Source organism: Python bivittatus, unplaced genomic scaffold (genome assembly GCF_059951505.1).
Source record: "Python bivittatus isolate LINGU-HERP-01145 unplaced genomic scaffold, Pbiv_v1 ctg000020_np1212, whole genome shotgun sequence".
NCBI lineage: Eukaryota > Metazoa > Chordata > Lepidosauria > Squamata > Pythonidae > Python > Python bivittatus.
The window spans coordinates 33,195,218-33,339,396 of NW_028277030.1; the positions used below are offsets into that span (position 1 = coordinate 33,195,218).

General features: G+C 40.2%; 1 protein-coding gene and 1 pseudogene across 1 annotated transcript; both read left to right on the plus strand.

The window, feature by feature from the left end:
- The first annotated feature begins 279 nt into the window (after positions 1-279).
- On the plus strand, positions 280-73,202 carry MYOM2 (myomesin 2). Its single transcript, XM_088150226.1, has 36 exons — positions 280-386; positions 5,204-5,320; positions 8,083-8,224; positions 8,834-8,991; positions 11,128-11,220; positions 15,802-15,890; positions 15,979-16,029; positions 21,431-21,595; positions 24,125-24,286; positions 27,117-27,258; positions 28,966-29,165; positions 29,795-29,848; positions 31,389-31,516; positions 33,050-33,233; positions 36,080-36,254; positions 39,850-39,971; positions 40,664-40,851; positions 42,323-42,449; positions 45,545-45,723; positions 46,701-46,815; positions 47,806-47,962; positions 48,057-48,163; positions 49,501-49,545; positions 49,995-50,131; positions 53,579-53,723; positions 53,828-53,887; positions 55,805-55,872; positions 56,994-57,107; positions 58,674-58,761; positions 62,025-62,063; positions 63,327-63,432; positions 66,086-66,249; positions 66,561-66,597; positions 66,713-66,735; positions 70,400-70,455; positions 72,894-73,202. Exons 1-36 carry the CDS (start codon positions 280-282, stop codon positions 73,200-73,202), a joined length of 4,353 nt encoding a protein of 1,450 aa, XP_088006352.1.
- A 70,450-nt stretch (positions 73,203-143,652) lies between these two features.
- The window catches only part of LOC112542718 (uncharacterized), an 890-nt pseudogene continuing 363 nt past the window's right edge, over positions 143,653-144,179 (plus strand).

Consider the following 144,179-nt stretch of genomic DNA (forward strand, 5'->3'; position numbering starts at 1 on the left):
CAATATTATGTTATGTCAGTTGAAGTACAGCCTGATTGATTTGTGAGCATTCTTAGGATTGAAATGCACATCTCCTAACAAATGAGCCTATACATTTAACCCAATATGTTTTGATGGTATATTTTGTGATTTTAACTGCTGCATTAAATGAAGAATGCTATTTTTGATCATACAATCTGTTTCAGCTTCAAGGATATAATGAAGTGGCCAGAAAGCCCTGATCAAACTGAAATGTAATTGTTTAATTTACAGGAATAGTGAACGGTAACAGATTCCAACATGTCACCCAAGAAGCTACCATTCTACCAAAAAAGACACAAGCATTATGACCTGTCTTATCGCAATCTTGAGACAAGATACTTGCTCCAGGAATATGCAGCAAGGAGGTAAGGAGCATAACTGCTGTTCCCATATGAAAGTAATTCACATCTGCATATCTTTTGATTTATAAAACTAATCAAAGTGAATAACAGCAGCTATGGTGTCATTAGATAGGGATCTGCAATCAGTTTCTTGTTGGAACTGCTTTCTTGGGAGTGCTGAAATTGACCCCCAAAGGTGTAGCAGGCTGCAACTGAAAACTGTGGGCTACCTTGTCTTGGAAGCTTCCAAGTTTCCACTTGATTTATTTATTTATCATAATTGTAAGTTTAACCCTAACCCTGTTTCCACTGTGATTCTGAGCGGCATGCAATCTTGAAAGCAAATTAACAAGAACAGTAAAAAGAAAATGTGACACATTCAGAAACAGTAAAACCAACACTGTCTCAACTTACAGCTTTCCCACCAAGGACCCCCCACCCAAACTAACCCAAGGCCTGGGGGAATAGCCAGGTTATAAGGGCTCATTTGAATGAGGGTTCATACTGCTACACAAGAATTCATAGAATTAATTTTCAGGATTACAATACACTCATGCCAAAAGAATAATAGAAGGTATGAGCTCTGAAAAAAAAAAGAAAGGTTGTCAAGGTTTCAAAGGTTGTCAGTCTCATTCCCCCACAAGTTACTTCTGCTTTGGATGGTGGTTCAAGAGACCACAGGGCTTCAGGTCCATTGTCCCTCATGGATCCAACTCCATGCAAGCAGCACTTGTGATGTTGCAAATTTCAGGATGGAGAGTTATATGTCAGGGTACAGAATTGTGCCTGGAGCAAGCAGGACCGCAGCCTCATCAGAGACAACTGTATTATTCTAGCTGGGAATGCTTCGTTTGGAAGGAGGAATGTTCCCTTATTTGTTCTTTGAAGTTGGTTTAACACTTCAGTCAGAATGAGGCCTAAAGTAGGGAGAGGGGCAGGTGTTGTTTCAGATTCCTACAATTTGCTTATGGACTTTGAATTTTGCTGTTTCTGACTTCCTTCTTCTTCCACCTCAAAGCTCAAATTTATGATTTGCAATAATTTCACGACCAACTTAATCTCCCCCTACTTGAAAGATAGGCAAAGGCAGAGGTGAAATTTAAGAATAGGTCATGCATGCAAATTTGTCAATGGCCGGTTTTCTCTTTGCCCCAAAAGTGAGAGGAATCTTAAACTTGTTAAATGTGTTGACTTATTGTTATTGTTATTTGTTGTTATTATTACTTTGCATTTGAAGGGCTGCTTCTAGACAAGCCTACCAAACATCATGCAGACTAGGCAAAGCAACATGTATTCTTTGCGCCCCAAAGCTCCACATCACATCTGAAGAGACATTGCAGGAATCTCAGGCAAGGTAAAACTCTCTTCACCTATAATGATAAAGGTGTTCAGTGCCAAACACTTGTCTAGCGATTGGCTAAGCAGCTTTAGGAGACTGGCATATGGAGAAAAGTACACGTACCCTTGATTGAGGTGCCTAGACCTAACAAGGGCAAGTGAAAGAATAGAGGAGCAGCAGTTGGTCCGTATAAAAGAGAAAGGCAGAGAGGAGGAACTGGGGAGGACATCAAGAGAAAAAGAATGGACAGAGAGGTTTTTATTGCCAAGAGTTCCTGAAAAAGGAAGGGTGAAGTTTATATCTTGAGTTGGAATCCTCAGCTAGATCTTTGACAGCAAACTTTTCATTTCCTTCTAATGCTCATGTAGAGCGATACTTATCTCCATAGCTTCACAGACATGTAGTCTCAGGCATATCACTGAATGTGCTTTGGAACATTGTTATAAGAGCTTATGGCACTCTTGCTCTTGCTACTAAAAGCCTTCAGAAGAGAAGAAAATTAGCTTTTATCTTGAGAATTTTCAAATCCTTCTTAACTCAGGAGAAATGAATTTACTGGCAGAGCTGGCAACCTGCTAACACTTGCAGTATAGCAGGTTCTTCATTGATTTATTAGATCTAGAATACCAAAGCATTGGATGTCTTCTAAATCTCATACTTGACATGTTCCAGTGGTAGAAATAGACTAAAAACCTTGGTTAAACTTGGGTAAAACCTGGGTTAAACACAAGTCTCTCTATTCCTTGGTTTAAAACAAATGCACAAGGTTCTGGCTAAATGCTGAAACTTTGAGCAACTTCCCTTGAATATAGTTATCTCTTCATCATTGGGGGTGTTTAAGATGATCTCTCAGTTGAAGCCAAGAGATGTACACCTGTAATACATATGCTGACAACTCTATTCCTGTTTGTGTGAATGGCTGAATGCCCAGTGATATACTGTACAAAAATAGGCCAATGACCTGCTCCCAGTGTGTTATGAAAGGTAAAGTTATGGGGATATCTTCATCCTTTACCTGCAGATGAGTTGAGGATCCTCATGTTTCTGCTGCATGTTTCCTTCTGCTTTGGATGGTGGACCACAGGGTTTCAGGTGCATTGTCCCTTATGGCCCCAACTCCATGCAAGCAACACTTGTGCTGTTGCAAATTCCAGGATGGAGAGTTATATGTCAGGGTACAGAATTATCAATAGAGGTGAATATAATATATCGGTGACACATAAACCAGCAAAATCACTCCAAAATGCCCTAAGTAAACCAAAAGACCCAGTAGCCCAAGAAGAAAAAGCAGGAGTCATCTACAACATACAGTGAAAGGACTGTAACAAACACTATGTAGGACAGACAGGCAGAAGACTAGCAGAACGCATCCACAAACACCAACTAGCAGTCAGAAGACATGATGAAAATTCCTTAATCTCACACACATGGATAGACTCAACCATAGTTTTAATTGGGAAACTGTCAGCATTTTAGACCAAGCTAAATCCAAATATGCAAGAGAATTCTTGGAAGCCTGGTATTCAGACAAGGCAGCAATTAACAGACAGATAGAGATTAACAGCATCTACATACTATTCAAAAGAGACAAAAGACCAGAAAATCGCCTCACCAGCAATCAATCACCAGCAATCATCACCAGCAATCATCACCCCCCCCCCCCCTTTACCAGCACTGGCAAGGCAGGCCACAGCATATAAATAGAGAGCAAACCCCATCCCATTTTAGCACTGAAGATGTTACCTAGCCGGGTAACGAAACGTTTGCAAGAAAAGAACCAAGCTCAGAGAACCCCGAGGACTCCACAGTACAGAATTATGCCTGGAGCAAGCAGGACCACAGTCTCATCGGAGGCAACTGTATCATTCTAGCTTGGAATGTTTCATTTGGAAGGAGAAACATTCCCTTATTTATTCTTTGAAGTTGGTTTAACACTTCAATCAGAATGAGGCCTAAAGTAGGGAGAGGGGCAGGTGTTGTTTCAGATTCCTACAACTTGCTTATGGACCTTGAATTTTGCTGTTTCTGACTTCCTTCTTCTTCCACCTCAAAGCTCAAATTTATTCAGAGTGAACTTGGTAACAACTTTTGGAGGTATGTAAGAGTCAAATCTAAGGCTTTTGAAGGACAACAGACTTCAGGTTGTGTACCTCTGTTCTAAGTGATCTAGGACATATCTATCTAGACTGAAACAGCAATGGTCAAGATTAAGATCCCCGTTCAGAGTAAAACAACCTCTTAGATAATCTCCCCGTACTTGAAATGTAGGCAAAGGCAGAAGTGAAATTTAAGAATATGTCATGCATGCAAGTTTGTCAATGGCCGGTTTTCTCTTTACCCCAAAGGTGAGAGGAATCTTAAACTTGTTAAATGTGTTGCTGTTATTGTTGCTGTTGTTGTTATTATTACTACTATTATTATTTTGCATTTGAAGGGCTGCTTCTAGACAAGCCTACCAAACATCATGCAGACTAGGCAAAGCAACATGTATTCTTTGCGCCCCAAAGCTCCACACCACATCTGAAGAGATATTGCAGGAATCCCAGGCAAGGTAAAACTCTCTTCACCTATAATGATAAAGGTGTTCAGTGCCAAACACTCGTCTAGTGATTGGCTAAGCAGCTTTAGGAAACTGGCATATGGAGAAAAGTAGATGTGCCCTTGATTGAGGTGCATCTAACAATTAATTAAAATGAAATTAATTAAAATGAAATACAATTAATATGATTGAAGTCATGCATTTAGTTTCCCCCTTTCTTCAGAGTAAACTTGGTAACAACTTTTGGAGGTGTGTAGGAGTCATATCTAAGGCTTTTGAAGGACACAGGACTTCAGGTTGTGTATCACTGCTCTAAGTGATCAAGGAGCTATCTGGTTGTCCTTGACTTACAACCACAATTAGGACTGGAACTTCCACCGCTAAGCGATGTGTTTGTTAAGTGAGTTGCGCCTGATTTTACGACCTGTTTTGCCAAGGTCGTTAAATGAATCATGTGGTCATTCAGCAAATCCAGCTTCCTCCGTTAACTTAGCTTGTCAGAAGCTCCCTGGGAAGGTCGCAAATGATGATCATGTGATCCCAAGATGGTGCAACTGTCATAAATGCATGCCAGTTGCCAAGCATCCGAATTTTGATCATGTGACTGTGGGAATGCTGTGACAGACATAAGCGTGAGGACCAGTCATAAGTCACTTTTTTCAGTATTGTTGTAACTCTGAACAGTCATTAAATGAATGTAAGTCAAGGACTACCTGTGTCTAGACTGAAACAGCAATGGTCTAGATTAAGATCCCTGTTCAGAGTAAAACAGCCTCTTAGATAATCTCCCCGTACTTGAAAGATAGGCAAAGGCAGAGGTGAAATTTAAGAATACGTCATGCATGCAAGTTTGTCAATGGCCAGTTTTCTCTTTGCCCCAAAAGTGAGAGGAATCTTAAACTTGTTAAATGTGTTGCTGTTGTTGTTGTTATTATTACTATAATTATTATTTTGCATTTGAAGGGCTGCTGCTAGACAGGCCTACCAAACATCATACAGCCTAGGCAAAGTAATATGTATACTTTGTGCCCGAAAGCTCCACACCATATCTGAAGAGGCATCGCAGGAATCCCAGGCAAGGTAAAACTCTCTTCAGCTATAATGATAAAGGTGTTCAGTGCCAAACACTTGTCTAGTGACTGGCTAAGCAGCTTTAGGAGACTGGCACATGGAGAAAAGTAGATGCGCCCTTGATGGAGGTGCCGAGACCTAACAAGGGCAGGTGGAAGAATAGAGGAGCAGCAGTTGGCCCATATAAAAGAGAAAGCCTGTAGTGGTATGTGGGAAAGATCTTGGGAGACTGGACAAAGAGACGCTGCCTAGAGAATGGTCAGATAAGAGACAGCACAGCCTGCAGCTAGATAGTGGGTGAGGCAAGAGGCTCAGAAGAGACCCTCCCTAGTTTCTCGGACTGTAAAGGAGAACGGGGGGGGGGGGGGGGGGATTGTACTTTCAGACTTGCTAGATTCTGTCAATCTAGCTTTACAATAAGGTAGAATTAGCTCATCTGGTTGTGATTCCTAACTGGTTTACCCTGTGAAGCCGACCTCAATCTTGCAAGTCTGAAAGTACCATTCTCCCCTCCGTAGTCTCAGGCATATCACTGAATGTGCCTTGGAACATTATTATAAAAGCTGCTTATGGCACTCTTGCTATTGCTCCCAAAAGCCTTCAGAAGAGAAAGAAAATTAGCTTCTATCTTGAGAATTTTCAAATCCCCCTCAAAGCTCAGGAGAAGTGGATTTACTGGCAGAGCTGTCAACATGCTAACACTTGCAGCATCGTAGGTTTTTCATTAATTTATTAGATCTAGAATACTGAAGCATTGGATGTCTTCTTAATCTCATTCTTGACATGTCCCAGTGCTAGAAATAGACTTAAAACCTGGGTTAAACACAAGTCTCCCTACTCCTTGGTTTAAAACAAATGCACAAGGTTCTAGCTAAAAGCTGAAATATTGAACAACTTCCCTTGAATATAGTTATCCCTTCATCATTGGGGGCAGGGGGAGGGGTTAAGGTGATCTCTCAGTTGAAACCAAGAGATGTACTCCTGTAATATGTATGCTGGCAACTCTATTCCTGTTTGTGTGAATGGCTGTATGCCCACTGACGTACTGTACAACAAATATACCAGTGACCTGGTCCCAGTGTGTTATGAAAGGCAAAGTTATGGGGATATCTTCATCCCTTCCCTCTGCAGATGAGTTGAGGATCCTCATGTTTCCTCTTGGCAGTATTACTACTGCGATGAAGATGAATGCTGACTGTGGTTCAAATAACCAATCTATAGTTAGTGATTTTGTCTACTGCGAGGAAATAGATCCAGAATGTCAAAAATGGGCCATGATGAGCCAAAGTGACTACCATGACGGGCAAGACTTCCCTGCTTGGTTCTATGCTACCTCAGTACCAGTAGCATGGTTGTATCTCAGAAAAAAGGGAGCTGGCATTCACATCAGTGATCCCCAAAGAAGAAAGGGGATGTGGGGGGGGGGGGGCTGTGAGTGTCACTTATCTGATCATCTCACCTCACCTGACAAAAGCATATTAGCATGTCAGCCATCTATCTTTTACAGCAATTCTACCAGTACTGTATGATAGCATCAGCTCTGCAGACATGCTGCATAACTAACTATGCAATTGAAAAATGACAGTATTGAAAATATTTTCCACTTCATATCAGCCTTTTGCTCATTTAAATTCATGTTTATTTTAGAGATGATTACACACACACACATGGTATGACTTAGAAACGTCTTGGTATTTGAGAAATCTGAAATAGTATTTTTAGTACTTGAAATATCCTGCTAGTGCTTGAAGCAATTCCAAGTTATTTATGTAGGTGTCTCCATGCTCTTCTTATTGGCTTCACTTCTTTAGAGATGGACCAAGACTTCTTTCTTCCTCCCTTTATTTTGCCTGTGAGTGTAGCCAGTGACATCATGATGTGGCCAGTGACAACATGACATTAATGGGGTAACCAGCTTTGGGAGGATGTTGGAAGGCTTTAGGGGTAAAAAAGATGCACCCCCCTTTCCCCTTACATATATTTGACCCTCGTCCCAACAGGCTCATGGAATCACAAAAGAGGTGCTGGAGGACCTCTGCTTTAGAAACTGATAGTTTATTCCATTGAGAATAAGCCTATTATACAGAGATTGGTGGGCATCCTAGTCTGTTTGGTCTTACCCATATTTGCCCAAGTCTATTGCATGGTAATACTAATACATAGACATTCTCATGTATTTGCTCTACATTTGTTCTTATGTAGAGCAAAGGAGTGATAGCTAACTTAGGTGTTAGATTTGGGTGTCAAGAAGGGTGGTAGAGTGGGAGACAGGAAGAACTGTTGCCTGGAAAGTTGTTTTGTGTAAGCCCCTCTGGGAGGGCAATGAAAAACATCTTTGTTCAAAGTTGGGACGTTCCTGCTTTTTAATGAATTCCTTCCTTGTGATAGGAGACTCTCCACCAAAGAATTTGAAGATAGTCTGATGCTGTGGTTAGAGCATCATATTAAGCCTAGAGAATAGCATGTCCTTATTGGATGTTTCATTGTTTATTGTGTGAGCTTGATTGCAGTTTTACCAATCACAAGGAATTTTGGTGAGGATCAAATGGGATGTACGTTGATGCATCTTTGAGGAAAGGTACAACCTACCTGTACTTAGAGTTTGCAAAGTTCTCAGTCACTTGTGCAAAGCTTCTACAGAATGCAGCTTTTCCAACACTGCCAATAAGATAACTTTCATAACTTTCCTTGGCCTGCTGCAGCCTTTCAGTAACAGTATGATCACTTTGATGCTGGGTGAAATCTAACTAGTTTTCCCTCTGATCTTGCAGGAGTCAGGAGCAAACATCTCAGCACTGGAGTGAGCAGAGGAGGATCCGGTATGTTAAGAGTTTGGCTGCTTTGGAGGAAGAGCTTCATATAGCCAGACACCATGCCAGAGAACAATTGGATAAAGTCGACATTCAGAGGATGGTACTGTATTGCTGCCATTCCCTTCCTATTAGTGGGAAATAATCTCCATCAGTTACTTGTTTTCCTATCAGAACAGCTGAATACCAGGGTTCATAACCCACATTAAACCATCATTTATTTGAATCATGATTTGTTGAATAAGTCACGGGGGCTGGATCGCCATGTTGTACTGTATTCCATGATTTACAAACCATGGCTGATAGCATAATGTAAGGCCAAATGAAAGAAGCCAACCACGTTATCACAGCAGTTGAGGTTGGCCCGAAGTCATACCTGTCATTCAGGACTTTGGTTAACTGATGCCATTGCTTGCTTCTGTCTAGAGAGTATTCTTATCCAGTCTCTATAGGGTCTGAAGGTTTTAAATACAGTTTTTAAAGTTCTAATTATTTATTTAGTGATAACTTGGATTAAATTAACCAATTTCAGTTAATAAAAAAAAAATCTGAGTGATGTCCTCAGGGATTATTAAAAAAACATGAACGTGTGCGCTATCGCTTTTATAAATGTTAAAAAATGCAATAAAATTATAGCTTAGCATAATGTATGAACCCAAGGGCTCTTTCCCACTTTGGGTTATTGAATTATTTTCCCACAATTACTTTACAGGTAGAGGAAAGAATGGCTTTGGAAAGGTATGAGGTTGAAGACAGCATTAGCCGAGCTCCAGAATTTTTAGTGCGGCTCAGGACTCATACTGTATGGGAAAAGATGCCTGTCAGGCTCTATTGTACAGTCCAAGGATTTCCCACCCCTCTTGTACAATGGTAAGCCTTTGACTCTTTCCAGGAATCTCAAGATGGTGCTAAGTGTTATTCATGTAATAACCCAGCTATTAAATGTCACTTTTCTATTAGCTATGTTTAAGAACCCTTTATAATCCTCAAAGACATTCTGGAGAAACACCGTTGCCTTGACACAGAAGTTTCCGACTTTATACTGAAGAAATAGATTGGACCCTTCAGAACTTGAAACTGGTTGACTACTGAAATGTTTATTTAGAAAAGATCATGGGGGAAAGTGCTATATGCACTTCTGAACTGAGTTTAATAACTCTTCAATCAGTTGCTAAATTCCAATTGACTTTAATAGTGCTTCTTCATTAGCAGATGAAAATATAAAAGCTAGAAACTCAACAGAGAAAATGACACTCAACTGAAACTAGTGGGTGTATGCAGCAAGAATCTACTCTAAATCTAACCTCAGGGTACCTCTATGCATGCCCTTTGCACTGCTCCCAATGAAATTCCACAATGTCATCCATGTTTGGCAGCTGATCTAATTTATTTCTGGCTCAGCTGAGAGTACTGCAAAGCTAGTTTGGGTTTTGAGATGCTGTGGCTCTGGGAAGTTATGGGTGAGCTGTTTCCCAATTTATGGAAATGTTAGTTCCATCCCACCTCTGGTTCCTGGGCTACAGTTTTACTAGCAGGTCTTTCAAGACAGAAGTTCTTGAATGGCTTTTCAACTTTCCACCTCCTCTTGTGGAGATGCCATAATATATTTTTCTTTCTGAATAATGGATCAAATCCCAAGATTTTGCCAAATCTTGCAGTCTCACCCTTCTTGCCCTAACTCTTCAAGATTTCATGTAAAAACTCCAAATCTCACAAGATTTGGCAATTAGAGGTATTAGCCAATTTGTTTTTTAAAAGATACTTTATTTAATGTGGGATTTTGACAAACCCCATTTGTGCCCCAGTGCCTGTTGACTCCTGTCTTATATGTGTGATGGAAGGCATGCACAGGGAAGGTTCTAGAATGGAGCTTCAAGGTTGCCAGGAGGGGGGAGAGACATTCCAGGGGAAGCACCTCCTCAGTCCTTACCCGGAGTGTGGGAAAGCCAAGAGAATGAGACTGGCCCCTCCCTAGGGGCCTCGTGGTTATAGTAACTGTTGTGGTGGTGTAGATTTAGTCTGACAAGATTTTGTCTATTAGCTGTAAGCTAATAAAGGAACCAAACTGTTCTGGACTGTCTCGCTGTTGTTCTTGGGCTTAACCTGACAATATGGTAGTCTTTCAGATGACACATTGCATGGTGGGGAATATGAGGGTTAATGCTCATGCAGTGAGCAATGGACATGGGTGCCAAGAATGATAATAAACCTTGAAAAGCAGTAGAAATTTACATCATTTTAGATACTGGAACACTACCCCACTCATGAAACAGAGGAGAAAGTGGTCAAAAGCTCATGTTCCCTAGGACTGTCAATATGACTAGTTGGGTGATCTTCTCTAGCAATACCTTTAACAACTGCACAGAAGAAGAAAAGCTTCCAGGTCATCTGATCTCTCAAAATCTGTCTAAATATTAACAGAATCTGGATCTTGTTCTCCAGCCTGTCTAGCTCAGTCTTTTCCAACCTGGTACACTTCCAAAGTGCATTGAACACCACTCCTGGAATTCCCAATTTGCAGGGGGTGTTGCCTGAGCTGCCTGAAGGGCATCAGGTTGGGGATGGCTGAGCTGATGATTCTGGATGGGCTGAGCTGGGAGAACCCAGCTAAATGAAAAGACAGAAACTGATATTCAAGACTATCACTTCACATTTTAGCAAATATCAACCATGGGGAATATTAAGAATTTGGACTGGGACCTTGATTATGGGGAAAAAAGGCCAACACTCTTCTTTGGTGTTGCTGTTGCTTGGATTGAAGATGAATACATGTACAGCCTTCCACAGTTCTGAGCAAAACAACATGTATAGAAATATATACCATTTCTGCAATAGTTTTCTAATATCACTTCTATTTATGCTGATGGTCATTAAAAATGAAGCCAACAGCTGGTGCCCTTCTTGTCTATGTTCTGACTGCCATCAATTTTGCCTTATTTATGTTGCAATTTGATTTCCAGTACAAGCTGTGGTTTTTTTGGTTTTTTTTTTTTTTTTGCTTCTCAGGTACAAAAACCACCAACTGATTACTCCTGCAAGCGACCTTGGAAAGTACACAGTCGAAAGCAAATATGGAGTGCATATGTTGGAAATAAACAGGTACATGTCTGTGTTGGAGCCATGATTAAGGCAATTCGATACTTGTATATTCAAAAAATCAATCCCATGAAAATCCATAGGACTTATGGCCAGTTAAGGGTATGGGAGTTCAGCCTACAGTTGATTACAACCTGAATGCTTATTGTGTTTTTGGGTTCTTTTGTGGATTCAAAACATATACAGGAGCTGTGTAAGTTAACTTTTTGGCCACTGGCAGCTACCCAAGTCTAGCATCCAAATGTTTGTCACCCATGAAAAAGGTGTCCTAAGCAAGGGGGATCCTGGCTGGGCCAGCTCTACCCCCCTCCCCCCCAACTGTGCAGGATTAACTCTCTACAGAGAGTTTCTCAAATTTGGCAACTTTAAGACATGTGGACTTCAACTCCCAGAACTCCCCAGCCAGCCATGTATTGAAGTCCACACATCTTAAAATTGCCAAGTTTGAGAAACACTGCTCTGCAGGTATGCTTCCCCAGGTAAGTTCTGGAAAAAGAAAAAGGCCTTCATTTGGCTGACTGGAGGAGAGTGGGAACTCTTCCTTCACACCTTTAGCAACTTTTGGGATGAGAAGGATCGCTGCCGAGAGGCAAAAATATGCCTACAACTTCACAATGCTGACTGCACCAACACATAATCATACAGTTTACTCCATTACACAATCCATTAAGCCAAATATTTACATTCACTTTTGTGAGCCTTTAATTTTTTTGTTTCCCCAAGAATCCTTGGTGAGTCCAGCAAACCTAGACAAGGAGGAAACCCTCCTGTGGTCCTCTGTCTGTTAAAGGACCAGCTGCATTTTGCATTAGAGTAGTTATACAGCTTTGCTCCCCCCTCCCCTGGTGCGTGCACACATTTGTGCATATGTGTGCATGCTAGTTAATAGCATTCATTTTCACCTCAGATTTTCATCAGGAAGTGCCATGATTTCTCTTGCACTTTCTATTCTGTCTTTCTTTTTCTTTTTCTTTCTGAGTTTAGTTTGTATGGTCTTTTATTATTGTTTTTAAAAATGTTCATTTAATTTTTTTTTTTAAAAAGGAAATGCCATGTCCAGAGAGAAGACATTTAATTCTTCCAGTGCAAATCCCATGAAAATACACCCCTCTTTCCCATAGCAGAAACCCCAAGGAGAGAGGAATGGGTTTCACTAGAGCCTAAGGAAGCTTTTCTTTCCATGGGGACCATTGACGGTCTGGGAGAGCAGTATTGGAGGGGATTGCGGTTGGAAGAGTTTGACCCATTCTCACTTGCTGTGCATTATGGTCCTGATGAAAATTGCCCTCCCTTTGGCCCATTATTATATCCAAATCCAGTTGTTGCAGCATGCTGCACATTTAATGGAGTGTCATTCATCCCTGAATCTTTGCCACAAGCAAGCTGGGGATGAAATTTGGATGCTCCACAGAGAAGAAATCAGATCATGGATGTGACATTTCATCTCCTTTGGCCATTGTTTATTAACTATTATAAATCAAGATCACTGAAATTAGCTGCCATCCAAATCAGAAGGATATGATTTAGTTGAATCCAGATGAATTGTCCCTTCATATGGCTCTTTTCCTTTTATGCAAAGTTGTTTGGTAGGCTATACCAAATGTCCCTGTTCCCCCCACGACCCATCTATATAATAGATAGTTATTAAATATCTAAATAACTATTAGATATTTTCGGGATATCTAACAGTTAGGATTATCTATCTATTTCAGTATTCTTCTCAGCTGTTCATGCCACTGAGCTGAGTTTCAAGTCATCTGATATGTGGCCACTTAAAGCCGCTGAGGAGTTTCTTGGCTCCCATCTTCACAGCTCTCTGAAGCTGATGCCGAGAAAACCTTTCCTTCTGATGTGAGTGTGACATTCATTCCTAGGAACGTCCAAGTGCTGCCTGGCTCCAATGGAAACATTCTTTAGGAGCCAAAGCAATGGCATCGTCTCAGCATTTGAAAGTTGCAAATGGGTGCCTTTTTATCTGCCCATTTGGCTGCCTCAGGGGACTTTTACATCTGCTCCAAAATCTAAAGCTTTTAAATTTTTTGCTGGTCAATCTGATACTCTCTCTCTCTCTCTCTAAATATTGCATCTTATTTGATTTTTCTGTACTTTCTTCTTGAATATAAGCAAGACAGAATGGCTTTTACCTGTCATTCACAACTCTTAATTCTTCCTTGTTTCTACACAATACACACTATGCATACATATTCCAGGACAGCTTCTTATGCTCTGGTTTATAAAACTCTGACATCCATCAATTTCATCCTGCATCTCATTATATGGTTGCTCTTGAGAATGGAAGATACTTGCCAGAGATGACATACACTAATAGGTGCATTTGCTTATGTGTAGCTGGGAGAGTTGCTTGCCTGATTATAATTGGGTAGCTGCCATAAAAAGGAAAAAGCAAAACCATTTTCCAGCTCTCTCTCTCTCTTTCTCCCTCTCTCTCTGTAATAAAATGAGTGGCCATGGAGCCTAACAGTCACCAAGGAGGGTGTCAATAGGCACGTTGTCGTTGAACCATCTAGTCCGATCCTTGCACTAACTGTATTTATTGAATGACAGAAGGGCACATTTAAAGTTTTCACTAGTTAGATTCTATTCAGTCATGAAATTCAGCTATACTCTCACATGGATAATCTGGTTTAATGTCTCCCTCCCTCCCTTGTTGAAAAATTCACTGCAAATGGAGTAAATATAACACAAGGGAGCCCCAGGCTCAGATTTGGATTAATTACTAGCTATGTTGAGGTTCCTTGACAAGAAAAGCAAGATTTTTTAAAAAAGAAATCCTTTTAATTCAAACTTTATCCCTCACTGCTTTTTTAATAGTGATCATATCATGTATTTTTGTAACATAACACAATTTTCTGGTGTTTTATGACTACTAATGGGACTGATTGCAGTGCACAAGTGATGATTTGCCTCTAGGAGGAGCTATAATCCTTAGATATACTTAAAGTGAGTCATAAATGAGTTATCAAAATGAAATGAATATGCCACATCTGAGTGGTGTCATAGTGCCTAAATCCTCTGACTATAGGTCTTTCCTCATGTTCTTTTTTTTGTCTTCTTTCTCCTCTTTCAGTCCTTCTTCTCATGTAAAATAGGGCTATTAGAGGCCTGTCTCTTTTCCAGAAAATAACCTTGCCTGCACTATAAAATCTCCAGCTCTGTTGCAGTTGTTGTCCAGGCTTCTATGTCCGTTCTTGTCCATCAAATCATTTTGTGTAGCATCATGGTCAAGTGTGAAAGCAATATTATATTCCTTTTACTCGACGTTCTCAAGAGTTCTCTCCCCCGCTCCAGTTGATCTTTGGAGAGGAAAGCTGACGCTTAAACTTTCAGTCAAAGGCATGGAAACTTTAAAGAGACACCCACAAAGAACACTGCTATTACCTGGCAAACGGTTTATTAAAGTAACCAGATTTTATATAAAAGCATGCAGCCACATCTTCTCATTTATATAATTAGAACAGTCAGAGATTTTAAAAAGTTTCTTTGCAGGAGATTAGTGGCTTGGAGGTTGAGTGAAAATAGAATTCTAATATGAATCCCTAACAGGTTTTGATACTGCTTGGACCCATATTTTACATCATCCTTACCAAGTCATTGGTTGCAGTGGAAAATCTTGATTCTGATATCAGACTTTAGGGCATTGGCTGAAAAACACTTGGCTTCTTGGATAGACCTCGAGAGGATTCCTCGTGAAACTCCATCCAGCCATTCATTTGCCTGGAAAGTCAAAGATGGTAGCAAAAAACACTTCATGTTCTTGCCAAGATGCTTAGCTATTAACTATCCTATGATACTCATTTAACAAAGATCAGATTTTCACTTGTTCTCTTTGTGCTGATATTTCTGGAGGCCATCTTGCATTCTCATCAAAATGTTCTTATCTGTACTTACAAAGTTATTTTAAGTTGCTGGGTTGGTGCAAAAACTGCATTAACTTACTGGCAGAGAAATAATAGCTTGACCTACAGCTGATCCAGGCCTGATCAAAGGTGGCTTGAACCCGTGGCCTCTCATCTTTGAAGAGAGACTGACACAGGAAGGAGAGGGAGAGTGATGGAAGCGACTGCATGGCTAATTTGTAACTTACTTTTATTTAACAGAAAGAGCAAGGGGAGATGATGGGAAAGAGGGAGGACAGACCTAAATTACTCTTACAAAGAAAAAAAAACAATACAAAAGAAAATGTAGTTCTCATTGCACAGGTTTTTCCATTATTGTTCAACAAGTGATGTGTAGCGTTTTCCTTTCCCTCAGTTTGATGAAAGCCTGTTCTAGCAGTAAACTGAATCTCAGTTATGGAAGTATCTTAATAAAATGTGGAGGAAAACAACCACCTCTAGGAAACCAGCACAGCCTGAACCACTAAGCACTCAATTGTCTCTCCAGGTGCTTGACAATTGTCCCTCCCTTACACAGGCAACAGAAAGAGTCTGTTGAGTCCATAGTGGGTCTGCCTGGTAGTCAAATCGTGCTGGCCTTCTAGATTAACATGTGTATCAGCATTTGAAGGGAAACATCAATCATTTTGTTTTATACAATGAATCTTTTGTTCTTTTGGCTGTTTAGGGCTCACTATGATGACACTGCTACCTATACTGCAGTGGCAACAAACAGACATGGACAAGCCTCAACCAATGCTGCTGTGATTGTGAAAAGTGAGTAAAGCCACATGACCACTTGAAACAGATACACACGTGGGGATACTTAAAAGGCTTGGATCACAATGTTGTTGCTTTCTTCTAGGATACAGAGGAGATGAAGAACCATATCCTGTTGGAATATTTCCCTGTCGCTGTAAGTTCTTCTTGTGGTTTGAAGCAACTCTAGACCTGTCATAAGCCTCAATGATGTTTTTCCCCCTAGAATCCTAATAAAAGGCTACTATAGTATTTTGCTATTAGGCTTAATTTAAGGTGTTAGTTTTGACCCAGAAACTTAGGCCAGTGGATCAGGAGCACTTGACCTGTAATTAGCTTGCACTCCCTTTTCAGTTTAATGAGAGCCTCTCTCCAGGATAGGTACCCATCCTAAATAATGTCTGTAAGGATTAAGGGCAGGGACCTCTTATCATCTTGACTTAATTTTTTACACTAAACTTGTTCCCAATTCTGAAAGAGTGTCTTGTGAAATTCCATTTCCAAAGTAGCTTTCCTTTTAAGCTCCAAAGAGCAAGTCTTGCATTTAATTAAAAAACAAACATACTGTCCTTAGAATCTATCTGTCTGTCTGTCTATCGATCTATCCATCCACCCATTCATCCACACAGAGAGAGTCTAGAGATTCTAATATTTATCTATAGCTATTGTGATATTACTTCAAAATGAAAACAAAACTACTGAGTGCTGGAAAAGCTGATGAAGATAATGTCTAAAATGCATTTTAGTCTCTGGATTCAGACTTGGAAAAGAGGGATGGCATTTTTACACACCAATATTTTAAAAATGGCTAAATCATATTAGACACATGTAAAACTTCTAGTTTCCTGAGTTCATTGCTCTAAGCCAGGCTTTGAAACTGCAAACATATCTGACATAGTCTGCAGAGGGACACAGAAAGCTGCTTTTCTTCTGGCCAGACAGGTAAAGATGTTTTCCTACTTCTCAGAAGCATATAGGAGAGCGGCTTCCGGTGGAGGACAAGATGGCGGAAGGTCCCTCCGGCTGAAGTTCCTCTGAAGCTGGAGTGTTAAACGTGGTTAATTTGGTGTCTCGGGATTGTTTTCCGAGACACGAAGCATTCTCCAGGCAAGGGAAAGCTATCGAATCGTGTCACGTGTCTTCCAGACAGCTATAGCTTATCGATCGAACGCGGGTCGCGAACGAACGGTGAGCAATCAGCTGGGAAGCGGGCGGATCAGCTTGTCGGCACCGCGTTTAAAGCTTCTTAAAGAGACACTACTTCCGACCACCCCACCTCTAAAATCACTTTTGTTGTAAGTTATTTAAAGAATTTAAAGAGGCTATCTCCACTACAGAAATATTTCTTCTCTTGGTTGGACTTTCATTATTTTCTGGGACTTTTAAAGTGCGTTGTACTGGATTTGAAGGACTGAAATAACAGCATGCAATCTGGAAGTTTTAATGTTTTTAAAGAAGTTTTCTATGCTTTTAGGAGACTACTTTTATCTATATTTTACTTTTGCTTTTAAAAAGGAAGAATTTTATGTAAGTTTTTCTTTTTCTCTCTTTTTTTCTTTGTGTAATTGAGAGAGATTTACTCTTAAGCTGTGGGAAAGTTTTGGTTTGGTGATTTTCACAAGTTATGATTGGCTGCAGATTCGATCCTCTTTTGTTTTGTTGCCAGTTTGTGAGAAAGCAAAATTTGCCAATTTTTCTAAGCTGGGATTGGCTGCTGATTTGGCCCCCCCTCATCCTGCTGTTTGTTGTGGCTATCCAGTTGCGTTTGCATTTGGGAACTATCATGTTTGGCCACAAGAGGGAGCAGAAACAGTAAATTGGACACTATCTAAAGGAAGAAACAGCTTTCCTTTTTTCCTTTCTTTAATTTTTAACTAAGGGTGGAAAGAAGAAGAAATAGAAATAATGGCCACCAAAAAGCATATAAGGCATGGATTTGGTGAACTGATAAAAAGCTTGATCTAAAACTGGACAAAATCAAAAAGGAATTGGAAGAAGGAAATAAAAAAGTTAATGACACAGTTAACTTGTTGGAAAGTGAGAGGGACAAAGAGTTGGATAAAGTTGTACCACTGGAATTGAGAGATAAAGAACTTTGTTTAAGGTCTAGGGAAATTTTTGAGATTAAAGGAGAAAATTTAATAAATATGATGGATGAAATAGAGAAAAGTCTTTGTATAAATTCTAAGTATGCAACTGTATATGTTAAATCAAGAGATGTGTTGGTTTTTCAAGTACACTTTGGTTTTAAATTTAATACTGAAAATGTGGATATAATTAGGCCAAAAGAAATATCAGTAAGGGTTTCAAGGAAGGGAAAGGATTGTGCTGTTTTGATAGATACTTTGAAAAAGAATAAGAAAAAGAATTTCTTTTGTTGGGAAAAAATAGAAGGGATAGGGTGAATTAAATTTTAAAATAAAAGAATAGTTAGAGTTAGAAGGCTTTGTATCTTAGTGATCTACTCATATGCAACTGTTTAAATGTTTTTGTATAAATGATGAATATGTTATTGTTAAAATGTATAAGATGTTGTTATAGATGAATCTGGAAGATGAACAGGCCAAGAAAGATGGAAGGTCCCACAAATACCTACAGCAGAAGAATGGATTATCTAATGGACTTGGTTTAAATGGCAATATTAATAGTATTAATAAGAGATAATATTGTTTTTTAAATTCATCTCCTTATGGCAACCTTTCTTAGATTACATGCTTGTGGGGGGAAAAAACAAAAGTGTTGATTGTAGGTTTTAATAATTAAGTGGTTTGTGTTGATAGAAATAATGTGAATTTGGATTAACTAGTGGTAAGAGATTAATTTTTTTTTTAACTTGTATTTATATCTGTATGGGAGATAGTCAGAAGTCGCTTTCCATTCTATTCTATTCTATCTATCTTCACTATTTTAGTTTTTGTCTTTTTTCTTTTAGTTCTATTTTCTATCTTTACTGTATTCTCTTGTTTGTTTTTAATTGTATTCTTAATATAATATAATAAAGTTCTTATTAAAAAAAAACATATAGGAGAGCTTGGCTCCTAATGTTAACCTAACTAGACTATTGAACCCAAAGGCTGGAAATAGGAAACAAACAAGAAGGAAAAAAAAATGACTACCTACTGCTCTAGCTCAGGCACAGAATAAAAATGTCCTTTCAAAAATTCTTGAAAGAAAGACGATAAAAAAAAAAAGGGTCTCTTTGAAGTGTTTCACTTAATCCCATCTTTGCCACAATGTAGCAGAACATGGCCAGGTGTACAGGGTGGAAGGCTGGAAGTATTAAACTCCCTCCTACATCAGCTATCTAGGTATTCATGAGCCCTACTCTTTGTTCGTGGCTTGATAATTCCTGCTGCTATCACTGATTTTCCATGGTGTGTCTGGTCTGGTGTCTTCCTTCTGACCCTGGAATTAAGACTCTCACATCTAGTGCTGCCTTTCTGCCAATAAAAAGGTGAATGAATGAATGAATGAATGAATGAATGAATGAATGAATGAATGAAAATAACTTCTATAATGCAACCTCCTGGCTATGTAACTTAGAGGTGTATTACTCCTTCGTTAGGAGATATACCAATCTCACAAGAGATAAAGTAAATAAAATATTATTGTTTAAAAAGAAGAGGTAAAATATCAAAACACATTTGACGTTAACTGTTCAAAACACACAATTCTAGCAGTGTAGAAGATTAATTACAGAACTATTCAGATTATAGAAAAACAGCAATGTGTTTAAAATAAAATTTGCAAAAGAAAATTAAATGCTTCTGGCAAACCACAAGTCTAATACACTGGTCTAGTACAAATAACTTGTTAGTGCTCCAAAGCCACCATTAAAAAAAGCAAAAGATGGGGCAGAAAATGCCAAATTAATGTTATAGAACACAAGAGATTTAAAGGAAACCCACATTCTTAATGTGTGCAGAGAAATGGAAACAATTTATACCATACCGAAGAAAAAAAATCCTACTAGATTTTGAAACTATTTTTTCCTGAAATAATACTACCTGAAGCATCTATTCTTCTACTTTGCTTTTTCTGCACGTTCAGCTTCCTGATGATTCCCATAAGTTAATTCTGAGCTTTCTGTTTCTCTTTGCTGCCATCTAATGGTAATCCAGTTTTTGCAGCCCAGATCTGGTGTGTCTATTTTCCTCTTTTCATACTTAAAAAAACAACTTTATTTTAAATACACATATGAACATAGGCAAATACATTATAGCAGAAACAGCTTGATAGCTATATCTACTCTCTAACATGTGGACAAGCATACTATTTATAATAACTATAGCAGAGAGATACTGAAAGATAGAGATTGGGGAAATTATAATATTGATTATGGATCTAAAATACTTAAAAAGCCTCAAACTAGTCAAGAAGATAAGAACACTGTTGTATAAAATAGGTACTGGATATTATATCCAAAAGAGATTCTAGCACAACAGGTTGTCACTGCAGAAATTAAATTGAGGATAAATTATTATTAAATTACTGCAGGACCACATGCAATTCAGCAGGTAAAAAGTCTCTAAATGGTAATAAAACCATCAGAGACATTGGTCACAAAATCCAACTTGGCAGGCATCATATTTAGGACTAAATTTGGTGTGAGACACCGAAAGTGGGAAAAAGGAGCCTACCTCATACCATGTATAGGACCAAGATTTTTATTCAACAAGCACTTTTCAGGGTTGTTAACCCTTCTTTTTGAATGAACAAGATAAATGGATCATTTTCCTCATGAGGCAACAAGATAATTTAAGAAAAGAAAATGGGTAATTTTAGTCCTGGGAAAAGGACTAAAGTACACTAGAGATCCTGACCTAGTGCTAGATCAGGATGTATGATCTTGATTCCTCTTTTCATACTTTTATAAAAAGAGGAAGAGAGTGGTCAGAGCAATTCCCAGAGAAACCGCCAAGCCCTTGGAGGGCTCCGCGTATTCCTGTGGCAGTGAAGTATTAGTGGCGTATCAGCAGAGGAGGAGGTGGTCCTAGCAGCAGCAGCTGTTCTCTCACATGCTCTTTTTTCTGCACCACATTTCTGCCACAGGTCCTTTTGGGATCATCGTTTGGGCAACCATAGGAGATGCAAAAATTCAGATGACCAATACACACAGCAGCAAAAAGATTTAAAGAGTTCAACTCCTTGCTGCCCTCTAGTGCCATCTGGATATTTGCAGTCCAGCTACAATAGTACCAAGCCCATGCAATCTGGTTGTGGAAGGCTTGAGACAATGAGCCGTCTGCTAGGGGGAATCTGGCAAACTCCATATGTCTGTGGATGTAAGGCAGCTGCCTTCACTGCCTTCACTATACTTATGCCACTGGCTTTGTTGTCCCACTTGGAGGAGGAGGAGGAGGTGGAGGAGGAGGAGGAGGAGGAGGAGGAGGAAGAAGAAGAATAGTAGTCTGATTTCAGCTTTATAGCCAGTGCATAAATATCCACTCTCATTGTTTCACTTCAAGGCACTTAAACATATCAAAGCACCTAAATAATTTCTAAGGTTTATCCCAACAATTGTCTTTTCAGCTAACTCATTCTTGTGTTCCTTCCAGTGCCACTGCCAGAAGACCTCTGTCTCACCCATTTTGATGTTCAGTTTTTGGAGAGGTTTGGAGTCACCTTTGGTGTGGAGGGGGAAACACTTACTTTGAGATGTAACCTCTTGGTCACACCAGAACTGAAGCATCTCCAGCCTCGGGTTGAATGGTACAGAGATGGTAAGACCTTTTTTTATTAATATGATTTGCAGGGCTTCCTTTACATTTGTTCTGAATTTTCCAAGAGGAAAATTCATGCCAACTTTTCATGAGCTCTGCATCCCAATAGTGATAGTATTAGACCAGAAGGCCAATAAGAAAGACCTTATTAATAAGAATTCATTGTGTATTTTTGTTTTTCTTTTGGAAAAAAGCAGCCCCCCTCCAATTTAAATAAGCTGACATCTTAACTTCATTTTTAGCAGGAGTGGACAAACTCTGAGGAAGTGGCAACATTTCAAAGTGGTAAAACTGTTGGACCTATGACATTCTATCTTAAGTCATAGAAACTCATTATGGGACTTTGGGCAAATCACTGCCTCACAGCCCAACCCACCTAATGGGGTTATGATGGTGAAAAAAATTGTACTTCACTTTGAGCTCTTTAAGGAAAGTTCAGTATAAATCTAATCAAATCAATCCGTTACTTGTCAGTAAAGGGTAGATTCCACAAAAAGTAGCCACAGGTAAAAGACTTGTTAGTATGGTAAGGCTGACTCAGTCACAAAACATTTATTTATCAGAAGACAGACTAAGGAGGTTGCTCCCACTTTTCCCTTTAGCTTGACAGGATATTCTTCACCATCCCATCTTACTCTTGTCTTCTTTTCTGAGCAGGTGGGGACACTTCCCCAGAAATCACTGGGTTGCAACCCCCCACTCATTTTATTTTCTAGAAATATCTGTGACATCTAGGTGGGACCCAGAGATATTCCTGGAAATAACAATGATGCTGGAAGCTAACATGTCAACTTCTCATTTAATTTTTGTTTTTAATTTAAACAATAATCTAAAAGAGAGATCTTGGAGGAACCAAAGGAGGTTTTCTCTAGACTTATTGTTATCCTGGTGCCAACGCTGATTGGCAAAAAACCAAATGAAAGATCTGATTTCCTAGTAAAGTAAATATTTCCCTTTGTATTGAACTTGCACCAAGCAGTATTGCGTCTTGTAAATATTCATACTTTGTTAACCTTTGTTAGAATAAATACAATGAATCAGACAACATTGTTAAAACACAAGAAACAGAAAAACCTTGGCAAGTGATCAGTGCTAGGCCTAATTATTCCAGATTGTCTCCTGTGATTCCTTTCCCATCCCTTACTACTTTTAAGGAGGGAAATCCTGAGCCTTAACCTGGGAACTTTTTTTTGTGTAAAATGTGGTATTTCAATGAGGTGGACTGAATGAAGCTCAGAACCTTGGCAAAGTGAAGTGGTTTAATAAAAATTAATATAAAATGAATGAATGGCAATAACTGTTTTTTCCCCCCCACAGATCATACAGGTAGGTAGCTTTACTTCAGTATCTAGCGTTCTAATTTGGACATTGGGACATCTGTGAGTTACAAGCACTTGATGGCCCAGTTAAAGCCACTTATCTAAATGTTGTTGTTTAGTCGTTAAGTCGTGTCCGACTCTTCATGACCCCATGAACCATATTGCGCCAGGCCTTCCTGTCCTTCACTGCCTCCCTGAGTTTGCTCAGTTTCATGCTCATTGTTTCAGTGATGCTATCTAACCATCTCATTTATCTAAATGACCTATTTATATTTCTTGAACAGTTCTGCATATTTCTTTCAGTATGACTGAAATATTTCTGCAGAGCTTGGAAATGGAATTTTAAGGCTCATTGATTAGTGGGCATCTATGCAAAACAGCTGTTGAAGATCAAAGCCCCACCTCCACCAAAGTCCAAACACAATTACCTGATCAATTAGTAAGGTAATAGGTCAAAACTAAATAGGTAGGGATTTCTTTCGCTGAGTTAAAGCATTCTATATGTTTCATTGCTCCATTGCACTAGTCAATTAGATTAATTTATGTTAATATTGAGTTGTAACCTCTCACCTGTGAGAAACACAAACTATTGGACAGGAATGCCCCAAAGATTTCAAATTAAGTGTGTATTTATAAGAAGCCTCAGATTAAACCTGACTCTGGCTTTAAGTCATTTTTCCTTCCTCTTTCCAGGTTTAATGTGACACATACCTCAGTTAGCAAAGTTTATTAAAAAGGATCAAAAGTGCATAGAGGAATAATTCCTGATTCTGGCTTCAGTCTAACCCAAAATAAACATATTTAAATCCTGTTGACTTCAGTGGAAGAAAAAATGTGTGATTTATCCCATGTCTGTTAGTCAATAGAATTTTGAAGGATTTAATGTTGGCTGAAACATATGCTTGATGAGGTTTTCATGACATGGCTTCAATAGAGGTTTTTTCCCCCCCAAATTGGAGAATTTCAGATAAGTTAACATTCAACAGATTAGTGGCCCACTCACCATGTCTGAGGACTGGCATGGAACAGTACAACACTAGGCCACGTGTACTTGTGTGTTATTAGAAATATCATCTATCTGAAGCATGACAGCTTCTTCTACATATATTTGCTCTAAAATGGCTGATTTGGAGATTGCAGTGCAGAATACATCGTTATTACTGCTATCTTATTAACATGTGTTGAATTGCAAACTAAATCTGTCTTCCAGATGTGCTAATAAAAGAAACCAAGTGGACAAAACCATACTTTAGTGAAGGTCAAGCTGTGCTGTCTTTCCCTCATTTGCACAAGGATGACGAAGGTTTATATACCCTGCGCATAATTTCCAGAGGAGGAGTGAATGAATATAGTGCATTTCTGTTTGTCAGAGGTATGGCAGCCTTGTTGTTTAAGAACTGATCCTGCTTGATTCTTTTTGAGTGATGATCAAAGATGATCGCTTTGAGAGATGGGTGGCTATATAAATGTGATGTATAAATGAATGAATGAATGAATGAATGAATGAATTAATGAATGAATGAATGAATTAATTAATTGATTAATGAACCAGAAGAGGTAGGGAGTGAGGAATTGTTGGTCTTTCCAAATGCTGCCCCCTTGTTGAATCTGTTCTTCTGAAATGCTTGATTATGCTGCTTGCAATTGTTCTGATGGTTGTAAAATAGACAGGCAATACTTTGGTGTGGTCACATTACAGAGAGTGATCTTGCTTAGCGGAGCATTTCACCCTTTTTGTATAATGAGAAAGGAAAGGAGAATGGTTGCCTTTCTGGTTTGACAAAAAGGAGGTGACTATATAAGATGGAATGAGGGTTGCAATTTGATCTCATGCTGACATGGACAGGTCCCTTGCAAGTCTGGATGGGATAACACAAATCCTGAATGGGAAAAAATGCAGCTGGAACAACTTCTTTATATACAGCCTTTTAGAGTCAGCTAAATACCTCTGCCAGCATCCTCAGCAAACTTTGCTGAAAACTATAATGGTGGGCTGATTTATCCTCAGTGACATTTTGGCTCTCGTAACAAGCTCACTATCTTGTAAACAAGTCTAGTTGATTTCAGTAGAATTTACCCAAGCTCACAGGCTGACATACAGTGGCTTGTACTTGCAAGCTTTCAGTGTTGTTCCATGTGTTTTTGCGTGGGTGAATGGTAGGACCTTGTTTCTTCATTTCTTGCTCTGCCAAAAGCACCAATGTTATCAGTGAAAAGCTGTAGCAGTTCTTACCTTCCCTGGAGCTATATTGTCTTTCTCTGCAATACTGCTCCATGTTCTTCAACAATAGGGAGGAATCAACCTCTGGACAATAAAGATGGTAGAAGGAGAATTCAGTCAGGGAAGCCAGAAAAAGCTAGAGTTGCACACTGGTTCCAGTCAAACGTTTGGTATTACAGCTCCTAAAATATCTTGCTATTGGGCCTGTTGGCCTGGGTTAATGGGAGCTGAAATCCATCTGATCATGATTAGTGTGCTAACTTCATATATGCACCAATTAATCATTAGACCATTGGCATGTGGGGCCACTATGAGTTGTGAAAATGCTTTCAGGTTATGAGCATGTAATATGGAAAGTGTATGACTTGGATATGGAAGCTCATCTCCTGGTGTATTTAGGATCCTCTTTATGAGATTTCTACTGGATCAATGTTCTGTATCAGCAGCCTTTTTGATTCTGCTGAATAATTCAGACTAAACCTCCTGCAAATTCTGTTGAAAGCAATTTAATTTACATAAAAGAGCTGTTGAGAATTTGACAGTAAAGTCCAAGTTAGGATATAACATCTTTTAAAATGTCCCTCTATTTATTTCCATAAAGGGAATCCTCAGGTCTTGCTAACTATAGTACGAAGATGCCTCACTAAATATTTTTAAAGGACATATTCCTATATGGTTACCTTTGTCTCACCCCCAGCCCACCATGGAGACAGTCATATTTAGCTATTCCAATTTAAAAGTAGTGTTTTCCATCTTTTCCCAACATAAGTCCTGCCCTACAAATGATTGATAATGACGCTTCCTTGATAATGCTTGTGATAAAGGAGCTGGGATCTGCTCCATTCTTATAGATCACTTTGGACTGCTCCCTCCCCCTCCTCTTTAATCCTTGGGTTCTGTTTTTCAGCATCATTCTGCTTTTGTCAGCTGGAGAGTCTGCGTTCTTTTAAACCAGGCTCTCCCCTTGTATTTGCCATGTCTACACTAACAAGGAACCTTTAGCAGTACATCCTACCCTGTTTAGAACATCTCAGCTGTCAGTCAAACTTGCCTATCATCTACAGTGCCCCCATTGTTTGAGCCCAGGCTGGACAGGAGAGTGAATCATCTCTCTATCTGAAAATTCCCAAGGTGTGATTAGCTTCTCCTACATTCTCTAGTTGATAGGAAGTCAAGGAATTTAGGTTAGGTTTAGCTGGGCATCTGAGTCCTCCTCCCATGATCCATAAATTGTAGTCTCTTGTATACAATTTCTCAGCAGCAATCACTATTTTTTAAAACTTCACATGCTCCCTGTCCCTGTTCTCATCCTGTACCTCCAAAGGAGCAGGTTGGTCAAGAAGGATACCCAAGAAACTACTGACAACTATAGGGGACAGGGATAGTTTAAGATGGAGGTTTTCCACTACACTGTGCAACCATCTTTTCAGTTGTCTGCTGTTTGGGGTCTCTTTTTTGACATGGATATAGAGTTCCAGAATACCACTAACTTTGGAATAAAATTGTTCCAGGATTCTATTCCAGAATAGCATTATTCCATGCACAAAACCAGAGCAAGATTTGATGGATGGCTAAACCCGCTGGTGTAGCCATTTGTTAAAATGTACCTACTCTCCACCCCCAGCCTCATGCTTTATTAAAGAAAGTCATTGATGATTTTTTTCCCCCCTGTGAGCTGGTGAAGTTTGGTAGAGGGGGAAATTCAGTCTGGGGAATCCACCAATCACTTTCCCTAACATGACCCACATTAAAACAGTAAGGACAGCATCACTCTGTGACTTTATTATTAAAATAGAATAGGGATCGGCAATCAGTACAGTATAATTCATGTTGGTGTACTTTTCTCCTAACTCAAGGATGGGAGAAATGTGAATTAACTTGACTGTGAGGAAGACCCCACTATCACCCACAATGAGGTGTCATATTTATAATACCTGAATTAACAAAGGTGATTTAATCTGGGTTTTTCTTGGGGTTTTAGATGCTGATGCTCTCGTAATGGGGGCCCCTGGAGCACCAATGGATGTGAAATGCTGTGATGCCAACAGAGATTATGTTATTGTTCGTTGGAAACCACCAAATACAACCCATGAAGCTCCAGTTATTGGATATTTTGTGGACAGGTATATGTGGAAGGAATAGTATTTGACTCTTCCGTATTTCAAATAGATTATCAGTGCTCAAGAGATCCAGTTTCTGAATCTGATATAGGTTTTGCTTTCTGTGGTAAATTAGTATACTATTGTTCAAGTCTTATTTCAATGGAATTTGTGTCCTTTTGTGGTTTTTCCACAAGTTACAAATCTCCAGCTCAGCCCAGAACTCTTTGAATGGGTTCACACACCCATGAAGATCTTTTAATTACTCAATATGTGATAAATTAGCGCTGGAAAAAAGAATAATTCCGTTGAAGAAACTTTTGGCAGAGATGGCCTGAGATGTGTGTTATGGCTACATAATAAAAATAAATAAATAAAGGACTGTCCTTTATAATAAAAGACGTATGTCCTTTATTTCAGAAAGTTGTCCTTTAGATTTTTTTTATTTTTCAAAAACTCACTTTTGTCCTTAATTTTGGTCATTTCACTTTGATCATACAAATGGTACCGCTTAGTGCACAGCTCTTCATATTCATGTGAAAAATATGGAAATTAAATTGTCTTTTTAAAATAAATTTACATATACTGTTTGATTTTAGATACTGTTATTAGAATATACATTTTTGAAAAGTTCTTCTTGGTTTTGCTGTTGAATTTTCCTTTGTAAAGCAAAGTTATAACCATAATTAAAAATTTTTATCCTTATGAATCTCTTTCAGATTTGCCCCCTTTTCAGGTTTGTCCTTTATTTTTTCCAAGAAAATATGGCACATGCATGATCTACACTACACATTCCGACATGCAAGTTGCTACCTGGTGATCACAGTTACCAAGTGATTGACATACACGTGTGAATCATTTGGTTCCTCACTTCTTGGTTTCCTACTCATTAGGTTGATATGTTAATTTCCCTTTTTACTAGGTGATAGTGGAATCCTATTTGCCACCCAATGTTTGATGTTCCAACCCTCATTAACTTCACTTCATGAATGTGTATCCAATGAGCCTGCTAAAGATATGTGTGAGGAGCTTTTCACATGATTTGTCCATTCCAAGAAATCTGATAGGTCAAATTGTCAAATATTCTTGACTCGCATTCACTCCCTGGGAAATACCTCATGTTCAATTTACATAACAGTGGCCCTGCTGGCTCAGGTCAACCAAATGCTGGAGGGGGCGAGTGGGAAGTGGAAATATACCCCTCTTTTGCCATTACTTCCCTGCCACTGTTATTTCAAGGCACACAATCCTCCACCTTGACTCTCAAGAGTAACAGCCCTTGACAGACCTATCATCCATTAAATTATCCAATTCCCCTTAAATGCTTTAACATCTTTATGAGTAGGAACATCCAAAGCAATGGTCACTGGCTTTAAAATGACGGGGTTGTGAACATAAAAAGAAGCAGGTCCACGATTGCCTGGTTGTGCCCACCATTTTGAAGCCAATTAACATTATTGTGGATGCTCCTGTACATGAGATACGCACTATAACTTCAAGGTCTTTTTCCTAGTTAGTTACAGATAGCTTATACCTCATCTGTGTATACATATGAAGTTACAATATTTTGTCCTAATATCCATTACTTTATACTTACTTAATTTTAACTATATTTAGCATCTGGTTCACCAGTCACCGTTTAAAGAAATCTTTCTCACAGCTTAAGTGGCTTGTTAGGAAATCTTGGAAATGAAGATTTCATTTCCATCCTTCTGTCCTTTTTAAAACCAGATGTGAAGTGGGTACTGAAAACTGGGTGCAATGCAATGATGTCCCTGTAAAAATCTGCAAATATCCAGTGACTGGCTTATTGGAAGGGCATTCCTACATTTTCCGAGTGAGAGCTGTCAACCAGGCTGGGATCAGTCGGCCCTCAAGAATCTCTGATGCGGTAGCAGCTCTTGACCCCGGGGACTTGGAGAGTCTACAGAGTAAGAAAAAAAACTTTGCCATATTTCTTCAGTGGAAATTATAAGCACTCTTATGAAGGAGGAATCTTGGTACTAAATGAGTGGGGCAGGTTAAATTTCATTTCCAAGCTGGCCATAAATCAGGCTTGCAAGCTTACTTATGGCTACTTGAAGTGAGTATTACGATTTCAGCCAATATATATGCTCCCTCAAACAGGAAGGTCCCATTGTGAACTAGTATAGCTAATAGCTTTCCTCAGTTGTCCCACTCTCTATATAATGGCCCAGCTCTTTGATATGTAAATAAGTATGGAAAAGATTCCACTGGTAAATCATCTAATGCCTAAAATGTTGTTCATTTTTGTCCTGAGGGACAGTGATTTCTGGTCAGACCATTAATTTGTTCAATTTAAAAGTGCGATCTTTTAAGTGTTTGTTAACTTTTGGCATAGATACAGCACTCATCCGAATTAATAACATCAGATGGCTAGAGCTACCGACATGTAACTGTGCATAATGTTGCTGATATAAAAATCCATAATAGTGAGTAGCAATCAAATACTATAAAGAGGATGATTTAATATAATTTTCAGAAGGCATTCTATTAGCACAGAAACTTAAATATAAACAATATTTTCTTTCATCTTCAGATATTCACATGGAGGGAGGCAGGGACATTTTACTTCATCATGATGACTTTGAAGGTATGTAACTTGTACAGAGGCTAGATTATAGACATCCTCAACAGTGTACCTCTGTTGCAGTTACTTACTGTATGTTTCATTTGTCTTCTGGCTGACATTCAGTTTTCCTTTGCCCTTCTTTTTCTGGCTATACTCTCCTTTCCTTAGGCATTTAAGATAGAACTAAACATGTCCATGTCTCTTATTATTGTACAATCTAGTAGGCAGAGAACTTGAGAACTTAAGGTAATACGTTCTTGAGTGATTACAGTTTTGCGTCCTGGGAAACAACTGCATTTTCATTTTGTGTATGTAAGCATTGTGCATGTTTGCATTATGAAGGTATACCCCTATTGCTACTTTAATTTTTCTGGTTTTCCACCAGAATCTTGGGAACTGTAATTTGTTGAAGTGCTTTAGAGTTTAAAGCACAGTAAATCAAGGCTGCTGATGCAGTTTAAGACTACAGCATAAATATATTTTAGCATCTGGCTTTCCAGAGCAGAAACACCTTTTTGCTCCTTAGAATATGGAACCTAGAGAGCTAGAAAAAGGCTAGTTTCATCATCACAGCACTTATTTTTTTCCCCATATCTAAATTGCAATGCAAAATGTATATGTACAATGTGATAAATTGCAGAGAGACTTCTCTCAGTGTTTAGAGACTGGTGGTCCATGGCAACTTTCAGTTCAGGCAAATCAAATCAAAAATAGTTTTTTTCCCTTCCTTTTATGATGAGCTACTTTTCCTACCAAATATCTTGGGGCTCAGGTTTTGAAAGAAAACAGGAATTAGGAGTGGATATATTTTCAAAAGCAGCCCCAATAGTCACAGCATTAAAAAAATAATGCTGGGGATTTTCTCTGACTGGGACTAATATAAGCCAACTCAGGCAAGCTGAGCCATTACAGATGGATACTAAAATTCCCATCCTCACTTTGAACTGCTGTTTGATGAGAAGTTGACAGCAGTCACAGTTGTTACATGAAAACAACAATTCCTTCCTGTGCCATGTATTACGCTAATTCTTGTGGTCATTCCTAAGCTAATAGAGGTTTCTTCCATGATGCTTCCTCCTCCATTTTTTGACTGTATTATTTTATATATAATTGCTATGATCCTTCATGCAAATTTTTCTCCTTGCTCATTTTTCAGAGGCAGAAGCTCTTGGGCTCCTCACTTTGATCAACCTGTCTCCTATTTGCATAAAGCATGAAGACTTTATCAAGGCATTTAGTACTGCAGATTAAAGTGATTCAAATATAATCAAAGTAAAACAAAAATCTTAGGAGATGAATACATGTGCAATATTTTCTCCTTTCCCCTTCAATTTTTTTTTTTAAGTCAGCTGTGAAAAATCACTGCTACCCTTCTAACTGGCTTGGTTGGTTTTCACAAACTAGAAACAAATTAGCTTTGATAAATCACAAAGCTGATGCTATAGCCCTTAATAGCTGAGCAATGCATTCTAATGAGATATTTGGAAAGACGTTTTGCATCAATGCTGGCTTGGGAGGTTAATCTGGTACTGAATAGTTACTGAGTTTATTATTTTTCTAGGTGATGTTAAAATCCCTGGACCTCCCACCAATGTGCATGCTTCAGAAACCAGCAGAACATATGTTGTTCTCAGTTGGGATCCACCTGTTCCTCGTGGCAAAGAGCCGTTATCATATTTCATTGAGAAGGTACCATGCCTCAGAGTTGCATCCGGCTGTAAGGCATTTCATGACTACATACTTCTTCATTTCAAACAATGTAGCAGAAAGGGAACATATAAACATGAGCAAATCCAGGGAAGGTAATAGGGATGGATGAAGAGATCCCGGGTAGGGGGGGGGGGAGTTTAGTTACATTTATGTAAATGGACACTGAAATTGAGGATCAGGGAAAAAAAAATGCTTTTTCCATAGTGAGGAACTTTGGGTAGTCTTATCTAGACCTGGCAGAAGACAAGCCCAAAGGAGCAGCACAGATGCTGAACTAGTTTAGCCTTCCTTCTGCAGAAAACCTGGCATGTGTGGAGCTACCTAAGTGGCAGATATTACAGATTGGTACTTGCTCTGATCTTACCATCCCCGAAGGTAGATAAATTGGTCAAATCTTCCCCAACCTAAGTAAAATCTCCCTCAAGACAAACTGAAGTCCTGGCGGCTAGAACACATCCATGTTATTTTCTAGGCAACATTATGAGAAAGTGGTGCCCTTGATGCTTCCTGGGATGTTTTTTTTTTTTTTTTTTACTTTCCAATCTAGTTTACAGCCATGAGATTTTCTGACGATCTCCAACTGAAATACTAACCATGTTTGATAGCTTGCATAGCTTTGGGGGGTTTAGCCAAGGACAGCTTGGTGTTATCATCTAGCACAATGGGTGGCATTTGGGGAGCGTCCATCTCAATATATCTGAAGATCTGAAGGTTCTTGGAGGATGACTTAGGTTATCTTGGGACACCATCAGTCAATAGGCCAGAGTTGGTACTCACTAGTCTATTGTGCCATATGCAAAGGAGAATAAGGTTCCCCTAATTCTATAACATTAGGTGTGATAAGAAAAAGCAGTTCAGTGACTGAAGTTGCAGCACTGTACACCAGCTTTTCCTACACAAAGCCTGCTAGATATGTTGGTCTTCAAACATTATAATTCTTAGCAGCATGGCCAGCAGCATGTTATCTGAGGAATCATGGAAGCTGAAACCCCACACATTTAGAGGGCGCCAGATTTGGTAAAGCTCCTTTGATGCACTTATCTGAGAGAGAATCCCCATGCAGCTTCTATTTCTGAATAGATGTGCCTGGGATTGGCCTTGAAGGAACCAATTACATTTTATAGAATAGCCGGAATAATAAAATCATACCATTACCAGGATCAAGGAAGACTCACAATATGTTTACTTTTCAAATTGCTCTAAATGGTTTCAAGACTCAGAAATCAAAATCCCTGCTTGAATAACATCTGTTTCAGGAGTTGTGTAAAGTAGAAGAATTGCTTTATTTTTAATTGATTGTTAAGGTCAAACACAGTCACCATCTATAACAAGGTGAAAGAAAACTATATGGCGGTGTTGGATTTGGCAGGGCAGATCCATGCCCTGCCATATCATGCCTCGCAGATTACCTAGGAAAGAGAAGATTGTGTGGCTATAGTTCATTAATTCAAGTACTTTGAGGACATTTGCAGCTCTCTACATGTAGTAATGATCTCTTTCTTTTCTTTACAGTCTGTTGTTGGCAGTGGAACTTGGCAGAGGGTCAACGCTCAAGTGGCAGTCCAATCCCCTCGTTATGCAGTGTTTGATCTTGTGGAAGGGAAATCCTATGTTTTCCGAGTTTTGTCAGCCAACAAGCATGGGAGTAGTGATCCTTCTGAAATAACACCACCTATTCAAGCACAAGAAGCCATTGGTGAGGAACCTTTGGAGTTGGACTAGGGCTAGGGAGACTCAGGAGAAAATCCGTCTCCAGCTCTGGAACTCTGGCTGACTTTGGGCCAGTTGCCCACCTTCAGCCTAGCCTAACTCACAGGGTTACTATTATGGGGAAAAATGGGAGGACGATGTTATTTGCAGGGCCGGCTCCAGACATTCTGGCTCCCTAGACAAAGTCATATCCTGGCACCCACCTATGGTTTCGCTCACCTTCCGGTTTTGGTAGGAATTTCAAAAAAGTGCCCTCTTATTTCCTTTTTTCTTCAAGTTTTTGAGCTTTACACTTATGATTTTCAGTCCCAGAAATTTTTCTTTTCTTTTCTCAGACATTTTCACCTTATTTACACACTATGTAATTTTAATTACAGGTTGTCCTTGCTTAACTACCATTCATTTAGTGACCATTCAAAATTATGATGGAGCTAAAAAAGCTACTTATGACTGGTCCTTACACTTATGACCATTGCAATGCCTCCACAGTCACTTGATCACGATCCGGGTACTTGGCAACCAGCTTGCACTTATGACAGTTGCAGCATCCTGGGATCACATGATTGCCTTTGCAACCTTCCCAGACAACTTCCAGCAAGCAAAATCAATGGGGAACTGTGTGATTCACTTAACAACCATGTGACTCACTTAACTGTGGTGATTCGCTTAATGGCTGCTGCAAAAATGTTGTACAATCAGGTGTGGTCACATGATGCCTTGCTTAACAACCGCCCCACTTAATGACAAATTTTCTGGTCCCTATTGTAGTTGTTAAGAAAGGACTATCTGTACATCAGCACCCATTGTTGTCATATGGCAACAATTCTGTGAAATTGTATTTAACCCTTGAGCAGGGACACTGGCTCATGGAGTATGCTGTTACTGCTTTTTGCTTTTTTATTGTGTTTTTCAGAAGTGTTTTCAATTTTGGCGCCCCCTAAAATTTGGCACCCATAGGCCGATGCCTACTCAACCTTAGCCTGGTTATTTGTATACTGTCTGACATTTTGGGAGGAAGGCAGCATACAAATCTGTCAAATAAATAAAAATGAACTTAAAATATGGCGTAGATGGAAAATCACCTGGTGGCCAAGGCGAGGCAGCTTGATCATTTTTGAAGGGACAAAATTGGGCATGACAGTGGTGTAAAGTGGGTGGGACATAATTTTCCAGCTTCTGTTTGAAGAATTTTGCGGTTTTCCTTATTTCCTTAAACTCTTCTAAACTTATCTTTGCTTATAATGCAGTTTTTATGGGTTTTTGCACTCAAAATGGCTATAAACTATGTCTGGTTTCCAGCAATAGCTATCAAAGGGGGTTCCAGAAACTATGATAAGGGGAGTAGGGTTGCATTTCACCCTGAGCCCTCAGAATGCATAGCCCTGGTATAGAACAACAAACAATGCTAAAAAAAAAGGCTTAGTGAGAATTAATTTAGTAATGTCCAACTTCGTGTTTGGCAACATAAAAATGACTGTGATACTTTGAGATAACTTGTCAAAGTTCAGAGTAAGAACCATGGCCGTAGTATTTCCTAGGAACTATTACTTTTCAAAGCACACCCATCTGACTTGCTTTGACTTGTGCCATATAATGGTGTTTCTCAGGGATTTTGATTAGCATTTCTACAAATTTGTTTTAACATCTTGTCGAAGAACTCTTCTTGTTTAAATGTTTAGAATCAAGACATTAGTCATTAGTATAGCTGAAGAATGCTAGAAAATGTCCAATTCTGACAATTCAAAAATGGGTCCTAATTTGTGTGAGTGCACACTATCACAGTGGGGTTGAGGACTGTGGGGAAGGAGATGTTAGCTCCAGAGTTGTCTCAGGCATCAGCACTTTTGAAACCCAGAGGATGGGTTTCAGTCCCAGCTGCTACTGAAATAGGTATTAGTTGTCATGGAGAGGCTCCATCTTCTCCCTGATTTTTCTTGTGTGCAAACAGAGGCAGATCCCAGTAAATGAGGGAGGAATTTTAATGAGCCTTTTCTCCCCAAGGTCAGCCTTGTGAATTTCTCAAAAGGTCACATTTACATGCTGTATATTCTAGAGTGATACCTGACTTATTTCCAACTTGGAAATCCCTGGACCAACTAATAGTTCAGGAACCAAGAACTTTTTCTGAAAATGACATCCCTTTTTTAGAAATGTTTAGACCAGTACAGCAATTAAAGAGAGTTCTTTCTTGTTTAGGGAATTAAACTAATCAATATATGAGCATTTACCAAGAGACTTTTTATCATCTACTGATGAGTAAAGACTACACACAGGTACAAAATGGAGAACAGACAGATCATCTTGCAATATGTGATCTGTGATAACAATATGGATTTTAGGGCAAGAACATTCTCTGTGGAATGATCTGGGCATTAATAATGAATAATTTTCAACTTTCAGCACATTCATAATTTCCATTCAAATTAATAGGACTAAAAATGCTTTGCTTTGGCTGCATTGCATTGCATGAGAGCCAGTTTGGTGTAGTGGGGAAGGTGCTGGCCTAGAAACCAGGAGACAGTGAGTTCTAGGCCTCCCTTAGGCATGAAAGCCGGCTGGGTGACCTTGGGACAGTCGCTTTTTCTCAGCCCAACCCACCTCTTAGGGTTGTGGTTGTGGGGACAATAGGAGGCAGGAGTATTAGGTATGTTCACTGCCTTGAGTTTATTTATTTACACACACACACACACGAATGATATTATTCTGAACTTCAGCCATGATATCCTCTTCTAATATTTGCCAGTAAAATCACATTTAGACTTGAGAAAATATGGTCATATACTGATGTGTTAATTGTTATGGAGATACTAAGTGCTTTTCTTTGTGCCACAGTGGTGCCATCGGCCCCTGGATCTGTTGTGGCAACAACAAACACAAAAACCTCTGTTATTGTGAACTGGGACAAGCCAAAACATGAAGAAGGTCTGATTGGCTATTACACTGATTATTCTGTGGTAGGATCAAATCACTGGGAACCCTGTAACCATAAGCCAATCAAGTATAACAGGTAAAAGAAATATTACATTTTTAAAGAAATGCCTGCTTTTCTTCACATGCATGTGTGGATTTTGGTTAGTCATTTCTACAAGCATGGGCTACTGTACATTTGGAAGAGAGCTTTAGCTCAGACAGTTCTCCCGAACATGTATTTTTCAGCAATTTTTATATGCATTGCATTGAAATAAGCTTTCAAAAATGATAAAAAGCAACTCCTTACTCTTTCTCCTTGCTTTTCTGGGCATGATGCTGAAAAATGCCCACTGATTTGCCCTTGTAGTGTGGCAAAACTAAGTTGCCACTGTTGTGGAATGTCCAGAGACTTTCCTGGGAAAGATTTCCTCATTGCTGTCTTTGGTGATACACTAGGCTGGGCAAGTGATATTGGCAAAGGTTGGTCTCTTCTGGACAGGATTGTGGTTGTGTTAGGATTGTAACTTGTTGGCTAGTTAGCAAAGGCAGTAGAAGGAAGGGACAGAAGCTGATACAAGAAAATGGTAATCTTACCTTTGTTACCTTCCCATTTTTAAAAGCAGCCAATGTTTACTTGTTGTAGAGGGAGTAATCCTGCTGAATTTAAAAGTCAGTTTTGATCCATGAGTGAGGGCCTGACTATCAGCTGTGAGGTCATACTCAGAGTGCTGAGGGCTGAGCAGCACAGATGTAATCATCCTGTCAGCACAAGAGAGAGCAAAATTTAGTCTTATGGCTGGCCCCATTCAAGAAGTTGACTGCTGAGAAAGGGAATGAAAGCCCAGGTAATGTAAGCCTTGCCACCCAGAAGAGCTATGATAGATTGAGGTTTCATGGGGTATGCAACTCATTGGCTGATTACTCATGTTGATTTTGGAGGGTCCAAAACACCATTCGGTGCCCCCCTCAGTGTTCTCCATACATGGAAGGGAAGTTGCAACATTACATATTGTCTGTAACAACCTCAGTAGAAAAACCATCAAATCCACAAAACACTTCAGAGGACCGTGAAGCACTTTGCGGGCACCTGATTTAATTTCCTGCTTCAAAGTGGAGCTTTGTTTTGATTTGTGAACCTGCTTCAAAGCTTTGCACAGCTGAACAGATACAACAGTTTTGGCTGGGCAATAAGGCCAGGCAAATCTGCTGAAGCTTGCAGGGGAAAAAAGGGTTTATATTTGACAAGAACATTGCTGTATTTGTCAGAAATCTTGATGGAAAAAATTATGAAAGGCTGACCTCAAATACCTAATTCGTTGAGCATTCTTTGTCCAAGAGTTATCATAGGGAGAATTTTGGCCAGTTTGGTACCAGTGTAAGTTTTGCCACAGAGTTTATTTTGATATTTTGGGGCGGGGGGGGGGGGGAAGCACACCCAACTTTGCATGCCAGAAAGCAGAAGTATCTGTTGATTGTGGAAGTTACTGCCCACAGAGACCTTTGCTGCTTCTTACAACTTCCTGAAGCCTCTGACTGACTAGAATAAAAGGGGTTATCTGGCCCCTGAGATGCTTACCTTTGTTCTACCACTTTCTTTGATGAGAACAGGGTGAGGAGCGATATCTCCTTCTTGGCTTCCCCATTCTGTCTGTCAAACGTAATCTGGCCAGCTTGCATAGCCTTGTAGAACTGTCTTAGCTACTCCCAAGGCATGTGGGTCTTCTGGACAGAAAGCTGTGGCTGTGCTGCTGAGAAGAGTCAACTGCACTATGGCTGAGTTGGTGTAGTAGTGGGGCTAAGTCAATTCTAAAAGGGTCTCCCATTCATCTTCTTGTGGACCAATATAGCCTTAATTCAGATGACCTACAGGACATGTCATTCATTCCAGCCTGGCTTTCCAGTTTTACAGCTGTGTGTTTGGTCTCCAGACTAGATCACCAATATTTTGCTGTAACTTATAGAATGCATTGCAGCAAGCCATTGGATATCATCTGGGTAGTATTAAGACACCAGCATAAATTTATGGCAGGAGAATGGATCAGTCCTCAGGTTTTGGTATTTTGCCATGTTCTTCTGATTCTCTGGGCATAGTCTTAGTTGTTTATCTCCTGTCTGTCTGTCTCATCAGTTAACTTGTATACTGCAGCTTGTGGCTGTTTCTTAAGCCAACTTCAAAAATTACAGTGCAGATTTCAGTAGGTTGGCAACAGGGCTGGTTGGACATTCCCCTGCTTCTTGCCCTTCCCATCCATGCAGGGAAGGCAAGTTTCACTGGCTAGCTTCTGTGTGGACCAGTCTACCTTTTCTTTGTAAGGATTGTTTGCTCCTCACTGGTCCCCATGCCTTTCACAGAGGTTTGCACACATAGATGCCTTCGCACCCTCTTCTCATATATCTCCTTTGACACTGATGCCAGCCCCTTTCTTTTTCCTTTCCCCCCCTTATGGTACCATCATTGCTCTGATGTCACAATGATCAAAGCAATAGGGAACAGGTTGTTCTTTCATTCCTATGTAGGTCCATGGAAACTTTGGGAAGGAAGGAAGAACTGATAGTTCAGCTTCCCAGAAGCAAAGAAGCAATGTTTTTCCACACTGCCATTTTAAAATGTTTTTTTTAAAAAAGGAAAGATAAGAAAAACTTTGCAGTCCTTGGTGGGGAAGTAAAGGGTGCATGCTTCACCCAGCCTGGGCAGAAACCAAAGGTTTTCCACTGAGAGATATAAGGGGTGAATGGAGCAAGAGCTTCTATGTCAGGGGTCCTCAAAGTACAGTCTGCGGGCCGGATACAGCCCACCAGGGTCATTTATCCGGCCCGCCCGCCCGATTGGCTGCCGCTGTTGTCTGCCAGAAGGGGAAGTGTCGGGGCTGTGTCGGGAGCTGCAGGTGATGCACGAGGAGGGAGATCGCAGAGCCGGACTATTCTACATGACAGGTATGCCGGGTCCAGCAGCTCTCCTGCTCTCCTCATGTTTTTTTCAAACTATAGTCCGGCCCCCCAACATTCTGAGGGACCGTGAACTGGCCCCCTGTTTAAAAAGTTTGAGGACCCCTGTTCTATGTTGAGGATAATCCATTGATTTAATGGGCCATCACTGGATCAACCACAGGTCAGTGGTTGCACAGGACAGTGATTGGCTGCTGGAGGGGAGGGAGTTGCCAGCATTGCAGCCAATCAGAGGTGGGGCTGTTACTGGAATGGAATGAAGTGCTGGGGACCATCCACACTAAAAGGCTTAAGGCAGCTCAAGTTGGAAAACAGTAGTTTTGAATTAAAGCTGGAAAACAAAGGCATTTGCAATTGGCTGGGAGTGGCAGGAGGAGGATGTCATTCAATCCTGCATTCAGGAAACGGTGAGTGAGTGGCCTATACCCACAATGGGCCAAGCGGAAACAATCTTCTCTGAAAACAGCAAGTGCAATTTCTCTGAGCCATTTTCTGTGTAAGTGGGAAGCTGGCTGAACATTCTGCAGAAATCCCTTTGGGTATATCTAGACTGACAACACGTTTAGGCCTCCTATTTTAAAAGCAGTGTGGGTATGTTTGTAGATTCATGGTTTTCCATCTCATGCCCCTTTCGCTCACATGAATGTTAGTTGCATGGATAGGGGAGGAATTTTCATTTTGTAACGGTCCAAGCATATGCCTTTGAAATTAAACAGCAAGAGCAGCTCACACCCCTATTTTTTTAGGTTCACCGTGCATGGCCTGACAACTGGAGAGAAATACATCTTCCGTGTGAAAGCAGCAAATGCAGTGGGGATGAGTGAAAATTCTCAGGAGTCTGACCCTATCACAGTACAGGCGGCTCTCAGTAAGTGAGATTTTGTCAGGCTTATACTTGTAAAGAGGCAACCATGCACATTAAGGAGTGGTCTGCTTCATGTAGCAAGCTGTTTTCCCATAGTAACACCACAGTAACTACAGCCAATAGCATCAGCTCCTACTTTGACTAATGTAAACTTTTCCCATCCTTTCTTGAAGAATGTTGATGCCTCCATGTACTAGTAGCATGGGGACTTTTCATATTATTGTAAGTTTCCACATGATAAATACTTGTTACATGAAAATGTGGGTACCTGCTATGGGAAAGGGCTTGGATTCTGAAAAGAAACTACTGTCAAAGAAGAATACATGTAAACTGAAGTTAGAGAGAACAGCCTCATTTTGGAGAGTGTCTAAGATTTTAGGGTAATTATTTTGGCAGACAAAATCATGGAGACAGAATGAAGAAAATATTGTTCAGACAGAGTGGGAAGTAACATTTTGGTTAAATTTACTTAACTTCCAGCACATTTAAATTTAAAAGTATATTTATTATGGATAATCTCCAATTACTATAAAGAGTCTTACCTCTTAGAAAACATGCATAAGACTGCATTGTACATACATCATTTTATTAGACAAGTCAATCCATAAATTCATCAAAATATAATCAAAATATAAAAGTAATTTTATGTTATTGTTTTTACATGAACTATTGAGACATTTGCTTGACTTTTATAGCTTGCCCATCCTATCCTTATGGTATCACACTTCTCAACTGTAATGGCCATTCCATGACCATTGGCTGGAAACTTCCAAGATATAGTGGTGGATCAAATATTCTGGGTTATTACATAGACAAACGGGAGGCTCAGCACCACAACTGGCATGAAGTCAACACTTCCCTTGTTAAAGAGAGGATTTATATGGTCTGTATTGCTGCATACTCTAAATATTTGCATAAAATATTGCTTGATTTTGCCAATTTAATATCAGCTGTGATGAACCTATCCAGACCAGATTCCAAAATATTGACTGAGTAGGATCTTATTTTTGTGTATCTTTCACACTATACTTTTAAAAAACATATTTAACAATACTTACTTTTCTTATCTAAAGACAAATCTAATATTAACTATATTGATGAGCATATCATACACATAAAAATAATATTGTTACAAATAATGCCTGTTCATGTGCATATGCACACAAACATACACACAATACAAGAAAAAAAAAGTGTTTAAAACTTATTTCTTTTTTTAATTATCTGTCTGAAGGATACATATATATATATATATATATATATATATATATATATACAGTGTATGTATATATGTGTGTGTGTGTGTTCGTTCGTTTGTTGACTCATTGGTATAATTATAGAAAGTTAACATAATACAACTTAATTCCTGCCTGATTTGAAACTCATAATAAACCTATGTGGATTGAATGATAACAGATCCATTGATGACCCAGATTATTGAACCTGCCTCTCTTACATCCACCTTCCAAATTAGCAACCTCACACTGAAAGCATGGGTCATCTCAAGTGTGATATAAAGCTATTTATTCTGTGAAAACAGTTTGGAGTTGAAAGTCTAGGAAAGGACAAAGATATACTAGGGAAGCTAGATGCCAGAAAGAGCTGTGATTGGGGAAGCTTTTTTTTCAGTCCAGCAGAACAGAATATTTCTCACTGTCCTCTCCACTCAAGGAGCAGTCGAATCCCTCTTTTGCATTGTTGTTGAGGATGCATGATGTGCTTGCTTAGGTCAAATGTTAAGAGCAGCTGTTCCTCCTTCTCTCCCACTGGAACAATTCTCCTTCAGAATGTATTCATGTCATCAAGAAAAGGTGCGCCCTGTTTTCCTGATCCGGCATGGGAGTAGAACTCTGTATGAGATTGCAGCAAAGCCTGTATAGATAGACAGAGGCGTAGGCTGCTCAAAATGATTGTATGCCGCCCAGAGTCATGCTTCTGTGAGATGGGCAGCATATGAATATGATAAATAAATAAATAAAATTAATTAATTAAAAGATGAACCATTCTGAACAACAGCTGACTTGATTGTAGGCTACCATCTACAAATGCTCATGACACCAAAAGCTATCTGGTCCATTAAGGAATCACAGGTCACTTTTCCATTATTACTTTTGAATTGCAATCAACAGCCCAAGCTTCTCTCCTAGAATATGACCATATTTGTTTAGCCAATCATTTAGATTGGGATCATTTTTATTTTATTTTTTAAAATCATACTTATACAGCTTTAAACCCTGCAAGAGTTAACTCTGAACAAAATAAATAGTTCTTAATTGGTTTGCTCCTATTATGAGGTCCTATGGTTATTACCTAAATTAATTTTGGATTTTTTTTGTAATGCTAACTCTGTAAAGGTAGAGGATTTGCAAGAAAATGCGCACTATGAATTCAGAATTGCTGCTGCGAATATTACTGGCATAGGGAAGTCATCTGACCCCAGCAAGCTTTTCAAATGTGAGGCTTGGAACATGCCAGAACCAGGTAAGCAATTTGGGTATGAAAAGAATTAACATCTTTAAAATCAATTATTGCTCAAAATCTATCATTTTTGTATGTCAGTAATAATCTAACATGTTTGCTTTTTAACCACACTTTCTAGGTCTCCCATAGGTAAGAGTGTGCAGAGGTTGTCAGGATCCTGAAACATAGAAGCCATGGGAAGATACATCTGGTTTAGCTTCTATACAACCAAGGAAGTTGGTTCTGAGGAACAGCCTTTATGTTCCAAGCAGGGGTGTCTCTGGGGTGGGGGGTGGGGAATTAAAAAGTTAAGATGGCAGCTGCGACTGCATAATTGAAGCCCTGCCTCTTTTTTACATGCATCACACACATTAAAAAGGGGCAAAGTGTCAATCATATCATCACAGCTGTCATCTTGATCTCTTTAACCTTTCCCACACATATGCCCCTGGTTCCAAGTTTCCTTTGGATTGATTCAGATCCTTCCTTCCTTCCTTCCTTCCTTCCTTCCTTCCTTCCTTCCTTCCTTCCTTCCTTCCTTCCTTCCTTCCTTCCTTCCTTCCTTCCTTCCTTCCTTCCTTCCTTCCTTCCTTCCTTCCTTCCTTCCTTCCTTCCTTCCTTCCTTCCTTCCTTCCTTCCTTCCTTCCTGATGATTCTCAAAAACTCATGTTGCCTTTACCTTCCCCAAACCCAGTGAGCCAGTCCTTGAAACCCCAAAGTGCACACTTGGCTTTCAAGCATGAGGAATAGGAGCAGGGAGAGTAGAAATTTTTGTATCAAGGTTCAGAACACCAAGGGATCATGGGACATGTAGTTTTTGAAGAGAAAAATTATCCCCACTTTCTGCTTCTTTTTTTTTTTTTAAAGGTTGAAGGTAAAATTTAGATAATTTCCAAGTTTAACTCAAGTTAGCTCTGGATTGCTTGCTTGTCTATAATTAAGCAAAGCAAACAGCAATTTATGCTTAATGTTTGCTTGTTCTGTTTTGGGGGAATATGCCTTCAGGCTCACATTTTTGATCCGAAATGAATGAAGCTATCAAGAAAACAGCAATTCTCATGCTGATAGGGAAGGAATCATTGTTTACTTTTCAGAGTCCTTTCTCTCACCTTCTCCTATAGATTATTGCCTTTGTACATGTTTGCAAGGTGTCTGCTGAATTTCAAACAGTCCCTTAGTCTTTAATGGATGCATCTGGAACAGAGAAAATGTTTGGTTTATATACAACCTGCTTTGTCCTGCACTATTTGAATAAAAGAGATTGAATAATTAAGTAGGAAGATTGGCACAAATCTGTTCTTGTTCTTCTAATAGGATGCTATTTTAATACCCAGATATAAATATTAATGCAGAGAGCTGGCTGCACTGGAATTATTAGGTTTGCAACCAGAAAGACTCAAAAGATGGTGCCAGTTTCTTCCTTCCTTTTAAGGGCCCCTCTACATTGGCATTTCTGCCAATCCAATATCAGCCTTGTATGGTGGTGTTCCAGCAACATTGTTCTTCCAGCTTGGCAGTGACACAGAGCTCAAATTGCAGAACTTCCATGTAGCAGTTTGTGAAGCTGGAGCTCCAAGGCCTCGGCAACAAGAAATGTTGCCATTTGCTGGGATTGTTGTCTTAGCTTGTCTCCTGCCACGTGAACTGGAGCTCTCAGTGGGATTGCACAGGCAACCCTGTCAGGGTCTTCATAGTCAAGCAGCTTCTTTGTTACATCAACTGCTCATGCGTTCTCCAGAACGGCCAGATACATATTCTGAGAACTTGGGAGTGAAGCTAGTGAGCAGTCAAGGGATTTTGGTTCCTCTAGCAGTTGTCATAGCTTAGGAGGTAGGGCACTAAGTGAATTATGGTTTTTGCCTTCTACTATTGGTTGACTGGAGGGACTGCTGATTAGCACAGGTGTTCCCTGCCTCTACTCAGTCTTTCAAGGCCAGTAGGAGAGTAGATGAAGAGAATGTGAGTAGAAATGGTGGTGTGTGGAAGTGCCTCTGTTTTCTGTTTTAACAAAACAAAAGCAGACTGGTACCAGGCGTTCTGACATACAAAGTGAATGTGGCTTCTTTTCCAGAATGTAAATGGAGAGTCCTGGTTTCTATGGTATTCTGATGGAAACATTAACATCTGTATAACTATTAATAAGTTTGCGTGTATTCAGTGGCAAAGAGAAGTCCAAACTCAGTAGAATAGTTTGACACACTGGAATATTAGTCTGCTTAAATGAAGGCTTTTGTGCACAAACTTACACTTGTAATGTAGTTTGAACTCACAGATTTCCCTCCAAAATACCTCTCATCTCAGATTGAAATCACTAGATTCATTGACCTGCCTTTGCTTGTACATACTGTTAGATCATGGAAAGAACAGAGAATGAAAATATTTGAGTTTTTATCCAGTGGTAAGAGAAGATACATCTCACTTGATAAACTGATAAATTATTGCCAAATAAGAAGGAAAAAAAATAACCTTCTCAATGTTTCTGATTGAGTGCTAGCATGTAGTGGAATTCTTTGCTGCTTTGCTGAAAGCTAAGACTTGCTCAGTTGTTACATGAATATTATGGGAACTTTTCATTTAGGAAGCTTTCTATTCTGCAATCACTCAGCCTCATTTCTAGAATATGACAGGTGCCCGGGGAGTAGAGAGTTTCCAGACAGTAATATTTTCTGCATATAATGTTACTTTTTTCCAACACTTTTTGCATTTGTTACCACACCCACAAAAGTAATTGCCAGCATTCCCTACCTTCTTGTCCTTCAGATACGTTAGGATTATAATTTTCACAATTCTGAGCTAGTAGCTCTGCTGGCTACTAGTTCTTGAGCAGTGATCCCAACGCCTTTGGATGGAAGTGCTTTGAGAAAGGCTGGAATAGCCATACCATGTCTTTTGCAGCTAGCAACAGGACACGTTTAGTTGCCTGCACTATTAGCCCAGGATGGAATCAAATTATGACACAAAGCAAACATGATTAGGTAGTCAGGGAAATAATGAAGGGGGGAAAGACCATTTCTGCAGAATTTATATATAAAATAAAAAGTCACAAAATGCTCCATAAATATCATGTCTTCTTTTTGGAGAAAAGAGGCCTTATTAAAATCCTTTACCTGCTTTAGGTCCTCCCTATGATCTTACATTTAGTGAGATCAGAGACACCTCCCTTATAATACTCTGGAAAGCTCCTATTTATATTGGGAACAGCCCCATTACTGGATATTTTGTCGACTACAAAGAGGAAGAAGCAGCAAAATGGACCACATTCAATGAAAAACCAACACCACATCATTACTTAAAGGTACAATATTGATCTGCTGGCAGTATTTTTGGTTTAATTTTTAAATTTTGCCAGTCTTAACAAATATGCTTATTATATTTAAAAGTAATTATGTTGTTAATACTTTACTTTTTTGTTGGGCAGTATTGAGCTCCAGTGTTTAATAACCATGGTCTAGACAACAGATTTCTTGACATTTTGCTGACAACTGTGGCTGGCATCTTCAGAGGCAAGGTGGTCAGCTATGACCACAGGCAACTGAGCAGGGACTAACTGGGCTCCTGTCTTTATAAGCAGCTAATCTAACTTTTGATTGGCCTTCAGCTGAGCTGTTTCCTATTGGTGCAGGTTGGTGAGGACTCATCTCTGATTGGTTCTTTGTTTGTGCCTGATCCTGATTGGTTGTTTTGATGGTGTTGGTTCCTGACTGGTCCTGTATTCATGCTGACTTCTGAATGGTCATTTCTGGAGTTCTGATTCCTGATTGATTCTTTGTTTGTGCTGGGTTCTGGTTGGTTAATCTGAGCAGCTGTGTCTTGATTGGGTCCTTGTCCAGGCACGTTTCTGATTTGCATAGCAGACCACTTTGCCTCTGAAGATTCCAGACACAGTTCCCAATGAAATGTCCAGAAATCTGCTGCTTAGACCATGGTCACTAAACCTTTGAAGTTCAACACTGCCCAACAGATACCGGCCATGAAAGCCTACACCAATTGACTTTTTATTTGTTATTTTTTTAAACAATAAACTTGACTACCAGTTATCCATTCTTTGTCACACACTCTCCTAACCCATGTTAACCAGCATTATGTTTGCATTTTCTTGTTATAGTTTGCCTTTTGTGCATAAGATAAAGAACCACTAGGGAAGATCTTGGATTTCCAAGTTTGCAAAAGTGCATTTGACAGAGAGTATCAAAGCAAACTCTTCCACTATCTCTTAAATTCCAGCAACTGGATATATGACCTATTAAATCTTCCTTGTGTATCTTCTTTCAGGTCACAGAACTACATGAAGGCAAATGCTATGTGTTTCAAGTTCGCCCAGTGAATGATGCTGGTATAGGCAAGCCGTCAGAAGTTTCTGAAGCTGTCCTGATACAGGCCAAGCCTGGTAAGAAATAGGATTTTGATCCTGAACTGTAGAGCTCACATCATCAGATTCATTTTCTCCTAAAGCTGAGTTTTTAAAATCTTTCATTCTTTTCCAGCCATTTAAAGTTTGCAAATGTTCATAGGTTCATATCAAAATTGATTTGAACCACATTCTCACCCAGATGTTCCCACAGCCAAATTCAGTAGAACCACCTATTCCCAACATGGAAAAGACCATAATATGGCCAGCTTCCATGTAGAACCTAAAGCTGAGGAGTCTGTCGGAGAAGAAAGAGCTGGCAACCATAATTTATAATCTAAAACATGGCTGAATATGCAGGGAATAAGAAATCCCAAAGCATTCAAAACCCTCCCCCTCCCCTTCAGATTTTCTTTTAACCTCAAGTTCCTTTTTTCCAGTTTATCAAGAGATTTGTGGGTTCTTTTCAAACCACAAAATTACCTATTTTCCCCTTCACATTTGTCACAGGGCACATTAAGAGAGGGAATTTGCTGGGGATGATACCTTCAGAAGGATGAGGAGCCATAGCGAGGCGCAGAAAGCTGTATTGTGTAGCACCAATAATCTCTTCAACCAATGCAGATGATGAGATAATGGGCCACTCTGTAGGGCACCAGGTTAAGTGTGCTGGTAGCTATGGCAGGCCGTTATGAGGATAACAAGTCTAGAAGTACTACATGTACACAGAATCAAGCACTGTCACCATTTTTACATCCTGCCTGCCCTTGGCATTTGATTCTGTGAATATGCTGGATGAAGTATTACCAGCTTCAACAGTTCTATTTTTTTTTTTTTTCCTGTAAGAGTTCTGAAATTAAACTGCCTTTCTTCTCTGTGAATTCCTTCAGGTTATAGCAGGAATGTGAAACGGTTAAGAGAAAGTTTGGACTTTAAGCTAATACTTCAAAGGCCTTCATGGACTCAAGTTTGGGGAGAACTAACACCTCTCGCCATGCTTATATTTCAAACCACAATCCTATCTTATAGGTACAAAGGAGATCACTGCAGGTGTGGATGAGGAAGGCAATGTTTATCTTGGCTTTGAGTGCAAAGAAACTTCAGATGCTTCTCATTGTACCTGGAGTAAATTCCATGAAGAGATAGATGATCCCAATAAGTTTAAAATCGAAACCATTGGAGATCAGTAAGTTCTTCAGATCCTTTGTGGAGGTTTTTAAAAATATGGTTCCTTTTAGCAAAACACTAATGTTACTTTTTAAAAAATATATATATTTTAGCTCTAAACTCTCTTTTAAAAAACCTGACAAAGATGACTTGGGAACTTACTCTGTTGCTGCTAGTGATACTGATGGTGTCTCATCCAGTTTCATTATGGATGAAGAAGGTAAGAGCAAAATCTGTATTTTCTTCTAAAACTGCACATTTAAGTAAAGCTGTTATCCAAATTTTCTTCTTTCTATGCCTGAAAGGATTTAATACTTTTTTTAGAAGAAGAAACTATTTACAAAATAAAATTTGGAATTTTCAGCTTGCAGAATTGGCGTTTTTGCTTTATAAGTATTTATTTATATTTAACAATCAAATGTCTTCCACAGAGCTTCCCTGTTATAACCACAAAGTTATAGTCCACTAAGATTATTCCTGCAAGATTTTATTGTATTCAAAGCCAACTTTACCAACTTTATTATCTCATGAGGTATAATATCTCCCTGTTTCTACAGATGAGTAAAACTTTTAAATGAGTAGGAATTACTTGCTTCTAATATAATTAGAAATGAGACCAAAATGTTTGTTCACTTCTTCAGTGTTTTACTAGTTAATTTTGTCATTTCTTTGTTACTTGAAAATTGGCAGACCTTGCAATTACTTCCATTTCCTGAGACTTTATTAGCAATTCTAATATGTTAAGTCGGGCTAATCCTGGTCTCCAGTGCTTTGCACAATTTCTGTGAGAGCTTCCTGACAGCTACTATATACATTTAAAAACATTTTCTCTCCACCGGATTTCATGCTTTTGCTGAAATGAGACCCCTTTTGAAATGATACACTACGGAATTATGTTGGCAGATAAAACAAGATATAGATGAGATTATTGAACCTTTGAATATTTTACCTCATATTTACATTTCAGTGGATTTCTTTATAATTAGATGCGGGTCATTATTTTAAACTTTTTTTGCTGCATTTGACTATTACGATAAACTATAATTTAGCATGATGAGAAGTTCAGAAATTCTTACTTCATTTTTAAAGCTATAACCAGCATCAACTATAGTTGCTTTAAATGATCCACTTTTGAAAGCAATGGTTGAATGTAAGCTTGTTTCCATTAGACCACAGTTAAAATTAAGCATTTGGTGGTTGGTTGACACAACAAATTGAAATTAATCTGTAAAGGTAGTGGGAGCCTCCTTCAAGTTTTATCCAAGGAGAAGACATGGGAAGTGCACAAACTGGGGGTGCAGCTAGGCTTGATCCCATCACAGGATGGTTTATCATCCAGACTTGATCCCATCATAGGATCAAGATTTATCATGATACCAGAATCCAAACTTTGTCTCTTCTTACCTCCTGTTTTTCAAGACTTGAATTTTCAGACTTTTGTTCCTTTATTGAACTAAAGTTTATTGGTACTTGATGGACTCATGCAGTCATATTAATGTTTGTTTTGATAATCAACATAGATTAAAACAATAGGTTAAAACTTGTTCTTCATTTCAGAGCTTGAACGTTTGATGACACTAAGCCGTGAAATCAAGAATCCAAGTAAGTAGGATGTCTGAATCTAATGTGAAGTCCCAGAAGGAATGCATTTGTATACAGTGATTGGAGTAAAGCAATGAAAACCACTTTAGTAGAACAGCTTGCTTATCCTTTATTAATTAAATGCAAATATTAATTTCTATTTAAGAGAGATCTTTCTCACCATTGCAAATGTATTTGGATGGATGGATTCAGCTTGAATATATCTAATATTTGCTGGATTATGTATTTAAGAGCTGTAAATAGTATGATAAATACACCTGACGTTTGTGTCCTTACTCATGCAGAACTTTCTTTAATACATACCTGTGAAAATACACCGGAAAAGTTTTAAATTTTTCCTTATATTTCTGTTGTGTGTTGGTCAAGATTTTCAGAAGCACCAAGCGATTGGCACTTAGCTTTTGGAAATATCTTCATGGCATTGCTTTATATATGCTATTTTCTTCCAGCAATCCCTCTGAAGTCTGAATTAGCCTATGAGATTTTGGACAAAGGAGCAGTCCGTTTCTGGCTTCAGGCTGAGAGCATTTCACCCCAGGCCAGCTATAGATTTGTAATCAATGATAGTGAAGTTGTCAACAGTGATGTAAGTATGTAATTTGGATGATGTAAAGCAAAGTTTGCAGAAGTATTCCAATTTAGTCAGGAAAGAATGCAATCTTTTATTGTACATAGTATGTGAAATGCAGACAGTGGGCATGGCTTTACAGAACTGTTTACAATTTAATTAATTAATTTCCCACCTAACTGGCAAATATCTTTAGAGCAGGTGACAACAATATAATGGAACAAAGAAAATATTTTTTAAAAATAAGATTTAAAAAAAGATTTAAAAAAAGATTTTAAGATATTTTAAATGGTAGCATAAAAAAACTTGACTAAATTTATGAAAGATTAAATGCCTTTTGGAAAAGGAAGGACTTTGCCAGGCATCTGATCAATTGGGCATTGAAGGGTGGTGGATTGCCCCAGGGATGGCTTTCAGATATCAAGTACAAACTGTTAATAAGAGAAATACCTTACAGTAATGTCAGGATAGAGGAAGTATTACTACAAAGCATAATGTTGATGGTTAGTTAGGAATGGGAAGTAGCATCAGTTGTGTATAGGTTGCACAGGCAAGACAAAACCTTATCAAAGAACCTCTGTAGAAAGGCTTGATAGGACTTTTCTTCATTTTGGTGAATGTATAGCAGAGGCAGACAGCAAGAGTATTCTGACATAACCTTTCCCATAATGCCCCAAGGTAATGTGCCTTGAGAACATGTGGGAAAATAATCATTTCTTGTTGGAGTGTTGGGAGGACATGCTTTAAATATGGACACTAGGTAGGACACCAGGAATCTGGATCGTACCTGAAAAGATCAGATACTGATGCTGAACCTGCTTGGTGGGAATCGGCTAATAGAGAGGTTGAGTGTTTGCATACAGCTTTGTTTTTCTATCCTTCGTGTCATCTAGCAACTTTTCTTTACTGATCGCCTATGACATACCTTCTGCAGTGGGCAGCCTGAAATGTTAAACATGGAGGGCAATCACATTAGTCCATGATGTATCCGTACCTATATTGTATAGGTTTCCTTTATTGCCTTCCAAGGGCCGCCCCTATGGATAATTGTGTGCAAAGCAGTACTGTTAAAGCATGAATCACTGTTTTAACAAAGAGAGGACAGTCTTGCTTCGGGTGTCCTCATTTGCTCCCTCCAGTTCTTCATTGTGTTATAGAAGAAGTAGCTCCTGCTTCTTCTACTACAAGTGGCAAGTTGTTCTGCTTCCCTCTAAGTTTTATAGGATAAGCTCCAAGGTCATTTCCCTTTAATTCCTCCTCCCATTTTTTAGACTATAATGCAGATTCCAAATTTTTGAAACTTAGTCCTCATTTCAACCTAAATAAGGTCTCCACTCCTGATGACTTTGGGGACATAGTCATGTAGTTTTCTTGTCCACAATATGAAAAGGGCTTGCCACTACTTTCTTTTGAGACATTTTGCCCAAAATTCTCAGTTTAGTTTAGAGCTCTCTCCATCTGATGTTGCTTAACTTCTGTTCAGCCAGGGTCAGCTTAGTACAGCTTCCTAGATGGGTCCATCCAATGAATGCCTGGAATTAAATACACATATTGTAGTAGTCATAGTAGCACCAATATATTTAAAAATGCACATACATTTCCTCCTTTTTTTTTTTTTTTGCTGAAGAGGTTTTATAATGCTAGTTACATGAAAAGCTTTCCAGGTCTTATAAAATATCCTTTCATTTCATTTCACTGTTCTATTATATACAGACAGGTCTAAACAGGAAACATTCTCCATTAGAAAATTGTCACTTGCTTACTTTTCATACCCTTAGTGGAGTCCTAATCCTGACTGACAGTAGTGGTTGAGTGGTTGTTGTCTGCATTTTCAATGTGAATAATCTCTCAATCTTCCTCTCCTTTTCTGACTTCTATATTTTTAATAATGCTATAAAAGCTTTGGCATCAGAGCCACTGCGTTTTTTAAAAAAGTACCATATATTATTTTACCTCTTTAATTAGCAAAACATAGGAGACATTTGCATTTGGAGATTGATTATATTTTTTGTAGAAATTCACATAAAAGCTTGTATTTATGGCTGCCATAAAACCATTGAACTTCATCTCACTGCATAATGGCAATGGCCAGAAACCTAATTATATACTAAAGCCTGCTTACAGACAGCCGCTGATCATTGAAAGAATATAGTTTTCTTCTTGGTGTTGGACAAAAATAGGTAATTTCCAACAAGACCCTAATAGGGACATGTTTCTTTTGCTTTTCTTTTGAAATATTTTTTTAAAAATAAATAATGTAACATTAAAAGAAGATGAATTTTATTAATTTCTCTAGTTGGCAGTTTTCATCTCATGCCCTGTGGCTAAAAAATAGAGGAGGAAATATATGCTAACATCACATGAACAATAGTTGTTTCTTTTTGGCTAAGGCAGGGAACCTGTGGGTCTCCATAGCTTGTTGAACTACACCTCCCAGCATTCTCCTTCACTGGCTGATCCACCAAGGGCTACTGGGAATTATAACCTAGCCATACCTAGCGGTCCAGACTTTCCCCATCCCTGTGTAGAAAGGGTATAGTTAAGGTTAGAGGCTCCAACAGAAGGTGGTCAATGATGTCAAAATGATGGATGTGACCAAGCCATGGTAGCCCCACCTCTTTTTGCATCCATGTGAAATTTGCAGTGTATGTTAAAAAGGGGTGGAACTTTGATTACCTAGTTGCACCCACCATTTTGACTTGGTGACCCCTCCCCATGAACATTCCTGGTTAAGATTTCTGCTTTCTGTATCAATTTAGGAAGAGAATAGCTTTTCAAAATCCAGGAGTTTGGTAGGATTCCCAGCTTTTTCTTTCTAGTAACAGCAGATTTGGTCCAGGCACTGAGAGTAATAGGCTGCTTCTGTTCTGCAACCTCACCTGAATATTCAGTTTTGATTTTGGTAGCATTTACCCTATCACAGATTCACTAAAAGTAAGAAACCCACATTTGTTCCCAGCAGGATTCCTTACAGATTTCCTTTATGTCCTACCTGGGAATAATTATATGTGGCCTTAATCTAGTCATGGATTTCTTCCCCCATGGATCAGCAAAGCTATGATTGTTTTTCACATACATAAGATTAAACAAAGGATGTACAACATATGCACAAATCAGTTTCCTGCTGTGCAAGTATCTAAAATGGAGTCTGGGGCATTGTAAAATGGTGATAGCCATTTGAAGCAAGCCTTGATTCTCTTCTGTCTAAACAAGAAATACATAGAGATAGTGAAGAGGAAAGCCTGATAAGTAAATCTGCTTTTTTTTTTTTTTGGAGAGGAAACAATTTTACGAACAGTTTCTTAAACCCTGTCTACTCCTTAACACAGATTAAGGTTGTTGTAATTCCCACTTAATTTTGCCTCCAAAATTTCAGTCACTCCGCCAGCATGTTTCATTCTGTGACAATTCTCAGCTGTAGCCATCACTATACTCGAGACCGTGTTTGCTCTTTCTGGTTTCCAGACACACAGGATTAAGTGTAACCATGCAACTGGTGTTGTTGAGATGACTATGGACCACTTCACTAGTGAAAATGAAGGCACCTACACCGTTCAGCTTCAAGATGGAAAAGCCAAGAGTCAGTCTTCTTTAGTTCTCATTGATGATGGTAAGATGCCTGAATGTTTTGCCCTGGACAGCATTGATAACAAGTTTTATATCTTTATGAATATCCGATCGAGCCATTTAAACTTCCTCTTGTGTTCTTTTCAGCTTTTAAGGCTTTTTTGGCTGAGGCCGAGGTGCGGAGAAAGGAATTCCTGAGGAAACAAGGTAAAATGGGAACAACTGGGGAAGGGTTTTTCTTTTTTCTTTCTTTGCTGGCAAGAACATTCTGTAAAAATAATACATATATTTAATTCACGCTGGCATTAGTGAAGTTTACACAAAACTTTAGAATAATCAATGCTTTGCACAATCAGGTCCACAAAAACAAAAACAAAACAACAGTAACAACAACAACAATGGCCCATGTGCTGGATTTAACTTGGTTGGATTATACTCTTTTGTCAATTTTATATTCCTTATGATTAATTTCTGACATATGTCCTTGCTACAGTAAATAAATTCATTGTCCCCCTGCCTCACCCCAAGCATTTGCCATTGTTATCTTAAGGCAAGCAGTCTAGTGACAATAATATTGGGTTATGATGTGTTTTCAAACATTTTTTTGGAAGACAAAACCTAAAAAGTAATACAGGAGCTTCATGCAGAATACAGAAAATGTAATTCCAAATCAGCATTTCTTCAATGAAGCAAAAAATAATATTTGGACTCTCTCTATTTCTCTGTTTACTTGTCTCACATGCATTTAGTTTTCCCTATATTTTGAAGATCGATCTATCTATCTATCTATCTATCTATCTATCTATCTATCTATCTATCTATCTATCTTAAATGTATTTGTATTTTATGCCTACTTACATTTTGTGTAGTTTTGTACTAAAAAGCCAATATTCTATCCATGGATATTTTGTAAACATGAATGATAAATTGGCATAATTTAATCCAGGATTGTGCATTTTTTCCCCAGAATGAGGATTGTCTTTGGCCTTTGAGCAATATATAGAAACTGCTGGAGGGGACCGAAATAGAACTCTTTCTGATTTCATTAAGCTTTATAATTCATATGATTATTCTCTAGTCCTGTGTTCATTAATTGTCCTGGTCTTTCACACAAAAAATGACAAACTATTAACAATCCAACATTGAAAGGTAGTTGAGGGCTTCTGGGGTTCCATGTGATCCTGGGACTTCAGAGTTTGCTCATCTGCTTTATATTATTCCCATTCCAAAACTTACCATGAACATCCACCTATACATTTTATTCTGTTGTTGTATGTCAATAATAAGGTGCCTCTTTTATTTCCCCTGTGACCTGTGGTTTATCTCCTGTGCCATCCTAGACACCAGGAGCTCTCAGAAATGTCCCAGTAGTTCTGATTCTGCTCTAACAGAATCTCTGGAAACTACCCAGGGTTTCTGGCATTCAGCATTATGATACACACACCTGCAATAACGCAGGCATCCCAAATCTAGGGGAAAATAATACAGTGAATCCAGGTTCATGATTCTTGGGATCCTGCCAGAGGGACTTTCTGGGATACAAAGGACACCCAGCACTGCCTCAGCTCATAGTTCAGGGCTAACTTGAGTGAGTTTAGAATGTGTTTAGGAAAGAGAGAAGGCCAATATTCATATACTGAGCTGTCTTCTTTTTCATGCTGAACTGTGGTGCCTTCATCGCTGTAGGAGCCTCTAAAAGTTGATAAATGAGTATTCAGTATATGATGACTTCCTACTCAATGTACCCAGTTACTGAAAGGCACTTTGGTTGTGGGACTGCAATTTTAACATCTCCTTTTTGATATTGGAGTAATGAATCTGGGTGTGCTCTTCCTAAGTCATTATTTACAGAAAGCAAACTTCTCTCAAACACATACAGTATTTATCTTCACTGAAAATATGAACCAGTCCTACATACTTTCTCTGCCCACAAATCCAAGGATTCCTTTCATTTAATATGTAGCTTTCCTTACCTGACTCCTCATTCACTGACTGGAAGGACAAATTAGGTTTAATCACTTAATGAACCATCTCTTTCCAGTTTTATTTTTCCCATCATATTTATTAATTTTCTGAAATGATGGAAGATCTAAATATGGCATGCCTATCATTTTTTTCTCCTAGGTCCTCATTTTCAGGAGCAATTGCACTGGAAAGTTTCTGATGAATGTGAAGTCCTGCTGCTATGTAAGGTGAACAATTATTTTTGGATGCTTTTTCACAAAATGACTTTCCAAAGGGGCACAAATGTCATTTCTTGCAATAAGAGTGTGAATTTAAAACAAAGGTATGCTCTCTATTTATGAAACGTTTTGTATTTTGGAGCTGTTTTGCAGAAACCACAAAGCAAAGTAACAGTCAAACGAAGTAAAATCCATGGTGAGCTTGTGCTAGTCAAGCTTAAATATATTTGCAGTACAATCGTGTGCATATTATCTCAGAACCCAAGTCCCATTAAGTACAATGGAATAATGGAAAAAAATTATACCAGATTGCAGCTCCAAAATGTTAATTCTGTCTGTATTTAATGCTAAATATCTCTTGAAAGTATGCAATATTATATATACTATATATATATACTGTAATACTTTAAACCCTTTGAAAGGTATATTATTTGAATTAACCAAGAGACTTACTTGGCTTCTATATTTATTTTAAAGTTTATAAGGCACAGGTTTTCCTTACTCCTCCTTTAATTATCAGAATTGGGGGTGCTTTGCTTTCTGTCTCTTTCCCACCGTCTGTTTGGCAATAGTTAGTCTCAGACCCATGTTCATATCTATATTGTGAACAAAACTGTTGCTCACAGAGCTACGTTAATCAATAAAAAACAATATCCATTGCCTTTATAACACAATCAAGTACACATATCAATGGATTGAACTGTAATTGTGGAACAAGCAGGTGATCCTTGAAAAATCATGTGTATCTTACTATTTGTGTTACTAACATAAGCCACACAACAGTACTGTAGTTGGGGAGAAGCAAGAACTCACCTGCTGATTCAAGCATTCTTTTTTTTAAGTCTGGTAGCCACAGATACAGTACATCTATGCAGAGAGGCAGGAATTTTGATTTTTAAAATAAAGATTGCATAAAGCATACCTCAACAAGGGCGTGGCTTTTGTTTTTTGAGAGAAACAATTCCATGCACATCTACACATCTGTGTAGGAATGCAATTTTTAAAATAAAAACATCAACATGGGAAAAATATAGGCTTTCTTTTGACTGACGAAGGACACAAGTCACAGAGAACTATCTGGGTCTCTTGGGATGGAGTTTTTCATTGTTTTTACTGGTGTCATTATTCAGGTGGCAAATACAAAGAAGGAGACTGCTTTCCGGTGGTACAGAAATGAAGCTGGAGTGGATGTTAAAGAGCCACCTGACCTGCAGAAAGGCATTTGTTGCCTGACTATTCCAAAGGTATGGTACAATGGAGGGCTAAAGGAAAAAGACTTAATTGCGCCTCTGGGTAGCTCAAAATCATAGAGTTGTACTTCCTGGATAGTTTGGAAACGTAGAAGTTCCATCCTTACTGATATTCAGTATTTCCTGTTCCCACTGAACTGCATTCACAGATTATATTTTTAAATGAAGGCCAGCCATCTGTATACAACACTTTTTTAAAGTTATTAACAAAACAGATTTCTGGAATTTAAAAGCCTTCATAGTGAAGACTGATATGTAAACACATGGACAGCCTTCCCCACCTACCTATGGATAAAGATGTTGCCCTCAATGCAGCTAGAGAATGGATGGATTTACCAAAGTTGACGTTTAGTTACAATGATGCACCAACCAGCCTTGGAGAACCATGTTTTAATAGTGTCAAAATGTTTGCCTGCCTTTTTGAAACAACAAACATTCTGAAAGCCTATTTAAAAGAGGCAAAAGAGCTGTGTGACACCTCTTTCAACTCTCTGAAAATCTGTCTCCAGGCTTAGCTGTTGTTTAGCTTTATTTTGTGATACTCTTTCTTCAGTGGTGCAAAAACATTTTTATTTGCTTTATGGTTTCCTTTTAACTTTAACCAATTTTTACAACTATACTTTCATTGACTTTTAGCTTTCTCTTTATCAGAAAGGTATAGCTAACAGAACAAAATAAGATCTTTATCCTATTTAGCAGATCTCCAGATATTCCCAAACTTTTAGAATTCTCTTTTTGTTCAATATGTGCCGTTTCTTTTGATTACTATATGTTGTAACTCCTAGACAACACTGCCTTGTTTGAATGACCTCATTTGAAACATTTGACATTTTGATGAAAGAAGAAAGAAAGAAAGAAAGAAAGAAAGAAAGAAAGAAAGAAAGAAAGAAAGAAAGAAAGAAAGAAAAAGAAAGTTGTTCATGCATTCTCTGATCAGTCCTAATTATGGTTGTGATCTAATCAAGTCACATGCGTTATCAATTGATTTCACTGGGAAAATAAAGATTATACTCAAGTTGGTACTGAAATTAGTGGGATTAAAAGTATTTACTGGATTATGCCCTAAATTTATTGAGAAAAGTCTTGTTGATTTCAAAGCTTCCAAGCAACTATGCTTATGTGGATGGATTCTCTACTTCATTTAAAAGGTGGCAATTGTTAGATAATTTCTTCTGTTTTAGATGAAAATGGATAATAATGGATGTAAACAGAAACTGAGAAGACATGTTCAGAAATGCTTCTGTATAAGCATTTAATACCCGATTGCCTTTCTGTCAAAATGAGTAATTCCCTGAGCTTTATCGAGCCATTTGTGATTTATATAGATTATGCTCATTTAGGATGTCTTCTGAATTAAAAAGTGTGATAGACAGCTTAGTTCATTTTAAGCTGAAGGTGTCAAAGTATGAATACAATCATTGCCTCAACTTGCTATGCCCACACTGGGGCTCAGGCAAACTTCAAAATAAATTTACTTTCTGATAGAGGAAATTTAGCATGTCTGTAAAAGGCTTTCATTAATTTTCATGTCATAATAATGTTACCATATTTTACTTCTAGCTGTCCAAAAAGGACCGGGGTGAATATAAGGCAACACTGTCAGATGACAGAGGCCATGATATTTCTGTCCTTGATGTATCAGAGAAAGGTAATGCTACATTTTGAACAAGTGAATGGTTAATAATTATCTCAAATCATGGGAAAGTGTTTCCTTAGCTATGGTTGATTAGAAGTGGCCATCTAGTTGCCCTCCAGATATTTTGAATGCCATTGCCACAAATCTTTTTCCACTGGCCATACTGGTTATGTTGGAGAACTCTAGTTTTCTTCTTCTGCAGCAGAAAGGGTCAGAAGAAGACTGCAGGAATGAAGAAGTATTTTCCTTTGTCTTAAAGTATGGAGTGTGAATATTCCTCTATTCTGCATCCAGTGTAGACAGGTCCCACAAAATATTTCTCATTGCCTCATAGAACTTTTTCTCAGACTATCAAGAATGTACACATCCTTTAAAAGTAAAGGTGGCAGCCTTTGGATTTTGACTTTTGATGGAGAAAGGAGATTTACCAAGCACAGCAGAAGGGCACAACCTTTTGGTGGCTAGGGCAATGCTTAACATTTTGGGGAGTGCTAAGAACTCCAGAGGGCAAAAGGGCAGAGCTCAGAGCTGTGAGATCAGCATTTCTCTCTCTCTCTCTCCCTCTCCCCCTCCCCGCCACAATTTTGAGGGACGTTGTGAATGGGAATGTTCTCCGTGTCTGCCTATCTAGTCTCTCTCTCTCTCTTTCAAAACATATTGAAGCCAGTTTTAGGGATTATAATGCAGTTGTTCACAAATTTCTCATAATTATGAAAAACTATGCTGCTTCAGCAGCTGTTGTCATGATACTTTGTGTGAATGTGTGTGTGTGAGTGAGTGAGTGAGAGAGAGAGAGAGAGAGAGAGAGAGAGAGAGAGAGAGAACTGTAGGCTCTGAGGTAGTATTTGGTGCCAGAGAAAAATACTTCTATTTTTTAAAATGATGTATCTAGAATTCTGCTCTTTCAGTGCCATATTTGAACAGAGTTCACAATCTTTTCTAATAAAAATCTGTTCCTAGGAACCCTTAAGCATTTTTCATTTCAGCACTGTAATTTAGGACAGGAGGGGTGTCAATCATTGTTAAACAATTGGGAGTCAGTCCCTGGGGGGATTAAAAAAAGTCAAGCTGACAGTTGCAGCAGTATGATAGAAGTCTTGCCCTTTTACTACAAGTGTTGACATTGCAGGTATATAAAAGGGGTGGGGCTTTGATCATGCTCCTATGACCATTATCTTGACCTTTTTGACCCCCCTCCTGCAGACACCACTGGCTAGAAATCCAGTAGAACTTGGTTGAGCATTATCCTGACCTTGGTTTGCATTTTGTCTCCTTCCTCTGGGTGCCACGTAGAATTGCCGACACTTGTGTGTCCACATGCCTAATACTGCAATCACACAAACCCTTTGGCAATCCTTCCACAATTCAGGAGGGAAGAAAAGTAGCATATTTGCTAATCCCACATTCTCCATAATGGTCCCCTAACATGGTACCACAGCTCTCCATCTGTTGTGGTTGTACTTATATGGGCACCTCACAAGAGTTAGAGCCTGTGTTCTGATGCCTCTAAATCCCATGAAGAATCTACAAAAATACAAGCTTTAGAAAAGCTTGGCACCTTTCAGATATGTTGGGGCCTGGAACTCCCTGAATTCATAGCTAACAGGGTCTTATGGCTACATTTATTCCCAACATGTCCTGAGGGCAACAATTGATAAAGGCTAGAGTTGGGCAGCACCACCACTTGTGGCAACCTCATGACAATACTTTACAACATTTGTGGCATTTGTGTGGTGTCTGTTGATACACATAGGCTAAGCTAAGCTAGGCTAAAACAGAACAAGTTATTTGTAATTCATGAATTGAGGAGATTCAGCCATTGTCTTACATTATTGTGTGAACCAGGCTGTCGCATGAAACTGTAGAGTGGTTTATTGGACAGAGCATGGCATGGGAACCCAGGAATTGGATTGGTTAATCCAGATTCAGAGTTCAGTATGTGGCACGAAGTAACAATGCAGGCAAGAAGGGAGTACCATGCAAAAATATTTTTCATAGGTTTCTACTTGACAGCAATTTTATATGGAAGAAACCTTATCAGCAGCATCAGTTTGTTCTACAGGACAGTTACAGCCCAACACCCACCATAGCCACCTTTTCTGGAAGGAGGAGTGTCTGTGGAAGGATAAACCATTTGACATTTGTCATCCTACAGTGCTTTACTCTGGCTCTTGATAGGTTCACAGCCACAAAGAAGCTTACTCATCAATGAGTTGGCTGAAAGGTCAATTACAAATCCCAATCTCTCCCTTCTGTTGCTGATGTCTAAACTCTCCTGAGGGTATGGTGACATCTGCCACCTAATGAGGTTCCAGCCCTGTGGTTCTTTGCACAGTGACAAACTTTGGAGAAAACAGGATGGGGGAAGTATAATTGGAAGAAATTATACTAAGTGCCCCCAGGAGGTATCCCAGAAAACGAGGTGTGTGAATACACCTTTACAGTCATGAACTTTCATACCTTTGAGATTATATATTGATTTCAAACAGTAGAAAAATGTCCATCAGAAAGTTTCACTTATTTCCAAACTGTTCCACATTTCGAAATGGCAGCTCTATTCTTTTTGAGATAAATTGTCCTGCCGTTGTTTGGGCTAGTATTTCCCACTTAATGAAAGCCTCAGCAGCAACGGTATTAACAGTAGTAATTAAAACTCACAGCTGTTGTCCCGGTTGCACTGCCAACTTTATACGTGCAGAGTAAAAAAAAAAAAAAGAGAGATACTCTCCAGAACCCTTTACTTTATGAGAGGGCTGTGCTCATGAGCAAAAGTCACTTTAGGCCTCTGTACTTTGAGGCGGCAGTTGCCTTCTAGATATTGTTCTCTGACAATGTCCAGTTAGTGCTCCTCCTAAGATTGTTTTACTTTTGTCATTGCTAGTTGGCTTCCAAATGTTGTGTTCCTTCTGCAGTCCATCCAACTGCTGCCATCTCCCACTCTTAATGCCCCTGTTTTGCTGCCACTTTAAATGTATACCCATATGTAAAATGGTAACACTGTTGTTGGCAAGGCAGCAAATGATGAATGAGATTTATCAAAATCATCAGTGAGACATAACTTATCAGAGGTAAAGCCTAAACTGGACTCATTAGGCTTATCAATGTCCTTTACCTCTATGAAGACCACAACAGGTTAGTACAGAAGGAAGGGATGCAAACTGTAAGGTTTTCTGAAATAACTATTATGGTATTTCTGATGATCAGCTTAATGTTTTCTCATATGAACACCATATAGCAATATACTGATTCAATATTGTTTCTCCTCCTCTCCTCAGTATATGATGATATAATCCAGGGATTGAGTAGAGTCAGTGGTGAGTAAATGTTACTTTTATTTATTTATTTCATTTATTTATTTAAAAGATTTGTATGGCCACCCATCTTAAACATAACTCTGAGTGGCTCACAACAATAAAACCAGTAACTATAAAATTATAAACCATAAAACCATAAAATAAAACAAAAAACTGGCACCTCAATCACCCTCTTGGGATGCCCCACCACTAGGTCCAGATCTCCTCATTCTGTCCCAGCACCTGGTCTTGATGGCCCTCCAAAAGGCAAAAAGGTGATCTTTGAAGATTAATCCTTATATCCTTCCCAGGGTGTTGTTCAGATTCTGAAAAAGTTAATGACTTTATTAATTGACATTAAAAAGGTAAAGTCTTCCTTGAGTCAGGCTTAACTCCTGGTAACTTCATGCCATTGCCTTCTTCTGGGACGTTTTTTCAGTGCTTGAATCTGTAAGGTTTTCGGAAATAACTATTATATCATCTTTGAGTATTCACTTACATAGAGATACTACATAGCAATATTAGTATCACCTGAGTAGTTAGCATTTGGTTAGAATCCAAGTACTAAGAAGGTCCAATTCTGCTTAGCTTGGGGGAAGCCAGAGTCAGCAAGGTGTTGCCATCTGGCAGGAATAAAATATTTTTCCATCTGTTAGGTTTTGTTTCATTTATTGAAATAGGCTTAGGACAATTCAGATTGTTATATCTGTAAATAAGAAGTTACCAGGCAATACTATATTCAAAGATTCAACTTGATACTAAATCATTTTAAATTTAGTATAACACCTTAAATAGATATGCATGTCTTAAATTAAAGATCAGAAATGTGATGAATGTTGGCATTTACTGGCATATTATAAGAATAAATAAGGCTTAGCAGAAAATGATAGCAATGTTGGTTAATTTTGACATTTATCATCATTATACAGTAAATGTTCTTAACCAGTTCATTTTGGTAATGAAGATAATATTTTGTAACCTGGGGAGAGGACATTTACCTGTGAGATTTCTGATGGCAGAATTTTTAAACATTTTAAAAATCAGCAAGTGTCAATAACAACTGTTGAATAAACGCTATTTAACTTTGCATATGACAATAGGGGAAAAAAGACTCTTTTACAGTTTTATTGTGATGTACATTTTATGGAAAACCTTCAGCAGAAGTGTTTGGGGGTTCAAAATGTGAGTTTTGAACATAAAATCCACTGTATTAAAAAATTGCTGTTATTATTTAAGAGGTTAGACCTTAAAATCTGGTTATAAAGAACATTTTTCTGACTGCAGGTAAATCAGCTTCTGCTCTGAAGATCCACTGCAGTACAGAAGGAATAAGACTGCAGTGTTCCTTGAAATATTACATGGAGGAAATGAAATCAAGCTGGTATCACGAGTAAGGGAGAACCAAGTTCTGACTCCTACATGAATTTTACCTGGTATTCAGTAGCTAGTGAAAACACGTTTTGGAAACGATGCTGACATTGCAGGCAGGAGAATTACAGCTCAGATGGTCCCTTCTAACTTATTTTTCAAAAAAGGAATAAATTAAATTCCCCAGTGATAGGTTTTGCATGAGAAATGAGCCAATATATGTTTTCATACTGTCATCAGCACAGCTGGCAGTTTTGCCTGCAAATCCCCAGTCACCCCTGAATCATCCCAGGACCTTGCAAAGCAGGGAGCGTGAAACAAATCTTCAAGCCAGCAGGCGATCATCCACTCACTGAAAAGCGGAGAATGTAATGGGGCTTCTATCTATAGGTCCGTTTGGCTGAGGAAGCCGATGCTTATGTAGCAAAGCAACAGCTCAGTGACACTATTCCATTCTTTCCATATTAGTTCCTTGTCATTGTTAGGTCAAATCCCATCAATTTGGATTGCTCTTTTTAGCTGATCAAAGAGAATGTCATCTATATAATGAAGTTAATAGAGAATACAGGAGATAAGTTGAGGTTATTAATCTTCTAACCTCTCAGAATTTAGTTATTGTTAGATGAAAATGCTTAGCAAACAACTTTTTTTGACATTGCTGGTTGTTTCCCCATGATTTAATGTATGTATGACAACACTTAGCCAACTGTGGCTAATTTTAAAAAGCTAAGCAGGGCAAACCTGATTGGAACTTGGATAGGAGACCATCCCAAAATATAAATATTATGGTTCCAGGCTAAACCAGGAAGTCAAGAAAACATTCTGGAAGAAGGTGGTGGTAAACCACTTCTGTAATGTTGCCAGAACACTTCCCCCCATGTGTATACCATGAAGTCATCAGGCGTCAAGTGTGACACAAAGGGGACTTTATATTTTGACATACTTCCTCATCAAACTTTTTTGAGGTAGCTAATAAATAAAAATATGCTACGGTGGAAGCTATCAATTGTCTTCAAACTCAGTGTACAAGGGGTTAATTTGTTACCAGGCCCTGGTGTCTGCATAATGGGGGATTTGCCTGCCCACTGGATTAAAAAAATTAATAACAGAACAGAGTGGCTCCCATATTCTGTGTGGAAAGTGTGGTTGCCATGTATGCACAAATGCAGATGTATATATACAGAACATAGTGGCCACAATTCCCTACCTGGAATTAGTATTCAGGACACCTATGCTACCAGGGCTCTTCACTGGGAATGTGAGCAGTTCTTTTCCCCCTTCAATCCCACACACTGCTAGGGAGCTATTTAGTCCTAAACATTAAGTATGCAAAGCAATGCAAAGGTCATCATACCAAAGTAATTGGTTAAAAAAAAGCAATAAATTAAGTAAAATATCTTATGACCCCTATAGGCTTTTTTTATCTTGAGAACTTCAGATGAAATGTCAGGTTTTCTTTGAGTTATTCACGTCTGCCCCATGTGCTTGAAGAAATGCCTCTGGTTCTTCAGATAGGTACCTAATAGCGAGCGTCTGACTTCTGAATGTGGCTGCAGTTCTGTGTAGTTCAGAATTATCTGCTGCAGCTGTCAGTTGTTCTGTGGAGCTTCAAACAAGGGCTTTCCCAGCCCTATCTGCAGATATTGGGGACTGCACTTGGGATATACTTCAACCCACAGCTGAAAGTCTCTCTCTGCTCAGTTGCCTCCCTGCTTCTGATTCATAAAACTTTGATTAACCAATCATACAGCTACATGCTTTTGCTTGCTCTCCTTTTGAGCACCTCTTTCATCTCCCCTATTTCCCCTCAGAATATTCAGATATCCTTTGTTGTCTTCTCTCTCTCTCTCTGAAAATGCAAGACACATCCTGAAACCACTATAAATGATAAACAGCAGAAGTAATAGAAATCTCCCTAGGAGATAGATGCTTTTCCTTAAAGAGCAAAATAAAAACAAAATGAAATTCTTTTAAGCTTCGTGTAGATTATTACATTGGAATATGAATAGAACAAAAATAAGTATAAAATAAATTTGAAATGAAAGAGAAGAAAGTCACAGGATTTAAAAGAAAGACCAAGTGGGGATGTCATCCTCTGAAAAAGAATCTTGCTGAAGTTTTGAAACCATCTCAGAATTTTCTTCCTTCTATAGGTACAGAGGATAATGTTTCAAATATTTTTTGGTCAAAGACAGTGCTTCTGATTGAAGTCTGCAAATTCCCAATATTTTTCAAGATTGTATTGAAACTGCAGTCTGGAAGAGAATTCAGCTCTTTTATTATTAGGTTTCTTGATATTCAAATATATCACAAACCCCCAATAATGAAAGTGTACAGTACTTTCCTTGGACTGCAACTTCAGTACAATCTTGCAAAGAATTTACATTTACAACTTTGACTATAATTTCTATGTGTGCTGGCTTAGGATATACCTGAGGATTTGGGCATATCTGGTGAAATTTATCAATATTTCCCTTTTGAACACCCTCCCCTCCCCAGTAACATTTTTCGGACTATGCACTTTTAGAAGTCACATGGCATCAAAACCTTTACTTAAGACTTTCTGGCTGCTTTAAACTAGCTGTAAGACACTCAGGAACATCCCTCTTTGGTTTTGTAATGTTCAAGTATATTAAAATGAGGTGTGTTTGAATGTGGTCTCTTTGTTTAACTAGGGAAGCTAAGGTTTCTTCAAGTGAAAAGATGAGGATTGGTGGTAGTGATGAAGTTGCCTGGATACAGTTATGTGAGCCTACAGAAAAAGATAAAGGGAAATATACCTTTGAGCTGTTTGATGGCAAGGAAGCTCACAGGCGGACAACTGATCTATCTGGGCAAGGTAGGAACCTCTACCACCGATTCAACATTTTATCCCTGTCAAATATATTTTGGAAACTGCCCTAGTTCTCTTTTGTTTATTCATAAGCACTAATTTGTGCTGGGCATGTTCAAGGAACATGCATCATCTTTATTCATTCCACGTCTCTTCTCATCAAGACAGACTTTGATCCCTGTTTTCAGATTTTATTTGACGTTTCTATACCACACTGTAAGTTGTGGGGAAAAAAAGCAAAGCAAAGCAAGTATGTCTGATAGTATTTTTACCAACTCAAAAAGTCAACTTCATAATGTTGAAATGTTTCCTTGCAGCCTTCAATGATGCCTATGCAGAGTTCCAACAGCTCAAGTAAGATTTTAAATTTTTGCATTCCACATAAACTTTGCAGTTAGCTTATTTTGGTTACCAGTGTCATTTTACTGGGATATTAATTTTTTCCACTTTTTTTCCCTTCCCACTTTAGGGCGGCGGCTTTTGCTGAGAAGAGTAAGTATTTAAAAATAAGCAAACAAACAAAGGAATGTTCAGTATGAATACATAAGAACAGGAGATTGCATTCTAGTAAAAACAAGTACAGTATTTTTGATTGTTTATGAAAAAGATGAAGTGTTACACAAAGAATGCTTCTCATCAAACATTTTTGAATGACTGTAGTTGAAATAAGAGGTGTGTATAGATAACCAGATTTGCTTATTTGGTTCAGTGAGTTGGCAAACAATTTGACCCATCTTAGATTAACCAGGAACACCTCCTTCTCCATTCAACTAAGGAACATGGATACAAATCCTGATTCAGAAATCTGTCCCCCCCACCTTTCATATAGTTAATAATTGGATATTATTGAATGGATGAATGAATTCTTTATTATTGCCAAAGGCCATCAGATAGTCTAGAACTAGAACATCCAAACAATAACACATATATAATAAAACTGACAGGGACATAGAAGCAATAGACTATATATTGCAACTGGAGAGAGTGATGGATTATCAGTTTTGCTGGTGTCCTGTCAGCAGAAGATAATGAGGGGACACCAGCAAAACTGATAGGCAATCTCTTTCTACAGTTCCAGTTGTCATATATAATCTCCTATTGCTTTTATGTTACTGTCTCTCATATTATTGTATTATGGTTTAGATGTTTATTCCAGTAGGCTATTTTAACTGCTAGCCATTGGCTATAATAAAGAATTCATTCATTGGATAATTGGACATCAACAAATAACTAGAACTTTTTTTTCATGTTGACAGGACGGAATGAAAACTTTGAGAATAGAAATAGAAATTGCTTATGAAGCATAAGAAATGTCATATACTAAGCACAGAAGTTTACACAGTGTGTTAGCCACCTTTTTGTTAAAAAAATAAATTTTGGAGGACATTTTTATTTCTTGGTCAACTGGAAATTTGTAGACAAAGTTGACCCTACTGTGGGGATCAAGCCTGACAAGTTTCATATGACTAGGTTAATGGATTTGTATGTAACAGCACCCTCTCCATTAGGGAATCCCCTCCTTTGAAATAAAAACTATCACTGTAAGGATTTGTGTGTGAGCAAATGCTTGGAAATGGCACACAGCATCAAGATTGCCCTTGCTAAGAAACTTGCAACATTTCAGAAGGATAGATGCAATAGTTTCTGTGAATGGCAGCCTTCACATTGGTCTGGATATGCTATATGTGTGGGAAGGTGCATTTTTCACTCCCTCCTCTGCCTTTCTATAGGCTTGTTGCTGATTTGACAATTTGTTTGAAAAATGTTCCAAGGGAAAGAGATGCCTTAAGGCAATAAATCTGGAAAATTATGGACATTTTCAAAAGATAGGTGTAAGGGTTATGACCTGGGTGATATTAAGGCTTTTAAATAGAAAACTATATGGGATAAGGGTGGATCACCCCACTTTCCAAATGGATATCTAAAGATGCACTCTTGCAGGCCCCACATTCTGCACCAAAAGCAGAGTGCACTGAGATAAAAGCAAAGAACACTGAAAATTAGAATATTGCTATGATATTTCTCTATATTTCACTTTACGACCTCTTCCCCTAAAGCACTATAGGTAGGCAGTCCTGGAAAACAGTTCACCATAATTTGAAGCTAGAGCTGTCAGTTGCACACTGTAATGCTCTTCTCTCTTCCTTTCTCCATTTGCCATCCTGGCATTATTCTTAAGTGGGGATAAATATATCTGTTTCTGCCCTGACAAACCGCTTGTGGCACTTCAGTGGTTTCTGTCAAGTTTATCTACACAAGCTAGGTATGTTTTGGGAACTGAATGAATACACCTCGTTGAGATCAAATTCACTCCAACCTGAAAGGGAATATGCAGGTTTGTGTTAGGGGAGCCCTACATAACTCAGTTTAATGCATATATGATGGCCGCCAGGGAACATTAAACATCTTGTTTTTGCTATCTGCCTAGAAGTGCAAAAAAACTGGGGGATGGTTATTAACCTGGCAGGTGGAAGTCTAAATGTTTGGATAATTTTGGGAAGTGTGTTAATAAGTGAGAAAGGTATTCAACCTTAATCTTCAAACTTAGTAACTATCTTGAGTTTAAGAACTGTTGGTGATACAGGCAAATTTCTATAATGTTCATTAAAGACACAAGATGACATGTGAGGTATTGATGTGGCAAGAAGTCTAGGTGATGCAGAAATACCATTATTATCATAAGTTGGGTAACAGACCTGGCATCTCAGCCCTAAGCATAATTAAGAATTTATGAAGATCTCACTGCATCAGATGTACTTCAGCATTCTATTTCCACAATGGGTGATCCGTTACGGGCATCAGTGGTAGGGAGGAGGCAAAATGTGTGCTGTATATCATGGTGCAAATTCGATCCCTTCTGTACTTGTGTCCTGATGTTGTATGTTTTGTTATTTTGATGAAATGTCCAATTTGCTGCAGACATCCATGTGACCAGTGCTTATGGGAAGCTCCCAAGAAGGAGACAGGAGTGCTAAACTCTGCTGCTCAAGTTTCCTAGCAATTGATATTGAGAGGAATAGTGCCTCTGATACTGGAGATAATAAAGAACCACGATAATCAGTAGCTGGTGGCAATCTTGTGTTAGCAAATTCTCTAGTTTAATTGTGATGAAGAACTTCATCTCTCCTGAATCTTTCCTCATTTAGCTTCATCAGATGGCTATATCAAGTTCCACTTATTCATCCTTTTTTCTAAGGATGTTGAAACTTCCCTCCTGAGCCTTAGCCCCTGGAATCTAGATAATTTTTGTTTCCCTTCTTTGTGCATTTTCTAGCTGTACAGGCTCAGAATTGTGTGCAGTATTCCAAATGTGGTTGCGTCATAGACTTCTATAAAGGCTTGATTGCAATTCTATTTTAGAATTTGCCATTTCACAGCTGCCACATTTGGGGTTTATGTTTTCACCAAGCTATATACCATCTCTCTTCAGGAAGCCTTTGCTTCCTTTTTTATTTTAATCACCCTAAATAATTCCAGATTGTCATCTCACTGCTGATGCCTAACTCTCTTTCTGCTACTATAATGTGTTGAGTATTGTCATCTAACATCACAGCCTCCAGGACTATGTCTTATTTCATCACTGTGTTCTGGGCATCTTCTAATGCCGTCTGTTGCCATTTTGATGAACCATCATGATGACCTTCTGGTCATTTCATTTCTAGTCATGACTAAAGCCAGTCATTTCATATTTCCTGTGGCAACCATTTCACCTGAATGAGTCAACCAAAGAATCCCACTATTATCGGTACAGAAAGCCTGCCAAACAGATAGATATAAACTAGGCAACCTGCTATGGTAAAAATGTTCAGGAATGCCTGCTTTGTCCTTGCATGGAGATTCTATTTTCAAAGATGGGTGGCAAAGAGAACCATGGCCAGCTCTCTTGAGGGTTGCTTAGGGTTTAAAGTACTGCTAGAGTAGGACCTGATCTGGAGTGAGGTTTGGAGGGTAGCGAAGGCTGCTGGTGTTCCTCTGGGTGCTATTCTAGTGGGTGCTGTAGGTCACATAAAGCATGGAGTAAGAGGAGCTGGGCTCCTGCTTGAGGAGGACTGGGTGCTATTTAATATCGGTTTGCCATTGTTGCATCTTTTCTCTGAAGTAGCTAAAGCACTTGGACAAATTATTGCATAGTAACTTTATTTCTGTATATTCACAGATCGTGGTAAAGTAATTGGTGGTTTGCCGGATGTTGTGACCATAATGGAAGACAAGGTATGGATAAAACACCTTGGTTGGTTTTGTTATTTTTGTGTATGGAGAAAAGGGTCTCCTAAGAGAACATTTTAGGAATATGAACCTATTGGATTTTGAAGAAGCCAGATAGAATGAGTGTAGATGCTTTTGTCTGGTATTGAAGAAGACTCCTGAGAATACCATGGATAGCCCAGAAAACAAACAAATGAATCATCAAACAAATCAACCCAGAGTTCTCTCTTGAGGCACAGATGACCAGGCTGAAATCATCATACTCCGGACAAATTATGTGAAGACCCAGCTCTGAAGAAGTCTATAATGCTGAGAAAGGTGGAAGGAAAGAGAAGAAAATGACAACCAATAGCAAGGTGGATGAACTCAGTTACAGTAGCAATGGGTGCTCCATTGGAAGACCCAAAGAACCAGGATGGGGACAGACTGTCTTGGAGAAAATCCATCCATGTGGTCATTCAGAACTGACATCAACTCAATGGCACATAATGAATGAATGAATGAATGAATGAATGAATCAATCAATCAATCAATCAATCAATCAATCAATCAATCAAAAAAAAAATCCCATACCCACCTATTCATTTAGTAAGATTTACTCATGGAATAAATATGCATAGGACTGCAATTTTAGGAAATGCTTTCTTTTTACCACACGTCTCTAAAATGCAGAATCTCTGGCCTGACTATGTACAACATTCTGTTATCAACAAAGTTCATATACAGTCTAGGTCTAGATAAGAAATTCCTGCACTACACTTTTGTGGCACTACAGTGACACCAGTGCTAACACTGCCATGCTGCCACTATCCTAGTGTTTGCATCTTCTTATTAGAGCAGATCTAAATTGGTCTTTGTTTTTTAAGATTAAGATGGAGTGTTTAGTTTTGAATGTGATATATACCTGGAACACATTGGTGATAATCAGAAAGCATCCCCTCGTTTGATTGTTAAGGAGGATCTTGAAAGTCATGAAAATATTCTGGAGGAAAAGGAAAAAATTCTGGATTTTTTTTTTAAATCAAGGGTTTTATGAATATTAGTAGACAACATGTTTTTAAAAATACTTTAATGCATGTTAGCATGTAACTACACACTTAAAAGAAAGACTTCGAAAACTGCAGCTTTTAAAGCTAAGGACATTGTTATGGTTGGTTGCACAGCCAGCCAGATGTTTAGGTTGGATTTGGCATTTTTATCCACTTACTGAGTCCCTCCCAAGGACCTGGGATAGGCAGATATTATTATTATTATTATTATTATTATTATTATTATTATTATTATTATTATTATTTTCTTTTAATGTGTCTAGCAGACACAATAGCTCACATAAACAGATCTAGAAAGAAAATACAGGCAATGCCTTTTCAGGTAATGAACAAGATGACAGAACAGGTGGGACAAGACACTACTACAATTGAATTTACCTATGGGATCCATACAACTAGAATTAATTAAGCTCCCCAAGGTCTTGGTTTCTGAACTGGCTTATTCAGAAATCCGAAGTGTCCTGCAAGGAAGAAGCTTCAGAAATGATGTTTAAGCCAGCTAATGGTTCAGTGGAGGTTTACTTCAGGCAGGTCTACAGTGACCTTCCATCTGACTCTCTTCACACAATGTACTCTTGAGGTGTTATTATTTCATAATAGCTGCTAACTTGGAGGTATATCTAATGCAAGTTTACCTTTGAGGAATATGCTTGATGCTTTTGGTATTGCCGCTAAGACAGGAAGAAATTGTGAAGAAGTGCACCAGTGATTTAATCAATCGCAACATGGAAACTACAAGTGCAAAAAACACATCTTCATCCAGTGCCAGGCCAGAGAGTAACTAATTTACAATGGCTTGGTCTGAAGTTAAATGAATGGAAGAAATTTTTTCCCATCCTCTCTTGGATTCTCTTATATACCTTCTGAAAAGCCTCTCTAGACTGCTGGGGGATTCCCCAATCTTCCCCTTTCTTAACAACCCCAGTAATATTTCCTGCTGTCTGGGAGGGTTCACCAATCCTCCAGAGAGGGTTTTTTTCCCTTTGTCATCCAATTAGTTTTCTTCCCTTCAGCATTCTTAGAATCAGTGTCATTGTTTTTTGAAGAACTCTATGGCATGAAAGATTTCTGATTTTAAACATTATCAAGGCCAATCCCAAGACATTTTGCAGCCTGGAGTCAAGGATAAATGGTGCCCTTTTCCATTTTAGATAGAGCATTCCACATGAATGTACCAGAGTGAAACATGAATCATAGTTTGGGACCAGTTATGAGTCAACAAGCTAGTTTAGGAGATGCAAAGAAGGCTGCAAAGCACTTAGAGCTCTGTTCTCTTGCCACTTTACTGTTATCCCTCGGTGTCGGTCACCTGAGATGGTTGCCTTGCCTTGTTTGAATATTAGGCCAATAACTAAAACCACCGTGTAATTTTTCTTTTTCTTCTTTTTCTTTTAGACCCTGAATCTGACCTGCACTGTGTTTGGTAATCCTGACCCTGAAGTGGTCTGGTTTAAGAATGACAGGGAACTTGAACTGAATGATCATTATGTAGCTAAATTGGAGCAAGGGAAGCATGCCAAGTTGGTAATTAAGGGGGTGTCATCAGAAGACTCTGGAAAATACAGCATCAGTGTCAAGAACAAATATGGAGGGGAGATAGTAGACGTCACTATCAGCGTGTACAAGCATGGTGAAGAGATGCCTGACGTTAAACCTCTCTCAGGTGATAGAGTAAGGCCAATACCTGCCAAGCCATCTGAATAATCCACTAATCATAAATGACAAGAAACAAGTTGGGGGGGGTGTTTGATGAACAAAAGGCTAGAGAGAAGCTGTGGTTTGTTTCTATAGTAGTTCTGCAGTAGAAAACTGGCAGTGTCTAGAGGACAGTTACGTTTTTTGAAGTCTGCATCTTCGTCTCAGTTTCTTATAATGCCATCGCAATCGGCAGTGACATCACTCTGAATAGGAGTGCGCTATGGCTTGCCAGTGGAGAAAGACCATAACAATGGCAGCTGTCATAAGCTTCTAATTCAATCATTATTCTATCCATGAAATGCAATTCTCTGTATTGTAACCAGAAATAGTGAACTGTTTCACTATATATCAGTAATGCGGCTTCTTAACCTGAGCCGTAACTCTCATTGCTTTTGTAAAACCCCACTGAACTCAAAATGCTGCAGAGATGTAAACAAATTCAAGACTGCAGCTGCAAATAAATCAGATGAGCTGAAAACATGACCTTCTAAGTTATCCTTTGTGGCATTGCTATTTTGTAGTGCAAGCAAATCTTTAGTAGTACTTTACAATCACCATGGACTCATTTAAACTGTAAGTTTCACAGTTGTTTGTTTTTTCCTCCTGCTTTGCGCTAATAAAAATCTCAAAAAGTCACCTTGTGCTTCTCTCTGCACCAAATTACTCTTAACTAGTTGTGTTTACTCCCTTTTGCTGTTTAATTATGGCCTGTTGCAGTTTCACAGCTGGCAGCATGCAGACAATGGACTCACAATAAAACAAGTAAATTATGGATACTCGTAGTCACTCCATTTTACTTAGCCACATTATTTTCCCTTTTTATAGTGTGGCCAGCAAGTAGTTAGAAACTAGGAACTGGTGACACCTATGCTATTTGGTAGCAGTCTAGGGTGATTATACTTGCAACCATAGGTGTCTTTGGGTGAGGTAGGCTAAAACTGATGAAATGTGTGTTGTGATGCAAACTCTGTCCATTGTGTGCTTCCATGTGATGCAAATGCAAAAGAACTGAGCTTATGTTGTGACATCACAACTCATGCTTCACCCTTTTGGCATTATCATGGTTAGGAATGGACACCTTTGCTTTCTAGCTGGGTCTTCTTCAGGAAGGCAACTCCCTTTCTATACATTTGTAGCTAAAACTAGAAAATCCACATTATTTTAGTGCGATTATCCATGGGATTTGTACCAGAGAGTTGTTAGACAAAGGCCTGAAATCGTATTCTTCCATGTGGCATAGGCTCTGAATGGATACTTTCATATGGCCGCAGCTAGCCCAAAGCATTTTATTGCCTGAAGTAAAAAATAAGATGGGGCCCCTAACATTCCACCTACATGAAGTGACCAAACTTGCAGTTTATTCTTATTTCAATACTGGTGATGGTACAGTCTCCTCTATCTTATTTGAGGGAAGGAGACAAATTTAGGAGATGCAGGGCACTTGCCTAATAGAGGGAATAGAGGCGCTTCCCACTCCCTCCTCCAAACTACCTAACATTTGCATTGCTTTCCAACTCCAACCTTCCTGTATTTTTTCATGGATCCTTCCATTTATTTTCTTTCACCAAGAGTGGCAGAGTTTAAATCGTACTGTTGCAGCTGCCATCTTGGCATTTTTAAATAATCTCCTGGAGACACCCTTGTTCACACTGCTGTTTGATTGTTGGTGCTGGGACAACCCCCCCCCCCCCCCAAAATTCAGACTTTGTATTTACCTTTCTTTCTCAAATCTGGGTTACTATTTAGGTCCGCAATACCAGCTAGAGTATCTCAGAAGCTATTGTGGATAAAGTTAACCTTTTACCTTTATTCACAGTAGTTTTTAAATTGAAACAAATAGAACATCAAGGAAGAAAGGAGGACATAATCATAAAAAGGCTAAACCAAGAATAAAAGCAACAAAAATGATGGAACTATATATTTTTTTGTTTTGAACAAAATGTATATTTTGTTTAAAACATTTTTATGCATCCATATTCTGTATTTCTACACCGAAAGTCATTTTTATAATTAGTTAAGTTTTTAATATAACTAAGAAATGGTGATAAGATTTAAATAAAATGCTTCCTAATCTTATGGCTGTTCAAAGCTAACTCAAACCTTGTTGCTTTTTGTATTAATTTTTCAATTAATTACTTTTAAACATTACTGAGCCTTAAAAATGTATTTTAATTCTCCACGGCTTTCTCATAATAAATCTGGCTGCTTTATGTGTTTTAAGAAAAATTATCAGTAACCAATAACAGGATTGCCAAATGTTGTTGACTAATTTTCCCAATTTGTTCAGAACCTTGCCAAAAAGAGTAACTAAATAGGCCTTGCCACGAAGGATGGTAATATGTATCAATGATCATACAATCTCTCCACTGCAATCTAGAAAAATTTATTTGATGCAATTTTAGAGTGCCAACTATGCATTTCCTGTATGATCAGTTCTTGAGGACTCGCTGCAATAGATTAAAAGGCACATGTGTATTGGCACACTGCATATCCCTCCTAGTTAATAAGATATGGGTCACAGTTTTTTGGATGTACTGCAAAGTAATCTCTAGATTGGAGATCCTAGTTTGCTTTGAGTTTGTTTTAAGGAATTGCAGATGCAGGTAGTTCTTGTTTAGGGACCACAATTGGGACCGGCAACTTGGTTGTTAAGTGAAGTGTCGCTAAGTGAAACCACGACTGTGCTTATGATCTTACTTCAGCTTTCCTTTGCTTTACAGACCTGCAAAGGTTGTAAATGCAAGGATTGGTCGCAAAGTTACTTTTTCGTCACTATCGTAACTGCAAACGGTCACTAAATGAGGCAGTCACTAAATGAGTATTATCTGAGTACTACATTTGCCCAATGCTCCTTTTTGCTGCACACCCTCAGTGGAAAAGATTTTAGAACCTAGAACAACACTACAGGAACAACCTGGATGTCAGATAACTGAAGAAGCATAGTTTTGTAGAAGTCCTCAGCGCAGAATGGATTCAGGCATCTTGGAAATGTATTGATCCCACAGCTCCTTGCACCAGGGTGGGTGCTGGGATAGAGTTATAGATGTTAGACCTGGAGATTAGATGCTATGGACCTCCAGAGATGAAGTCTATCACTGCCTTGGTTTGGGAGAAGGAATGGGAAAAGAGCAGCAGAGTAGACTTGTAGAGGTTTGCAAAATATATATGGGGGGTGGGAGGAAGATTTGTTGGTTTGTTGAACTCAGTTTCAAATGGAACCTGGGGATATTTGTACATGACTTGGAAAATATTACTGGATCCAGTGAATAAACTAAAAGATTGGATCAATCTATCATCTAGTATTTCTCAACCTCAGCAATATCAAGATGTGTGGACTTCAACTCCCAGGATTCCCCATGCTGGCTGGGGAATTCTGGGAGTTGAAGTGTGCACATCTTAAAGTTGCTGAGGTTGAGAAACAGTGGCCTAAAGTAATCCAGGTTCACTGATGATTTTCTTTTAGAATACACAGACACGTAAACATACATAGACACAGGCACACATACATGGGGGGTGGGGTGGGGGGAAGAAAAATAGAGACTCAGATTATTATGGTGCATTCCAGCAGCCTTTGAGAAGTATCCTTGGGCACTGAAGACAAGGTTAAACTCATATTGGCTGTGCTGTTAGCTAGCCCATTTTAGCTAACTAAGCTTCAGCCATTACCTTTCAGGTACAAGGGAAAGAATTTATGATGACATTTAATCTTTTGCTGAAGTAAAGAAATTAGTACTTGCTGGAATGCTATTTTCAAAAGGTTGAAGATTTTTGTAATAACCACTCAGATTTTTTTTGCCTTAGAATACAGGACAGCTACTTTATTTGGATTCTTTTTAGAAGGTTTGTGCAGAGAGAAGGCATACCGTAATCGTCTGGTTAGTCTGTAGTCGTGGGGCTTTGTCTTTACCTTTAGAGGTCACCAAGGGTTGCACTGGAGCTTTCTGATGTCAGCACACAGCACTGATGCCTCCAGCAGTGCACTCTGCTGTGGGACAGAGGCATAAACAGTAGTAGTAAACCTCATTGTGTCACTTTGCTTGCTTGAAAAAGCAAAGAACCGTCAGCTCTCCTGGCATGCCAGCAGATGGAGGTGCCACTCCATGTGCTTTCATTGGGTCAACATTCCATTCAACCAGAAAAGTTAGATTTTAAGGCCCGAGTATTTCTGCTGGCTTGACTCAGCTCTTCTAGCTTGCCCAAGCCCACTGCACTCATTGAAGTAGCTGGAACAATGCAGGACTTGTTCAGGATTTTGTACTGTTATTCTCTGCAAGTGCTGCTGTACTGAAACCATTGCTCCCTTCACTGGCTAGGATGGAAGGCATCTAACCAGGATGCTCAGATCCTGGGTAACTGTGGTTATCTCTGTTGGGTGTGACAAGGGTGCACGTAGAGTGGGAAGACCCTTTCTGATCTTATGGTCTTTTGAGGTTGCCGGAGGGCAGTCAGCCAGAAAGGAGCCAGCTGTAGAACATGTTACTGGGGGTGATCTGCAGGTTACAGAACTCCATTAGGATGCAGCCAAGCTGAGTTCTGAGCTGGATCTGCCAAACAGTCCAAGAAGCCAAACCTCTGATAGCACTGTTTCCATATTTAATTTAATTTAATTTAATTTAATTTAATTTAATTTAATTTAATTTAATTTAATTTAATTTAATTCAACTGCATGCCCAGAGGTTGAGTATACTTTCAGGCTCCAAATAGTGTTTGTTCTTCAGCCTCATCTTATCAAAGGCAATGAGGCCTGTTAGATGCTACATTTGCTGTCTTGCCAGCAAGTGATGTGTTGGGCAACTTTATTGTTGCACCATTCTAGGAAAGCACAGCACGAAGTGGCAGAGTTAGCTTGTCGTAAGAGGCAGATAGGTTGCCTGCCAGTTATGCTGATGAGTATTGGAGGTTGTTTCCGAAAGGCAGTGAAGCTGCCTTGTCTCTAAGCACCTGCATCTTTTATCTTGGATCAAATATCAATATTCTACAATATTATATCATAGAATCAATGTAAGCATCAGTAAGGAAGGGGAGACTGGAGATCATCCCCCTGTCCAGTGCAAAAATCTACTATTACTGCACTCTGACAGATGGCCATCCAGAATCTGTTTAAACACCTCCAGTGCAGGAGAGTCGATTGCTGAACCAGTGTTAGGGGCCACCTTTGGAAAAGAATCCAGGCCTTGGGACCTCACAGGAGCACCACATTACTCTTAAGACGGATTGACATGCCCATCTTTCTTGCAAACTGGAGGAAAAAGAGACTGCTCCTTTAAGAGTTAAGAGCAATTCCCCACCTCCTGCTGCCCCTCTCTCCCCAGATCTGCCAGGAAGCTTGGCAGAGGTACGGCTCCTTTGAAGACCAGCAAAGAGGTGCTGCGCTTACACAAGAGTGGAAGCACTTCTGGACTTCCTTGGAAGCAGCTGTAGGTAGTACATGCTCGCAGTAAGTCCTGGGCCATTTACCTCTCAAAGGCAGTTGGCAGCCCTGATTTTTACTTTATTTTTTAAGGCATGGACTTTCCTATGGCATGATTGTCATTTGGTGCAAATGGTTCCTTTCAGCCCAAAGGATGTGGAATCTTAATAAAAGCTGCCTCTGTACAAAGCCAAGAAGGAGGAAGGGTACTGCTAAGATAATTGGTTCTTGTAGGAGAGTAGTAGGAGAGCTAGTTTGGTGTAGTGATGAAGGCACCAGGCTAGAAAGTGGAAGACCATGAGTTCTAGTTCTACCTTATGCACAAAGCCAGCTGGATGACCTTGGGCCAGTCCCTCTCTCTCAGCCCTAGGGAGAAGACAGTGGCAAACCACTTCTGAAACCTTGCCAAGAAAACTGCAGGGACTTGTCCAGGCAGTCACCAGGAGTCAAAAACTGACCCAAAGGCACCCTCCCTGCTGCAAAAATGGAGAGCAGTAAGCCCTAGTTCTTAAAGAAGGCTTTGTGGGAGAAAATAAAGTGGAATATTTCCAAAACTTGTGAGTATGATGATGAGACCTCTAGGTGGCACCAAAAGAACAAAATTACAGAAGAAAGCTTAAGGAAAAACATTCCAATTCTTTTCATATCAATCGTTTTGATGCAAACGCCTCATTTGGGGAATGGGAGATTATTAAAAGCATTATACTTCTGCCAGAAAATTATAGCTTTCAGGAAATGAGTAGTTTTTTGTTTTTTGCAACGCAACCTGTTCATCTCTGGATGATGCCTTCACACTGGTGAAAATCAAAATGCTGTCTGTGAGGCATTACCCAGGTCTTGTCATACTGTACTTTTTAGTGAGGATGATCATAAAGAAGCTCACGGTGCAGCCGTTGCAACTGGTCATAGTAAACAGAAATATAAATGACTGCTTTATATATCATACTTTTAGATTTTGTTGAATCAGACTTGCAGGTCTGCAGTTTACAAATGTCAGAGGGGAGGGGGGTGTCAAGAAACTTATGTGAAACTTAAGGATTTTCAGACTGGGGAGAATTTGTGTACTTATGTATTTATTATTCAAATTTATATATTTGACTTTGGGCAGCTTACAAACAATTAAGCTAAATATAAAAACAACAAAAAGAACAACACAACGATTTTAAAACAAGAAAAAACAACAATGTAAAAACGTATAAAAAGCCATAATAAAATATATAAAACTCACAGCCGAGGTAACCTCATTCATCAAAACAATCAGTACAGTTACTGCACTGCTCTACCACACTCCTGGGTCCCCATTCCCATGGGTAAAACCATGTTTTCAGGGCCTTGTGAAAAGCCAGCAGGGTTGGGGCCAATCTGATCTCTGCGGGGATGGCATTCCAGAGGGTGGGTTCATCTGAAAAAGATTTAGATGCGCGTGGTTTCACCAAGTCAATGAAAATGACAGTTGAGTCTCAACGATACTTTTGTGCACTGGGAAACACTATTCTTAGGGACTAATTCTCTCCAGAGATAAAATGAATATTATTACTGTATTTTATGATCATCGGTCAACATGTGATTCCCATTTCATCTGAAATCTAAGAAGCCTTTCCAAGTGAATCGTAATGCATTAGCTCATTCTACATTCTTTGGAATTAGGAGACAAAAACTTCACAGTGTATTTATTGAGCATCATTCCTTTAGTAGGAAACTTGAAGAATATATATATATATATATATATATATATATATATATATATTAAAAAAAACATTTACCGTTTTAGTAACTGGAACATGTGATTGCTATCTTGCCTGACCACTCACTGTGGATGGTAAATTGATCTCTTCCAGTGTCAGAAAATAGGAAGAAAAGGAGGGGGAGAGAAAATAATGAGAATGCAGCACTGTGTATACCTGAAAACTCTTTCTGGGGATTAGAAAGTGCTCCTTAAACAGCACAGACTGTGTTACAGAGAACAGCAAACAAAAATTGCTCAAAATCCAGCACAGGAATACTGCATATGTGGGACTCCAATGGTGCAAAGTTCCTCCATCCAATGTCAGACTCCCTGTTTCTCATTCTGTCTCCCTATGTCATAGCCCTTTCTAGAGAGTACAGGTCAGAGGAAGAGATGAAACAAATTGCCTTCCATTGTGTAATCTTTAGTTCTAATCATTAGGGTTCTTTCTGACCTTGCACATGTAAGGAGATGTTTAAAAAGCATTGCCATTAAAGACTTCACTGTGAATGCCACTGTATCCACAGGACACTTTAAAATGATGGATATTGGTATTCTATGTTTCTGTAAATTTCTAACCTAGATGCATCTATATCAGAATTCTTGAGGTTGGATAGCACCAGGTTGGAGAAGGTTAATCTATACCCAAGGAAATATATTGGACAATAATTTCCTTTCCTTTCCTTTCCTTTCCTTTCCTTTCCTTTCCTTTCCTTTCCTTTCCTTTCCTTTCCTTTCCTTTCCTTTCCTTTCCTTTCCTTTCCTTTCCTTTCCCCTTTCTCCTTTTTCCTTTCCGCTAAATCTGAAAATAACACAATACGTCCAAATTATGAAATGGACTGTAATTGAATTTGCCAGCTCTTATCAAAGAAAATAAACTCTCATAATAAAGCATTCACTTATACCCATATTCATTTTCTGGTCACAAAAATATCTTATCTTTCCAAGGAACCCTCTTGATTATATGCATTGGATCATTTTCTTGCTACAACACACCAGACAAAACAATGATATGATGTACAGCTTTAATGACATGCTTTTATCGTTAGGACACAAACTCATAAATAAACCCTCTTTATCTAGACAAATGTGTTGCCCTTTCTATTCTTCCAGCATTTGTTGGCATGACTACAGAACAAATTACTTTGCACTAATTAGCATAATTATCAATTTTGGTGTGTGTCAGACATCTTGAATTTGAAAACATCTGATTGAAGCTCCTTCTTTTCATGTCAATACAAATGAAAAAGTTTCCCACCACAGAGACACAAGGGTAAACATACAGCAGTTGAGGTTCAGCGTTGCTCAGGGAAACCACCCACTATATATTTAGGGTACCTTCTTTAGAGTGGGATAGGCAACGTATGGCCAAGTACCCCTCTATTACATTCTTTATGGAGTTCCCAAATATCACACTGCTGATATTTAGCAACAAAGTGCTACAAAATAGCAATGCAGTTTCCCACTGATTTTTGGTAGAAACAAGCTTAATGCTCCAATTTCTGGAAAAGCTCCTCCTCTAAATGAAAAGGAGGGTCACTGGACCCAAAATATCAATCCTGCTTTCCCCCATGTCATCATTTTACCACTAGCTTGCCCACTGTGGCCATTGTAAAAAAAAAAAAAATAAGAGAGCCAGCTTGGTACAGGGATAAAGTCTTGAACCAAGAATGGAAGACTAAGGCTCTTGTCCACCCTTAGTCACAGAAGCTTACTGAGTGATGGGGTCATTTGTTCTCTGGACCATTGTTCTGGGGGGAAATAGGTCTTCTATTGCATAAGTGCATACCAAAAAAAAAAAAAAAATACTACTAGTAGTAAGTGCAGCCCCTAGCTGAAAAAATATTGCTGACTTAAATCTGGTCTGTGGATGAGCAGGCCAATACTATGATGCAGTTATACCAGTGGCCACTTTGCACTGTATCAGCATAAGGTAGTTTTGATTTTATATGCTCCCAGGAGCAAAGTGTAAAGTAGAATAATACCTATATAAGCTACAAGCAATAGCAGCAACTATTCTCCCTGGTTTCCTGGAAATTCTGTTTCTATTCATTAATCATAGCTTAAATCAAACTCCAGAATCAGTATGCTGAGATGGGCAGCCAAATAAATAATTTAAATAAATAAATAGAAAGTATTAACAATGGAATGCCAATGATTGACACTTTATGATGTTAGGAATGTTACAGTGATATAACTCATCACACAACATGCCAGCAGTGTCCATAGGAAGAGGTCAGAAACATCAAGATGGTGGTCACAGACCCATGTTGATGGATGTATAAGAAAGGTGAGACTTTGACCACACTGCTGCAAACATCATACTGACTTTTTTGTCCCCCCTGTGGACATCACTGCAACACAGGAAGACCCCATGGTTCATCCCATAGCCAGTAAGTTGGGAAGTTCAAAACTAGTACCTGAGTAAAAAAAACGTATATGAAAAAAATGTTTTGCATAAAGAGCAAAACTCCAAGGCCCAAAGAGAAATTGTTAAGGTATGTGTATTCACATATATACATGCATCCAATAGAATATATTTCCAAAATACTGTATATTAGAGATTTTTTGCAGAAACGTGGAGCTCTCACCTAGCATATTAATACATATATACATTTTTCACATCTAATAGCTCTGGGCAGTTCATACACACAAATGGAAATGTTGATGACAGAATCATACCCAGTCACATTCCTCCAGGATTCCTTAATGACGAAACATTCAAATAGACTCCATAACCTTTACTGTTCTGATGCTTAAACTAAGACTGCATATTGCAGCGTGGTCAACAAGTATAAAGAGAATAATGACCATTATCTCAGCAGCTATTTCAGTATCCATCATCATAAAACAAATTTCACTGAAGAAAAAGACACTGCTCCAAGTGCAACAATCAGCAGGGCTTCCATGTTACTTATTCCATGTCTTCCATGACAGAATGTGCAGGGATGGGGCTGGACTCCGAGTCTAAGACAACTGTAGTGCTTTCAGTGATGATGGGAGAGGTGCTGAACCCAGGCAGAATCCTAATCATGGGGTGGTAGAAATATGCAGGTGTTGTTGTTTGTGAGTTGGAAGAGCTCTCCTCAAATGTGAACATTAGAGTAATGCAGTCAAGACCCCAATGCTTTATCTCAAGAGTTGGAGCAGCTTTTACTGTGCTTTGGCAGGACATGGACATTAGCTTATGAATAAACTAAATGAACTAGTTTTATTTTGACTGATGTTTTATAATAGAAAAGAATTCTCATGGACTTTAGCAATGAAAATTCCTAATAGAAGGGGAAGGGGAAGAGGAAAAAGAAGAGGAAGAAAGAGTTGGCTTTGACTTGAGTGGCTTATGTTTGAGAAGAGAAGAGAAGAGAAGAGAAGAGAAGAGAAGAGAAGAGAAGAGAAGAGAAGAGAAGAGAAGAGGTTAGCAAAATAAAGAAGGTGAAGGCCATGGGCAATTGTACTTGAGAAGATGTCAGATTATTTTATGAGTTCAAGACCATTTCAATTTAGGGATTGAATGAGGTTTGGGATTTGCAAACAAACAAGTAACCAGCCAAAATGTGACACAGCCAACTCCTTCTGTCTCTTAGCTGGTCCAGAAAGTGTATTTATTATGGGTATTTCTATTCTGCCCATTAAGGAACAAAATGGTAAAATTAGCTTCAGAGCTTAAAAAAGTTAAGTTATAAAATGCGTTCTGACATTGTGTACTTTTTTTTTAAATATGAGAACTATGCTGGAATGTACTCTGACTTTGAGCCAGAGAAGATGACATGGTATAAGAAAAGACAATGACAGTTGTTCCTATGCTTGTACAGTTAAGGTGCAGATGTCTTGAAAGGGAATCTGAATTCTCCCTGCTAGTTTTTCACATTTTCACCCCAGCTTGCAATGTCCAGCAAAATTTCAAAACAATGACTAGCTCTCAAGAAAAGCAATCAATTCATCTCCTCGATATTTTCTCATCAAATGACCAGCCAACTCACATTTTTATTTCTTTTATTTTACAATCTTAGTCTCCTTTCTACTTGTGGGTCATAGCTCAGTTGTCAAACTTCCTTCACAGATATGTTCTGAAGATATAATGGCAGCTGGGGGAGGGAATCAAGAACTGGGGTGAGCAAAAGAGGATATATTTATTCTGCTTTACAGTCTCTTTTTAAGGACAGATTTGTGATCTGGCAAATTTCTAATCCCATTTAATCAAAATAATCTGCAGAAGGTCACCAGATTAAACCTTGGGTTTCACTGTACTTATATTAAACATTTTTTCAAGATGGCCGAGAGTCCTTTCTAAAACGTTAAGAAAAACATATATAGCAACATCCGTCTTTTTGAACTGTATGGACTTCTTTTCTAGCACTTCCTGGAATGGCCATGTAAACATGTGTCCCCCAAACAAGTGCCCCCTCCCATGTCTTCCATTTTATTGTTTCTACAGATGCGCCCATGATTAGATCTCAGGAGATCTTCAACTGTGGAGGCTGTTGTTTCTTCCTAACCCCTAACAATTGTGACACTCAGGATGGAATGGAACATAGGTTAGATTCTACAATGCCATAATTGTTGCCATGGATAGTCACAAAAATAAACAATTGGATCATAGAACAAATCAATCCAGAGTTCTCACTTGAGGCACAAATGACCAGGTTAAAATGATCATATTTTGAACACATTATACAAAACCCCACCTCCTTTGAGAAGTGGAAGGAAAGAGAAGAAGAGGATGACTAGCAGCAAGGTGGATAGATGTAATTACAGTGGTGAGAGGTACACCGTTGATAATCCTGAAAGATCAGATTGGGAACAGATCATCTTGGATAAACTCTATCTGTGTGATTGCTAAGAATCAACATTTACTAGATGGCACATAATCAATCAATTAATTATTGTTGCTACGTTTCAATTAATACATTTTTATGTAGATACTGCGCAAGGAACAGAGTGATTATGGGGTAGTGTTTGAATGATTAGGAATTCTTTCTCTAATCTTCCTCTGCCTGGGTGTTTTATATATTCTTTTCTTCTCCTCTCTTGGGACCATGCATGATTGTGTCCCTGTTGCACGCTTGTTTAAAACATTTATAGCCCATCCCTTAACTGGAAAGGCCCCCAGGCAACTTACATATCATTTTTTTTTTAAGAAAGACAAGGCTCTATTCTTAAGATTGTATTATTAAAAAAAGACACATCCCAAAAGGAAAAAAAAGGTTTGGAAAGGAAAGAGAGAACACAAATACTCAAGCACCTCAACTTTTCATCTTTCTAGGACTGATATCCCATCTTTCTACCAGTAGATGGCACTCAAGATTATAAGGTTCTTTTAAAGACCGCTTGTGATACATTTTTAATACTGTAATCTTATCTGGAGAAGCTAGAATGGAAACAGCTCAAAGGGAGAGGAGCCAGATACTGTCACTGGCCTTGATGGCTGGGGCTCTTGGTTGTTATAATCCAACACATCTGGAAGGCACAAATTTGGTGCCGCTGTTCTGTTATTTTCTATTGCCACTGGAAATGATAATGCACATTTTCTCTGAGAGTTATCTGGTTCCATCACTTTCTCTGAGACATCCTGCTTTCCTAACCATGTAATAATCCACCCATTATGGTAAATATATTGGCCAGCTCTGTTTCCATTCCTTTGAACTGTCATTCTGCTTCCGATTCTACTTTGCCTAGTGAAGCACAAGAGCTAATTTTCTATTAATTGTGAAATCCTAATCCAGGAAAGTCCCTTCAGCAGTATCAATGTGTATTCATCTGCAAATAATGTTTTATCAAAAAAACTAGTGTTATTACAGAAATTTTCCTTCAGCAAGAACAGCTTCCTCCCTTCAGTTGTCTCTGTCTGATCACATTATTACATATAGAAGCTGGCTGGCTGTTTAGATGTCTGTGTTTTGATGATAAGTATTATTTATTGTATTGCAGTTTTCTGTCAGAGAAGTGTATGTTTTTGCAGCCTTCCAAATATATTTCAAGATTTTAACTTGTGCCTTTATCTTCTGGGTATAATTGCTACAGCAAACTTGCTGAAATTAATCTAGCAAAAGAGAACTGGGAGCAATGTCTGCAGCTAGGAACATCAGCTTGGAAAAGGTCTGTCTTGAATTGCAAAGTGGGGAGAAAGGGAAGGACAAACCTAGCCGGAAATGTTTCCTCTCTATCTTAAAAAAATCCATATTGTTTATGCCACAGATATAAAACCCCTTAGGATCTGGCACAACTAAAATTTACTGGAATGACGTGGAACTTCTGAAAGTTTACACCTGCTTGATATACTGAACTTTAAGTAGGCAATTTCTGAAGTTTCAGCTAGGAAAAATACCTCTTGGCCTGCTCTAGTATGGAAAAATTCTGAAGGCACAAAACCTTTGGAGATATCATTATGGAAACGGAATCATTACTCCAAACACTGGCGTGAGCAGAATTTGTCAAAGCCTTTTTAAGCAGGTAAGCAAAATGCTGCTGAAATTATTGTAGTGGGGAAGAAGACGTGGAAGTCCTCTCCCTCCCCCTCCCCCTCCTTTTCTTTCAGATTACTGGTTTGAAAGCAGAAAAATTGCGGCAATAATGTTTTTCCTCCCTGTTTGTACTCTGCTGCTTAGAAATGGGTTAGCTTCACTTACCACAACAGTCTGGCTGAGCAGATTCTAAACCTGGGCTCCTTCCTTCCTCTCCCTTCTCAGCCCGCCCCCAGCGTCAGGACAACCCTGCCGCCAATCAAATAGCAGCTGCAATCAAATAACCACATCGGGCAGGTGGCGGGGAGGAGGAAAGAGAAGGTGGCTGCTTGGGAACTCTGCAGCCAAAGGTTTCATGAAGAATAGGCTGTATAGGCAGAGCCAAAGCCCAGGAGTCAAAGAAAAGGGTAACACTAAAGGACAAGACAGCCTTGCTGAGAAAGAGGGAGCAGGTGAGAAAACTGGGGAGAGAGAGGCTTTTCCCCTTCCCTCTGACCTGGCATGAGGGAAAAGCTCTTCTAGCTGTTTCCCTCAGACTGGCGAGAGGTAAAAAGTTCTTTGAGCCATTTCCCTCAGCTGGAGCCCGGATTGGGAAGAGAAGAGTCAAGAAGCTCAGCCAGGAACAAACTAGCAGAAAAGGTGAAAAAGTCAAGACTTTGACAGGACAGAAACTGGAAAAAGTTGAAAGACAGATCGAACTCTGTGGAAAGGGAGTATAGCTCTGAAGAAAGCGACCGTAGGATATATAGGGTTTAAGACAAAGGAAATATAGTGGACAGCCATAAACAAATGTATTAGAGATAGAGGATAGAAAGATACAGTGAAATTGGACTTAAAGAATATAGTGTAAATAGAGAGCCTATAGAAAATAGTTAAAATCAAATATTAGTAACATATTAATTTCTGAAAGAGTTGAAGGCATTTATAATTTACAATTCCCTTTTTTCATAAGCTCTCCTTGTGTTGTAAAATAAAAGTCTCCCTCAGCCATTGAAGAGAGATACAAAAAAGCAACCAACTGTCCCAAGTTGTCAGTGCTTTGTGTCTTTATTGAGTGTGGGTCAGTCTGGTTATCACACTTACATGTAGCAGCTAATTGTTGCCTGCCTGCCCGCCTTTCTTTTTTTTCAACATAGAAAAAGCATTGCCTTTGAGGAAAGAAAAAGAGAAAAAAATGATATTAAAATTACAAAATGGAAATACTATAAAGACAGATAATCTAAAGATGCAAAAAATATTTCATCAATACTACTCTAAATTATATAAAGGAGATGAAATGTCCCTAGCAAAGGTTGATGAATATTTAAAGAAGCAAAATTTACCAAAGATCACAGAAAAACAGAAAAAATTAATGAATGGACCCATTATAATAAGGGAAGTTTGTGAAGCTATAAAACAGGTAAAAATAAGGAAAGCGCCTGGACCGGATGGTTTACCAGCCTCTTATTATAGACATTTTGAAGATGAATTATTACAACCATTGCAAAACATGATGAATTCTATTTTACAGATTGGGAAGATACTGGATGGATGGATAGAGGCTAATATAGCATTAATACCTAAAGAAGGTCAAGACTTGACTTCACCAAAAAATTATCGCCCAATATCATTACTGAATAATGATTATAAGTTATTCATGATTTTAGCTAGAGCATGAAGATAGTTTTATAGGACTTTATTCATGAAGATCAGTGTGGGTTTTTAACCTAAAAGCAGCTGATGGACAATATTAGAAATGTATTGGATATTTTGGAATATTTAGAACAACATAATGAAAAGCAGCACTGATTTTTCTTGATGCAGAAAAGGCCTTTGACAATTTGAACTGGACTTTTTTGTTTAAAATTTTGGAAAATATGGACTTTGGCAGGATTTTTATTAAATCGGTAAAATTGATTTATACTTCACAAAAGGCACAGATAATTGTGAATGGGGAATTAACAAAACCCTGTGAGATACAGAAAGGAACTAGACAAGGATGCTCCTTGTCACCATTGTTATTTATTTGAGCTTTGGAAGTACTGAATAGAAATATAAGACAAGATGAGAGAATTGCGGGAGTGAAGATTAAAAGAGAAATTTATAGATTATGGGTGTTTGCTGATGACCTGGTGATAATCTTGGCAGTTTCTCTGGAAGGAATAGAAATATTAATGGAAAAACTAAAGGAATTTGAGCTGTTAATTGGTTTTAAAATTAACAAACAAAAGAAGATGTTAACAAAGAATATGAAAATGGAAAAATAAATAGAATTGATGGGAAAAAATGGTTTTAAGATTGAGAAAAAAGTGAAATACTTGGGTATCACTGTGACTAACATGAATTGTATGTTATACCAGAATAATTATGTTAAGACATAGAATGAAATCAAGAAGAACATGTTAAGATGGGAGAAACTACAACTGTCATTGCTGGGGAGAATTTCTGTGATAAAAATGAATGTTTTGCCAAGAATGATGTTTTTTCATTCTTGACCTATTATGACAACTGATGTACCATTTAAACAATGGCAGAAAGATATATCTAAGTGTGTATGGCAAGGGAAAAAACCAGGAGTTAAATATAAAATACTTGAAGATGCAAAGGAACAAGGATGATTGGGACTGCCTGATTTGAAATTGCTGCTTAGTCTGGATGAAAGAGAGGGTTCTGCTGAGAAACAAGAGAATTTTAGAATTAGAAGTGCATGATCTGAGGTTTGGATGGCATGGTTTTCTATGGTACAATAAAATTAAGGTTAATGTAGATTTTAAGAATCATTACATTAGAAGTGCCCTATTGAGAATATAGAACAGATATAAACCCAGACTGTGCCTGAAAATGGTTTTATGGGTCTCAGCACAAGAAGCATTTTACATGGTTAACTTACAGAGAGTTGTTAGAACAGGTACATGGAGAATATAAGATGAAATCAAGAGAGCAACTGCTTGCAGAGGGATTTAGTTTTCAATGATTTTCGTATGCACAGTTAAGAGAAAGGTTTAAGGTAGATTATAGGACATTTGGAATTGAGCAGCAGACGATAGAATTTGAACTTGAACTATGTACAAATGATGAACATGTAATTGCTAAAATGTTTAAACTTTTATTGCAATTTGAAATGGAGAACAAGTGAAAGATTGTATGATAAAATGGGCTAAGAATTTTGGCACAGGATACTGATGGAACAGTGGGAAAATATGTGGTTAAACATACATTATGTTATAATTGAAAAGAGATTTTTTATAAAATGATGTACTGTTGATATATGACTCTAGAAAAAAATGTCCAGAATGTATAAAGGTACTTAAAATTTATGTTGGAAATGTGGATGACATGAAGGATTATTTATCATTCCTGATAGACTTGTAAAAAAGCCAGAAGTTTCTGGATTCAAATACATGTAATGGTATAAAAAATTTAAAAATCAACATTCAGCTGAAACCAGAACTCTTCTTGCTGGGATTAATGGATAGTCAATTAGAAAAGAGCCATGGAAGATTATTTTTATATATGATTACTGCTGCAAGACTATTATATGTGCAAAAATGGAAAGATCTGAAATACTCACATCAAAGGATTGGTTGGTGAAGATGACAGAACTAGCAGAGATGGCAAAATTAACTTGTTTGATTAGAGAAAGATCAACAACTACATTTATTAGTGATTAAAAACCCCTTATGGACTTTTTGCTGAAAAAAGAAAAATGAACTTGTGATTTATGGGTTTGAAGATTAGAAAAGGTGGCTTATGGAAAGAAGGAAATTATGGTGTAACCTTAGAGAAAGAGAGGGCAAAGTAAAAAATGTATCTATACCCACTGCCAAGAAGATTGGAAGCTGCTTCTTTATAAACTTGCTTTTTTTCTTTTTTCTTTTTTCACTATTTACTATTCTTCTTTATTATCTTTATTTTCTCTTATGGTTTTTACTTTGTTAAAAATGTCTTTAGTAAAAATTATTAAAAAAAAGAAAAAGAAAAAGTCTTTCAGTTAGGAGGCATGTTTTTAAAAAGTTGCAAATAAGGTCACCCATCTCAGCTCAGAGGTTTCCTGCTCAGAGGTTTCCTTAGCCAATATACAAGAAGGCGTCTAAGTCTCTTGGATTCTTAGGGACAGGAGGGAATGCATGTCTAATCCCACTGGAAAAGAAGGGGTGGGAGAAGGTGAGTCAGTCAGCTAGCTAAGCAGAGATCTTGTCTGGGGACTTCACATTATTGCTCTCCTGTAAATCAAACAATAGCCAAAATTATTGCTGTAAGACAGGACAAGGCAGAGCCAGAAGACAATGTAATAGAATCCTACTTGTGGTCATGCTCAGTTCCCAGGAAAAAGAACTGTCAAATGCATCACTAATGCTCTACAGTGCTTTCTGGAGATTAATAATAGGCCTGCATGAGCACAGTCATTTGCTTGCTTACAGACAGCTGCTGACAGGCAGCAATGGTAAGCCACAGTTCAGTCATACAGACGCTGAAACCAAATTGTGAGGCAAACCAAGATGCCAGCTGTGCTCTGGGAGCATCATCACTGGAGCTAATGTCACCCGCAATACCGAGAGCTCATCCCCCAACTTGATAAATGCCATTGTCTGTCAGTGATCGCCCCACTAAACTTGACATTGGACAAACCAGCCAGTCCCTATGCAAAAGAAAAGAAGAAAGGGACACAGAAAATACAGAAAAGGCAACAAAACTAGTAGAGGAAGCACTGCAGTTCCCAAACTTACTTATAATAACTGGTTTGGGACGACTATTTATTTGGAGACTTTTTTTTTCTCTTGAATTAAAGGACTAAAACTTCTTATCGCATTAAAGTAGTGAATGAATGTAAAATTCTAGCTTTTAGAATCTGTGTTTTAACTTTCCTGCATCATCCCCTCACTTCCCAAAACAACTGATTGTATAAGCATATGTCTCTCTCAGGACAACACCACTCACAATAGTGGATTGACTGCCCTTTAAGGAAATGTAAGACTCTTGATAGCTCTCACTGAAAAGGCCTGACAGAGATACTTCTCTGGAAAGAAGATTCTATTATTCTCACTATTATTCATGATTAACATCCTAAGCACATTAGTGTCTCTAGTTCCAGCCTTCTCAGAAATTCTACCTCTTCCCCTTAATTCTACTCTGTCTTGCCTTTCTTTTTTCCAAGCCCAGCAGGAGCTGTGCATTTATAAAAGTCTTTTTCTTAGGACTTTACTCCATGTATCTGATAAAGTGGATGGACAACCACAAAACTTATATGAAAATTAATTTGCTAGTCTCAGAGTTCAGTTTGAAGAAGTTTTTACCATTGTTTAAGTTGAAAAACAAAGTAAAATGAAGCAAACCCTCTTGGGATTTTTTTTGGGTGGAGGTGATTTAACATAGTAGATACCCATTTAGGAAGTACCTGATGGAATGATGCTTTCTGGGCTACTCTTCTTTGCTTTTGTATTGTTACAACAGCCACAAGCAATTTGGACAATTATCATTGTTTCAGGGAATAATATTAGATTTCCTACCAATGTCAGGGATATCTGTTTTTTGTTCATCTGTTTTTATGTTTTTCACATGCCAAAAGATTTCTTGATGATGTAAAATTCAAGTGCTCTGAAATGGTCAGGTCTTATATTTGCTGACCCAATGTTATACCACAGATACTTCCTTCAGGGCTGATTTCTGATACTAAAATCAGTACATTCAGATGTTTCCTTTTCTTGAAGCAAGAACTCTCTGTGTTCTCTCTGACAGGCTTAGGAAGGGTACATTGGAATGGTTTCCCATCTGTATTTGAAATCTCTAAAGACATTGGAAAAATTGAAGAAAAGTAGAAATGCAAGGGAATTATATCTGTGGCAGAACTGGTAGATCTCAATTTGGGCCCAATCTTCTGAATCACACCACAGGAGACATAGTAAATTACTTCAGATATTTTGTTTCAGGCTGGATTTTTTTTTAAAGCTTGTTTTTATATAACACTTGTATCATATGACATTTCATCCTTGAAACCCTGTCCTGTCCTGTGGTTTAAGATTTAACACATCTTAATGGAGCCTAGACCAAACACCAGATACCAGCTTTGGAACTCCCTTTATCTATTGATCCAATAGAAGGATGTGAGATTGAAAAATTAATGGAGCAGAAACCATCTGCACATTTCTCACCCTGTAAATATTCTTACACAATTGATGCAAAGTAAACAAAAACATTTTGAACAAAGCCCTGCCTATAGGAACTTCAGAGCCATCATTTCTGTGCATTTTTATCAGTAGCTTAGGTACGGCAAATCACAGAGCATCCTTGGTTCTCAGTAAACATCCATGGATTTGAACAGGCAGCATTGAAATGCAGATCTGCATGTGAGGTCAAGTGCCATATAGGCAGCAGCAAAAGATGCAGAATTAGTTATTCATCTCATTACTGTAAATTTTCAGCTCTGCTTTTCTATCATGTAGATTAACCTCATTGCATGTATCCACATGTCGCTAACCATATCACAATGTACATTGGGTCCTGACAAAATTGACCAAACTTTATTTTGAGGTGGGCAACAGTGTATGTCCCCCCATTTAAAAATTGCAGTTGCTACTAATTCAGAAGATTTTAAAGGTTGAAGTACAACTGAAACCAGAGACTTTTCTTCTGGAGCTAATGAACAGGCAATTAGAAAAAAGTCATGGAGCTTTGTTTTTACATATGACAACTGTAGCAAGACTATTATATGGTCAAAGGAGGAAAGGTTCAGCACTACCCACCATGGAGGAATGGTTGCTGAAGATGATGGAACTTGCAGAGATGGATAAATTAATATCCTTAATTAGAGGAAAGACAATAGCTACATTTATGGCTGACTGGAAACCCCTTATAGACTTTTTGCATAAAACAGAAAAAAATGCACTTATGATCTGGGGTTCTGATGTTTAGAAAAAAACTGGATAATAGAAAAAAGTGAATTTTTTTTTTTGAATCATAGAGGAAGAGTTAATTCTGTAACTGTACTTATATTTACTGCAAAAGAAATCAGAAGCTTCTTTCTTTTTCTTTTTCTTTTCTCTTTTTGTACGTTTTCTCACTTCCTTCTTCTTTTCTTTCTTTGCTCTTTTTACTCTTTATTACTTTGTGTTAAAGTTGTGCAAATAGCCTGACTCTGTGCCATGCAGGGCTTTAGGGCAAGTTGAATTGTACCTGCAAAGAAAGTGAGAGCCAGTGCAGCCTGTGCAGCAATGGTGTAATGCAGGCAGGCAGAGGGGTTGCCTGAAACTGCACAGGCCCTTCTGGACCATTCTGTGCAGAGCTAGTTGTAATTTCCAGACGGTCTTCAAGGTCAGCCCCATGTAGAGTACATTGCAGCAATCAACTGGGAAGGGACTAAGGCATGAGTGACTGTGAACAAGGCCTCACAGTTCAGGAATGGGAGCAAATGACTCATAAGGTGAATCTGTGCAAAGGCCTCCCAAGCCACCACTACCACTGTTCCTTGAACAGAGCTGTGAGTCCAGGATGTCCTCCAAATTACAGACCAGCTTTGTCCATGGGAGTGCTACCCCATCAAGAGTCAACAATGATACCTCTCTAAGTCCAGTGTGTGTGTGGGGGGGTGGGGGGGGGCAAAAACCCAAAGCCACTCCATCTTGCTAGGGTTGAGTCAGAACCTCATCCATCCAGACTCTCTCCATCCAGACTCTCACAGCAACCAGGAACTGCATCAGTACCTGAATGGTGCTGCCAGAGGTGGGGAAGTATGACTGATAACATCACACCCCCTTGCTGCCGAATGACCTCCAGGAGGGGAGGAGCTGCACAACAGAAAAAGCCTCTCTCCCTGTAAATGGTATGGATGGTGCTGTGAATGCAGAAGGGGGACTTGCCTTCCCATTCACTGCTCCCCCAAGGACCAAAACTCCTTCCCAAACCCAGGAAAACAAACCAACACAAATCTCAGCCTCACTCATTTGCAGCCCTCAAGGTGCTTCCAAAATGGAAAAGTGTCATCAGCTGCCAAAAGGTTGTCCACCCCTGCATTAGCTGAGAAATTACAATGGCTAGTTGAGGTTCACTTGGCCTATTACAATTGAATCAGTGAAAGTGTACAACGCTAAAAATTGTTCAGCTACTTAAGCACAACGCTCTACTGATGTTCACTATTTATTTGCCAATCTATAGCTACAGAAGAATAAAACAGCTTGGCTTTTAAAATCATGATGTGTTTGCAGTATTTTTCCTTTTGCAGAAGCAGCTATACACTAAATTAATACTTCACCTTTTCTTAAATGGAAATGTTTAAAATGTCATTAAAATTGAGCTGTACATTTTTCATTTTGAGAGAGACACAAAGAACTTGTTTTATTTCTCAGAAAAGACATGGAGACCAATTAGTCTAAGTCCAATTAATACTGGAGTTGTACTCAGGATGATTTATTTAGTTTAGAACTTGGCTTTAAACATACTGATAGCATGTGGCATAGAAGGGTTTTTTTTAACTGCTTGAACTGCCGGTATCCTCCCAAATTAATGTTAATGTAGGGGTGTGGATGATATTATGCCCAAAGCTTCTTTATAGTGAGTCAAACTGCTGGTCCATGTAGTATATTTTGGAACGCAGTTCTGCAGGTTCTTGTATAATTTTTTCAAGTCAAACAATTTCAGCTCCTTTTATCTACTGTCTGTGGAAAAACTTATTCTAGCAGTCTGATATTGGATTAATATACTCCTACTCCAAAGCCATACAAATACAAATAGATATAAAAGATATATATTCGTGAATGTATGTGTAAATATAAAATATATTCATATAAGTAATGTATTTAATATGTATTTATTGAGATCAATAACAGTAAAATGTACCTAAGTAAAGCAGTAAAGCAATACCCAAGTCATCGGATCAATACAGTTCAGCAATGTACAGTATAATGTATTCATTCTGAACCAACCTGCTCTCCTTTTTTTTTCTTTTTTCTTGATAATCATAGGAATGTGGTAAACATCTTGACTTCACCAAAATATTCAACGAAGTCTCCTGTGAGATTCTAGTACTGGTAGTCCTTATTTAGCAAGTCTTCACAGTTACAACAATGATGAAAAAGTAACTTTATGACCAACCCTCACATTTATGAACTTTGCAGGTCTGTAAAGGAAAGGTGAAGTAAAATCATAAGTACAGTCACATATTCACTTACTGACCACTTTGCTTAACAACCAAGTTGACAGTCCCAATTTTGGTCGCTAAATGAGGACTACCTATACAGAAGTTGCTAATCTGATGGTAAGATGGTTGAACAATATTAGCCAGGGACTGTACATCAATAGCTCCATGTCAAGTTGAGTGTTGTATGGTTTGAGTGTTGAATTGTATATCACAGGGCTCTTTTCCAGGCCTTGGTGTGTTCAACATATTTATATATAACTTGGATGAGGGGTTAGAAATACAGATGTTGTCAGATTTGCAGATGACAGAAAGAAAGGGGGAAAGCAATATATCTTAGAGGAGAGTATCAAGATTCAGGAGTGTCTTAACAAGCTGGAACAATGAGCAGAAACCAGTGAGATGCATTTCACAGAGAGATATGCAAAGTCTTTTATTTGGGTAGGAAAATATCAAAGGCTGGGAGGACCAATCTGGACAGCAGTACATACAAAAAGGAGTTGGGTTTCTGAAGAAGAACAACCAAGATGATCTGAGGTCTAGAGAAAAAAAAAAAAAAGAATTATGAGGAATAGTTGAAGGCTTCTGGTATATTTAACCGGGAGAATAGAGCAGGGAGGCCATTGTCTTCAAATATATGAAGGGCTGTCATGTAGAAGATGGGCAGAATTGCTCACAATTGTTCCAGAAGGTAGGACAAGAAACAGCAGATTTAAATTACAAGTAAGTATATTTCCTTTGAACATTAGGGAACATTTCCTAACAGTAAGAGTTGTTCAAAGTAGAACAGATTGTCTTGGGAGGTGGTGGACTTTCCTGCACTGGAATTGTTTAAAAAGAGGCTGGATGACTGTTGGAATAAAATGCTTGCTTATCAGAAACTTGATTCAGGCTTCTGCAGTGTGGCCAGGCCAGTGGCCGACACACGAACCAGAAACCTAGGATGAGGGAAGGCACCAGATAATAAAAGCACCTAAAAGCACGATAAGGCGATCACTGCTTGAGAAATACCTGATGCCACGTAAGCAAGTAGGGAAACGTATAACCATGACAGGCTATACAGGAAACATAGAATAAACCAATAGTGTTGCTTAAAGCTGTTGCATGACTATAAAAGGCTATATGCCCCCACAACCTGCCCCCACAACCTGCTTCCTGACTTGTAATACCCAATAAAAGAGTAGTTCAGAACACGCTCTGGGCTCACTCACCTCGAGGAAAACCTGCGTGTTTGTCTTCACTCTCGCCTGTCGAGACCCCATGAGTGGCCCACCCTGATGCGGACTGCAAAGCCGCATTGTGGTGACCCCGACGTGATCGCGTGATTTCACGAGGTGCGTCTCGGACCGTCCTTACTTATTCGCTCGAGGGGAGCTGTGCACTCGTCCCGTCTGAAACACGGCTGGATATTCGTAAGTATGGGCGGAAAATTCTCTCAACAACAGACAGCGCATCTGAAGGAATTGAGGGAATTAACCGAATCTTCCTCTAAAATTTCTTCAAACGGAGGCAAAACCCTCCCACGTTTGAAAAACAAAGAATTAATTGGCCTTTTGTCTTACATTTGGCAACAATGTCCATCATACCCTGAAAAAGGGTCACTGAAAATATCCACATGGACAAAATTGGGGGAATACTTCCACGCGGCCCCTAGGGCCCCGGTCCAAATTCTGACCTCATGGCGTGTGGTCATGGAATGCTTAATGATTCACCATAAATTCGAAAACCAAATGCCGGCAGAACCCATACCACCCCCGTATGATTCTGTTAAAAATTCTCCGGCCACTTTACTTCCCATGTCAGCAGGTTCTGGGTGCCTTGATCCAGCCAATGGTCCCACGGCTCCCATGGCTCCAAGTCCACCCCTTACTATAAAACCTCAAAGGGGGGGTCACATAATCAGAGCTATGCAGACTGCTCAGCAGTCAGGTCAACTCTCTGCTGAGGATCTTGAAGCGTGTGCAATGTTTCCGGTGACCTGGGTGGTGCCCGCCGGAGCTGCTGCGGGCGCTCCCGGCCAGCCGGTGCATACGCACATAGATTACAAACAAATCAAAGAGATTAAAAGTGCTGTTAGAGATTATGGCCTGCAGTCGCGTTATGTTATGGGCTTGCTTACTTCGCTTTCTACTGCTGCTGTGGAAATGCTGCTTGCAGATTGGCAGTCGCTTTTTGGCATGATTTTAACCCCTGCTCAATATGTAATTTGGAATTCGGAGTACGGCAAACAGGCTGCCGTTGCCATAAATGCTGGACTCCCTCAAAATGTTACTGCTGACGATGTCCTGGGGACTGGCACCGTCAGCACTATTGCACAACAGCAAAACTCCGATAGAGCTGCTTTTCCTATTATTAAAAATTGTGCCTTAGCAGCCTTACGAAAGGTTGATGACAATCAGGGCAAACCTTTGCAAACCTTTTCTAAAATAATTCAATCGCCTACAGAAGACTATTCTTCCTTTATTAGTCGCCTTCAAGTTGCATTAGAACGCCAAATTGACAACGTAGATGCTAGAGGTGAACTGTGTATGAAATTGGCTTATGAAAATGCTAATTCGGACTGTCAAAAGGTGCTCCAGCCCATAGCTAACAAACCTGGCATCACCCTGGCTGATTTTCTCCAAGCATGTCGTATTGTTGGAACCACCAGCCACAAAATGGCTGCGCTGGCCTCCGCCATTACCACAACCTTGCTTCCGCCTTCTTCTTCCTCCCTCACGCCACAAGACGCACTTCCTGTGTCACGCCCTGCCGGAAATTGCTTCAATTGCGGGAAACCTGGTCATTTCAAATCTCAGTGCAGGGCACCAGGAGGGGGCGCACATCGCAGTTCCTCCCAACAGGCAGTCAAGCCTAAGACCGTTTGTCCAAAATGCAAAAAAGGATTTCATTGGGCCAACCAATGCAGGTCCTTTAATCAAAGTCAGCAGAATTCGGGAAACTGATTGTGGGGCATGCAGCCAGCCCCACCCCCAAGGCTGAATTACCCAATGAGGACCCGTCCCCTCACTCTGTAGAGATGACTGCGGACGAGACCGTGACCTATTCTTTACCCGCTCATGTTTATCATCTTTTTATATCGCCTCGCTTGCCTTTGACATTGCCCCCCGAAATGCCGGTGCTTGTTTTCCCTAACTTGGACCTTACCGCTCAAGGAGTCATAGCTGCCCCCTTTTTGCGCAGTGCTGACTCCTTTTCTGATTTTGCCTTGGCAATTATGGTTAATTCTCCGGTAACCATCAAACAGGGAGATGTGGTGGCGACAATGATCCCCCTTGAGACTTTTTCTGACTGTATGACTATAGAGCAAAACGTCAACTCCAAAAGGCCAGTAGCCAAGTTTAAACTCAATGGACGTTCTTTTTCCGGTCTTCTAGATACCGGTGCCGACGTCTCGGTCATCTGCTCAGCTGAATGGCCTGCCGATTGGCCTACTGACCCTGCCCCATCCGTCAGAGGGGTAGGAGGGATCCAGACGGCTCAGATCAGCTGCAATTGGATCTCAGTCACGTCAGCCACAAGCCCTGTTACCGCTTTCATTAAGCCTGTAGTTTTACCTTTACATACTAACTTGTGGGGACGAGATTTGATGTCCCAATTCCAAACCAAGCTTATTTTGCAATAATGGCTGTTTCAGCTGTTTTGCGGCTGGAATTGCAATCTCAAACTCCAGTCTGGATAGATCAATGGCCGCTCACAGTGGAAAAACTCACTGTATTAAAACAATTGGTCAATGAACAATTGGACAATGGGCACCTTGAGCCCTCTTTAAGCCCTTATAACACTCCAGTCTTTGTAATTAAAAAGAAATCCGGTAAATGGAGATTTCTTCATGACCTTAGGGCGGTGAATGCAATTATCAAACCAATGGGGGCGCTGCAATGTGGCCTCCCAAATCCAAATTTGATTCCTCAAAGTTACGATATGATGATCATTGATCTTAAAGATTGCTTTTTCTCTATACCCTTGCATCCTAAAGATAAACATATCTTTGCCTTTACTGTACCTGCGCTCAATAATTCTCAACCAACTTCTCGCTATCAATGGAAAGTTTTGCCACAGGGAATGCTGAACAGCCCCACCATGTGTCAATACTTTGTATCGCAGGTTTTACAACCCTATAGGGATAAATATTCGTCATTTTTAGTTTATCATTACATGGATGACATTCTGGTTGCTGCACCAGGACCCAAAGGTACTGTCTTAAAAACATTGCCTCACCTACAACACATATTGCAACAAGGAGGATTACATATTGCACCAGACAAAGTACAACTTTCATCACCTTTTCATTATTTGGGACACAAGGTGCTTGAATCACACGCTAACCCCTGTTTGCCGAACATTCAATTGCCACCTGCGCCTACCTTGCTACAATTACAGCAATATTTGGGATCCATCAACTGGATCCGCCCCTACATAGGTCTTTCCACCATTCAACTTTCTCCCTTATTCACGGCACTAACTAAAGGAAAGCAACCTGCAGATGTCATCCCTTTGCAAAAGGAACAATTGGACGCTGTAAAATTAATTAATCAGGCCCTACGTACCAAATGGGTGGATCGCATGAAAGACAACTTGCCTTTCTCTTTGCTCCTACTGAACACGCTGACACTGCCAACAGGTGCGGTGGTTCAGGTGACACCTTCATTGCTAATCCTTGAATGGATCCACCTGTCTCACACGCCTCGTGCAACGCTTACTACTAAACCCGCTCAATTTGCTTCCCTTATTACCAAAGGTCGGCTGCGGTCTAAGGCCCTAGCTGGTGTTGAACCCTCTGTCATTTATGTTCCTTGCTCTCTCTCCACATGGGAGTCACTGCTAGCGGTCAGCGACCACCTTCAGTTTGCCCTCGCTGACTGGCCTGGCACTGTCTCTTGCCATCCACCACCAGACCCTCGGGTACAACTTCTCAGAACCACTCCCTTTATTTGGCAAACTCCTATGTCTCCTTTCCCCATTCATGATGCAGTCACTGTCTTCGCCGACGGCAGCAAAAATCTGGCGCCTGCGCTTGGCAGATTGACGGCCAATGGCACACAAAACCACCCCTCCACAATCCTCCGCCCAACGGGCAGAGCTTTATGCTTCCATCCTTGCTTTTGAGGCCTTTCCTCATCAATCTTTTAACCTTATTCTCGACAGTTTTTATGTTTCCCAAATTATTTCCTCCATTTATCAAGCCTATTTATCCCCCTCTATCGAACCAACTCTTCTATCTTTGTTTCTGTCCTTACAACACCTCATTTCTAAAAGGACTCATTTTTTCCATGTTGCACACATTCGTAGCCACCAACCGTTCCCTGGTATCCTCCAGGAAGGAAATAGCGTGGCCGACGCTGCGGCCGCGGCTGCATCCTCCTCCCCACTCATTTTTGCCTTTTCCTCACCCACTCCGTGGGAAAGTCATTCCTATTTCCACCAGAATAAAAAGGCGCTCATTCAGCAGTTCAAAATTTCTGCTACAGAGGCCACTGCAATTTTACAGCAATGCCCCACCTGTAGCAAACAAGCGCACTCTGTGCCCATGGGAGTTAACCCCAGGGGGACAGAGTGCAACCAAATTTGGCAAATGGATGTTACCCAATATGCTTCTTTTTCCCCATGGAAGTACTTACACGTTTCCATTGACACTTACTCGGGGTTCATCATGGCCACCCCTCAAAGGGGCGAAGCCTCTAAACACATTATTAATCATTGTATTCGAACCTTTGCAACGCTGGGACGCCCAAAAGAACTTAAAACAGACAATGGGCCTGGCTATACAGGCAGTGCTTTTGCCGCCTTTTGCCAGAAATGGGGAATCACACACAAATTCGGCATACCATACAACAGCAAAGGTCAAGCCATAATTGAAAGAGCAAATCAGACCTTAAAACATGCTCTTGACAGATATATAGAAACCAAGGGGAAAGGGCCCCTAGCCTCCCAGCGGTGCAAGACATTCTCAACCTTTGCCTCTATACTCTTAACTTTCTCAACTTGACCGGACTACCTGCCACTTCTGCTGCTTGTCGTCACTTTGCCTCACAACCTGCTGCTGACCACCAACGACCACTTGTCTACTATCGTTGCCTGCCAGACCCCGCCTGGAGAGGGCCTGCGCAACTCATCACCTGGGGTCGAGGTTACGCGGCCATTCAGCTTCCCGATAAGGTTCTGTGGGTCCCTGGTCGCTGCGTCCGTCCTTGTCATCTCCCGCTTTCGCCGGACGCCCAAGACGTCCCTCCTCCTCCCCACATAAGAGGCCTTACTGGTGTCACTCCGGAAGCTGACCCTCAACGTACGGCCGAGGAAGAGGACAGCAGGGACAACAGAAGGTAGACCAAGGGAAGGGCCTCAATCAAAATGTCACATCTGCCTCAATTGGGAAGAATACTGTGGTTCCCGGTTGCCCTTCAGCTACTGAGCGTTGCCCTCTGCGCACCTAACTATGCGCAGCACAATCCCCATCAACCCCAGAACCTAACGTGGGCGGTATTGGACGCACACGCAGACATCCTGAACTCCACTTCATCTATGGCGGTGCCGGGGTCCTGGTTTCCTGACCTGTACTTTGACTTTGGAGTGATGATGGACACCACCACTTCTCCCAACAGACCGGGTATGGTTAGCCACAGATGGATCAAGAGATGGCCCCTTTATGTCTGCCCCGGCCATGTCAGGGCAACAACATACCGGAAGAAGTGTGGTGGGGAAAACGATTACTTTTGTGCGGACTGGAGCTGCGTCTCCACGGGAGAAATAACATGGAACCCCCCTTTCAGAGGTGATCTTATTACACTCAGACGGACTGGTGAGAACGTACGATGTGAGCAAAACCAATTTGGAACATATGTTAATTGTAATCCGGTTAAAATCTCTTTCACCGCTGAGGGAAAACGACACACGGGGTGGCAGTCAGGGGTCACTTGGGAGGCCGAGTTCATGATAAAACCGGGGAGCCAGGGAATATTTTTACTATACGCCTAACACAAACCCCCATAGAACCCCCGGTACCGGTGGGCCCCAAGACAATACCAGCCAACCGCAGGGAGCCACCCCCACAACCCACCCCCACTCCCGGGAAAAGTTCGCCTACTTCCATCGGTTATTCTTTTCCCCTTCACGGAGCCGCCCTGGGAACCCCCTTTGGGACATCGTCACAGCCACCTATCACATGGTCAATGACACCAATCCCAACCTTACTACAGCCTGCTGGTTTTGCTACGATGTTCGACCCCCATATTATGAGGCTGTAGGGCTTGTTTCTCCATACAACACTTCCTCGAATGACAAGGCATGCAGATGGAAACATGGCTCACAAACATTGCAGTCAATCTCAGGCAAGGGAACCTGCCTTGGACAGGTTCCCACACAGTATAAACAATACTGCAACACAACACATAGTGAGGTTGATACAACACTCTTTTACATACCACCCACAGATGGATGGTGGGCTTGCTCTACAGGCCTCACGGCCTGTGCCCATGGTCATGTAATAAGCACCAAAGGTTTTTGCATCCTTGTCCAGGTCATGCCACGCATATACTACCACACAGAAGAAGAAGTTTACAACACTTACTCAGGGTCAGAACTCATAAGACACAAGCGTGAACCCATTTCCACCCTCACAGTAGCTCTCTTGGTAGGACTTGGCCTAACAGGAGCAGGAACTGGGATAGCATCCTTTGCAAATCAGTATGTCCAATATCACCACCTTAGGGCAGCCATCGATGAAGACTTAGAGAGAATAGAAACTTCGATCTCTCACTTACAAAAATCCCTAACCTCCCTCTCAGAAGTGGTCTTGCAGAACAGAAGAGGCCTTGATTTACTTTTCTAAAAGAGGGGGTTATGTGTGGCTTTAAGAGAAGAATGTTGCTTCTATGCAGATCACTCTGGCATAGTGCAGGACTCCATGACCAAACTCAGGGAGGGCCTGGATAAACGTAAAAAGGAGAGGGAGGGTCAGCAAGGATGGTCTCAATCCTGGTTCAACTTTTCCCCATGGTTGACCACCCTGATAGGTACCATAGCAGGACCACTGATATTGCTACTCCTTGCATGTACATTAGGCCCCTGCATTTTATCTCGCCTAACAAAATTTGTGGAAACTAAAATAGGTGCCTTGGAAAATATGGTACTGGAACGCCACCATTACCAACCAATACGGTCTGGAGAAAATATGGAAAAAGCATCCCTCCGCATATTAGACTCTGACGAAGAGTTGGAATCCACCAGTTTTACTTTTAAAACAAAAACGGAGGAGATGTTGGAATAAAATGCTTGCTTATCAGAAACTTGATTCAGGCTTCTGCAGTGTGGCCAGGCCAGTGGCCGACACACGAACCAGAAACCTAGGATGAGGGAAGGCACCAGATAATAAAAGCACCTAAAAGCACGATAAGGCGATCACTGCTTGAGAAATACCTGATGCCACGTAAGCAAGTAGGGAAACGTATAACCATGACAGGCTATACAGGAAACATAGAATAAACCAATAGTGTTGCTTAAAGCTGTTGCATGACTATAAAAGGCTATATGCCCCCACAACCTGCCCCCACAACCTGCTTCCTGACTTGTAATACCCAATAAAAGAGTAGTTCAGAACACGCTCTGGGCTCACTCACCTCGAGGAAAACCTGCGTGTTTGTCTTCACTCTCGCCTGTCGAGACCCCATGAGTGGCCCACCCTGATGCGGACTGCAAAGCCGCAGATGACCATCTGTTGGGGATGTTGTGTTATTAAAAAAAATAATAAATGTTACAAAATTACAAATTGCTTATAATAGTTACAGCAAATATCTGAGGCACTGTGCTGCAACTACATGCTATTTAAGCAGCCTGTCCACAATCCCCACATTTGGCAAGAGGATTAGATAAAGCAAATTGTTGCTGTGGTTCTCTCATTGTGCCAAGCTTTTACCTCTTCTCTTGGTGTCAGGTGTGATAGAAGAAGCCTGCTAGTTCAGGAGCTGCCTTTCTGGATGATTCAAGCAAGCTGAGTTTCTTCAACAATCAACTTAGGATGTAATTAACTCTATATTGAGGTTTATCTGGAAGATACATTTTTGAAATTGTCATATCAACAAGGTTTGTTTGGCTTCCAAACCATATAGGCATTTAAACATATTGTGTCCACTTTGGCAGTGGTAGTGGTGGGTAGAAATATTGGCCATTAAAAAAAAAATCTTTAAAAAGCTATCAGACAACTTTTTGTTATAGACAACCTTGTTGGTGTTAAGTCATTCAGTTGTTTCCAACTTTTCATGGACATCTGTTTGCCAGGATTGTCTGTAGGCAACTATTTCTTTGAGTTCTTGTAAGTTTCCACTTGAGTCTTCCGTAATAAAATCTAGCCACCTTGTTTTCTGTCAGGCTATTTTTCAATTGCCGTTATTTTAACAGGCATCAGGTCTTCTCCAATGACTCTTACCTTCACATTATATGTCTACAATACCAAAGTTTTAGCTTCATTATTAGTACTTCCACTGAGCAGTCTAGATTTGTTTGCTTGTTTATGGTTTTACTTCAGCTAGTATTGAATGATTTGTTCTTCTTGTGTTCCAAGGTGTTTTCAACAATTTTCTCAAGCACCACAATTGAAAAGCATCAATTTTTATTTGTTCAGGCTTTCTGATGGTTCAGCTTTCACACTCATACATTATATCTGGGGAAAATCATAGCCTTGGCAATATTTATCTTTGTCATCATTGTGATGTTTTAATATTTTGTCTACATTTAGATGGCATACAAATGTAATAAATATGTTTGTGTATGTGTTTGTGAGGGTGATGTTGAAGATAATTTGATCACAGGTATCTATATCTTTAATCTTATTATTAAATTCATACTTGGAATCTGTGCACTGAAGGAAAAAAGAAGAAAGAATAAGTATATATTACTTGGTGCTTAATTAATAAGTGTCAGATCATTTTAATAATAAAGAACTTGACAAAAGAGTTTATGGTTTTGAACATTGTAAGACTGAGTTTGAAATGGAATTATGTACAAATGATGAACATGTAATTGCTAAAATGTATAAACTTCTACTGAAATTTGAAACAGAAGAAGAACAAGTGAAAGAATGTATGATAAAGTGGACTAAATTTTTTGGTTATAATATACAGATGGAACAATGGGAAAATATGTGGTTGAAAGGACTGAAATTTACACTATGTTATAACCTTAAAAAGAATTTTTACAAAATGAAGTATTGTTGGTATATGTCACCAGAGAAGTTGCCTAGAACGTATAAAGGCACTTCAAATACATGTTGGAAATGGGAACAACAAGAAGGGGCATTTTATCATGCCTGGTGGATGCATAAGAAAGCTAGAAAATTTTGGATTCAAATACATACACTGATTCAGAGGATTTTAAAGATTAATATACAATTGAGACCAGAGGTCTTTGTTTTGGGACTGATGGACAAACAGTTGGAAAAAAGTCATGGAACTTTGTTTTTGTATATGATAACTGCAGTGAGATTATTGTATGCATAAAGATGTAAAGACTCAGCAATACCTACAGTGGAGAGTTGGTGAAGATGATGGAACTTGCTGAGATGGCTAAATTGACTTCTTTGATTACAGAAAAGACAATATCTATGTTTATTGCTGACTGGAAACCCCTTATGAACTTTTTGCATAAAACAGAAAAAAAATGAACTTATGATTTATGGTTTTGATAATTAGACAGGATAATTATAGAAAAAAGAGAGAGATGTAACTTTAGAGAAAGAGGTAAATTTATAATTATACTTACAACTGCTGTAAAGAAGATTAGAAGCCACTTTATATCTATTTTCTTTTTCTTTTTTTCCTTTCTTGCACTCTTAGCTTTCTCTTTGATTTCTTTCTTTCTCTTTTTTCTTTCTTACTTTTTATTAGTTTGTATTAGTTTTTCTTTTTTTAAAACACTTTTAATAAAATTATATAAAAAATTAATAATAAAGAACCTGCAGTTTACATATCTAAGTTTTGGGGCAAGAAACACTGTATGTATTTCGATGCACTATCCTATGTCAGATATTTCTTTGCTGATTCCTTGCCTAACAGCATACTAGCAAAAACGTTATCAGATGTTTTAGTTCATCTGGAAACTAAACTAATTGGCAAGCTCTATCTAGTTGGTTCAGAAGTTCAAGCTGAATGGTAAACTTAGTGGTATTAGTTGGCAAGCGCTCTTAGATTTGTCAGCATCATGAAATATGGTATTTTGGAACTGAAACAACAAAGTGCTTCGCAGTTTCCAATAGCAGATACTTTCTTAATTAGGTACCTTGCCTTAAATAGCACCAATTATCTATCAGTTTGACTATTTCCCCCCATAAACAGAACACAATGGTGATGCAGAACTGAGGTTTCAGTCTTGGATTTCTTGTCCCCAGTTTTTATCGCTGCATATTTAATTTCTCTTGCTACTTCCTAGATATGCTCTATTCAAACGTGAAGCTTGATCTTTCATGAAAGCCCCAAAGGAGTAGACAGCATCCTCTACCTTACCAATGGTCCACCTTGGTGTTTTCACTCTTACTCCTCTTTCGGGCTCCAAAACACCGTGGACAACTACAGTTGTCAGAACAACTACCACCTCTGCCATTACTGACCTTCTGTCCTGGGGATAATCCTGTCCACCTCAGCGCCAATACGGAAATAAATGAGGAATGAAATACATACAAGTGGTAACACACAAAATAGGCTGTTCTGTTTGAGGAGCCTTTAGAGGGTCTATGCCCAGTGCACTGAAAAACTTGTAGCCAGCCAGCTTTTATGACAGAGAATAAAGGTTGTAGAAAGGAAGGCTGAAAATAAATATTCTGGAATATACTTCACTTACAATAGGAAGTTTGATTATTTAAACATTTCGTTGAACAAAGGCAGTACCAATATAATGGAAGTGAGATGTGGAATAGAAATGATGTCTCTTTTCCTGGAAAAATAAAGCATGTCTCACTTTTACTATAATCATAGATAAATACTGTATTAATATAATATCTACACTTAAGAGCTCGTTAACGTGTATAGAGCAAATAATTTTTTTTCTGCTTCGTGAAATTGTTCTGTGATACAGCTGATAATTCATGAGAGTGGTGAAAGTGAGCAAAGGGAATTTCTCTGTCCCCCCGTCTTCTTAAAATTGTTGAATTGTGCGGCTAATAACATATTCAGAATGTACTACTGGTTCAGTGAAATTTACTGCAATTTCATTCTAACTTTTTTCTTTTCAAAACAATAATTATAACATTGGGAATTCTTCCCATTGTACACACTCACTTACATATATACCCAGGAAGATGCACAGGAAATTCTTTGTAGATATTAAACAAGAATGCTGCATCTTGTTGCTTTGGGAAAAGGTATTGGTCTAGTGATGCTAAAAGCAGATTCAGGAGACAGAATGAAGAGATTTAAGGCAAGAAACTTCAGTGGAGGTGGAAATATATTGACCACAACTTTATTGATAACAGTAAACATAGTTTTGGGGCAACATCAGGTCTTAGTCCAATTTAGTCCAACTTCCATGCATTGCCAACTACTCTCCCAGGTAGGAACTTCATATAAAGAATGGTAGATTGTGAACAGTCTGGAAGGCTTCATGTGACCAATCACTGGTCCACCTGCCACTATCAGGTGTTGGGGAGGGGAGGCCAACTTTCAGTCCAAGGTGGCCAAGGGTTGTAGGCTTTCCCACCTACCTAATCTAACCATGCATCTAGTATAGTTTCTTAATCATCAGCTGCAAAGTTGTGATGAAGCTATTTTACAATATTGCATGCATTAACATTAATATCTTGACCAATGGGTGGGTGAGGAAATCAGATGAGCAGAGGAGGTGAGGTGGCCTTGACTGCATGCTGAATAGTCTGGAGCTACTTTGATGTTCTTCAGCCCTTTTTCACCTGACCTTATATCCCAGCATATAAGGAAGGAGGTGACAACTCTCTCCCTTCCTGACATATTCCCCCCTTTTTGCACAGGCAAATTCAGACCTGGCGATTCAGGCTTCAGTCATTGGTTTTGTTAAATAAAGCACCTGTTCCCCCCCCCCCCCTCGCTCCACCCTTCTGGAGCTAATTTATTTGCCTTTTGCTGGATTATAGATTTGAGCTTGCTGTATAGTTTAAAGTGTTCAAGGGTCTTCATGACTGGAGTCTAATTTGTAGAGTTTGTAGAGTTTATGCATCTCTGTCAGCAGAACAAAGGAAGCATTAACCCCTGCAGCTAATTAATAGAGGTGAAAAGAACATTGGCTGTGTGAATTGCTCATACATATAGGAGGTTTGTCCAACAGAGCTGCATCCAGTACCTTTCAAATGATAGAGTATGGCCTTATAAAATATTTGCAATTATAAGCATCAATACTTTACCTTTGCTAAGAGACTTCACTGAAAACAGAAACACCCAAAGCTGCATTTATTGGACTTCTTTGATTTTAGCTGGGCCATGATTTTTTTGAAAAACATAAAAGGAATTTGGAACTGGTTTGAAGGAGTTAAATCTAACTTGTTTCAGAGATAATGCATTATTAATAGCACGGAAGGCTGATTATGCAAGATTAACCTGGCATCGTAGGCATGGAGGGCAGCCGGGTGAATGTGGGCTAGTCACCCCCTCTCAGCATTGTTGTAATAGGGAAAATAGTAGGAGGGAGTATTACCACCATGAGTTGTACAAATAAAGGTGGGATATAGATCAAACAAACAAACCAATAAACCACATGAAGAGCATGAATAGACAAGACTGGCCTGATAGTCAGCACTAAGAGTTAGTCTAGGGATAAAAAAGAAATCACTGCTGTTTTCAGTAAATCCACAGAAAGAGAGAATGTGATGCATTGTTTCCATTGAACAGCAAGAATATATGTGAGTCTGTAGAAAAAACCCCTCTCTCACACACTTTCCCCTAAGAGTTTGTTTAAACTGGAGATTAGCACACAATTCTGTTGAAACATCAATTGTTTATTATACCACTGGAACAGCACACCTAAAAAGGGATGATGCACCCTCTCTCTATAGATTTATGGAAATCAGAATATACATATGTTTGGGTCAGCAAAGGGATTGATTGGATACATCATATGTTTTGTGAGGTCAGATGTGGGATGGATTCTGTGAGATAATGGAGTGGAGCTCCAGAAACAATGTTTTATTGAGAGAACAAACTATTCTCCTGAACGTGGTTTCTTTCTATAGAGTTACTTTTATGGATTTCTCTTATACTGGCTGTGCTTCTCAAAGCCTATGCTAGCTTCCAGCTTCATCTATGTTCCTTGGCCTTCTGAATGTTTTATGGCTGAGTTGAGAAGGTTTATTGTTTCTCAGGGCCCTGGGAAGGGAGTGGGATGGACATACAAACACACACACACACACACATATATATATCCCAAATGGTGCCATATTTTCCTGCTAGTCCATGAAATCAGTTTACCCTAGAATGTTTTGGCATAACTTGTATGCATGGCAAATAAGTCTATCGACAGGTCACTTTATACATGGGTGTCTATGGGGGGCAGGTGGGGGGCAAATAATGAAATGTGTTATAATATCCAAATGCAAATACAACAGGGGAGGAGTTTGCATTATGACATCATAATACATTTTGTCATTTTGTCATCATGACATCATAACACATTTTGTCATTTTGATGAAAGCTTGGGTTGCTGTGGACACCCCTGTTAAACAGGGATATAAAAGAATTTTGCCATGGATAATATTGGGATTGTGTGTGTGTGTGCGCGCGTGCCTTCAAGTCAGTGTTGACTCCTGGCAACTGCCTGGACAAGTCCCTGCAGTTTTCTTGGCATCATTTCAGAAGTGGTTTGCCCCTGCCTCCTTCTTCCCAGGGCTGAAAGAGAGGGACTGGTCCAAGGTCACCCAGCTGGCTTTGCACTGAAGTGGGACTGGAACTCACAGTCTCCCAGTTTCCAGCCTGATGCCTTCACCACTACACCAAACTGGCTCTGCAGCATTGGGATTAGGGATTCTTAAACTAGGGATTGGTTTTCTCTTCAAAGCAATCCAGATCACTTTTTAAAATGTATGAGGTGACAGGCAATTATGTTTTTTTTTTCCCCTTGCCACAGCAAAAATTCTCTGAGCACTTAAGCAACACAGAGCAGGCCTTAGAGGCTGCTTCTCTGTTGCAGCACTTCCTGGACTGACTATACAACATCATAGGTGAGACTGTCATTCCAGGAAGTACCGTGAAGAAGTCGCAGCCCTGCAGAACATCATGCCAAAATGAAGATACCCTGAGGTATCTGGAAAGGAGAGGAAAGAAAGAAAAGTTAACAGCCCTGCTCTGCTTATACATTTTCCAAATAAAACCCTAACTGCCTGTAAATTGATCAATGAATTTATGTTTACAGTAGGTTTATATATATATATATATATAAAGTATATATATATGTATACTGTCAGCAATCTGCAGAGTAGAAATCTTTCTTAGAATTTTACTATGTTCTGATGCTAATATGCTACATAATTTTTCCTATGAATACTGTAGACTTCTTAAAGGCATCAGGTAAAAATAGAAACCCATCTTGTTGCAAATTTTAATAGGGAGGCAGAGAAATGAGGATGAGTTTGTGTCTTTCAAAGCGCCATGGAGTCAGGCGATGCTTCTGGGCCCTTGACAAAGTCAGATTGTTTTCCCAAGTTCATGTTAAATATCTTATCGTTAGCAGAACAAAATGTTTTTGCTCTCTTCGGATGTGCTGAACTGATTCATTTTGCATGAGTTGCAGAATTAAATTTGAATTATCAGAACGTTAGATGCAAACTGAGTATTACCTCGGATGTGTATCAGACAGCTTTTAATATTGTGGAGCAACATGTTTTAGTGTTTAAATTAGTAAGAAAAAAACCAGAAATTGTAAGAAAGATACATTATAAAAGGATCAATCTGTAAAGGGCTTAATTAGCCCATTACTTTTAAGTCCCTTTTTTCAGTGAGCTTGAATGTCACTTACTTTACCACAAGGGAACTTACAGTTTTGATTAGGATGGAGAAAACAGATCTCAAATCTTCCAGATATGACAGAGTGCAGAACAGTGTTTGATAGATGGTGATTTAAAGTGCAGAAAAACATTATAATTCAAGGGGGCACTGCTATTATTTATCAAGATACAGCATTTGAATCAATAAAGTTTGCAATTCTTTATACATGAGAAGTTTTTGTTCTTACTTTACACTGTTCTATGACCAATGTAGAAGTACATTTCTTTTAAGTAAAAGAATTCCTGTTATGACACTGTAGATCTCTGATGGGTCACCAAAGCAACCTTGTTTTGTCTGCATTTTGCACAATGAGGTACACTTATGGAGCTAATGAACCTGCTTGTTATAAATCTTGGCTTCTGTTTCTATAAATCTATAAAACAGCAGATATAACATTTTCATTTTCTTAAATGTCAGAAATAAAAGTAGTTTATAGTGAAGCCAAATGTTTATTTCTTTTCATGCCATTACTTAATCACCTTTGCTCTTTCAAGCACTTGGACTTTTCCTTTCTGCTTCTCTGAAGCCAGCTTTCCTCCCAGGCCCTTTTCTTCTTTTTATTTTTTAACATATCTGAAGAATCCTTTTTTGTGGTGGTTCTCTTTAGGTTCTTCTACTAATCTCAGCACACTCTGAAAGTTAGTTTTCCTGATAACATCTCTACAAATCCCAGCTATCTATATGTACTCTTCCTTGGTGACCTGTCCTCCTTTTCACTTCTAATATGTATCTTTGTTGATTTTCAGATCTCCTGTTAACTTTTATACAGCCATATTGGCATCCTTTGCTATCTTCCTTTTTTCCCCCCAGTAGAATTGCTTGTGAGTGTACATTTACTATCTCTTTTTTAGCACTTTCCCCCTCCACCTGGAATCCTTTTCCTATTAGCTTTCCCTGCCATGGAGCTGTGGTTAATCTTTGCTTTGAGTTTTGCTTTCTTGAAATCCAAAGCATGCATTTGACTCAGGTTTAGTTTCCCTTAATCTTCCCTTAAAGATTTTTGGTCAGTTTTTTAAATAGATCTCACTAATTCTACTTTGTCCATTGAATCTTCTGCATTGATTAGTATCAAGTCAAAAATAATTCTTCTTTTCTCTTCCTTCTATTTTGTGTAAATGTGTTTTTCTTTTTTATACATTTTAACTATGTATTTATTTATTGTTTTAATTTGTTGTAAACCGCCCAGAGTCCCCCATTGGGGGGAGGTGGGTGGGGATAAGTTTGCTAAATAAATAAATAAATAAATAAACTCATCCCCTGTGTCTTCTTCCACCCTCTGAAGAGAAAGTTGTCACATGGTTGCAGATGCTCTTTGGGTTATAATTTGTCCTCATATAGATGAGTAGTATTGGATACTTGTTAATATATTCAATGAGAGTAGGGAGCTGTTCCTTCAGATACATACTTTTAGGGTACAAGCCAGCAAATTAGACTGGGAAACATTCTTTCTGATTCCTCATGGTAGGGACTCATCAGCTAATATAATTCTTCTCTTTGACCTCTTGCAGATAACAGTTATATCCCCTTTATTCTTCAGAGCATCAGCTTCTGGTCTTCTATTCCACATGGTCTCTTGTTTCTTCTCAGAAGATTCAGAACCTGTTTCTTTTCTGTAAGGAAAAGAAAGGAAATCTTCATCCTCTTTAATATGCTGAAGTGAGCCAAATCTGTGCTCCAATTCTCTTTCCTTTTTCCTTGCTAAGTAGAGTTAGTGTATATTTGCTGCATATGTATCCTATGTTATATTCAGGCAGCATCATAAATGTGCCAGAATCACTGTGGGCAGGACCAAAAGTTGCCACAATATATAAAATAGATAATTCATACGCAACAATATGTTTTCTTCTACTTCATAGGAGAAGAAGTAACTTGTTTTCCCTCTCTACATATGACTTGTATATTAGGGATGTGTAGATAATCAAGGTGTGCTAATATAAAGATATTAAAACCTTTGGAGAACCACAGTGGCGTGGAGCAACCTAAGGAGGAGAATGGCCACTTTGCTTAGCAGCTGCAGCTTCTGCACAAGGGTGGGGGGTACATGCATAAGGTAATGTTTGTGAAGTGGAGAAGCCAATCAAGATGGACTGTCTTCTCTTTGGCTCTTTGTTGAGCAGTGCGACCCACCTCTGCAAGACAAAGCACCTTTTCAGGTAGAGTGTCCATCATCCACCTATTCCTAATGTATAATATCATTTAACTTCATAAGGAATATAGTAAAGAAATACCCACCATGTCCTCTTCTCCCCCCTCTTTTTTTTGGCAGTTTCTTTGGGACATAGAGAATATATGAACGACTCAGGCTAACATGCTGAAAATGATATACCAGCATTATTGTCTGTGCTATTTTATTCCTGTCAATTAACAAGTGCATTCTCTGCTTGATGAAAAAGAGAGAGAGAAAGGGAGAGGAAGGGGAAGGGGAAGGGGAAGGGGAAGGGGAAGGGGAAGGGGAAGGGGAAGGGGAAGGGGAAGAAAGTGTGGGACAAAGCACTATGAAGACACTTAATAGATTATATCCTTCTTATTCCAACATTTCAATTGGAATGTATTTGGAAAGCTGCTAACTGATGTGGGAGCAGAATATAACTCAGTGTCATAGAAAGCCATTTCTCACAAGATTTGTGCTGTCCATGAGTTTTTTTTTTTAAATTGATGTAAGGTACAAGAACATGGTCTTTAGATCTTCCATCCTCTACAGATAGTGTTCCTGGGCCTGCTTCCCAAAAGTTGATAATGATTTGTTTCAGACAAGGAAGGGGCAGAAAAAAATATTTCACTATGTCTTAGAAAGTTCTTTCACAAGATAATATGGCATATTCTCTGAACAGCTTACCCAAACTTGGGTCATAGCTAATTTGTAATTTACCACCATTTTCTTTTTGAACAAAATAGCATGGTCCATCAATAAGGACTTAGCCATGGTAGGAATGGTGGTAATACTTGAAGTCTTCTGATGATTGCCATTTTCAGTCAGAAAATGTATACCATATAGCATGTATATTAGGAAAACTGACTTTAAAATAATGGCCCTTCCAAAGGAAAACTGCATAGAAAGCAGTGTCTATTAGGGAAAGCTGCTGAAAAGAAACATATACAGTTTAAATGTTAGGAAAGTTGCATAAGAAAACAGTTTTTTAAAAAGGATTTTTTAAAAAATTCACAGAACATTTGATGGAACATAAGAAGCTAATACAGGAAGACTGACAAGATTTAAAAACTGATGTGCCCATTTAGAATTGCATATCTCATCTCTGGGGCAATCATTTTTGTAGCAGGTATGAAGGTAGCCATCTTTTGTTCTGATTTGTGTTAAACAGCCACTGTGTCCCCATTTAATGATGGCTATTATTATAACTATCTGATTGGTTTATGAGTCTACAAGCCTTGACCAGTGGTTTGGTGATTCAGTGTCTGATAGGAATAAGCCAATTTACTAAGTTTGATTTTATTGGCAATTCTGCCCTAAACATTTTAAAAGTATTATATATTAATGGAATTGTGTTGAAAGCCAAAGTATCATTTGTCAAGCAATATAAGACCTTTAGTTCAACACATGCATTCAATATTTTCTATTTATTTATATTTCAATCTGCCTGGAGTAACAATATAGAAAACACCAGATCAAGAGAAGGAAGGTAATATTCTTGTGGTGTTTTGGCTTTTAAGGGGAACATCAACTTATTCTTCCCATCCTCAGAAAATTTAACACCAATCTTCTGATTTTAGCAGGTAATGTTTTGATTAGCCCATAGAAAACTTTGTAGAAGTTAACAATTTCTGTGGCTGATTATAGTATAGCAAAACGTCAAATACTATAGTTGATTAAAAGAAGTTTGGGAACAGGTAAGCTGGTAATGTGGTAAATGAGAAAAATTATTTAAAAATTGGCTACTTTATTTCAAGGTCAGTTTTAAAAATCTGAATGAAGCGATTTGCAAGTTTAATTTAAAAAGAAAAGTATTTTCTTACTTTACCCAGTAGAATACAACCCAACAGTCATACATCTTCTACTTACTTAAAAAGATGCGGGGTGGGGAAGTGGGAGGACTCACTGAATTAATTCAGTTAATGCTGCAGCATTTCATTTTGAATTTGAAATAAAATGTTATCAACTAATCCACTGAGAGACAATGCTGATTATTCATTACCACTTAAATAGAAAAGAGTGATTTAATGTTCAGTAGCTTATCATGTATTTTAAACTCTAAAAAAACCCACACTAGGCTATTTCTGGACTGGAAAATTCTCATATTCTTCTGTGCCAAGATGATTCACAGCCATTTCAAACAGGTGAATTATCTAAAAATGCTCTCTTTGTTAAAGCACAGATAAAACTTCATAGTGCTCCTTGCCTTCAGGAGTTCATGAGGGCATCCAATGTTTTTCATTACATTTTCGTCCTCACAACAACCCTGTTAGGCAGTGTTGTAAACTAGGAAGGAGGGTGATTTTTACTATGCTGGAAGACTCTTTTTCTCCAAAGAGTCCTCAATTAGAAAATAACCAGGATAGGTTGTCACCAGTCAGTATAATCTTCCTGACTTGTCTAGTTTGGCAGCTGGGGAACACTTAGCCCTATTGCCAAGGACCTCTCCCTTCAAGCTGGCTATAAAACAGAGAGAAAGAGAGACACAAAAAGAGAAACCCGTGAGTTGGATTCTCCACAAAATACACAACCTAAACTATGCAATGATCCGGTCTTGTACATGAGGACAATTTAATGAGAAATTTCTTCTTCAAACACTATAGCTAAATCTCAAGAATTAAAAAAAAGTTTACTTGGGGAAAGAAGAAAACAGGAAGCCCAAGGAAAGGCAACAATTGCCACACGCAGAGGTCTAAATAAAATCAGTAAATGAGCCTTAGATTTCAGAACTGTGTAGGTTTCGGAGCACAGGAACGGTTTGCTTGTCCTGCCTTTTGGTGGTCCAATTCTTGCTTTTCGTTCTGGTTTCTTAAAGAACAGTTTACAGTGGAACCTCGGGTTACGAACGCTTCTGTTAACGAACTTTTCGGGTTACGACCAGCTCCGGCCGCAAAATTTTGCTTCGGTTTGCGAACTCTGCCTCGGGGTACGAACAGGATAGGCGGCCATTTTCCCTGCTGACACGCGGTCGCGGCTTCCTGTGGGCGAGATCGCGGTAGCAAGGAGACGTTCGGTGAGGCTTGTGGTGTGTTTCGTGGCGTTCTGTGAAGGTTTTTGGTGTGCTTGTTAGCATGGCTCCAAAGAAAGTGCACTGGGAAAATTTGCTTCGGGTTGCGACCAATTTGGGTCGCGACCAGAGTCACGGAACGAATTAAGTTCATAACCCGAGGTACCACTGAACTCACATTTTTTTAGAATGAAGAGTTAACTAAAACCCAACCTCTTAGGGAAGACTGTTGGTTTGCTCAGTCCAATGATGCCCTTCGTTCCTTGTATTACAGACCATCCTAAAATTGCCTGGTGGCCCAAGCTATCTTCCTAATGAGTCAGTTATGGAATTACAAAGATACTGCTTAGTTTCCCCCCGACAAACCATCGTGTAAAATGGATTAAGTATGACAAGCATTTTGGGGGGAAAATCTGAGCTACTGAAGTCTCACAGCATGGAGATAATAAATTGTGCTCTAAGGGGCACTGTTGAGCCAAATCCAAATGCAGAGCGTGGGCTAAAGTGAGAGGCAGTGTCACCTAGCGAGCTCAGCAGGGATTTCAACTTGTCAAAGTTCAGCACTTTACTGTAATAAAGCCAGGTTTAAATACAATGGTTCAACAGTCCACAGTGCTGGCTTTATTTAAAATGTCACACCAAGTTTCTAATGTGATCAATTAGAAGGTCCAAAGAAGCTTCCATAGTGTTCAAAGTAACTATGGATCAGAGCCAGGCCAAGCTATTTTGCTCTATGACACAAGGCAGAAAATGGTAGTCTTCAGTTAGTGTCCAAGACCAGTAACATTATTTTGGCATCTGAAACAGAAAATCCTACAAGTGTGTCCTTGTAGCAGTAATCAATTATTAAAATAGCAAGCAATGTGCTGGCCTTTCAGGACAGCTAGCTTCATATGCTTGAGCTGACCACTTCATTCTGCCTAATAGTAGGGTTGGCCTTATGGTCAATTCTTGAAAAGTGGTTATTAGAAAAGTACATAAAGATTACACCCCGGCGGGGGGGGGGGGGGGACTTTCAAAATTTATATCCAATACCAAAAAAAAAGAAAAAAAAGAATGCCTTAATCCCCAGAAAATCTGCAGGATTTTGGTGATGAAATATTAAGTTATTTTGGAGCATTTTTTTACATAATTGAATATAGCACAAACCTATCAACAAACTCCAAGCACCTTCTGAAAAAAAAAAAAAACTCAAGGAGGACAAAACAGACTAAATAGTTTGTGTTCCTGAACTCAGCATGTACCTTCCAATATATTCAGAAAGAGCAACAGCGCTGTGGTTCAGAAAATAACTGAGGATTTCAAAAAGAAATCCGACTGATGCTTTTACATCCAAATGGGAAACATCTCAAAAAGAAAGCTGAAGCCAGGTGTGAGGTCCTGAAACAAAAACAGAATTATTACAAGAAGCTGGAGGGAACATAAATCAATAGGCTGCAGTGTAGCAGAAGTGTTCTGATGTTGCAAAACATCAGGGACTAGTGGAAGGCTTGCTAGACCTGCCTCAAAGACCATGCCTCATTTCTGCCTCCTCCAACATTATACTTGTATGCTATTGCTAAAATGGTACATTGGAAGGCTGAAGATGCATCTCAGGTCTATCCCAAGTTTGCTGTAGCAACTACATATAGCCCAAATCCTTCTAGTTTTATTTTCTCCAGATTCATCAACCAGCATCACTTCTTGGATGCACCTCCAGATTTTCAGTCTACAATGCTGGAGAATTTGACACCCACGGTTGCCAGACACTGCCTCCTATGTAGAGAATTTGATCAAAACAATATAAAATTTTATAGATGGGGGAGTGTCCAATAAAAGTCTCATATTTATATTTCCTGCTATATTCCCACATTTCCTACTGCGAGGATGGGTAACCCTCTCAATGTCACTGGATTCTAACTTCCATCAGATTCAGTTAACATGAACTGGTAAGAAAGATGATAGCTGTAGTTCACCAAAATCTGGAGGATGACAGGTGGTTCAACTCCGCTTTGTTGACTTGATTCCCCTGTAGTAATCATGGCAGGACTTTATATATATAACCTTAACACAGTGTTGTCCAAACTTGGCCACATTAAGACGAGTGGACTTCAACTCCCAGAATTCCCCAGCCAGCCATGCTGGCTGGGGAATTCTGGGAGTTGAAGTCCACTCGTCTTAAAGTGGCCAAGTTTGGACAACACTGCCTTAACATATAATCTTAACAAGCTCTGCAGTGAGTTTTCTTTGTGGCTAGCTTTGCAGCTTCACTGATGTGGTGCAATCTATTCAAAGCCCCATTGTATACTTACACTTCAGAAAACAATGACATGAGTTGTGCTGGCTTATGTCAGGCAGAGTTTTTCCCAAGGTTAAAGGAAACCATGTTGCAGCATCCTATGGACTGGATGCATTTTATCTCGCTGAGAAAGGGAATCGAGAATCAGTGGCTTGTAACAGTCATCCCTTGCTGAACTGAAAGTGCATTGCTGGCATTAAGAGCAAAGTCTGATGATAAAAAAAGAAAGCACTCAGTTTTTATGTAATGGCCATTTAATTCTTTATTCAATAATTAAAGTCAAGACAGCCAATTCAAAGCAGGCAAGAAAGTAAATACTGCATAGCCACTGAGATGACCCCCTTGACAGAAGCTGATTCATCTTTCCAAGAATGCCCCTGGGTGGGAGTTTACTAGTGGGGACACAGTTTCTGACTCTCTCCCCTTGGTTTCTGGATGTTTTATTGGCTTCATTCTCCTTTTCTTCACTTGACTGGCAACAGCGAACACAGTCCTCCCCCAATTTTCCAACCAGCAATCCTATTTATGCAGATATCAAGTACCCACATTTCACCAGGAGTTACAGTATGTTGGAATAGTAGCGTCTTCTTATTTTCATGCTTACATCTTTTCTGTACTACTTATTAATGCAGTTTATTGTTGCAATTGTTTTTTAAATGTTTAAATAACTTTGCAGTCTTCCCAGAGAATTCCAACTATTGGGTGGGTTAAAATAAAATATTAATAAAATGAATAGGCCGGGCAACATGCACCAAATCTTCCAGTGAGCTGTTTGGACGCAAGTCTCCCTAGGCATAGCCCGGTATATTGACCAGTACCCTACACTGATTTGTATTCCAAGATCCCGGGGAAGGAAAGCACAGAAGAAAGAATGATGATTAGAAGGGTGGAAAGAAAAGGGGGTAATATTAGCCCCCATTTAACTAATGGCCAACATTCTGGTGTCAATTAGCAAAAAGAAGGCAGCAGGTAAGAAGGCACTTTTTAAATCTCTTTAGAGATTCAGGTGAACACATGTGGGCTTGCAAGTAGATGAACAATGGGGCCTTCCATCCAGCCCTTAATCTCTCTGACCTCCATACATTAAACAGGAGATCTGTCAGAGAGCTGTATATGTGCTTGCTTGAACTCAAGTACAACTCTTTTCATTATTCAAGACCCTAATTCAGGGGTCATGCTGGCTGGGGAATTCTGGGACATGAAGTCCATATGTCTTAAAGTTGCCAAAGTTAAGAAACATTGCCTTAATTAATCAGGGGCAATAAAACTGGAGTATTCTTGTACTTATCTATTGGTTTATCACTAGGCAAGACCCAAGACTGCTGTAATATCCAATAACTTGTACTATCGCTACCTCTACAAATTTTAAAACCTACGGCTTCCATGGGGATTCCTATTCCCAATTTTTTTAAAGGGGTTTTTGTTTTGGACAAATGGACTATTTCCAAACAAAGCACAATTGTAGCCCTCCATTATTTTTATTTTCTAAGAATGGTTGCAAAGCCTATAAGTGATTCGGAGGAAGTATTTGAAATAAAGATGATAACACTGTGCTTTATAACAATGACTATTTAATGGTATTTACTGGAAAGAAATGTAGACTTTGTAAAAATTTACACACAGAGTCTTTCTAAAGGAAAATTTCTTGCTGAGTTTTTTGGGTTTCCTCAGATTTCTTTGAAGGATTCTTCTGAATAAGGGATCTGTAAATCAAGATCCAAGAAGGTTCTTTTTAAGAACATACTTCGGTGCTGTTGACATGTCAACAGCCAAACTATATTTGCATTTCTTGCTATTTAGCTAGACATCTTGCAGATTTTATTGCTTTGTGGAAAATTTCTCCAGAGTTGTTCCATCAAACCTATCTTGACATCTTGAGATACATTCTGGTGGAGGTTCTAAATTGCAACAAAGTTCTTCCTTCTCTTTCCTCTTACATTTGTATGAGCATGAAAGACTTGAAGTATCCCTGTTCGCCACATCCAAAGGAACAGCAAAAGAAGAGGTAAAGTGTGTTGACAACCTTCCTATTTGGTAGAAAAACACAATTGGTTCATTGAAGAAACTGAATTTGCACTGGTAAAAATATTTATTCTCAGGTGTGTTTCTAATATTTATTTTATTTATCATATTTATATATACTCCCAGAGTCACCTTGTGTGAGATGGGCAGCTATATACATAAACATGAAAATAAATAAATACTGTAAATAATAAAAAGTCATTTCTACGTTAAAACAGCTGCTGCTTCTTGACCTGTTGCACATTTCTTGAAGTACAGAGCAATTCCCATTTCCCTCATAAGACAGTCTTTTCTTAATTGTCTCAGAGATCAGATCCGAATGGTAGTATGCCAGGTACCTGTTAGTAGTGGGTCATGTATTGAAATAAAAATCAAATTATGGCTTTGCTAGTATCAGGACATCATTGATTAAAGGCTTGGTAGCAATCCCTTTTTTCATTTAAAATGTACAGCTGTACTACTGATAAAGTTTTCTTTCCCTTCTGTGTTCTGTTGCTTCCATTGCATTTGCAATATGAGTGATACATTAAAATAAGCAGTGTAAAAGCTGAGCTTTCATTCAAGTGTAAAATGTGGTGATATAATCCAGAGGAAAGACACAGACCTCTCATACTGTTTTTATGGAATGCCATTATGATTCTTGTCAGGTCTGTATTATGTGCTTTGGAGTCCGGACCTTGCTTGTAATGTGACATAAACCAACTTCGCCCATTTCAAACGCAGCTTATCGTCTAACAACAGGTGCATACATTTTGAGGATGTTCATTTGTAGTGACTTAAGTATTCCTACATGATTTCCTTATATTTGGTCAATCATATTTTGCTATCCGATTAAAAAGAGGTTAATTTTGTGTTTCACTGCTGTACCCTTACAGATCTGCCTTCAACAAGGATTTTAAGAAGGACCTGCATCAGCAAAATGCAGATAAGATGCAGGTCCTTCTGGAAATCCTGCTAGGAATCTTCAACAGGTTGTTCAGCAATGTGAGTTTCCACTGAACACAAAAGAGGTACAGTAAGTATAGTCCATGTGGTGGGCTGCCACTGTTCCATGTATTGCTCTACACACTGAGACAAGACTGTTATATTTATCCCATATCCTTATTTTTACTCCCAAGTCCCTCATGATAAATAATGGGTGGCTTCTCAGGAGGGCTTCCAATGTATTACTCCCCAGTTGCCTCCCTCTATCGTGGAAAATCTGTTCCCCTGCTGCCTCCATTGTAATTTTTTTTCAGCACCCTAGGCCTTTTTATTCTCTTGTGTCTTTAATCTTCTATATACTTCATTTGTGATGTTGTGTTTTTAGGTAGTTTCATTTCTGTGATGCTTTCAAGTATTTTTATTTCCATGTGATTCTGAGATCATCCAGATATGCTTGTTTTAGCCTCTGCTGCTTTTAACTGATGGCTGTCTTTCATGGATTGTTTTATTACACTGCTTTTGATTGGTTTTATATGGCTTTAAGATTTTATTTGTCCTTTTATTGCAAGTTGCCCTGAGAATTATTATTCTAGGTTAATTAATTGGCTGTACAGAATGAATAAATAAATAAAACTTGCAACTGGATTCTCAGAAGGTGATTATAATAATGAGTACTTAGGCTATCCACATTCATTCCTAGTGGAGTCAGCTGTTACTATGGTGACACATGCATTAGGTTCACGGAGACAGAATGATTTCTGGCTAGATGTGAAGAATCTTTGGAAACTGCAATTGGTTCATAATGGACAGTGAGAATGTTGATTGGTGCTCACTGATATTACACCTGGGGTCGAAAGGCTGTATTAATTACCAATTTATTCTTGGCACCATTCAAATGGTGGGTAATGACCTTTAAAGCATTAAATAATTCAGATCTAGGATAGCTTAGGCAGGGATGGCAACTAGATGATGATGATGATGATGATGATGATGATGATGATGATGATGATATCATATCCAAGGGTTTCAGTGCTCGATATATTAACCAAGTTGGCTTGACCTTTTCTTTTATTTTTTGTGTGTGTGTGGAAGAGGGCTTCTTGGTGGGGATTAGATAAAACAGATGCTTTAGGCCCCCAAGAAGCTTAAGAAATTTATTTTCAGAGTTTAATTGAATGTATATGAAGGGGAACCATGAAAAAGTTATACCACTAAAAATCATTTAGTCCTGAATGTTGGTATCAACAGTAGCATAAGTATTGTGCAGACAGGAGAAGCAGATGCCTTGGGTCCCAATGACATAGGAATTTGCCAAACTCCCTTTTGCTACCACTCTTTGCTCCATGCCTTCAACAAACATGATTATGCTGGGAAGGGATACCATACCTGGGCTGCATACATCTGCAAAAATGCTAGCTGTCAACCAAGAGAGTTCTGCTGAGAATGGCTGTTGGGAATTTTGCAGCCCAGACATGGTAGCCCAAGTGCAGGATTACAGATGGAGCCTCAGAGAAGCAGTAAAGATAGAAGGAAACAGTGAGTGAGAGAAGAGCCAACAGTGCAGGTGCAACCAGCTCCTGCTCCGTGGGTTCTCCTGTACAATTCGTGCAGCAGCATGAATTGGAAATAAAGTCCTCAGAGGGCTTGGTAGCTTCCTTGGTGATCACTCTCCTGTTCTCTTGTATTATCATCATCATCATCATCATCATCATCATCATCATCATCATCAGAGGGAATAGGCACACCATATCTGAGTTGCAGAAATCCAAATAAACATTAGATGGGAACAAACAGATACAGAACACTATTTCTTTTCTCCCATCCAGAGGCTATCCATATTTTGTTGCCCAATATGGTATGCCTGGAGAGAAAGGCTTTCATGTAGGGGAATCTTCTGAGGGGAGGATACATGAATACAGCATGTCAAGCTGGGGGGAATGGATATTTTGGGTGACTGAGGGGATGAAGGGAGACCTGCTTCTGCTGAGGGGGCGGGGGGGGGGGAAGCAGCCACATGACCCTCCTTTTCACTTCTCCTCACTACCTCAGTTCCCATTACCTGAGGGGCTTGGTGTCTTACCCCAGAGATGTCCCATCTGTGAGGTTTGCCTTGGAGTGCAGAGAATCTACTTATGGCTTTGGGTGTCATGGTCCAGGAGTTCTTGGAGCTCCCAAATGGGGCTGTGGATTGCATGTAGCCTATAGGCCGTTGATTGCCTACCCCTTCTAAGGACTGTTTCATTCCATAACTACCGGTCTATAAGAACTTCTGGAGACAGCCTTCTCTATGCATTAACAGTGGTGTAGAATAAAAAAGAGCTTTCTCTAAATTGTGTGATTCTTTGCCCTGGTTGGTTTGGCTGCTTCTGTGATATTTCATCATTTGGCACATCAGTCTTCTTTAGACAGGCTTTTGTTTCATCAGTAGATGCCTTTGTTTTATCTGCTGCATCTCTCTCTTGTTTTATTATTGTACTTTTTGTTCAACTTTTGTTTTTTCTGCTCCATTCACTAAATGCTCTGTCCTGGAGTTACACTAAAGTAAAGTTGTACAGTTTCTAAGGCCACTGGTGTCAGGTTCGGTCAGCACGGGGCTTCAGGGAAGCAGGGGGCTTCAGGGAAGCTCGCAGCCAGACCACGCGGAATCCACCGACGGTAGCTAGCGGGGAAAAGAGGAACCGAAAGCGCCGCTAATTAACGGGCCACCTGCGCCCAGCCAAACAGGAAAACCGCAGCGGAAGCTTTTAACTATAAACTGATAACGGCGCGAGCCAGCAATGAACGGGGCCGCAGGCAGCGAAAAAAGATTGCAACGCAGCACAGAACCCGCGGGCTTGCACGTAACGGGGAGGAACCAACCCAGCCGGAGGGGGACTGGCAATCAAGGACAATAGACCCTGACCGATCCTGCCATCATGAACAATCAAGGGGGATTATTGGGGGCCCATAATCCGCAGCTGCAACGTGATCGCGGGGCGGGAAAAAAGCGCGGGAAGGGGGGAATATAACAAGTGATGCAATTGTACCAAGCCAGTCCTGGCTTTGCTTGTGACTACTACGTTACGCATGAGTAAACCTTCTTTGTGAACCACACGTGTCACGAGAGTTTCTCTGTCGAACGGGGCAAACCTTACATAAAGCCAGGACTCACTGTTAGCGCTACCTGGTACCACCGAGGAGCGTTTCCTTTTCCAATACAGGCATGACCAGCGACGAGGAATCCGTGGGTCAGCTGGAGCACGAGGAACCCAGGCTCGAGGAGGGACGGTCGGAGCCACCTGGGAGCGACGGGACAGCGGCCAGGACCGGGCGCCCTCCAGCCGAGCGGTGGTCGATGGGCGTGAACCAAGGGCCAGACGGTTCAGGCGTCACGATGACCCGAGGTTCAGGATCCCGGAACCGCGAGTGGGACGAGAAGTTCGCCCGACTAGAGGAGAGAGTCGAGCGGCGCCTAGACGCCATGGAGGCGATGCTCCAGACCCTGCTACAGAGAGTGGGACCACCTGCGGTGAGTGAGGGGGCGAGCAACAGGGGTGGCGGTCCGGCACCTCAGCCGGCACCGCCCACGACGCCCCGGTCGGTGGACCGACGGGCGGCAGACGCCCTGAGACTTTGAGGTATCACTGGGAAGTTCTCAGGGGACCCTGAACAGCTGCCGCACTTTTTGACGCACGTTAGGGGGTTCATGCAGAGGGGTGGTCACCTATTCGCTAGGGACGAGGATAGAGTATCCTACGTGGCCGAGCTGCTAGATGGTCAAGCAGCTAGCTGGGTGATCGGACTATACGATGCCAACGCGGCGGAACTACGGAGTTTCCCGGACTTCATGCAGGCGCTCCGGGACAGATTCGAGGACACATTGAGCGCCAAGCGGGCGGAGGACGACATCCTGCAGTTCAGACAGCGGGGCAAGTCGGTATCAGAGTACGCCCTGGAGTTCCGGAGATTGGCAGAGAAGCTCACGGACTGGCCGGAGTTCCTGAGGGTGAAGTATTTTAAGAGGGGGCTCAATCCAGAGATCCTGGAGCGGGCACTGGGGCGGGACGACCCGTCCACAGTGAAAGATTGGATCTGGCTGGCCGGAACAGCGGAATCGGCGTGGCGGCAGATCCAACAGAGCGCGAGGCGACGGGACCAGACGAGGGACCAGCCGAGGGAGAGAACCCCCGAGGAAAGGCGGAGCAGTCGGCGGCAGTCCACCAGGGTGCGAGAGGCGACCAGAGCCCCGAACCTGTGCTTCCGGTGCGGAGGCAGAGGCCACCGAGCGGCGCAGTGCCCGATGGAGCGGGAAGGAGCCCCACCACGGCCTGAAGTCAAGCCCCCGCGTGCGACCGGGAAAAGGGCCGGCGACCGACCGCGGAAGGGGGCAGTGGCGGCGGTGACCGAGAAAGGACGCGGGGGGTGGTCGACCCCAGAGACGGCATCCTCCGGAGAGGACTCGGAGCCGGCGGGAAACGAGGCGCGCTCGCACTGAACGGCGTCCCAGTGCGAGCAGAGGAGTCGAGGCGCGCGGACCCAATAGGAGATGAGGACTGCCCTCCGTTCCGGGTGAGAATACACATCCGGGGGGTGAGATCTGGAGGGGAGGCACAGCTGCGGGCGCTACTGGACTCAGGCTGCACCCACTGCTTGATGCACCCAGCTGTGGTCTCGGGGCTCGGACTACAGCTGAGGCGGCTCCGGGAGCCCATTGCATTCAGCCAGCTAGACGGCACGCTGGCAGGGGGGGGGCCAGCTCAGTGTTACACCGAGCCGGTCCAGATGACGATCGGGAGTCACCGGGAAGAACTGAGATTTGTGGTGGTCCCGGTGGCCGACTACGCGGTGGTACTCGGCTTGGCGTGGCTACGACGACGGAACCCACGGGTCGACTGGACGGCGGAGGCAGTGCGGTTCGGGGTCGACAGGCCGGCGAAGTGCGAGAGCCGAGGGGACCGAGCCGTGGAGACGGGTGCGGCCGCAACCACAGACGGGCAAGTGGAGGATCCAGGACACTGGGAGACGGGGCGAGAGCAGACGGAGCCTGAGACCCGGCCGGCAGCAGCAGCAGCAGCAGCGCCGGGACCCCAGAGACCCGAAACGATCCCGAGGCGTGGGGAGGCAGCGGCGACTGGCGAGACAACCGCAAAGAGAGAGGCCAGGCCCGGGGAACCCACGACGGGCGGCGGAATCCCGAGGCAGTATCGAGACCTGGCGGCAGCGTTCGGGGAGAAGGAGTCCGACCAGCTCCCACCACACCGGCCCAGTGATTGCGCCATCGAGTTAGAGCCAGGGGCGACCCTGCCTAAGCCGAAAATGTACTCCCTGTCAAGGAGAGAAATGGGGGCTCTGCGGGAGTTCATAGACAAGAACCTGGCGCGGGGGTTCATCCAACCCGCGAAGTCGCCATTAGCGGCCCCGGTACTATTCCGGGAGAAGAAGGATGGCTCGCTTCGAATGTGCGTGGACTACCAGGGGCTGAACGCAATCAGCACGGAGTACAAATACCCCCTCCCCCTGATGAAGGACTTGATGTCGCATCTGTCTAAGGGGAGGGTGTTCACAAAACTGGACTTGCGCGAAGCTTACTTCAGAGTCAGGATCCGCGCAAAAGATGAGTGGAAGACGGCGTTCAACACGCCGCTCGGAAGCTACCAGTTTTCCGTGATGCCGTTCGGATTAAAAGGGGCCCAGGGGGTATTTATGCAGCTAATAAATGAGGTGCTGCACGACCTACTCTATCGGGGCGTCCTGGTCTACCTGGACGACATCCTCATCTACACCGAAACCCTGGCGGAGCACGTGAGCCTGGTACGCACGGTGCTCCAGAGACTGCTGAAGGCACAGCTGTACGCGAAGCTATCGAAATGCGAGTTCCATTGAGAGCAACTAGACTACCTCGGCTACCGAATATCCAGCCGGGGAATTGAGATGGACCCAGCGAAAGTGAAGGATGTCCTGGGCTGGGAAGCGCCGCGAACCCGGAGGCAACTCCAAAGCTTCCTAGGGTTTGCGAACTTCTATAGACAGTTTATCCCGAACTTCGCCCAAATCGCCCTTCTCCTAACCGACCTGCTGAAGACCAAGGGCACTGGGAAACCCCCCAAGCCCAGCATGGCACTTGCGTGGACTGCAGAATGCCAGGGGGCGTTTGAGGAGCTAAAACGGCGGTTCACAGCGGAGCCGATCCTGCGCCATCCTGACCCAGATAGGCGGTTTATAATCCAAGTAGATGCGTCAGACGTGGCAACGGGGGCAGTCCTGCTCCAGCCCAGCCCAGAGGGGGCCATCCACCCATGCGCGTACGCCTCCCGCAAATTCACCGAGACGGAGAGAAGGTGGATGGTGTGGGAGAAAGAGGCGTACGCAGTCAAGTGGGCACTGGCCACGTGGAGGCATCTACTGGAGGGGGCAGCTGAACCGTTCGAGGTGTGGACGGACCATAAGAACCTCGAGGCCCTGAAGACCCCGCGTAACCTATCCCCCAAACAGGCGCGGTGGTCCCAGTACTTCGGGAGGTTCAGGTTCACACTAAAACACATCCCCGGGAAGCGCAACTTCCTAGCAGATGGACTGTCTCGCATGCCCCAGCACGCCAGCCTACGAGAGGAGATCGTGGACTCCATCATCCCTGCCAGCAGACTGGCTGCAAAGGCGGTGACCCGAAGGCAGACCAAGGGGGAGCGACGGGACGCGGCGCCTGAAGTAAGGCGAGGGTTCGCGGAGGCGGCGGAGCGGGACGCTTGGCTCAAGCAGAACCGAGAGGCGCTAACCTGCCAAGAGGGGTTGTGGTGGCACGAAGGAAAGCTGTACGTGCCCGAGGGTTGCCGACGGGAGGTCATGGAAAGAGCCCACGACAGCCGGAGCGCGGGGCATTACGGCTTCGTAAAGACGCTCCACTTAATCCGGCGGCAATTTTGGTGGCCCATGCTCCACAAGGACGTGGAGGCGTACTCGGGAGGTTGCCCGGTGTGCGCGACGGCGAAAGGGGCCAAAGGCACACCTAGAGGGCTACTCCAGTCGGTAGCGGAACCCGCCGGCCCATGGCAAGAGGTCGCCATGGACTTCATAGTAGAGCTCCCGGAGAGTAAGGGGAAGACCGCCATTTGGGTGGTTACGGACTTATTCTCTAAACAAGCGCACTTTGTAGCGTGCCGGCGAGTCCCCACGGCAGAGGGGTTGGCAAGACTGTTCGTGCAACATGTTTACCGGCTCCACGGCGCGCCCCGACGGGTCGTCAGCGATCGGGGCGGCAACTTCATCGCGCGGTTCTGGAGGGAGTTCCTGAAGCGGGTGGGGACGAAACAAGCCCTTTCTTCCGCGGCGCATCCGCAGACGGACGGAGCCACGGAACGCCTGAACGGGGGGCTCGAACAGTACCTGCGCTGCTACGTGGGGCACCAACAGGACGATTGGGCAGAGCTACTACCATTCGCGGAAGTGGCATACAACAACGCCGTCCACAAGAGTACCGGGTTCTCTCCGTTCAAAGTAGCCACCGGGAGAGACTTCGTCCCCATGCCGGAGTTGCCTCAGCCAGAATCCCAGATCAACTCCCTGGACGCCTGGTTCGCCCAAATCGACGCGACCCGGCGAGCGGCGCACGCGGCATTGCAAAGAGCCAAAGCCGACTACAAGAAACACGCGGACCACAAGAGGCTCCCCGAGGAGCCGTGGAAAGTGGGGGACCAGGTGTATCTGTCAACCAAAAACCTAAAGACGCACCAGGCATCGAAAAACTCAGCCCGAGGTTTGTGGGGCCGTTCCCCATTGCAGAGGTCATCAATCCAGTAACCGTCAGGCTGACGCTCCCGAAAAGCCTCGGAAGGATCCACCCGGTGTTTCATTGCAGCCTGCTAAAGCTGCACCAGCCGGGGAACGCCTGGCACAAGACAGAGGGAGTGCCACCACCCATCATGGTCGGGGGGGAGCAGCATTTCGAGATCAACCAGATACTGGACGCCCGGAGGCACAAGGGGCAGACCCAGCTCCTAGTGCAATGGAAACATTTTCCCAAGTCCCACAGCGAATGGGTGAGTAAAACCCACATAAGGGCACCGGACCTAGTGCGGGACTTTTACAAGAAATACCCCGGGAAGCCGAAATAGAGCCGGGGGGGGAATTGTCTTCAGGGGGGCAGTATGTCAGGTTCGGTCAGCACGGGGCTTCAGGGAAGCACGGGGCTTCAGGGAAGCTCGCAGCCAGACCACGCGGAATCCACCGACGGTAGCTAGCGGGGGAAAGAGGAACCGAAAGCGCCGCTAATTAACGGGCCACCTGCGCCCAGCCAAACAGGAAAACCGCAGCGGAAGCTTTTAACTATAAACTGATAACGGCGCGAGCCAGCAATGAACGGGGCCGCAGGCAGCGAAAAAAGATTGCAACGCAGCACAGAACCCGCGGGCTTGCACGTAACGGGGAGGAACCAACCCAGCCGGAGGGGGACTGGCAATCAAGGACAATAGACCCTGACCGATCCTGCCATCATGAACAATCAAGGGGGATTATTGGGGGCCCATAATCCGCAGCTGCAACGTGATCGCGGGGCGGGAAAAAAGCGCGGGAAGGGGGGAATATAACAAGTGATGCAATTGTACCAAGCCAGTCCTGGCTTTGCTTGTGACTACTACGTTACGCATGAGTAAACCTTCTTTGTGAACCACACGTGTCACGAGAGTTTCTCTGTCGAACGGGGCAAACCTTACAACTGGGATATACATGGCTCCAAAACCTTGGTGTGGCTCCTAGGGATATCTTACCCAATTGTAATGTTTAAGGTGAATAGAAGGTTAAAAAGAATGGAGAATAACATTCACTATATTTAAGTTTAATTTAAAAATGTTAAATAAAACATTATGTTTGTTTAGCTCCGTGCACTATTGGTGGAGTTAGTGTAGGTATATTTATAGCATACCTCCTGCCCCCAGTATACCTCAACATAGTTCTTGGCCTAGAAAACAGTGCACTTCTACTCTAGAGTAACACGCTTCTCAGTTCTACTTACCTCCCGGCAGCATTTTAATCTGTCTTCTGATTTTGGTACAGTTTATTGAAAGTAAAGCTACAGTATATGGGAGAAAAGTCGCTGGAGAGAGACCTTGATCACTTTCCTTCCTCCATCTAGATGGTTTACTTTGAGTTTGTCACGTGGTGCAGACATTATGGAGCTCTGCCCAATGCCAGCAATAAGCAGGAGTCTCACTAGTGTATTCAGTGGATAGAAGCAGGTTTGAAAGAGGAAGGGGTCTTCCATATGGCTCCTTTAAGCTGCCGATCTCCTGTGCTGAAACCAGCTGAAAATGAAGCAGGCTTAGGAAATTGCTATCTGGATTTCAATCTGTTCTTCAGCTTTGGTGACAATGTTTGCCGGGTGTTCTGTTCAGGCAGTGGTTATCATGACCCTTTATCTGCTTCTTTATTCTTCCTCCCTGGGCCAGGAAAGCAAGTCCAGTAGTTCACCAGTCCTCTCTGGCCACTCACTGCTTATCCTAACTATTGCTATACTGGTTGTACATGCCGATAGGAACCAGCGAACTGGTACTTCAGAACATTGCTTATTGGAGGCATGTAATGCCTGAGACCCGTCTTGCAAACCACAGTGGGGTTCAGGCTTGATGTGAACATCTTCTTCTTGGACACAGACATTCCCAAAATGGCTGTGAAAAGCAGTGATCAGAGGAGGGATGTGTGCCAGATGTTCTGCACAGCAACCAACAGCAGCACAGATGTTGTCATGATCAAAGAAAAGCACAGCAGAGAAACTACACGGCTGGGCTTGTTCCAGTGCAATTTGAAAGCATCATTTTTGAAGTGCCATAGAAAAGCATAATTGCAGACTGCCTCCACGCTGAGATAGAAGTGAGCTGAGGGTGACATTCAAGTCCATTCAAGTCCTCTCAATGTGACTGTTGAACTGCTGCCCACCCTCAGTTAGTGGGTCATGTAGAAGTGTAAAAAATGTGCTTCATAAATCCTTTCCAAAGGTGCCTCATTAACTGTGTGATTCAGATTTATTCCATCCCTAATTCATATTTATTGCATTTTTTCCAGTGCCACACCAACACTCTCTGTGGATTGCATTCATGACAGAAGCACTAGTTCATCTTGGAGATGCATTTTATCTCACTAGGTCTGACAATCAGGGTGATTCTATCATAAATAGGGTTGAGTAATATTTCTAATTTATAAAAAACAGTATAGAGTTAGGTAAGACATAACTACATTGACATAGAATTTAAGAAAATCTAGCTGATTACAGATTCTAAAAAAGAGTGATTTGTTTTTCTCTTAGACCACCCTTGTGACCTCAAATATCGAAGTTTTCAAATGAACCCTTTCACATATGCAATGAACAGATGAGGGAGGGCTGGAAAATGACTGTTAGTTGTGTCCTCCCTCCCTCCTAGACTTTGATATGCACACCGATCACCCCTACCCATGACCATGTATCCAGGATCAGTGTGAAGGTGACCTTCATATGTGTGAACATGGATCCCCTTCCTACTGTGGCTGAATGTGGACTGCCTTCAAGGAGACTTAGTGTGGTGTTATTGCTTAAAGGGCATCTGACGTTGGAGTGGGAGTACAAGGATCTGTTTACCTTCCATATAATGAGAACAATCAATATGTGGAGAAGACTACAAATTAATATTCCTAATCTTCTGGGCTTTTTTTTTTTTTTCTTCTGCAAAGCTAGGGCAGGCAAGACTTGGCAGTTTAGGAAAGTCAGAAGCTGTAGAGCCTATTTCTCTTAAAATCTAAAAGGGAGTTTGAGATAACTGCAAAATAACTTAGGTGGTGCCACTGAAAACCATTTTTGTTAACCTAGACTATAATGGGGGAAATGGCTGCAATATGTTTTCCCACCTCATTGTTTGATATGGCTTTTGATCTGCAGTTGCTTCCATGAAAAAGCAGGATAATATTGATTAGACCCCAAGTTTATGCTCTTTGTTAAGCTGATCCTGGAGAGATGATGGAGAGGAAACTGAAATAAAGCTACCCACAGTTCACCCTTATCACACCCTTGGTGTCTATTGCCCAGGGATAAGTAGACTCCTTTAAATATATTTAAAACAATTTACACTCTTCTGCTTTTAATACATTTTTATCACTATCTCCCAGTGAATTTCCATTTAAGCTATAATGTTATACATTTATTTATATGCATACGGTTTGAGATTTCTCATTTCTTTGCAGTTGGAGGCAGGCACTTTAATAACCCTATATTAATGATCTTACCTCCTTCTTTATTAGCCCCCATAAATCCAAGTTTAATCTCTTATTAAGCTCACTTCCACCTTGAGTGCACACTTCAGTTTTATCTTTTTATCGTCCTCACTTCTATTCCATCTTGCCTCTGTACAATGATTATTTGTTCCCTTTTAAATTCATCACTCCCTTTCAGAAATATATTTCATACTTCAGAAGATGGAGAATCACATCACCTTCCAGTTATAATGGCACTTGCCCAGCTGAGGACTCACACTGTGAGGTGGTGCCTTGACAGACATGCATTTGGTGGGAATAAGAGCATAAACAATTCCCTGTACAGATAACAGGTTGTATTGTTGGTAACCTGCTAAAAGTTAAAGTGCTCATCTTACAAAGGAGTGTGACATCAGGGTTTTCTTTAAAGAAGTGTACAGTGAGCCACAATGTAACTAAGGTTAAAATATTACAGTGTTCATGATTTTCATTAAAATCACAGATCAATGCAGCAAAGATCTTCTGATTGGATTCAGAAGCTGTGCATTTAACAGTTGCTCTCACATATGATTCTTCAGCATCACTGATTATGATTTTTTATTAGTCAGGGTGGCAATTTAGAGCCCAGATATGCTTACAAGGTTGTGAAAAAATCATGCTCAGACAGCTGAATAACTGGCTTATTTTTGCCCATGGTGACATAAATCTTCCCAATACATTCTCCAGATGTACTGGGATTGCACGTTGTAGAATTCACAGCCCATGTGGCTGAAGACCACATGGTTTGGAAATTCTGGGAGGTGCCGCTCCAATAAATCTGGAGGGCACAAAGCTGGGAAACCTTGGTATATGCTATGTCTTTATCTGACAAAGACATGGAGGTAGAGCTAGTAACATATTGACATTTTCCAGACTGACATTTCACTGTGCTACCAGAGTGTCCCATTTAGGTATGTTCATTGGTCATTCAAATGAACAGTAGCACCCAGTATGTGTTCTTCCTTTTTGTCTTTCTGTGCTGCAGAAAATCTCTTTGGTTCCTCAGAAAATAATCCCATTCTTGGCATTTGTACTAAGGAAGATGCCCTCAGAGTTGGACCAGTGCATCCCTCTGAGCACTTCAGTTTTGAGGTGACCTGTGCCTGGGGATGAACAGTGACTGGAAATGTAGGTCCCTTGCTGTCATCACCACTTCATTATAAACTAGTTTCTCCAGCCCTCTGGAGAACCAGGAGAAGATTGAAGGGGAAATCCTCACCCTGCCCTGGGTCTGGTTAACTGCAGGAAGGGAAACCAAGCAAAACTTTGGGAGACAGTAGCTCAGCCAAATAGTGGGACACGGTGGCGCAGCGGCTTAATGACACTGAAAGTTGCCAGCCAGAATTGGTCGACACTTCAGCAGTTCGAGCCCAGCCTTCACGCAGCAGAGTGAGCTCCTGCTTCCTCCCCCAGTTCCTGTCAACCCAACAGTTCGAAAACTCACGTGAGTAGATAAATGGGTACTCTCACTCCAGTGGGAGGAAAAATGCTGGCAGCGCCTTGCAAAAGGAGTCGGGAGCAGTTGCCAGTAGCGCGGAAGCTGCGCATGCCCGAAAAAGGCGCGAAGCAATGGAAACCCTGCCTCCTGTGCTCGCCAGCTGGACTCTGCTCTAGGAAGGAGGCACTGGCAATCCACTTCCGAAACACCTTGCCTTGAAAACTGCAAAGGACTTGTCCAAAAGCAGTCACTGCAGAGTTGGTAACGACTGAGTGCAGATTAAAAAAAAAAAAAAAAAGCTCAGCCAAGCTGTGTGTGTGTGTGTGCGCGTGCATGCACACGTGCAAGAAGGCCACCAGTCAACTCCACGACTGAAACAAAAATTAACTTCATTAAAGTTGCCAAAAGAAGATAAGGTTCCATACACACAACACACAGTTATAAAGAGAGAAAATAATAAAATAAAATAAAATAAAATAAAATAATCAGACCAGATCAAATACCCTACTGCAATTCCAGCTACAGCCAAACAACTTCATTTCCAATGGAGCCTGAGATCACTCCCTCCTCATCTAGAACTTCAGCCAACTCTCCAAACCCCCCAAAAAACTCTCTTCCTGCCCCAAACCTGACAGAACCTCCTTCTTTTCCTCTATTGGCTCTCAGGGGGTCAGGTGACTCTCTGGGCACATCAGGCTGGTTTGTTTTTTAAAGTGCCAGCTGCTCCTCCACTACAACATTGTTTCAAAATGCAATTTCCCTCATGGAAAATGATCCTTTAGTGATATCATGTACAAGGGGTTCATTCATTTGGACTCTCATGCCATTGCACTTCTTCACCCAACCTTTTTTCAGAGCCCATATAATCATCTAGCTATTTCCCAAAAGGATTTGTGTCATATGTGTCAGCCTTGTGAGGTAGTCCAGACAAGAAGCACACCCAGGAGTACTAGCTCTATCTTTATTGTAAGGTTACATTAACAGAATCTTGCAAGTCTGAAAGTACATCTCTCCCCTTTGCCTTTACAGTCCAAAAACTAGGGATGGTCCCTTCTGAGATGTTTGCCATGCCCCCATTACTTCTGCAGGCTCAGCTGCCTCTTATTTGACCACTGCCTAGTCTGTGGCTCTTCCTATCTCCCAAGATCATTCCCACATACTATTACAATATGTTCAGTAAACAGACAGATAGAAAAGTGGAAGGAGGGAGAAGCAAATTGCTGGAAAGCTTTTTTTTCAGGGGTCTCTCTTGACTGGAGTCATTAGTTCCAGGAGCTTCAAAGGTTCAAATCCAGTAGAGAATGGATTTGTGATGGACAGCAAAATGCTAATTAATTCGTTAACTTTGAGGGAAGAAAGGATCATAATTGATTGGTAAGCTTGATTGGCAAACATCTCAACAGCTTGTAAATGGTTAGCAAATTTGCAAGTGGGACAGTGTGGTAAGAGATCATAGTAGCATAAAAACATAAGCAGTGCCCTGCTGGATTGGATCCTGGTCCCATCTAGTCCTGCAGTCTGTTCTCACAGTGGCCAACCAGCTGCACAAGGAAGCCCACTAGTCTCCCAGAAGATGGCCTTACAACGCAGTCACACTGCCATCAAGGCTAATAGCCATTGATGCCCATGGTGTTCATGAATTGGGTCATCCCTTCTTTGAAGCTAACCAAGCTAGTAGCCAGCACCACATCTTGTGGTAAAATCATATTTTACACGTGTGTGAAAGGGAAACTGCTCTCAACATTTTCTAGATTTTCTCATGGAAAGACTCACTGAAATGTTGGGCAGAGGAATAGCAGAGAGTTTTGGCTCGATATTTAGATGGATTAAGAAAGAAAAATACTTGAAATATCAGAATAAATCTTCTTGATCCATTTTCTCTTCTTTAAAGCAGCATTTACTCTGGGTGGAAAAGGAACAGAATCATCGATACTGTGTAAAACTCTTTTGGAAAAAAAATAGCATTTCAAAGGAAAGTTATAGTGTATCTAAAATGTTACATTTAAATGTTGTCCAATTATATTAGCTGTTCCATCAACTTGAAGAGAAAGCATTGCTCCACGGATGCAAAAGAAACAAACCCATTAAATAAATGCAGGCTCTCATGAATGAACAAATTCTGGGTATGCATCAGATTGTAATCTTGAAAGGTAACAAAGAAACACAAAGAAACATAAAATGAACCAGTGCCTCTAATTCTTCAGGAGAATCCATTGATGGAAGTGGACAAGATATATTGTTTCAACAAGAGTCATGAGTAAGTAATATACTTAATAAAGCAAAATATCCTTCTTTGATTTTAAATCAGCTCCCAATCATCTTAAATGAATTGCCATTTTCCTCTTTTTCTGTTTACATTGTAGAGTCATGCCTACCTCCTCTGTATGGCATTCTGTGGGCCTTCTCTGCTAAACATGCAGCTGAATGAGTTTGCACAAAGCTATGTTCATGGCAAGCTGCAATCAGCCTGCATGCAGAGAGTTCAATGAAGTCTTGCCCAGTGACACTACAAAAGATACAGTTCTTACTGCCCTCATGCATATAGATGGGATCAAGAAGCCAAGGTCGTGGTCTCTAGGAAATATCAAGCAGATTCAGGATGAGAACTTGATTTGGAAGCAGACATTTTGCCACGGTAATCCTTTGAAAGCTGTGGGCTTTGCGCTGAAATGCTAGTAGTTGAAACTGAAGTGCTCATATGGATATAGTGTGGGAAGAAGTTGACACTTCAGGTTCAAAATCTTCGCTTGTATGTTATCCTGATAGAAGCCTAGAAGAGAATAAGGTGTTTGTACTGACTTTGTTAATGTGAAGCATGTCAGTGGGAAGCAAGGAGCAGGTCAGCAGTAACTAGCCCTGACCCTGATATTGTGCATGCCAGCTTGCTTTGTTACATGACATTTGGGCGTATGACATGAACATCTGCTGGGAGTGAATCTTTATATATACAAATAGTTTTATGCTCAAAGGCGTTCATGCTGTTTGGAATCCTGATCATATGTAAGCTGTTGGCTGTATTGATGTATCCTTGGAGGTTCCTCCTAGATGTGTGCATATGTATGCGTGTGCGTGTGTACATATATCTATTTCACCATTCCTCTGGAAGCTCAAGATGGCACATAGTATGTTTCCCTCATTTTTTTTCTCACAGTAACAATTCTGTAAGGATGCTTAGGTTGAGAGACGGTGACCACCCCAAGTCATTCAGTGAGCTCCATGATCAAGTGTGAACTTGGACCTAAACCACTACTTCATACCACAGTGGTTCTCCTTTGGCACTTGAGATATTAAAGCATCCTTAGTCATCATGCACAATATCAGGAATAGGACAAATTGGTATATCCCTGCTCATCCCTTGACACAACCATAAGTATTTGGCATGAATGGAGCTACTGTCAAAATCTGATCTTCCATATTTTTATTATGCCTTGACTATGACTGTACAACAACCTGGACATTAGAAAGCAAAGAACGATATGGTTTTTGCCAGCTTAATTAATAAATAATGGGAGTCATAAGATCAATTAGAATTTTCAAAGTATTTTTACGCCACTAAGTGAGGAATGGAAAACCTAAGAAAACATTTTTCATTCCACAAGTGAAAGTTGTGAGTCACATTGTTTTGCTTCTAAAGAATTTATCAGCTAATTTTAGAAAAATCACAGCAAAAGATTATCTGCAAGTGTCTGGTCCTGATGTTTTCCCCCTCTTCTCTCCCCTTTTCATTCTGCTGCACTGAGCAATGTTTCCCAGGAAAAGCTTATTACTTGCTCACCCACTTCAAAAGTACTTTGGCTTGAGAAATAAATGATCACAACCCACTCAGTAACTTAACAGAAAGAGAAAAACAAAAGATTATGTAAATATGTCTGACTTGCAGATAGAAGAAATGTTCAGCAAAGCTTGTTTACCACCCACCATTCTGATTTATCATCTCTCTCTCCCAATAATATTCATTTTGGATTGTCATGTTTTTTTTTTCTGGAGGGGGTGGCGGGGGGAAGAATCATGACGTTCTACTTTTCCAGATCCATACTGAGGTATTTTTGTCAGATACTTGTGTAATTTCTCTATATGTGTTTTGGTTAAGAATGCTATATTCTCTACCAATGATATGATGGATTAGGAATGTAAGGGAAGTGCTTCAGCATTATTTAGGGTGCTTAGGTACTCCATTACTGTTCTGTAAGAATCTTCCAGTTGCCTGTGTGTGAATGGATCTATTCACTGACTTCTATGCCAACTTTGTTGGAGAAGGAGAGGTAATGCCAGAAAACTGATATTAGATAAATTAGTTGGCTGGCTAGTTCTACTTATTATTGCCATGATTTATTAATTTACCATTCATGTATTCCAGCAGCTGTATCTTCAATCACTTGAAGGGTCCCTACAAAAGCCTCAAGATAGGTAGAATCTATTCTTCTTCCATCTGTAGAAATAAATCCTTAATGGTGCAAGATTCTCTATCTAGAGAAATATAGTGGACATGCATTAATACTTATCCATAGGATTGCTGGAGTACACTGCCAATGTATGTGATATTAGAAGGAGAAGGGTTATTCTTCCAACATTTCATGGATGTGTGTGAAGCCCTTTATCACTGGGGACTTAAGGATCTCTGGAAAGACACTAAAATATCTCTATCTCTGGAAATACTAGTCAGGGAACTGCATGTCAAAGCAATAAGGGGATATTGTGATAGCACCAACCAGTAGTTCAAACCTCTGGCCCTCCTCATTGGAATGGCAGACATTTCCAAGCTCCAGTCTAACTCATAAACTTGGTCATGTTTATTTATTTATTTTATTTATTAAATTTCTCCCCCGCCCATCTGCCCCCAATGGGGGACTCTGGGCGACTCACACAAAACATTAAAACCATAAATGTATATAAATACATAAAACATCAAAATTTAAAAAAACATTACTAAAAAAGGAAAAGGAGAGTCCAAGAAGATGAAGAATCTGGGGCTGAAGACAGCAGGCCTCTATGGGGCTAGCCATACCCACGCTTGACGTATTCCCTCCCCAATGTTGCCAATTTGAAATATTCCCATCAATTTGGTGGGCATTTGTTGATGCTCTGACTAGAAAAAGGAAGTTAATACCAACATAGTTTACGAGTTCATCACTAATTCTGGTATTCTGCATCAAAAATGGTACAATCTCTAGGTTAACTCTCTCTCTCTCTCTCTCTCTCTCTCTCTCTCTCTCTCTCTCTATATATATATATATATATAAAACCTACTTATACAAACATCTATCTGGAAGCACTAACTTGGAGAAAATCATTGCTCTGTCTATTGAGCATTTGCACAGGATTATCATTCATTCTGCTGCTGCTAATTCTACATTTCATCATCACTGCTTAAACTAATGAATTAATCAAAGGATATGAATGTCTACATCACTGGGAATAATAAATTTGCCACAAACTAGAGCTCAGTAAATTGCAGGGGGGGGGGGTTTAGTTTAATTTTGAAACTTCCCTTCTCCAAATTATATAAACAATTGACATGTTACGGCTCAAAGATTCATTGATTTTCACATGCTTTAACGGGCACTAAAATAAAAATGCGCTGAACTTCAGCTGGGGTAAACTTCAGTTATATATAATTGGAAGGTAAGAACTAACTTTAAATTAATTGTGGCAGAGCAGAATTTACTCTTTTTCATTCTGAATAGCTTACCGATTGTACCTAATGATTAACACATGAGTTTAGTAACTGACAATGAATTTGATTAATTAACATTAATTTTGCCCAGCTATTCCAGTATTGATAAATATACATGGAAGCTTGCACTTTTTCCTACTTTTAGAAGCTGGATTGAATTATGTGAACAGTAAATAATAATAGCTGCGTGTGTAGTTTGACTTGCATTTAAGACTGAAGCCACAACAATGAAATTATAAAAATAAAATGTTCTGAATATCAGGTATGATTAGTATCATGGTTTATTAAAAATTGTCCCCTTGTTTTCCCCTTTCCTCTCTACCTTACCAGGAAACCATCATGGGAATTCATATGTGATGGAAGACATGAGTGGGGAAGATTCTGGAATGGAGAATGCCGGGAGGGGGAAGAGACCTTCCAGGGAAAGCACCTCCTCAGCCCCCAGCTGGAGTGTGGGAAAGTCAAGAGGATGAGACTGGCCCCTCCCTGAGGGTATTATGGTTATAGCTGCTGTTGTTGGGGATCAGAATTAGTCCAGCGAGATTCTGTCTATTAGGTGTAAGCTAATAAAGGAGCTGAATTGATTCTGGACTGTCTCGCTGTTGTTCTTGGGCTGAACCTGACATCATATTAGTTAGATACAGATTTCAATAATTTCTAGCTTTAAGTATTGTCATTGTTCCAACTGCCATCTTCTGCCATCAGGCATAGTTAGACTCCAAAGTGCCTTCCCTGTGCTTAAGACTACTAGAGATGACTCTCTATCTCCTCAACTACTCATTGTGATGTTCTGACATTCCCTGCTGCTTCTTGACGTTCCTGGATGCTGCTGAGGTGATACTGTGAAGCCACAGTAAAGAATAAACCTTACTGCAATAGTGGCAAGGTGGCCAGGCTGGATTAGGGTGCTTTTTATCAGCTTTGACTGCTGTAACTCTCAGAAATGAATGGCAGGGGTTCATGACAGCCTGTAAGGTTTCCAGGGTCCATATATACAATAGTGCAAGTGAATTGTGAATTGCAAAATTTTTCAAACAACTATAGTAGAGAGCCAATCCCAAGTATACGTAGTCTGCTAGTTGACTGTAGTGTGTTCTGCACTTTTTGCATGTATGCTTGCCTGCTGTTGCACAAATTTAAGTGACTGGTTTGCGTAATGCCAATTAATCAATGGTTTGCTTCATTAAAGGCCTGGAGATTGTTGGGACTGCAGTTTTATTGACTGTATTCAGCTGTTTGAGCTTACAATATCAACAACTCAATCTATAAAAGATATCCTGCAAGAGTCACTCATCTGCTAATAATATGACTTGTAGATGACTACAATGTGTTATCTACATAGTAAGGCTTAATATTTACATTACCATTACTATGACTTCCACCTCATTGTACCTATATCTTCATCTACATTAATATATCTAGATTTGTACAAATTCATCTGCATTCATCTCTCTCCCAACCTCTCTCTGAGCATATCTGCCCTTGCCGTTGAAGCTGCTCCTGTCCTGTGCTCATGCTGGCTTGATTCTAACCTGGTTTCAGAAAATCCTCTCTGGGCTGAGACCCTCTGGTAACAGCTTGCAAGATATTGAGTCTGACTGCCAACTGCCACATCTTCCCTCTTCTGCCCTCCTTCCTTCCCACTTACACACACAAAATACACATGCAAACACATAAAGTTGAATTTATGTATACAGAGGTTAAGCATCTAAATGCACATATGTGCAGTCCCAACAAAAAGCTCTTTCTGAAATTCCTTTTTTGACCATACATGTTTTTTAAGGTCTTTTTTTAATTACCATTTTTCTTCTGGGTTTCCTCCTTCTCCCTTGACTCCCCCCCCCCACCTTTCCTTTCTTTTCTCCACCATCTCATTATGTTTCCATTCCTCTGAAACAGAAGGCTTTCACCCATCTCCTCTGCTTCCAAATAACCCAATGGTTGGATTGAGAGGCAAGAATTCTACTGATTAGGTTATTCATCGTACTGAATATCAGGGTAAAGGGAGAGGCTTAAGCTAATGTTAAGCTTTGGCTCAGCTGAAGGGGCTTCCTTTTTTTTCTCCTTCTCTCTCTCTCCCTCCCCCCCCCCCTTTCTTACTCTGCAAATAGCCAATGCACCGCTGAGATTAGCCTGCTCCTGACTGAAGCACTGTAGCCCAAATGCACAGGAACACTCAAGGTAACAGAGTAGGGAAGAGGGTTCTTCAGAAGCGCAGAAGAGAAATGGTCCTTGAACTCACTTTGAAGAGGAGCAGGGAATTAATAAAGGGTGGTATCATCTGTTTTTGCCCTCCAGAAAGAGTTGCCTGCTCATTCTGGAACTGGGCAATGGATAATTCAGATAAGCCTTCTCTTTATATCAGCCTCGTAAGCCTGGATATGCTGGCATTGATTTACTACCACAATGCATTTTATGTGTCAAGGGTGATGTGATTCTCTGTAATGAGGTGAAGAGGCAACATGGTTTGCCTTGATGGGGGACTTTTCATCACTTGCAGTTCTGAGCAGTGCTTGCAAAAGCTGGAAGCTTCTGTGCATACATATGCCAGTCAAGGCAAGTCATTTCTTGGTCCTGAGAAACGATGTGTTGCTTCAGAGAGTCTAGACGGGTGTTTTGATTGAGCATTCATTGAAGTGAAACATACCCTTGAAAATCTACTTGGCTGTAAGAAAGAGCATGCCTATTGGATATCTTCATCTGAAGGCCTACCTCTGTGCTTATAAAGCATCTTTTCTCTTCTGCAGGTAGAATTCATCCAGAGGCGGATAAATTGTGAGAGGAGTGAACTCAGTATACAGCCCGAATTTGGGCATTTCAGAACAGAGCTCATTTCTCCTCCACACGCTTCACAGGCAGTGCAACAGACTTCCTGCATCTAGTCTCGGGTCTTTGTTGCAACTGTCAAACCCTCCCTATGGGAAAGAAATCCAAACAGAAGTAGATTTCTAATTTGGTGTGCAGGGCAGCTGGCCACTGGAACAAAAATCATGAATAACGCAATGGAAGAACCATGACTCATCCCAAAGAGAAATATCCTGTGGCAACTCCACAAGTGTTGACATCTACCCCAAATGAGTGTGGAGGGCCCCTGAGGGTCCAAAGAACCCGGTCAGAAGCAGAATCAAGAGTGACCTTGCTCCCAAAGCAGCAGGTTTCTGCCCACTGAAATCTGGGACTAAGTCCTCCAAAAGATCTGCAGGAATGAAGTCTTACAAGTGCATGGAGTGTAGGAAGACCTTTAAAGATCAAACTGTGCTAGTGAAACACTTGAAGAGACATGCCAGGGAGAGGAGCTTTAAGTGTCTGACTTGTGAGAAGAGCTCCAGCAAAAAATCAAGCCTCTTAATACATCAGCGGAGCCACGCAGATTCAAAGCATTTTGCATGTAGTGAATGTGGGAAAACATTTGGGCAAAGAGTATATCTTCTAATCCATAGTAAAACCCATCTGCTGAAGAAAACTAATAATGGTAGAAACCATGTTAAAAAGCACAGAAAAGAGAAACCACACAGCTGTTGGGAGTGTGTGAAGACATTTTTTCTCCACAAAAATTTCATAAAGCATTAAAAA

Excerpts from the sequence above, each read along its gene's own strand:
- MYOM2 (XM_088150226.1), top strand. The coding sequence starts at position 280 with ATGTCACCCAAGAAGCTACCATTCTACCAAAAAAGACACAAGCATTAT. Across the intron at positions 46,816-47,805 it reads CCTGATACAGGCCAAGCCTG|GTACAAAGGAGATCACTGCA; the intron begins GTAAGAAATAGG and ends CCTATCTTATAG. Across the intron at positions 70,456-72,893 it reads TGACCATAATGGAAGACAAG|ACCCTGAATCTGACCTGCAC; the intron begins GTATGGATAAAA and ends TTTTTCTTTTAG.